General features: G+C 39.6%; 1 protein-coding gene and 1 pseudogene across 2 annotated transcripts; one reads left to right on the forward strand and one right to left on the reverse strand.

The window, feature by feature from the left end:
• Positions 1–54,400: 54,400 nt before the first annotated feature.
• On the forward strand, positions 54,401–102,130 carry C1H1orf185 (chromosome 1 C1orf185 homolog). The gene is made up of 5 exons (XM_025368781.1): positions 54,401–54,416; positions 65,339–65,444; positions 71,637–71,772; positions 100,006–100,042; positions 101,748–102,130. The coding sequence occupies exons 1-5, from the start codon at positions 54,401–54,403 to the stop codon at positions 102,050–102,052; spliced, it is 600 nt and encodes a 199-aa protein (XP_025224566.1). The 3' UTR covers positions 102,053–102,130.
• A 9,657-nt stretch (positions 102,131–111,787) lies between these two features.
• On the reverse strand, positions 111,788–113,165 carry LOC112635692 (annotated as a pseudogene). The gene has a single exon (XR_003122032.1). The product of XR_003122032.1 is annotated as a cofilin-1 pseudogene (transcript).
• Between the last annotated feature and the right edge of the window lie 31,014 nt (positions 113,166–144,179).

Below are 144,179 nucleotides of genomic sequence, written 5' to 3' on the forward strand. Positions count from 1 at the left end.
CTCCCTCTTTGTTTGTTATTTAGGTTGACAATTAATATCCTTTTAATCATTATTTTGTTAAAAAACTATACCTTAAAACTCTTTACAGAAAGTGTTTAAGATACATATTTTCTGAAATTCAACTTTTATAAAGAGAAATGAACTAGAGGCTTGAAATAAATTTTTCAATTTTGTTCTGTTACATATATAGCTACATCAGTGCAGCTATCATATGTAACTAGAATCTTTGGTCTTCGCAAACTTCGCTAACTCTTTTTAGGAATACTTTTTGAAAATAATCTAAAATTAAATGACAGAAGTGCTTTCTGGTCTACAGTATTATTCAAAAAAGGTTTTGAAATTCATTTTCTCCTTTAAAAAGTCTCCAGCAACAGACAGCTCACAGGAAGAACATACAAATACCTCAAACACATTAAAAAATAATTTCCCCCTAGTAAGAAAAGTAAATTAGAATTACATTGTGATATCATTTTCCTCACTAAATTGACAAAGGAAAAAAAGGTTGAATATACTACCATGTTTGTGGGGATGTGGAGAAATAGTAATTCCCCTACATTGTTGATATTAGCATGTAGTACGCTTCCATGAGAGCAATTTGGTAAAATCTATCAAAATTACAAATGTACAGGAATACTTTGAAGATATTACAGATTCAGTTTTAGAGCACCATAATGAAGTCAATTTTGCAATAAAATGAGTCATATGATTTTTTGATTTCCCAGTGCATATAAAAGTTATGTTTACACTATTCTATAGTATATTAGTATGGAACAGCATTATGTCTAAAAAATGTACATACCTAATTTTAAAATACTTTATTGCTTAAAAAATGGTAATATTCATTTGATCCTTTAGTGAGTCATAATCTTATTGCTGGTGGAGGTTCTTGCCTCAAGGCTGAAGCTGCTGACAGATCAGTGTGGTGGTTGCTGAAGGCTGGGAGGCTGTGACAATTTCTTTTCTTTTCTTTTCTTTTTTTTTTTTGAGACAAGGTCTTACTCTGTTACCCAGGCTGATGTGCAGCAGTACAGTCATGGCTCACTGCAGCCTTGAATTCCTGAGATCAAGTGTTCCTCCCAACTCAGCCTCTGGAGTAGCTGTAACTATAGGCACACGCCACAATGCCTAGCTAATTTTTAACACTTTTTTGCAGAGAGGGGATCTCACTATGTTGCCCAGATTGATCTTGAACTCCTGGGCTCAAGCGATCCTCCTGCCTTAGCCTCCCAAAATGCTGGGATTACAGGCACTAGCCGCCGCGCCTGGCCCACAGTTTCTTAAAAATAAGACAACAGTGAAATTTGCCACATCAGTTGACTCTTTCATGAAAGATTTCTCTCTAGCATGTGATGCTGTTTGATAGCATTTTGTCCACAGGATAACTTCTTCCAAAACTGGGCTAAATTCTCTTAAGCTCTACTTCTGCTTTATCAGTTAAGGTTATATCATATTCTAAATTCTTTGTTGTCATTTCAACAATGTTCACATCTTCATCTGGAGTAGATTCCATCATAAGAAATCACTGTTTGCTCATCCATAAGAAGCAACTCCTCTTCTATTCAAGTTTTATCATGAGATTGCAGCAATTCTGTCATATCTTCAGGTTTCATTTCTAATTCCAGTTCTGTTGCTATTTCCACCAATCTTCAGTGACTCCTTTCCCAGAAGTGCTGAACCACTCAAAGTCATTCATGAGGGCTGAAATCAAATTCTTTCAAACTCCTGCTAATGCTGATATTTTGACCACCCATGAATCATGAATTTTCTTAATGGCATCTAGAATGGTGATTCCTTTCCAGAAGGTTTTCAATGTACTTTGCCCAGATCTGTAAGAGGAATCACAATCTATGGCAGCTATAGCCTTACAAAATACATTTCTTAAAGAATAAGACTTGATACTCAAAATTACTCCTTGACCCACGGACTGCAAAACGGATGATGTGTTACCAGTCATAAAAACAATGTTGATCTCCTTGTACATCTCCATGAGAACTATTGGATGACTGGGTGCATTGTCAATAACGAGCAATAGTTTGAAAGGAATCTTTTTCCTGAGAAGTAGGTCTCAAGAGTGGACTTAAAATATTTGGTAAACCATACTGTAAACAGATGGGCTGTCATCCAGGCTTTGTTGTTCCATTTAGACAGCATAGGCAGAATTGATTCGGCATAATTTCGAAGGGCCCTAGGATTTTCAGAATTGTCAATGAGCATTGGCTTCAACTGAAAGTCACATTCTACATTAGCCCCTAACGAGAGAGTCAGCCTGCCCTTTGAAACTTTGAAGCTAGGCATTGACTTCTCCTTTTTAGCTATCAAAGTCCTAGATGGCATCTTCTTCCAATAGAAGGCTATTTTGTATACACTGAATATCTGTTCTTTAGAGTAGCCACCTTTATCAGTTATCTTAGCTAGATCTTCTGGATAAAGGTTGCTATAGTTTCTACATCAGCACTTGCTGCTTCACCTTTTACTTTTATGCTGTGGAGTTGGCTTCTTTCCTTAAACCCCATGACTCAACCTCTGCTAGCTTCAGACTTTTCTTCTGCAGCTTCCTCACCCCTCTCAGTCTTCACAGAATTGAAGAGAGTTAAGGCCTGGCTCTGAATTAGGCTTTGGCTTAATACAATATTGTGGCTGGTTTGATCTTCTATCCAGGCCACTAAACTTTCTCTCTGTCAACAATAAGGCTGTTTTGCTTTATTATTATTCATATGTTCACTGGCGTAGCACTTTTAATATCCTTCAAGGATTTTTCCTTTGCATTCACAACTTTGTTGTTTGTTACAAGAGACCTAACTTTTAGCATATCTCCGCCTTTGACATATCTTCCTCATTAAGCTTAATTGCTTTTAGCTTTTGATTTAAGATGATAAATGTGCAACTCTTCCTTTCACTTGAACAATTAGAGGCCATTTTAGCATCATTAGTTGGCCTAATTTAAATATTCTTGTGTCTTGGGGAATAGACCCAAGCACAGGGAGAGAGATGGGGGGAATGTCGGTTGGTGGGGCGGTCAAAACATAACTAATACTTATCAATTAAGTTCACCATCTCATATGGGTGCAGTTTGTGGTGCCCCAAAACAATTACAATAATAACATGAAAGATCACTGACCACAGATCACCATAATAGATAAAATAATAGTAAAACATTTTAAGTATCAAAAGAATAACCAAAATGTGACAGAGACCCAAAAGTGAGCATATGCTGTTGGAAAAATGATACTGATAGACTTGGCCAGTGCAGGGTTGCCACAAACCTTCAATTAGTAAAAAAAAAAAAAAAAAAAAAAAAAAAAATGCAGTATCTGTGAAGCACAAAAAAGCAAACTACAATAAAATTAAGTGTGCCTGTATCAGTTTTCCCCACACTACTTATGTAAGAGGCTATCCTTTCCCCATTGTGTGTTCTTGGCACCTCTGTCGAAGATCAGTTGACGGGGTTCTCTATTTTGTTCCATTAGTCTATATGTCTGTTTTTATGTCGGCAACATGCTGCTTTGATTAATGTCACTTTGTAATATATTTTGAAATCAGGAAGTGTAATGCCTCCAGCTTCGTTTTTCTTGTTCAAGATTAACTTGGCTATGTGGGGTCTATTATGGTTCCATATAAATTTTAGCATTTTTTTTTCTATTTCTATAAAGAATGCCAGTGGGATTTTGATAGAGATTGTACTGAATCTGTAGATCATTTTGAGTAATATGGCCTTTTAAAAAAATTTTTTTTGAGATAGAGTTTTGCTCTTGTTGTCCAAGCTAGAGTACAATGGTGTGATCTCGGCTCACTGCAGCCTCTGGCTGCTGGGTTCAAGTGATTCTCCTGCCTCAGCCTCGAGAGTAGCTGGGATTACAGGCATGCACCACCATGCCTGGGCTAATTTTGTATTTTCAGTAGACACGGGGTTTCTCCATGTTGGTCAGGCTAGTCTTGAACTCCCCACCTCAGGTGATCCACCCACCTCAGCCTCCCAAAGTGCTGGGATTACAGGCGTGAGCCACTGCACCCGGCCTAATGTGGACATTTCAACAATATTGATTTTTCCAATCCATGAACATAGGACGTATTTCCATTCATCTGTGTATCCTTCAGTTTCCTTCATTAATGTTTCATAATTTTCAGCATGCAAGTGTTTCTGTTTTGGTTAAGTTTGTAGTTATTGTAAATGGAATTGTTTTTTAAATTTCCTTTTCAGGTAGTTTTGCTGTTTGTCTGTTTTAGTATGTTGATTATCCTGCAACTTTACTAAATTGGTTAATTAGTTCCAACAGGTTTTTTTTTTTTTCCTTTAGGGTTTTACACATATTTGATTGTGTCATCCGCAAACTGAGATAATTTTACTTATTCTTTTACAATTTGGATGTTATTTTGGTCTAATTATTCTGGCAAGAACTTCCAGTAATATGTTGAACAGAAGTGTCAAGCATGAACACCCTTGCCTTGTATTGGATCTTGGAGGGGAAGCTTTCGACGTTTCCCCATTGATTATGGTGTTAGGTTTGGGCTTTTCATATATGATCTTTGTTGTTTTGAGGAAAGTTCCTTTTATATTTATTTTGTTGTAGCTTTAATCATGAATGGATGGCAAATTTTGTTAAATGTTTTCTTCTGCATCTATTGAGAAGATTATGTGGTGGTTTTTTTTTTCATTTTGTTAATGTGCTGTATCTCATTGTTTGATTTTCATATAGTGAACCATCCTTACCTCCCAAGGATAAACTCAAGTTGGTCATAGTGTATGATCCCTTTAATGTGCCATTAAATTCAGTTTGCTAGCATTTCATTGAGGACTTTTGCATGTATGTTCATTAGGATTATTGCTCTTTAGTTTTCTTTCTTTCTTTCTTTCTTTTCTTTTTTTTTTTTTCGTTGGCGTTTTTGTCTGGTTTTGGTGTCTGGGTGATGCTGGCCTCATAGAATGAATTTGGAAGTATTCCTTATCTTTTCGGGAACAGTTTAAGGAGAAAGGGTATTAATTATTTTATAAATGTTTCATAGAATTCACCCAGGAGGCCATCTGGTTCTGTGTTTTTCTTTGCTGGAAGGCTTTGATTATTGATTCAATGTTCTTACCTGTTATTGGTTTCTTCAAGCTTTCTACATTTTCTTAATTCAAATTTGGTAGGGTATATGGTTCTAATCTTCTAAGCTATACAGTTTATTGGTATATAATTAAATTGTTCATAATAGTCCCTTAAGATTCTTTTTATCTATTTATTTTTTTGAGACAGAGTCTCACTCCATCACCAAGGTTGGAGTACAGTGGCATGATCTCAGCTCACTGCAGCCTCCACCCCCGGTTTCAAGCAATTCTCATGCCTCAGCCTCCCAAGTAGCTGAGATTACAGGCATGTGCCATCACACCCAGCTAATTTTTGTATTTTTAGTAGAGATGGGGTTTCACCATGTTAGTCAGGCTGGTCTTGAACTCCTGACCTCAAGTGATCTGCCCTTCCCGGCCTCCCAAAGTGCTGGGATTATAGGCATGAGCCACATGCTTGGCCGATTCTTTTTATTTCTGAGGCACCCTTTGTAATGTGTCCTGTCTCATTTCTGGTTTATTTCCTCTTTTTTGTCAGTCTAGCAAAGACTGAGATTTTTTTGTTGATTTTTTTGTTTTCAAAAAACCAATTCTTAAGTCATGGAATTTTTTCTCTTGCTTATAAAATTCTCTATTTGAGGCCAGGCATAGTGGCTCATACCTGTAATCCCAGTAGGAGTCGAATTCCTGAGGTCAGGAGTTCGAGACCAGCCTAACTGGTGAAACCCCATCTCTACTAAGAATACAAAAATTAGCCAAGCATGGTGGTGGGTGCCTGTAATCCCAGCTACCTAGGAGGTTCAGGCACGAGAATTGCTTGAACCCAGGATCATGCCACTGCACTCCAACCTGGGTGACAGAGTGAGACTCTGCCTCAGAAAAATATATAAGTAAATAAAAATATTCTCTTTTTGATTTATTTCTTCTTTGATCTTTATTAATTCCTTTATTCCACTAATTTGGGGCTTAGTTTGCTCTTTTTCTAGTTCTTTGAGGTGTAATATCTTATTTGAGATCTTTCTTTCTTCCTTTCTTTCTTTCTCTTTCTTTCTTTCTTCTTTCCTTCCTTCCTTCTTTCTTTCATTCTTTCTTTTTTTTCTTTCTTTCTGTCTCCCTCCCTCCCTCTCTCTCTCTCTCTTTCCTTCTTTCTTCCTTTCTCTCTTTCTTTCTTTCTTTCTTTCTTTCTTTCTTTCTTTCTTTCTTTCTTTCTTTCTTTCTTTCTTTCTTTCTCTCTCTTTCTCTCTTTCTCTCTTTCTCTCTTTGTTTCTTTCTCTTTTTTTGAGACAGAGTCATGCTCTGTCACCCAGGCTGGAGTGCAGTGGCATGATCTTGGCTCACTGCAACCTCCACCTCCCAGGTTTAAGTGATCTCCTGCCTCAACCTCCCAAGTAGCTGGGATTACAGGCACACACCACCACACTTGGCTAATTTTTTGTATTTTTAGTAGAGATGAGGTTTCGCCATGTTGGCCAGGCTGGTCTCAAACTCCTGACCTCAAGTGATTCTCCCACCTCAGCCCCCACCAAGTGCTGGGATTACAGGTGTGAGCCACCTTGCCCAGCCTTCTTTCTTCTTTTAATGTAGGGCTTTATCACTATATACTTCCCTCTTAGTATTTGCTGCACCCCATACATTTTGGCATATTCTACTATTTTTCTCTTTTTTTCCCTTTCTTTCTCTCTCTCTTTCTCTTTTTTTTTTTTCTTTGCCCAGGCTAGCCTCAAACTCTTGGCCTCAAGCAATTTTCCCATCTTGGCCTCCCAAAGCAGTGGGATTATAGATGTGAGCCACCATGTCTGGCCTCAAGATACCCTTAAAATTCCCTATTGATTTCCTCTTTGACCCAAGAGTTGTTCCAGAGTCTATTGTTGAGTTTCCATGTGTTTGTGATTTTTCCTATTTTCTTATGGTTATTGATTTCTACTTTCCTCCATTGTGGTCCAGAAAGATACTTGGAATAATTCCAATCTTAAATTTAGTTCACTTGTTTTGTAACCTAACATATGATCTATCCTGGAGAATGCTCCATGCTTGCTTGAGAAAAGTGGGTAATCTTCTGTTGTTGGGTGCAAATTTCTTTATATATCTGTTAGGATCATTTGTTTTATAGTGTTTAAGTTTTCTGTTTCTTTTTTGATATATTTTGATATTATTATTATAAGTGGAGTATTGAAATCCTCTACTATTATCATGTTACTGTCAAATTCTGCATTCAGATCTGTCAATGTTTGCTTTATATTTAGATGCTCTTTGTTGAGTATATGCATATTTATAATTGTTACATCATCATGTTGAACTGACCTTTTTATAGTCATATCAAGACCTTGTCTCTGCAGGCAGCTTTAAACCAAAATCTGTTTTGTCTAACATAAGTATAGTTACCCCTGCATTTTCTTGGTTACCATTTGCATGAGAAATCTTTTCTCATCTCTTCACTTTTAGCCTATGTGTGTCTTTAACTCTAAAATCAGTCTCTTATAAACAACATATCATTGGATCCTGTTCTTTCAAATTACACAGCCACTCTATGCCTTTTAGTTGGTGAGTTTAATCCATTTACATTTAAAGTAATTACTGACAGTTGAGGACTACTATTGCCTTTCTGTTAACTGCTTTGTGTCTTTTGCAGTTATATTGTCCCTCTCTTCCTCTCTTACTCTATTCATTTATTATTTGATGTTTTGTAGTGATTTGCTTTGATTCTCATCTCTTTGTGTTTTCTGTATTTGTTACAGGTTTTATTCTTTGTTGTTAGCTTGAGGCTTATGAAAAATATCTTGTATTTCTAGCCATCTATTTTAAGTTTATAACTATTTCAATCACATCCAAAACCTTTATACTTTTGGCCAGGCATGGTGGCTCACACCTGTAATTCCAGTGCTTTGGGAGGCTGAGACAGGAGGATTGCTTGAAGTGAGGTGTTTGAGACCAGCCTGTGCAATGTAGTAAGATCTTGTCTCTAAAAAAAAAAACCAAAACCAAAAACCATTTTACATTTTTACTCTCCACCCCTACACTTTGTGTTCTTGTAGTCAGAGTTTGTTGCCTTTTATATTGTGTATCCTTTGATGAATTTTTATCTTTTAATTTTTATATTAGGGTTAAAATTAAGTTAGGCCCTACCATTATAGTTTCATATTAATCTGTATTTGTCCATATATTTTCCTTTACCCATAATATTTATGCTTTTATATGTTTTCATTATATTATTTAGTGTGTTTTCATTTCAATTTGAAGAAATAACTCTTTTAAACATTTCTTTTAAGGCGGGGCTAGTAGTGACAGACTCCCTTTGTTTTTGTTTGTCTAAGGAAGACTTCATCTCCCCTTCATTTTTGAAGGATTATCTTGCCAGATGTAGATTCATGATAAGTAGTTATTTTTCCAGTTCTTTCAATATATCATCCCATTCTCTTCTGGCTTGTAAGGTTTCTGATGAGAAAGCCACTGATAGTCTTATGGTGATTCCCTATATGTGATGTATTACTTTTCTCTTGCAGCTTTAAAATTCTTTCACTGTCCTTTATTTTAGACAATTTGATTAAAATGTACCTTGGTGTAATCTTGAATTGACCCTCTTTGAAAACCTGTAAGCTTCCTGAATCTGGATATCCATTTCCCTTTCAAAATTTGAGAAGTTTTCTTTATTTTATTTTATTACTTCTTTATTTTATTTTATTATGATTATTGTTATTATAATTTTTTCAGACGGGGTCTCGCTCTGTCACCCAGGCTGGAGTACAGTGGCACAATCTCAGTTCATTGCAACCTCTGCCTCCCAAGTTCAAGTCATTCTCCTGCCTCAGCCTCCTGAGTAGCTGGAATTACAGGCGCCTGCCACCACACCTGGCTAATCTTTGTAGTTTAAGTGGAGACAGGGTTTCACCATGTTGGCCAAGCTGGTCTTGAATTCCTGACCTCAGGTAATTCACCTTCCTCAACCTCCCAAAGTGCTGGGATTACAGGCATGAGCCACCATGCCTAGTCCATTATTTCTTTAAAAAAGCTTTTTACCTCATTCTCTTGCTTTTCTTCTTCTAGTACTCTCATTATGCATATATTGGTTTGCTTGATGGTGTCCCATAAGTCCTATAAACTTTCTTCACTCTTTTCATTCTTTTTTCTCCTCTGACTGGATAATTTCAAATAACCTGTCTTCAAGGGCATAAATTATTTCTTCTGCTCAATAAGGTCTATTTTCGAAGTTCTCTATTGTGTTTTTAATATCATTCATTAGGTTTTTCGGTTCCAGAATTTCTTTTTTTTTTGAGTTGGAGTCTCATTCTGTTACCCAGGCTGAACTGCAGTGACGTGATCTCAGTTCACTTCAACCTCTGCCTTCCAGGTTCAACTGATTCTCCTGTTTCAGCCTCCTGAGTAGCTGGGATTACAGGTGCATGGCTAATTTTTAGTATTTTAGTAGAGATGGGGTTTTACCATGTTGCTCAGGCTGGTCTCAAACTCCTGAGCTCAGGCAATCTGCCCTCCTTTGCCTCCCAAAGTGCTAGGATTACAGATATGAGCCACCATGCCCAGCCTGGTTCTTTTTTATAAGTTCTATCTTCCTGCTGAATTTCTTGTATTGTTCATGTATTCTTTCTCTGTTTTCAGATGAAATCAGACATGTTTGGGGTGGTAAGGCCCTAGATTCTTTTTCTGTTTTCACTGAGTTGTCAAACTGTATTCATTCTCCTATCGCATGTTGAACTTCTTTAAAAACAATTATTTCTAATTGTTCGTAAGGCAATTTGTAGATAGCCATTTCTTTGGGGTTGGTTACTGGAAAATTATTGTGTTCCTTTGGTGGTGTCCTGTTTCTTTGATTTCGTGTGTATTTCTTGCAGCCTTGAGCTGGTTTTTTTGCATATTTGATGGAGCAGTAACTTCTAGACTATATGAACTGGCTTCATGGAGGAAGACTGTCACCTACAGGTTGGTGCAAGTGATGGCAGCAGTGGCCTGTCTGGAGTAGCCACTGTGAAGATGCTGGCTTCAGCAGGGGAGGCACAGCTGGGGCTGCACACTCTGCTGAGCCCACAGAGACTGGGAACAGGTAGGAGCCCCACCCCCTAACAAGTCAGTGGAGCAGGAGCCACATGCTCCCAGGCACAGCTGCAGCTTCTCAGCTGTAGCTATGGACCCAGGCATCCCTGAGGTCTCAGGGGCCCAGGAAGCCCCTTGTTCCCACAGACTTGAAAGTGCCTGCTCCCACTGCCTGGCCTCTCCCTACTCCTGGCTCCCACTCTGGGGCAGAGCAAAGTTGTAGCAGAGCCCAGGCACTGTTGTGACCCAGCTGGGTCCACAACACTCAGGTGTCCATGCACTCAGGGCAGTGCTGACATGCCAGCCTCATGTCATCTCAGGCCATCCAGATTTTGGGAATTGAAGAGCACAAGAGGGAGGCCAAGGGGGTGCTGAGGGTGGCTCAGTGTGGGCCTGTAGGCAACCCTCAGCATGAACAGCCTGGGCGGCATGGACAACATGTTGATGGTGACAGGAGGCAGACACGCTCCTGGGCAGAAATGGGTGGGTCCCCAGTGAAACACAACCTTCAAGCCATGTATGGCATGAAGCCTGGGGACTGGGCTGTCAATTCCAGGTGGAGTCTGCAGTGTGGAGTGAGAACTTATGGTGCTTTTTCCAGGCCTGCCCATGGCCACCCATGGACCAATCAGCACACACTTCCTCCTTTCTGAGCCCATAAAAACTATGTTACCTGGCTAGACTCATACAAACATTGGGACTACCAGCTGCAGGAAGGAGCTGCCCACTTCAGGTCTCCTCTACTTGTCAGTATGACCTACCTGTGGAAAGGGGCTACCCACTCTGGGTCTCCTCTCTGCTGAGAGTTGGACACTTGTTGGGACAACCTGTCTGTGGAAAGAAGCCACCCACTCCAGGTCTCCTCTCCCCTGAGAGCTGGACACTCATCTGGACAACCTGCCTACAGCTAGGAGCTACCCTCTCTGGGTCTCCTCTCTGCTAGGGCTGCACTTGTCAGGACTACCTGCCTGCAGAAAGGAGCTTTCCACTCCAGGTGTCCTCTCTGCTGAGAGTTGGACACTTGTTGGGATGACCTGCCTGCAGATAGGAGCTACCCACTCTGGGTCTCCTCTCTGCAGAGGGATGCACTTGTCAGAATGACCTGCCTGTGGAAAGGAGCTACCCACTCCAGGTCTCCTCTCCCCTGAGAGCTGGACACTTGTTAGGATGACCAGCTTATGAAATGGAGCTACCCACTCTGGGGCTCCTCTCCACTGAGGGCTGCACTCATTGGGATGACCTGCCTGTGGAAAGAAGCTACCAACTCGAGGTCTCCCACGAGCTGTTCTGTCACTCTTGCTCAAGAAAGTTCCTTTCTGCCTTGCTCACCCTCCAGTTTTCTGCATACGTCATTCTTCCAGGATAGAGGAGAAGAACTCAGGACCTGCTGAATGGTGGAACTGAAAGAGCTATAACATAAACAGGGCTAAAACACCTGCCTCCGCCCCACTCATCACATTGCAGGCAATGAGAAGGAGAGAAGATCTGCAGCCCTTCAGGGAGCCCAGACCCACAGGCTCCCCAAGCCAGGGCTGTGACACCCTCTTTGGGGCTCTGTGGTTTCTAGCATCTCCAAGCTTCCAGGTGACACCATGTTCCCCTTGTCCAGATGTGGGTGCCCACCGCAGAAGCCACTTACAGTGCATCTGATCCAGCCACAGGCTTGAACAGAGCCAGCACCTATGGTGGCACCTGGAGCTGCCTGCCCTGCCACAGCAGCCAACGTGCTTGGCTGTGTGCAGCAGCCAGACCCCATGCTTACTTGCTTGTGCACCCCTCTCTTCTCCATGCCTGGCTCATCCTTTGAAGGTGCGGGAGCCAGGCCAGTAGCATGAGCTTAGTGCAGCCTGCCAGGCCAAGTAGGTGGAACAAGGCTTGAGCAAAACTCCAGCAAAGGCATCACTGGCCACAGAGGTTTCCAACTGGAAAAGTGACACCTGAAGGATGCCATTTGTATCCTGGTCTTTCTCAGACCAGATTTTCACAAGGATTCTGACTGATGGGTATGTAGCGCTTGCTACAACACTGAATATAAATGGCAAGAGTGAACATCCTTGTCTTATTCCTGATCTTAGGTGGTACTATGGTTTGAATATGGTTTGTTTGGCCCTGCCAAGTCTCATGGTGAAATTTGATCCCCAGTGTTAAAGGTGGGGCCTGGTAGGAGGTGTTTGCATTGTGGGGGTGGATCCTTCATCAATGGCTCTGTGCCATTCTCATGAGAGTGAGTTCTCACTCTTAGTTCCCATGAGAACTGGTTGTTGAAAAGAGCCTGGTACCTCCTCTAGTTTCTCTCTTGCTTCCTCTCTCACCATATGATATGCACATACCAACTCCTCTTCACTTTCTGCCATAAGTGGAATCAGCCTGGAGCCTTCGCTAGAAGCAGATGCCAATGCCATGATTTTTGTGCAGTCTGCACAACCATGAGACAAATGAACCTCTTTTCTTTACGAATTGCCCAGCCTCAGGTATGGCTTTATATTAATAGTAACACAGACTAAGATGGGAGGATTTTTTCAAGTCTTTCACCACAAAGTGACATTAGCAGTGTGTTTTCATGGATGCCCTTTATCAGGCCGAGGAAGTTTCCTTCCATTCCAGGTTTCTTGTTTGTTTGTTTTTTTAATCATTAAAGTGTGTTGGATTTCGTCAAGTGCTTTTTTGTATCTATGACATGACTGTGTGGCTTTTGTCCCTTATTCTATTAATATGGTATATGATAATGTATGCTGAGCCTGTATTCCTGGAATAAATCCCACTTTGTCATGGTCCATAAATATTTTTATATGGAGCTGGAATCAATCTGATAGTCTATACTCGTAATAATAGTTTATATCCATAAAGTTACTGGAAAGAATTTGGCTCTTAATCTTATCAAGAATACCTCACAGATGATGAGTTGCTTCTCTCTTTCTGCTTTCAAGATACTCTCTGTGCCGTTGGCTTTCCAGTTGGTTATGTTGTGTATAGGTGTGGATCTCTTTACATTTATACTACAGTATAACCTTGAACAACATGAGGGGCTGGGGTGCTGACCCCACTAGTCAAAAATCCACATATACATACCTGTGAGAAGAGGGTAGAAAAAAATCCACATATGACTTTTTACTTTCCAAAAACTTAACTACCAATAGTCTACTATTGACCAGAAGTCTTACTGACAACATAAACAGCTGATTAACACATATTTGTTAATGTTATAAGTATGATATACTGTATTTTTACCATTAAGCCAGCCAGAGAAAAGAAAATAATAAGGAAACTATATTTACTGTTCATTAAGTGGGTAATCAGAAAGGAACTCGTCCTCTCTGTTTTCACATTGAGTAGGCTAAAGAGGAGAAGGAAAAAGAGGGGTTGGTCTCGCTGTCTCAGGGATGGCAGAGGTGGGTAAAGTTCCATATAAGTGGACCTGAACAGTTCAAATCAATGTTGCTCAAGGGTCGACTATACTTGGAGTCTGTTGAGTTTCTTTGATGTATAATGTTTTTCATCAAACATGGGGAGTTTTTGGCCATTATTTTGTCAAGCATATTTTTTGCTCCTTTTTCTCTCTTTGGAGACTACTATTATGCATATATTGATATGCTTGATGGTATCCTATAGATCTCTGAGATTCTCTTTATTTTTGTTCACCCTTTTTTCTTTCTCTTTCTCAGACCAGATTTTCTCAATTGATTTATCTTCAGGTTCACTGATTCTTTTTCAAATATGCTCTTGAAACCCTCTAGTGAATTTTTTTGTTTCAATACTTTCTGACTCTAGAATTTCTATTTGGTTGTTTTATTTAAAAAGAAATTATTTAAATATCTATCTCTTTATTGATATTCTCTCTTAAGTTTTATTTTATTTTCATACTTTCCTTTGGTTCTTTTTACATAGTTTCCTTCAGTTCTTCAAACATTTAATATAGCTGATTTAACAACTTGGCCTTATAAGTTTAGCATCAGGGCTTTCTGAGGGACAGTTTCTATTAACTGCTTTTTTTCCCATTATATGGTCCCTAGTTTGAGTCTCATAATTTCCTGTTGAAAATAGTCATTTTAAATAATATAATGTAACAACTATGGAAATCAGACTCTCTCCCTTCCCAGGGTTTATTAATATTGCTGGTTGTTTATTTGTTTTTGTTGTTGTTGTTGTTGCTGCTTTTCAGTAACTTTCCTGGACTAATTCTATGAAGTCTCTATCCTTTTTCAAGTGTGGTCACTGAAGTATCTGCTTAGTTAGCTTAGTCATCAACTAAAAATTGCAGAAATTTCCTCAAATGTCTAGAACCAATAAGTCTCCCAGGCTTTGCTGAGAGTTCCTGTGGGCACATTGGAGCAAACCTTTAACACTCAGGCAGGCAGTTCATGTCTCTGCTTTAGCTGTAAATTCCTGCTTGTGCAGACTCAAGGTCAGTCAGAGGAAAGAGCTTAGGGTCTTCTCAAGTCGTTTCTGACCGTGCGCATAGCTTAGGCCTGTCCACAGTCCTATGTATGCGAGTAGCCTTCAAAATTTTCAGGTACATGTCAAAGCTTTTCAAAGCCTCCATATGGACATCTCATTCCCCAGATTTCAAGTTCTTCAGTCACATTCTTGTTTGTCACAAATGTTATTGCCACCATTGGCAGCCGAATATACATACATACATACATACACACATACATACATACATACGTGTGTGCATATATATGTGTGTGTGTGTGTGTGTGTGTGTAACCCTTGAACAACATGGGTTTGAACTGTGCAGGTCCACTTATACACAGATTTTCTTCCACCTCTGCCATCCCTGCAACAACAAGACCAACCCCACATCTTTAGCGTACTCAATGTGAGTAGGATGGAAACCTTTCTGATGATCCACTTCCACCTAATGAATAGTGATACCTTTTCTCTTTCTTATTATTTTCTTAATAACATTTTCTTTTCTCTAGCTTGCTTAATTACTATACAGTATATAATACATGTAACACAAAATATGTGTTAATTGACTATGTCATCGATAAGGCTTCAGGTCAAAAGCTATTAGTAGTTAAGTTTTTAGAGTGTCAAAAATTATATGTGGCCAGGCACAGTGGCTCATGCCTATAATCCCAGCACTTTGGGAGGCTGAGGTGGAGAGATTGCTTGAGTCCAGAAGTTCAAGGCCAGCCTGGGCAACATGGCTGGACCCTATCTCTACAAAAAATACAAAAATTAGCCAGGTTTGGTGGTATATGTCTGTGATCCCAGCTACTTGGGAGGCTGATGTAGAAGGATCACTTGAGCCTGGGAGGTCAAGGCTGCAGTGAGCAGTGATCATGCCACTGCGCTCCAGACTCATGAGTGACAGAGCAAGACCCTGTCTCTTTAAAAAAAAGTTATAGGTGAATTTCAACTGCATGGGGTCAGTGTCCCTAAGCCCCTTGGTGTTCAAGGGTCAACTGTATATAGATAGATGGACACAAAGACACACACACACATACACACACACACACACACACACGTATACATAGAACAGAAACTGAAAGAATTCCAAGGAGGAAAAGGCAATTCTACCAAGCATGGTGGAAAATTTTGTTTATTGCTTTTTACTATAAAATAAAACACAGATAAAGAGTAACATATAAATGTGTAGCTTAATGAATTATTAGAAAATGACCACCCTTAAAACTATGTCAGAGGAGCATGTAATTCATTTTGTTTCTTTGAATCCTCTATTTCTTGCAAGTTGACAGCTAAACTCAGAGGTCTGAACAGACTCAGGGTCATTCACTTTGACCAAACCATATAGTGTTGTGATCTTTCATTAAGAGGCACATCATGTCTGGTTGTGATGTGAATGATTATTGCTGTTGAATACTTACAGCCATTAATTTACTGGGACTTTCAAAGTGGTGATATTCTAATTCTAACTTTTTTTTTTTTTTTTTTTTTTGAGACAGAATCTCACTCTGTCACCCAGGCTGGGGTGCAGTGCTGCGATCTCAGCTCATTGCAACCTCTGCCTCCCAGATTCAAGCAGTTCTCCTGCCTCAACTTGCCAAGCAGCTGGGACTACAGGCCTGTGCCACCAGGTCAAGCTAATGTTTTTGTATTTTTAGTAGAGACAGGGTTTCACTATGTTGGTCAGGCTAGTCTCGAACTCCTGACCTCAAATGATCCGCCCACCTTGGCCTCCCAAAGAGCTGACATTACAGAAGTGAGCCACTGCACCTAGCCTTCTAATTCTAACATTTCTGTTTCATTAGTTGAAATACTTCAATAAAGTGATGCTTCTCTTCATCTATTATTTGGTTACCCAATGGTACAGTTCATGTAGGAAAGGCAGGATAATTTTTTTTTTTTTTTTTGAGATGGAGTCTCGCTGTGTTGCGCAGGCTGGAGTGCAGCGGCATAGTCTCAGCTCACTGCAACCTCCACCTCCCAGGTTCAAGCGATTCTCCTGTCTCAACCTCCTGAGTTGCTGGGATTATGGGGTGCGTTCCAAAAGACCAGCTAGTTTTTGTATTTTTAGTAGTGACATGGTTTCACCATGTTGGCCAGACTGGTCTTGAATTCCTGACCTCAGGTGATCCAGCTGCCTTGGCCTCCCAAAGTGCTGGGATTACAGGCATAAGCCACTGCGCCCAGCTTGGGAAAGGCAGGATAAATTTTTGATCTTTCCCTTTATTGGTTTTCAAGGTAACACATTTGTTTCCTATTATTTTCTAATTGTGAGCAATTTTTTTATCATTATGAACTCATGGATTTGATGAGTTTCACTCTATTGTGATTATGATCCTTATTGAGGCTTAAATTTGTCTCATATCTGGAGTGGGAACCACTTCAAGTTTGGATCTGTGTCCTTTTGATTTAATCCCAGTGTATTAATCTGTTTTCATGCTGCTGATAAAGACATACCTGAGACTGGTCAATTTACAAAATAAAGAGGTTTAATTGGACTTACAGTTCCACATGGCTGGGGAAGCCTCACAATCATGGTGGAAAACAAGGAGCATCAAGACCCATCTTACGTGGATGGCAGCAGGCAAAGAGAGCTTGTGGAGGGAAATTCCCACTTTGAAAACCATCAGATCTAGTGAGACTCATTCACCATCAAAAGAACAGTGCAGGAAAGATCCACCCCCATAATTCAACCATATTCCACTGGGTCCCTCCCACACACATGGGAATTATGGGAGCTACAAGATGAAATTTGGGTGGGGACACAGAGCCAAACCATATCATTCTGCCCCTGGCCTCCCCTCAAATCTCACATCTTCACATTTCAAAACCAATCATGCCTTTCCAACAGTCCCCAAAGTCTCAACTCATTTCAGCATTAATTCAAAAGACCACAGTCCAAAGTCTCATCTGAGACAAGGCAAGTTTCTTCTGCCTATGAACCTGTAAAATCAAGAGCAAGTTAGTTACTTCCTAGATACAATGGGGGTACAGGCATTGGGTAAACACAGCCATTCCAAGTGGGAGAAATTGGCCAAAACAAAGGGGCCACAGGGCCCATGCAAGTCTGAAATCCACCAGGGCAGTCAAATCTTAAGGCTCCAAGATTATCTCCTTTGACTCCATGTCTCACATCCAGGAAAAGCTGATGCAAGGGGTGGGTTCCCATGGTTTTGGGCAGCTCCACCCCTGTGGCTTTGCAGGGTACAGCCTCACTCAGCCCAGCTTTCCTGGGCTGGCGTTGAGTGTCTGCAGCTTTTCCAGGTGCACGGTGCAAGCTGTCGGTGGATCTACCATTCTGAGGTCTAGAGGATGGTGGCCCTCTTCTCACAGATCCACTAGGCAGTTCCCCAGTAGGGACTTTGTATGGGGGCTCTAACCCCACAGTTGCCTTTCACACTGTCCTAGCAGAAGATCTCCATGAGAGCACCACTCCTGCAGCAAACTTTTGCCTGGGCATCCAGGTGTTTCCATACAGCTTCTGAAATCTAGGTGGAGGTTCCCAAACTTCAATTCTTGACTTCTGTGTACCCATAAGCTCAACACCATGTGGAAGCTGCCAAGGTTTGGGACTTGCACCATCTGAAGCCACAAACCAAACCCTACATTGGCCACTTTTAGCCATGGCTGAAGTGGCTGGGACACAGGGCACCAAGTCCCTAGGGTGCACACAGCTTGGAGACCCTGGGCCTGGCCCACAAAACCACTTTTTCCTTCTAAGCCTCCAGGCCTGTGACGGGAGGGGCTGCCATGAAGACCTCTGATATGCCCTGGAGACATTTTCCCCATTGTTTTGGGGATTAACATTTGTCTCCTCATTACTTATGCAAATTTCTGTAGCTGGCTTAAATTTCTCCTCAGAAAATGGGATTTCCTTTTCTATGACATTGTCAGACTGCAAATTTTTCAAACATTTATGCTCTGTTTCCCTTTTAAAACTGAATGCTTTTAGCAGCACCCAAGTCACATCTTGAATGCTTTGCTGCTTAGAAATTTCTTCCGCCAGATACCCTAAATCATCTCTCTCAAGTTCGAAGTTCCACAAATCTCTAGGGCATGGGCAAAATGCCACCAGTCTCTTTGCTAAAACATAACAAGAGTCACCTTTGCTCCCAAGAAGCTCCTCATCTCTACCTGAGACCACCTCAGCCTGGACCTTATTGTCCATATCACTATCAGCATTTTGGGCAAAGTCATTCAAGAAGTTCCAAACTTTCCCACATTTTCCTGTCTTCTTCTGAGCCCTCCAAACTGTTCCAATCTCTGCCTGTTCCACAATTTCAGGTATTTTTCAGCCACACCCCTCTCTTGGTACCAATTTACTGTTATTAGTCTGTTTTCATACTGCTGATAAAGATATACCCAAGACTGGTCAATTTACAAAATAAAGAGGTTTAATTGGACTTACAGTCCCACGTGGCTGGGGGAGCCTCACAATCATGGTGGAAGGCAAGGAGGAGCAAGTCCCATCTCACGTGGATGGCAGCAGGCAAAGAGAGCTTGTGCAGGAAAATTCCCATTTTTAAAATCATCAGATCTAGTGAGACTCATTCACTATCACAAGAACAGTGCACAAAAGACCCACCCCCAAAATTCAGTCACCTCCCATGGGGTCCCTCCCACAACATGTGGGAATTATGGGAGATGCAAGATGAAATTTGGGTGGGGACACAGAGCCAACCAAATCACCTGTAATCTTTGATAGCTTCCTTGCTAACTAGTATGACAAGATGTTCCAGAATCATCTTGCACATTTCCTGGAGTGAACAATTTTTTTTAAGAAGCCTTGGTTTCTTTGAGTGGCAGATGTTCATTCAAGATCACAGTCTGGGTATCTGGGTGCTAGGGTTGCTCATTATTATTGGATTGGTTATTTTTCTAGTATTAGTGGGCAGGGCTAAGATATACATCCATGCATGCACATATAAATAACATCTGTCAAGTTCATATTAATACTTCCAATTCAAATTTAGTGCTACAGAGTTTTTATGACCTCCTGTATAATCTATATTACTTACTTCCTCTCTTCCATATTGAGAATCTGGTTCTTAAAGACATAGGGGATAATAGTAATAATGGAAGATTTTAATGTATCAGTCAGTAACTGATCCACGATACAGACTTTTAAAATGCAGTAATATAGAACATTTGAACATAATTAATAAGCTTGATTTAATGTGAATACATAAAATATTGCATCTCACCCTGAAGAATTCGTGTATCCATCACAGTCTCAACAGGAAACATATGGCACACTTGAAAAAGGATAACGCAATGAGGGCTTACTTTATAAAGGAATACTTACAAGATATAGGTGTAGGCAAACCCCTAGGGATAGTTCAATAATGCCAAGCTCAATACCTGTAGTAGCCAAGATGCCACCACCTTTAGGCCCAAAGAGACAAGGAAAGGGAGGTTATAATTTGAAAGGGAATAATTTTGTAAATTTAGCTATCTTGAGAGGAATAGCCTTTTGTCAAGAGACACAATCAGGTGACCTTGTAAGAAGAAATCCAGGGGAATAATTACACTGACCTCAGTTTTATCCCTTTCTCCAAGGTCTTGTTGGGGATCCTTCACTTGGATTACTTACTGCAATACCCTCCTAATTTGTGTCTATGCTTCTTCCACTGTTGTATTCCCAACACAGCAGTCAAACTTATCCTGTTAAACCAGAAGGCAGTTGAGGTCACTCATTATTTCAATATTCTTCAACAGTTTCCATCTCACTCAGAGTAAAAGTCAAAGTCCTTATTACAACCCACAAGGCCCTTCATGATCTGAGTTTCCTTTCATTATCACTCCAACCTTATCTTAAATCTATGCCTCCCATATTCGGTTCCTGCCACACCTATGTCAAGTCTGCACTTGATATTCCATCCATTGGAATACATTTCCTACAAATCTCTGCTTGGCTCCTTTAGACATTGTCCTCCCTAGCCACAGAGAAGATTGCAACAGTCCCCGTCATACCCTTGCTATCCCCAGTCCCTACTTTCTTTTCTTTTTCTTTTTTTTCTTTTTCTTTCTTTCTTTCTTTTTTTTTTTTTTTAAGATGGAGTTTCACTCTGTTGCCCAGGCTGGAGTACAGTGGCACAATCTCAGCTCATTGCAACCTCTGCCTCCCGGGTTCAAGTGATTCTCCTGCCTCAGCCTTCTGAGTAGCTGAGATTACAGGCACGTACCACCATGCCTGGCTAATTTTTTGTATTTTTAGTAAAGACAGGGTTTCTCCATGTTGGCCAGGCTGGTTTAAAACTCCTGACTTCAAGTGATCCACCCACCTCAGCATCCCAAAATACTGGGATTACAGGCATGAGCCACCACGCCTGGTCCCTACTTTCTTTTTCTTTCTTTCTTTTTCTTTTTCTTTTTCTTTCTTTTTTTTCTTTTTTTTTTTTTTTTTTTGAGATGGAGTCTTGCTCTGTCGCCAGGCTCACTACAAACTCCACCTCCCGGGTTCAAGAGATTCTCGTGCCTCAGCCTCCCAAGTAGCTGGGACTACAGGTGCATGCCACCACACCCAGCTAATTTTTGTATTTTTAGTAGAGACGGGGTTTCACCATGTTGGCCAGGATGGTCTCGATCTCCTGACCTCATGATCTGCCTGCCTTGGCCTCTGAAAGTGCTGGGATTGCAGGTGTGAGCCACCGTGCTCAGCCCCTATTATTCTTCTATTCAACACTTACCAACTAATGTGCAAGATGTTTTTCTGATTTATATTTATCTTTTTTTTGTAAGGAGAAATGAACAAATTATTTATATTTATCTTATTGCCTGTATCTCCAATCAGGATGCAAACTCCACGAAGACAGGAACTTTTGTCTGATTGTTCCTATGCCTCACACAAAGTAAGAAATCAACAAATATTGGTTGGATCAATCAATGAAAGACTATGATTTAAGAAGTAATAAGAAGTAATCTCCTTTTGATATCCGTTAAAAATGGTTCACATATTTTCACCAGTTTGCATAATGTTTTTCTGAGCTGCTTACAGTTATAAATGCTAGCCGGGGTTTGCTAATTATAATTTAGAACTCTGTCTATTCCACTAGATGGTGTTTGCTTTTCCTCTATAACATAAATAGGGCTAAATGAACTAGAGGCAAAGACCAAAAATATATAGAAGAGGGACATGGGTTTGGGCTTTGGAATCAGATAGACCTGGATTTACACCCCAAATACTCCACTTGAAAGTGTAGGTGACTTGACCTCCTTGTGCCTCCACTCTTGCAAAATCAATGTGAAATTAAAACCGGCCCAATTTTCCCATAAAACTGAAGCTTGAGAAATTTACATTTGTCTTATCTGAGTTTCTTTCTCAGCAAACCACCATCAGGCCTCCCAGATGGTAGCAGGGAGCTAAGGTTTTCCAGATCACCACACCTGAACAATGAGAGGCACCTGCTCCTTGTTGACCAACTCCTCTTCCTTGTCCCTCCTGTTTTCCTTCCCTGTTATATAAGCCCATAATTTTAGCCAGTTAAGGAGAGACAGATTTGATTATTAAGTTGACGTCATCTGCAATAAAGCTTTCCTTCCTGGGAAATATTCCTTTTCTCAGTGATTGGCTTTCTATGTGGAGAGCAATAAGACCTAGGCCGAACTCCTGGCATTTGGCAACAAAATAGCAGAAAGAACACATTGGCTTAGGAATGTGAGTCTTGGATTCTAATCTAGCTGTGACTTTGGGCAAGTTATTTAATCTATTGCACATTCTCAAATTCCTCACCTATAGAATAAGGATATCTCCATTATGGGATTCTTCTAAAAGTGAACAACAAAGCACCTGACACAGAAGGTAATCGGTAAATGTTAATTTCTGTCACTAATATAGGGTAGTCATGAATTTTCTGTCAAAGATAAATTTGTTCATTGGTAAGAAGACACTCACTCTAGAGGTATTTTTTCCCATGACTTCTATCCTCCTAAGGAGTCTAGGGTAATTGTGTTTCAATATGACTAACAACCGTATCACTAGACACTAAAACCAAGCATATTCCTATTAGTAAGATTTTACCCACAAATATACATTCCTAACAGAATGGAAAGTGATAGCGAGTACTGCCAGCTTACAACATTCCTTTTGCATACACTTTCTGTTTTCTATTACAGGTGGAATCCGTTTTAATGAATACCATTTTAAACATCTGTTTCTACATAGTGAGGCTATTTTTGTGTTCTAACAGATGGGCTACAGGAACCTTGCTTTGTTGACTCGGCTAAAACAAATTCTAAAAAATGAAAATTCTTTCTTCGCAAATACTGTCCCTGCAGAAATAAGTTTTTTAAATAAAAGGTAATTATCCTTTGTAAATGTGATAACTTAGCCTAGGCTAGTTCCAAGAAAACAGATAAAGGGCTGGGTCGGTGGATGGCAAAGTAGACTAGACAGCAGGAGAAAATAAAAGATAAAAATGGAGCAAAGCCCTCAAGTAAGGTCTGTTAGAAAGTACTTAAGCCAGAACTCTACTTGTAAACATAACCTCTCCTTCCAGGGCCAGCTCACTCATGTTACCTTCGCTACAAAGCCTTTCCAATTCCCTCTATACATCTAACTCAGTTCTCTGTCTCCTGTACTTTCGATTGTTTAAATCTGGGTAGTGGCATTTATCAGTGTTTGTCTTGTACTTTTAAAGGTAATTGTTTTCTGCTCTTCCCCTTTCCCCCACGAAGACTGTGAGCTCAGAGCACTAGGACGAAGAATGATTGAACTTCCTATGTCCAATACCTAGCGCAGAGCTTAATCCTAATGGATGCTTAATAACTGCTCATTGAATTTAACACCTATGAAGAAGTATTGCTGTGCTTGAATTGAACATTCTTACCTAATTTGGGTGCTCCCTGAGACCAAGAACTATGTTTCATTTCCTTGGGATTTGGCACAAAGACTCTCAGTACCACATGTTGGTTAAAAAAAAATTACATCATTATGCCAAAGTTGATATGCAAACTCAAACTGACCTTGGTTTCATGACTTGGATGCACATATAAATCTACTACTTGCTGCTGAATTAAATGCTAATAGTAACTGACTCAACTACAGTGTGTCCTGCGGAAACAGCCTAAAGCTCTTCACTGTAACTGTTGCCTAGAAGGAAGGGCAAAGACGAAATTCTCCAAGACGAAGACTTGACACACCACCAGGTTTGGCGAGCTGCAGAAACAGGGTACCTCAGAAGAACCTGAGCCTGTATCGGGGACTGTGGCAACTGACTTGAAGGAGACTGCAGGGAGAACAGTGGGAGGCTTGGTCCCCTTCCATCAAGTTACGTCCAACCAGGGCGTGGCACCAACTTCAGCTAACCATTCCAAAAGTGGTGACAGCTTCTGACCTCTGAGCCCCAGGCTTCCTGCCTTCAAGTCCTGGCTTTCCAGAGACTCTAGCTTCCAGGCCTGGCCCAGCTTTGGGCACGAGGCTCTGGCTTCTGGCCAGTAGCAGAGGCACTGCCCAGTCATGAAAGCTCTGGGCACGTGTGTCACCTCTAGGCTCATAAATTGGCCTGGTTGGTCTTCCCACTCCTCACTCGTCCTCAGTCCTCACTCTCCATTCCTGCCACCTAGCACGCTTCAAACGTACTGGGGGGAAAAATGGCCCCCGCTCCTTTTGCTCCTATGGGAGTTGGTGGCCTACGTGGAGTCTCCTATTTGCAGGTCTCAGTTAACAACATGGCACCAATTTTCACTTGTTTTCTCTTGCTCCCATTCTTTGGCATCCACTGGGCTTTGGGGATTTGCAGTCAATGGCTTTCCTCTCTCTGATCTAGAGTCACTTGAAGAATCTGTGCTCTAGTTGACGCCTGTGGCTTGCAATAAAGGATCCCTCATACTGATTGTAAGGGAAAGGCTCAAATCTTTTTAAAAGAATAAAGTGTTAACTCTAAAACTAAAAATAGTTGCCTTATCCTCACCCTTCCAAAATGGTCTTTGAAATAATGACATAATCCTCATTCCCCACTTCCTTACATCTGAACGCTTTCTGGAAACAAACTGATTTTCCACCGCATGCGAATTAAGGTAGAAGTCAGGAGCCTCTCCCTTAGGGATGACCTTATTTTTGCAGGGGCTGTAATGGTAATGAAATGTACTTTGTACTTGTACTCTAGGAGTAAAAAGTAATGTCAAGGCTAACTTATTCCAAAATTAAGATTTGCTGAAACTTAACGTATGAAACATAAGCATAAAACATGATAAAAGCAACCAATTCTACTTGAATATATTTTCCGTTAGTATAACCCATCAAGTGTTTTTCAAAATGGGATCCATCTTATTCACTGTCAAAAATGATGTGCGTTCAAAGTTAGCATTTCACTTTTGAATTTCTATAGCCCCACCCTCTGAGTTTATGCCACATATGAATATAATTACCAGCCTATGTAACATGCCTAATAAATTGGAAAAAGAATGTTCAAAACAAGTTAAAAGGTAGTATAAATATAGTGGAGTGTGGGCTATTTTGGACACATGAATCTAAGCTATTTATTAGCTGTGTATCACTTTAAGCAATTTATTTGTCTTAAATTGGGTTCACGCACGACTATGGCCCTAAGACAAGAATTAGGGTACAAAGAACTTTATTTGGGAAGCATGGTAAGGAAGTGAGACTGGTAAGAGAGGAAAGCCAATAAAAATTGTGTCAATGAATAGATTTCTACTGAGGGTAACTGGAACTCAATTCTACTGGAGACCCTCTGAAAGACTATTTAAAACAGAACTCAGAATTATTCCACTGAAGGGCAAGAAAACTGGGATACACCAATTCCCTTCTCTCGGTTATTGAGGATTACTCCTGGGAATGTAATTCTTTGGTACTTCCCTTGGCAGCCTTCCCTTGAGCACATGCTCTTGCTGCCAGAAAGATAAGTAGTTGAGATTTGAAGCCATTGGCATGAGATGCATGGGAACTCCCATTGAAGCTGCATGTGGCCTTAGGGGTGGGCAAGAGGATGTGGGCAGGGCATTGATTATGTCTGTATTCATTCACTTTGTTTCTGTGTAAACTGGAGATAATAATTACCCACCTCATAGAATGATGTTAAGTCTCTGGCCCATAAAAATACTAAAAAATTATTTAAATATGTTAATATAATGTGTATATAATAGGTACTTCTTTTTACATTTTTTGGCGTACATTAATATTTGATTGTGATGCCACTCTATTTGTGGCACACATTCCTGTTTTCTGTAGCCTACTTCTATTCACACTTGTTAGGATGCTTAACTATTACTTTACCTGGAATATGTTTCTAACCTGATTCCTTAACACCCTGCTTTTTCCCCCTGGAATTATTTATGCATCCCCACTAGACCATGAAGAGAATGAAGACAATGTAATTTATCCTTCAACAAAAATGTACGAAACACTTCAACAAACCAAGGAATATAAGATTAAAAAGAAAGCCCCCAGCCGGTCACAGACAGTCACAGTGGTTCCTGCCTGTAATCCCAGCACTTTGGGAGGCCGAGGCAGGCGGATCGTTTGAGATCAGGAGACCAGCCTGGGAAACATGGTGAAACATTGTCAAAAAGAAAAAAAAAAAAAAAAAAAGCCCTCACTCTCAGGATATTCACAATTCAGGCTCAATATAAACCAAAAGTTAAATAACATAAATTCATTACAGTACTCTGATAAAAGTAAGAAGGAAATAGGAGGAGTTAACTGATCCTGTCTATGAGTGTCAGAGAAAACTTCAAGAGGAGATGGTACCTAAGCATAGGGTCAATGAATAAGTAGAATTTAGTCCAGAAGAATACAGATCAGACTGTTAACAGTGGTTATCTGTGGAGAGAGAAGTGCATGTGTCTATGCATGTGTGTGTGTGTGTGTGTGTGTGTGTAGTTTCTAGAGGGGAGGTCAACATGAAGGAATACTTACCTTTTTACTGCGTGTATTTTTGTGTTGTGTGAATGTTTTACTAAGAATGTGTAATCATCAGTTGTTTGTGTAGTTTAAAAAAGAACATTAGCTTGCAGGTCTAATATATGCCAGCTCCTGTGGTAAATGCTCTCTATACATTATTGTATTTAACTCTAACAATCATCATTATACACATACCAAGAGAGGCTAAACATCTTGCTCAGTTCTCCCAGCTGGTAAATAATAGAACCATAATTTGAACCCAGGGTTTTTCTGGCTTCAGATCCGATGACTGATACACCATTAGGGATTAACAAAACCCAAGGGAGTGCTATTAAATTTGTGGACTATGGGGTTTTGTGCTGCACAGGGAAAGAAGTAGGGCTGGAAGTAAAGCCAAAGAGTGGTAATAAATTGGGGGTATGGGAAGGGAGAAGTCAAGTGTATGGAAATCTCAATGCACTAAAATTATAGTGGAATTAAGGTAGTGAAAACTGAAATAATGAGCAGAGAGAAGCATATTATCATCAAAGAATGGGATATAAAAGTTGAAATTTCAGAGGCAAAGCAGTTTGGGACTGAGGTGGGGTGAGGGTGGAGGACAGCATGGAAAATAGGGGGAGAGTGATCATAGTTAGCATTTATTAAGTTTTTAGAATACTGGGTACTATACTGAGTACTCTGTGTGCATTATCTTACTTAATCCTCATAATCCATAGTAAGGTAAATACTATCATTACTTTCATTTAATAGATAATATGGTTTTGATTACTTTCCCAAATTAAGCTAATAGAATCAAATTTTCATAAGGCAGCTTCATTTTATAGTCAATTTTCTTACTGTATTATTCAGCAGATTTTTTCCAATGTTATTTTTAAATCATTTCTTAGAGTTTTACAAAATAATTATAATCACAAATATTAATGAGTTAATATTAAATAACGTGATTTAAAACACCTGTTTTGTTATATTATGGTTGTATTTTATTATTCTTTTCAGATCAAATAAAAGGGAATCAATGTGAGTGCTAAATTAAACTATTTATATTGGACAGCTACCACTTTAAAATGCAGAGCAGGCTATACTTCAAAGAATTTAATTTATGGGAGGAAAATGATTTTATGGATATTCAAGCTAAGAGTGTGAACACAAAATAAAGTTAAGAATTGGCAACAAAAACTTTTATTTGGAAATATTTAAAAATCATTTTATAAAGCAAACAGAAGAAAATGTAAGCAAGATAAAAATATCTATAAAAAATAAACAAGAAAAAGACACTTAATTCTACCTTAACAGAAAAAGTGATAATGCTGGGAATTATAAACTTGAAGAAACATAGAGGTATCAAATTATATATTATAAGAAAATTTTAAATTAACCAAAAAAAAAACAAAGCAGTTGAAAAGAATACCTAATCCAACATACTTTAATAAATATTAACAGTGTGATCTGACACATGGTTGGTGAATGCATTGAGAAATGCTCATGGAAATAAAAAAAGGCTTAGTAAGCATCTTAGTATTAAATTTAATTAACTCTCTTTGGAATGACAAAAACAATCATTTCAAACTAAAAACAAAAAATAGATATTATGCCTCTAGTAGATTGTTAACATTTCTCAACTCAAAGATAGAGTTTCAGAACATGAAAATCATATGACCTGTTTAAACAACTGCATTCAAAACTATTCTATGTGTTAAATAGGAAAATAATAGGGACAAAAGTCCCGCAATGTTTTATTTAAAGCACGGTCATGGAGGTTTATGGTCTTTACATAGTTTAATAAATGGTAGAGACACTTGGCAAATGTTTTCAGAAATAACATTTACCAACCAAAATTCACCCAAAAAAGGAAGTCAAAGTCCCTAGTCTTCCTAACCTCTGTTGAACAAAAATCAACCAAAGTTCAAAAGAGTCAAGTTACAGAAAATGTAGATTTGATTGTAATATGACAAGAATATTCAAGGTACTAGTCAATGTCACATTTGAGTTATTAAATCACATTCAACTAATGCAAATGCATCAAAAGACTATTAGATTTATTTAGAAATTCATGACAGTCTCTTAACAAGTCGAATGTATTATTAAAAACTTAAAAAACTGTCTTATTGTAAATATACGTATATATATTTTTAAACTACAGAATAGTAGCATCAGGGAAAACACAAAAAAGTAACCATTACATTTATTTAAAAATTCATGACAGTCTCCTAACAACTTCAAATGTATTTAAAACTAAAAAAAAAAAAAGTTGTCTTATTGTAAATATATATATATATGTATGTATGTATGTACATTTTAACTACAGAAGAGTAGCATCAGGGTAAAATACAGGAACATTTTTCACAAATGTAAAGTATAATTTTCTTCTGGTAGATTTAAAACTTAAAGGCCAGGAAGTCTTATGCCAGACAAACAAGACAAATAGGAAAACTAATAATTAATTTTATATATTCCTTAGTGAGATGGATTACTCATCATTAAAATGGAACTTTCATAAGCCTGCTGCTTCAAATACCTTCAATAAAAGAAAGACATGCACCACAGATGACCAAACTGTCCCAATAACTGTAGGTAAGCTTTAGATCACAATGCTTTTCCTCTGTATGGGTGTACATTATTAGTATTTTTAAATGTTATTTCTGAGATTTGAAAAGGCAGTCTACAGGCTATATAGTTGTCCAAGAATTTCATAGATTATACTTTTGACAGTTAACTGGTTGGTCTATTTTCATTATTTAGGCTAATGTCATTGCATTGAAATTTATCCTAGGTTACTAGAGAAAAGCTTCTGAAGACATTATTTCCCTATTTCTAACATAAAAGAACTGTCATAAGGAATATGGACACCTGTGACTTTTATACATATCTTGAACAAGAAATTAAGGATCCAGGTACTTTTCCCCTCTTCTCAAAACTTTTATCAGTTATATGTGTGACAGTATTGTACTTAACAGAGGCTCCTTTAAATAAGAGTTTATGCAAGCAGAGTGAAAGGGAATTGCATAGTGAGGTTTTAACAAATCCTCTTTCTAGCAACAGATTATTTCTTTGTTGAAAACACTTGAAATTAATTGTGGAATATTGATGATTATTTCTCTTTCACAACATTAATGTAGTTCCCACCACAAGTGTATTAACAATTTCCTCTTTAACCATGTAAGTATGATTAAATGGATTATTTTTTCAGGGTAAGTAGGATGAAGTCTAATATGTGTTAGATTAGACTTCATCCTACTTACCCTGCATGTGTGTGTGTGTGTGCGTGTGTGTTGTTTTTTTTTTTTTTTTTTAGGGACCAGTCTCACTCTGTAACCTAGGCTGGGGTGCAGTGGTGTGATCATACCTCACTGCAGCATCAAACTCCTGGACTCAAGCAATTCTCCTGCCTCAGCCTCCTGAGTAGCTAGGACTACCAGGCGCACACTACTGTGCTCAGGTAAGTTTTTTAAATTACTATTTCTGTAGAGAAAGGGTCTCGCTATGTTGCCCAGGCTGGTCTCAAACTCCTGGGCTCAAGTGATTCTCTCACCTCAGCCTCCCAAAGCACTGAGATTATAGGCGTGAGCAACCATGCCTGGCCTGAAATGTTACATATTTATATAATACAATGTTTTTGCTGGTTTTGCATACATTGTCTCATTTAACTTTCTCACAGAAATCTTTATTTTCACTTTAATCAAAATTCAGAGAAGTGAATGCCTCATCCAAAATCCCCCAGAGCACAGCAGAAATTGACATCAAGTCTCTTATTACTCCAGATCTCATGTTTATACAGACTATCCTGTCTCTGTTTGATAGATAAGTGGTAGTACCTCAGTACCTGTACTCTCATTATATTTAGAGTCTGTTCTAGGTAATCAGTTTAATTTTCTAAATGAAATATGTTCTATCTTTAGTTTTGAATGATGACTATGTAAACATAGTACTAGGCTCCTTATCTAAGGCTTCAGTTTTTTTGGGAAGGCTTCTTTTTTTGGGAAGAAAAAAAGAAGACTCAAAGAAATAAAATATGTTTAACAGTCAGATGAGTTCCAAGAGAGGTATTCTATTTTTTTCCCTGTCACCTACTCCAAATGTATCTCAGATGCCTTACACTAATCAGAAAAGGGAGTAAAAATGTTAACCTCTCTTCTGATTGAACAAACAAGGAAATTCAAATAAAGTGCAATTAAGTCTGTACTCCAGTTTTACAATGGTAAAATTTAAATCATGCAGAACTTGCATGAGAGAGATGAAAAGCTGGGCCTGCACGTGTGGTGGTTGTGTGCCTGTAGTCCCAGCTTCAAGGCTGCACAGTGAGCTATGATTGTGCTACTGTACTCCAGTCTCAGCAATAGAGCGAGACCCTGTCTCAAACAACAATAACAAAAAAAAAAAAAACAAATAAACAACAAGCAGAAAGGAAAAGAAAAGTTGGCCATGGTATCCCCAGTCCAGCTCGTCGTGCACAAATCATGTGTCTAGGACCACATCGCTTTTCTTGGGCATTTCCTCTACTATTGAAAAATATCCTGCAGAGGACTTTCTCTTCCTTAGAAGACCTTCTTCTCTCTTTTCCCTGTGCCTGGCACATTTGAACTCTTTTGTCACTTCTTCCATACTCCAAAACACCCGCAATTTCCCCTCTTCCCCTCTATTTCAGGTTGTAGCCTTTCCTCTAACATGTATGCCTAGGAAATCATGCCTTAGTCATGCAGTGGCACTGTATCATTATCATTTCTCTTGCCTATTTTCTTTGCTGGATGGAGAGGAGTAACTCCAAGCTTTTTCTTCCCATTTTTTTTTTTTTTTTTTTGTTGTTACTCTGGATAATAAAAAAAAAAAAATCAGACATCTAGACATCTCTCACTGTGAAAATTCATCTTGTATCAATAGCTCTCATCTGACATGTGCACTACATTCATATTCTTCTTACTAGCCTAAGTTTTAGATCTTTTAAGGCTAGAAAAGCATCTGTCCCTACTGACCCTTTGTTAAATTAGCCTTAGCACATGCATGCTCAATTGCCTCCTCCTGACTCATCTTGTCTCATCCCGTCCTGTCCCCTCCCTTTGCCTCCCCTCCCCTCCCTTCTCCTTTCCTTTCCGTTTCTCTCCCCTTCCTTCCTTCCTTCCTTCCTTCCTTCCTTCCTTCCTTCCTTCCTTCCTTCCTTCCTTCCTTCCTTCCTTCCTTCCCTCCCTCCCTCCCTCCCTCCCTCCTTCCCTCCTTCCCTCCTTCCTTTTTTCTCTCTCTCTGTCTCTCTCTCTCTTTCTCTCTTCCTCTCTTCCTCTCTTTCTTTCTTTTGAGACAAGGTCTCACTCTGTCACCCAGGCTGGAGTGCATAGCTCACTGTATCCTCAAACTCCTGGGCTCAAGCAATCTTCCCACTTCAGTCTCCCAAGTAGCTAGGACTACAGGTGTACACTACCACACCTAACTTTTATTTTTGTAGAGATGGGGTCTTGCTATGTTTCTCCTGATTCTTGAGGGATTTTTTGTTTTTCCTTCAATGCAGCAAATAGGGAATGTAGTCAGGGCACTCTGAGAAATATGAAAACATAGCTCTGAAAAGAGTTTACTATCTAGTGGAAAAGACAACCTCTTAGCTGTAAGAGGTCCTGCATTTCCTTAAAAAGGAGCTTAAGGAATGTGCATTCTGATTGGAAGTGAGATTTAGGAGATTTGTCTTGAAATTGACAATAGCAAGCACACAATCTTTAGACTGTATTTGGGATGGCTTCAGTAGAGACCTATTGAAATTAAGGGAGAGCTAAAGTGACCAAACTGCCCCTTGGGCTGTCAGTCTCTTTCAGGTTCCAGTTCTGACTTTATGCGATTTTGTGAGGCAGATACATTCGTGAAATAGGCTGATGGTGCTATAGATAAACTACAAACAGAGGTAAGAAAGGTGAAAGAGAGGCCAGGCGTGGTGGCTTACACCTGTAATCCAAGCACTTTGGGAGGCTGAGGCGGGTGGATCACAAGGTCAGGAGTCAAGACCAACCTGGCCAAGATGGTGAAACTCTGTCTCTATTCAAAATACAAAAAATTAGCTGGGCATGGTGGTGGGCCCCTGTAATCCCAGCTACTCAGGAGGCTGAGGCAGAGAATTGCTTGTACCTCCGCCAGGAGGCGGAGGTTGTAGTGAGCCTAGATGGCGCCACTGCACTCCAGCCTGGGCGACAAAGCAAGACTCCATCTCAAAAAAAAAAAACCAAAAAAACAAAAAAAAACGGTGAAGGAGAATTAATTCCATCTGGCGAAATCTGAGATGGCTTCAGAGACAAGGTGGCATTTATACTAAACTTTTAAGAAGTAGGCAAGCTTTCAACAAGTAAAAAAGTTGAGTGAAAAGCATTCCAGAAGTATGGAACTAGGTAAACGATGACTAAAGATGGAAAACCTGGCGCATATTTAGGAAGTGATGAGTATTCTGGTGTGAAAAGAAATATATATATATATATATATATATATATATATATATGTATGTATGGCAAGCAAATGCATTGGGAGATAGAGTGTGAAAGACAGGTTGAAGCAAAATCTAATTTAGTAACAAGAGTAGCAATGCTGCTAAGTATTGGAGCAAGGACTTGAATTCAAATCCTATCTCCAAATCCTACATTCATTCCTTAAACCAGGTGGCTGGCTAGCAATAAAGAATTAGCAATGCCTTTGCACTCTGTTTGTTTGCTTTCTTTATTCATAAAAAGATCTAGAATCCTATGATAGAAGTTTGAACTTTAGGGAACAATTGAAATTGTTTGAGCAGGAGTTTTTATTTTTTTCTTGCTAGCATCACATATCTCAGTCACTTCACAGATCTCTTAATGATATAAATTTAATGTTTGTTTTTTTCCCCTCCATGTGTAAAACTGCTTCCTATCTTGCATATCTGCAATTTTCTTCTCTTTAAGCAGTTATAAACTGACGTCTACCTCAGCTCTTCACTATCTAAAGCTTAAACAAGTGAGCTAAGTTCGCGGGCAATTTAAGGGTGATATACTCTCAAGTAAATCTAAATTATTTCTCCTCTTTTTTTTCTTTACACCACTGCCCCCATTCCACCATTCTACACTATAGTAGAGAAAAAGAGAAAAAACAATTTCTCCACCACAACTTCGCCCTCCACCACCATTCTACTCTCTACTTCAATTAGTTCAACTTTTTTCTTTTTTTTGAGACGGAGTCTCACCCTGCCTACCAGGCTGGAGTGCAGTGGTGCAATGTTGGCTCACTGCAACCTCTGCCTCCAGGGTTCAAGTTATTCTCCTGCCTCGACCTCCAAGTAGCTGGGATTACAGGTGCCCACCACCACACCCAACTAATTTTTGTATTTTTAGTAGAAGCGGTTTCACCATGTTGGCCAGACTGGTCTTGAACTCCTGACCTCAAGTGATCTGCCTGCCTCAGTCTCCCAAACTGCTGGGATTACAGGCATGAGCCACTGCGCCAGCTCAACTTTTTAAGATTCCATGTAAGTAGGATCATGTGGTATTTGTCTTTCTATGCCTGGTTTTTTTCACTTAACATAGTATCTACCAGGTTCATTAATGTTGTCACAGATAACAGGATTTCCTTCTTTTTAGGGGCTGAATAATATTTCATTGTGTATTATACCACATTTTCTTTATTTATTCATCTGTTTGTAGACACTTAGGTTGTTCCCATATTGTGATAATTGTGAATAATGCTGCAATGAACATGGAAGTATAAACATATCTTTGATATACTGATTTCATTTCCTTAGGGTATACATCAGTTTTCTATATCCACAGATTCCACATCCATGAATTCAACCAACTGTGGATCTGTGAAGAATGTCATTGGTATTTTGATAGAGATTGCATTAAATCTAAAGATTGCTTGGGATAGTATGGCCATTTTAATAATATTAATTTTTTTTTTAAGAGTTTCATTCTTGTTGCCCAGGCTGAAGTGTAATGGCACAGTCTCAGCTCACTGCAACCTCCACCTCCCATGTTCAAGCGACTTTCCTGTCTCAGCCTCCAAGTAGCTGGGATTACAGGCATGCGCCACCATGCCCAGCTAATTTTGAATTTAATAGGGATGGGGTTTCACCATGTTGGTCAGGCTGATCTCGAACTACTGACCTTAGTTAATCCACCTGCCTCTGCCTCCCAAAGTGCTGGGATTACAGGCATGAGCCACCGTGCCCGGCCAACAATATTAATTATTTAGATCCATGAGCATGGGATGTCTCCATTTGTTTGCCTGCTTCAATTTCTTTCATCAGTGTTTTATAGTACTCATTGTAGAGATCTTTTACCTCCTTGGTTAAATTTATTCCTAGGTATTTTATTTTTTGTAGCTATTAGAAATGGGATTGCTTTCTGTATTTCTTTTTCAACTAGCTTGTTATTGGTCTATAGAAACATTACTGATTTTTGTATGTTGATTTTGTATCCTGCAACTTTACTGAATTTGTTTATCACTTCTAAGAGTTTTTGGTTCAGTTTTTGGGATTTTCTATATATAAGATCATGTCATCCGCAAAGACGGACAGTTTGAATTTCTCTTTCCAATTTGAATGTTCTTTCTTTCTTTCTCTTGCCTGATTATTGTGGCTAGGACTTCCAGTACTACGCTGAATAAGAGTGATGAAAGTGAGCATCCTTGTCTTACTTCATTTCTTAGAGGAAAGGCTTTCAGCTTTTTCCCCATTCAGTATGATGTTAGCTGTGGGTTTCATAATATACGAACTTTATTGTGTTGAGATATGTTCCTTCTATGCCTAATTTGTTGAAGAGTTTGTATCATGAAGGGATGTTGAATGTTATCAAATGCTTTTTCTGCATCTGTTGAGATGGTCATATGGTTTTTGTCCTTCGTTTTGTTGTTGTGGTATATCATGTTTATTGATTTGGATATATTGAGCCATCCCCAGGATAAGACCCATTTGATCAAGGTGTCATGGTGTTTTATCTTTTTGATACGTTGTTGGATTCAGTTTGCTAGCATTTTATTGAGAACATTTGTGTCTATGTTCATGAAGGATATTGCCCTGTAACTTTGTTATTGTTGTGTCCTTGTCTGGTTTTGTATCAGGGTATTGCTGGTCTCATAGAATGAATTTAGAAGAGTCCCCTTCTCTTCAAATTTTTTGAATAGTTTGAGAAGAATTTGTTAGTTTTTCTCTAAAAGTTTGGTGGAACTCTAAAAGTTCAGTGGTAAACTCATTTGATCCTGGACTTTTCTTTGTTGGGAGATTTTTTTATTACTGATTCAATCTCATTATTTGTTATTGGTCTGTTCAGGTTTTTCATTCCTTCTTGGTAAAATCTTGGTAGGTTATATGTGTCCAGGAATTTATCAGTTTCTTCCGGTTTTTGTTTTGTTTTGGTGTACAGTTGTTCATAATAGTCTCTATTAATCATTTGTATATTTGTGGTATCTATTGTGATGCCTCCTTTTTCATTTCTGACTTTATTTGAGTCTTCTCTCTTTGTTTCTGAAAAAAGGGGGAGTGTTACGGCTCCAGGAGGTTAGTTAAAAAGTAAAAAAAAATTTAATGGGAGTTAGTTTAGCTAATGTTTAGCTAATAGTTTGTTAATTTTGTTTAACTTTTCCAAATACCAACATTTTGTTTCATTGATCGTTCGTATTTCTTTTAGTTTCTATTTTGTTTATTTCTTCTCTGATTTTTATTATTTTTTTCTTTCTACTAATTTTGAGTTTGGTTTGTTCTTGCTTTTCTAGTTCCTTAAGGTGCATGATTAGATTACTTCTTCAGTCTTTTTACTTGTCATTAGTCTGTTCAAGCTACCTATTTTTTCTGATTGAGTCTTATTAGGTTATAATTTCTTTCAGGTTATCCAACTTGTTGGCATATAATGTTCATAATAGTCCCTTATGACACTTTTTTTGTCCTAAGGTGTCAGTTATAATGTCTCCACTTTCATTTCTGGTTTTATTTATTTGAGCCTTCTCTTTTTTTTTTTTTTTTTTTCATATTTAGTACTTAGCTAGGGGTTTGCTGATTTGGGTTATTTTTTCAAAGAACAAACTCCTGATTTTGTTGATTTTTTTCCTATGGTTTTACTGTTCTCTATTTAATGTATTTCTGTCCTGATCCTCCTTCTGCTAATGTTAGGTTTAGTTTGTTCTTTTTCTAGCTCTTTAAGGTTTAATGTTAGGCTATTTATTTGAGATCTTCCTCCTTTTTTAACGCAGACATTTATTGCTATTATTCCCCTCTCGGAACTGTTTTTTACTGTTGTCTTCTAGTTGTTTTGTAGGTCCTTTTTTCCTTGCTTTCTCTCTGTAGTCCACCTTTGTAACTTGGTAATTTTTTCTAGTAGCTAAGCTTTAATTCCTTTATCTTTCTCTTCGTGTATCTGTTATAGTCTTTTGCTTTGTGGTTACCATAGGGCTTATGTAAAACTTCTTATAGTTACAATAGACTATTTTAAGATGATAACATCTTAAATTTGGTCACATATAAATGCTATAGACTTTTACTCTTCCCTCGTAATTTACATTTTTGTTGTTTTTCTGATCTCCTTGGATTGTCTGTATTCTCATATATCTTGCTGAGCTTCCTTAAGATCATTATTTTGAATTTCTTTTCAGGAAATTTATAAATTTACATTTCTTTAGGGTCAATTATTCGAGGATTATTTTGTTCCTTTGGTGATGTCATGTTTTCTTTTTCATGTTTCTCTGTCTGTGCATTGGTGTCTGCACATCTGGTGGAATTGTCAGTGCTTCCAAACTTTACAGAATGACTTTTATAAGAAAAGGCTTTCACCGCAGATGGGTCTTAGGGTGGCAGCTGGGAAGGGTGTGGTGGCTTTGGTTACAAGTAGATGTAATAGTATAGATGCCATGCAGAATCTTCAACTGCAGTTAATGTCAGTGATGACGTGGGTGTCTTAGTGACCTAGGCTGCAGAAGTTTGTTGTAGTGGCAGCAGCATCATGTGCCATTAGTGTCCTCCATGGCAAGGGCCTTTAGGGTCCTCCTGTGTTTGTTTTTCCCAAAATAGGGAGTCTTTACTGAGGGGATCCTTCTTGGTATCAAGTCTGACATGAACCATAAGCAACTGCAGTGGCACTAGGTTTCAGGGAAGAGGTGCTCAGAGCAGCTGTGGAGCCAGGGTCCTGTGCTCAGGACCTCACCAGTCTACTGTGGCACCTGGGAATTTGCTGACTGCCATAAAGCTAAGGTCGGTGACTCTGGTGCATACCCCAGCTGCTCAGGCCTAGGGGGCTGGGTTGTTGCTGTGACTCTGCCCCTGAGGAGCAGAACAGAGCACTGGCCCAGCTCTGGTAAAGAAGGGGTGCTCTGGGCCGAGTGTAGTGGCTCACACCTGTAATCCCAGCACTTTGGGAGGCTGAGGCACGTGGATCATCTGAGGTCAGGAGTTCGAGACCAGCCTGGCCAACATAGTGAAATCCCAACATAGTGAAAAATACAAAAATTAGCCGGACTTGGTGGCAGGCCCCTGTAATCCCAGCTACTGAGGAGGCTGAGGCAGGATAATTGCTAGAACCTGGGAGAAGGAGGTTGCAGTGAGCTGAGATTGTGCCATTGCACTTCAGTCTGGATGACAAGAGCAAAACTCCGTCTCAAGAATAAAAAACAAATAAATAAAGCAAGGGTGTGCTAGATGTTCAGGCTTTGGAAAGCAGGGCACAGCTGCAGTTTGGGAACCAGAGGTTTATAGGGCACAGCAGCAACTCAGGCCCTGGACGGGGATGAGAAACAGTGTAGTGGGGACCCTGGACTATGGGATGGTAGGACACAGCAGCATTCCAGGCTCTGTGAAGTCAAGGGCAGTAGCAGTAATGTCCCAGGAATGGCAGGGCATAGCTGTGGCTTGGTCCCTGCGGTACAGGGAGCAGCACAGTGATGACTGCACTCGCTGGGAAGGCAGGGTGCAACCTCTTCTAGGGGATAGTCCGGTTTCATGGAAGTAGGGTTCTGCAGTTGTTCAGCCTGGAGAGTAGGTTGTTTCAGTTCACCCAATCCTCTGTTTTCCTGGGAAGTGGGGCACCACATTGGCTCAACCCTGGGAACTGCGGCTGCTTGGCTCAGCCAAGGGACCCATAATCTTGTGAAGTGGAGTGATTCTTCAGCTGCAACACCGGGAAGGGGACTGCTCTGGCTGGCCCACAGCACCAGTTCCCTAGAAGGCACTACCTCAGGTCCAGTACAGGAGGACATGACTGCTCAGAGTAGCCAAGCCACCAGTTTCCCAGGAGGCACTGCTTCACCTCCAGTGCTAGGGGCATTACTGATCTGGGTGGCCAAAGCACCATATCCCTGGAAGGTAGGATACTGCTGCTGCAGCTCCTGCACTGGGGGGCAGGGCACAGCAGTCACGGGAGGGATAGGGCACAGCAGCTCGACCCCATGGGATAGAGTGGAGCAGCAGCTTGATTTAGGTTGGTGAACCACCAGACAGTGGTGGTACCGGTGTAACAAAGCCTCGGGAATGGAGAGGTGCAATAGCCACTCACCTCCGGAGCAGGACTTCCTCCAGCCATACTTCTGGATCGAAGATGGCACATGAAGGACAGAGCACAGCATTGACCCCTTCTCTGGGAGAAGTGCAGCTATATGGACACCAGGCAGTTCCCTCTGCTAGGCTTAGCACCTTTGAGGAATACAGGATTTCCCAGTGGTGAGGACTGTAGTTACCTCAGTGGTGATGATGGCTGCTGGGTTCCTCTTGCTTACCTTTTCCCTTCACTGAAGACTTCATGCCGGTTCTGAGCTGGCCCTGACTGGAGTATGGATGAGGTAGGATGTGAGCTGCTTCCTTCTTTTCTCTATGTAACTATCCTGGGTTTCTATGCTCTTCAGAGTTTATACTACTTTTTTTTCTTTTTGACACGGAGTCTCATTCACTGTGTCGCCTAGGCTGGAGTGCTGTGCTGTGATCTCTGCTCAATGCAACCTCCATCTCCCAGGTTTGAGTGATTCTTGTGCCTCAGCCATCCAAATAGCTGGGTTTATGGGTGTGCACCACCATGCCCAGCTAATTTTTGTATTTTTAGTAGAGATAGGGTTTCACCATGTTGGCCAGTCTGGTTGTGAACTCCTGACCTCAAGTGATCCGCTGCCTTGGCTTCCCAAAGTGCTGGGATTACAGGAGTGAGCCACTGTGCCAGCCTATACTACTCCTTTGATATATTTCTGTTTTCTCCTTCAGTTATTTTCCTCAAAATATAGTTGTTTATTCATTTCTTTGGCTGTCTTTGTGAAGGAGATAAGCACAGGAGCTTCTAGTCAACAATCGAGCTAATGTCCTCCTCTTAAAATTTTAATTGAACCTATGCATGGTGGCTTATGCCTGTAATCCCACTGACTTGGGAGGCTGAGGTGGGAGGATCGCTTGAGGCCAAGAGTTCTAGGCCAGTCTGGACAAAATAGTGTGACCCCACCTCTAAAAAATAACAAACAAAAAAAAATTAAAAATTACTTGAGCATGAAGACATGCATCTGTAGTCCCAGCTAAACTTAGGGAGGCTGAGGAAAGAGGATCACTTGAGCCCAGGGGTTCAAGGCTGCAGTGAGTTATGATTATGCCACTACACTCTAGCCTGGGCAACAGAGTCAGACCCCAACTCTAAAAACTTTTTTTTAAGTTGAAGAGTTTTCAGAATAACATATTATCACTTATTAGTGGTAGTGTTAATATTATTTGTACTTATATAATTGCATTTCTCTTACATACATTTAAATCTTACAATAAGCACTAAATGATGCTTTGTGACATTAATACCTTAATGAAAATAATGAAGCACTATATATTTTATTACTATACCAAAAACTATAAAAGCTATTCCTCAAAAGCTCTAAAAGCCTTTCTTAAAACCTATAAAGTATAATGCCCAGCAGAGGATGCTGCAACTGCATGAAGAAAAGCAAACAATGGCCTTAGTGACATCACATCTTCCTAATTCAAGTCAGGGAAACTAATACATACTTTTCCTAGACAGTGATGCACATTTGTCTTCTGGCTTATGACCTACTGAACTTTTGGAAGAAGAGTTACAGTGAAGAGAACCTTGGAAAATTCAGAGGAAACTTGAGGGATAAACTTGGAAGACTACCTTGGTGTGAAGGTCAGCAGACTTCTCTCATTCTCTAGTGGCATCAAAATGTACTTACATAATTCAACATCTATTTCAGCATCTTTAAATAATACTAACACCATTTTTAAAATGCCCTTAGTTGGCCGGGCAAGGTGGCCCACGCCTGTAATCCCAGCACTTTGGGAGGCCAAGACGGGCAGATCACGAGGTCAGGAGATCGAGACCATCCTGGGTAACACAGTGAAACCCCGTCTCTACTAAAAATGAAAAAAAAAAAAATTAGCTGGGCGTGGTGGCAGGCGCCTGTGGTACCAGCTACACGGGAGGTTGAGGCAGGAGAATGGCGTGAACCGGGGGGGGCGGAGCTTGCAGTGAGCCCAGATCGCACCACTGCACTCCAGCCTGGGCGACAGAGCGGGACTCCATCTCAAAAAAATAAAAATAAAAATAAAAAATAAATAGAAAATAAAAATGTCCTTAGTGATTGAATTGGTATATTAGCTGTTCTTGCATTGCCATAAAGAAATATCTGAGACTGGGCAATTTTTAAAGAAAAGAGGTTTAACTGGCTCATAGTTCTGCAGGCTATACAAGCATGGTGCTGGCATCTGCTCAGCTTCTAGGGAGAGAGCTTTTACTCATGGCGGAAGGTGAAGGGGGAACAGGCACATCACATGGTGAAAGCAGGAGCAAGAGAGAGGTGGGGGGCACACATTACAACAAAACAAGAACTCAATATCATGAAGACAGCACCAAGCCATAAGGGATCTGCCCCCACAGTCTAAACACCTCCCACAGGCCCCATCTCCAACACTGGAGATTACAATTCAACATGAGATTTGGTGGGGATATATACTCAAATCATATCAATTGGTGACACATGTATATAGTGTGTCTTTCATCTTGACAATTCAGGTATTTCTACTGATGATAGGATAAGAATATATACATTCTATTGCAGCATCCTTTGCAACTTCTACTTGGTTATTAGATGATTTCTTCAAGACCTGACATTTTAAAAAGTAAGCAATTCAACAGGTAAATTACTAAGAATCTCTAAGCAAACATACCCAATAAAAATCAAAACAAGTGAGATACAGATTACTGGAATAAATAATCTTTCAGTGCAAAGACAGACAGACATCCATAAGAGAAATCGGCCAACAGAGATCTCCCCAAACGAACACAGCAAGGAACCAGGGACTGATCCTAACAAGATGACAAAATATGAGGTCTCTGACCAATTATTCAGAGCAGCAGTTTTGAGGAAACTCAGTGACCTCCAAGATGACACTGAAAAACAATTCAGAAATTTATAAAGAAATTTAACAAAGATATTGAAATATTTTTTTAAAAATAAAGCAAATCTTGGAATTAAGAAATACATTGGCAGAAGTGAAAAATTCATTAGAGCCTCTCAGCAGCAGAATGGATCAAGCAGAGGGAAGAATCAAAAAGCAGGAAGAGGCCAGGCACGGTGGCTCATGCCTGTAATCCCAGCACTTTGGGAGGCCAAGGCAGATGGATCGCTTGAGGTCAGGAGTTCGAGAACAGCCTGACCAACATGGTGAAACCCTGTCTCTACTAAAAATATAAAAATTCGCCAGATATGGTGGATTACTTGAACCTAGGAGGCGGAGGTTGCAGTGAGCCATGATCATGCCATTGTACTCCAGCCTGGGTGACAGAGCAAAACTCTGTCTCCCAAAAAAAAAAAAAAAAAAAAAAAAGCAGGAAGACATGGCCAGGTGTTGTGGCTCATGCCTGTAATCCCAGCACTTTGGGAGGCTGAGGCAGGTGGATCACCTGAAGTCGGGAATTCGAAATCAGCCTGGCCAACATGGTGAAATTCCGTCTCTACTGAAAATACAAAACTAGTCAGGCATGGTGGTTGGTGCCTGTAGGTGTCTGTAATCCCAGCTACCCAGGAGGCTGAGGCAGGAGAATCTCTTGAATTCAGGAGGTGGAGGTTGCAGTGAGCCAAGATCGTGCCATTGCACTTCAGCTTGAGCTAGAAGAGTGAAACCCTGTCGCAAAGAAAAAATAAAAATAAAAAAAAAGCAAGAAGACAGGGTATTTGAAATTATACAATCGGAGGAGGAAAAAGAATGAAAAGGAGTGAAGATTACCTAGAAGATATATAGAAAGTTACCTCAAAAGACAAAATCTAAGAGTTATCGGTGTTCAAGAGGGAGTTGAACAAGAGCAAGGAGTAGAAAGCTTACTCAAAGAAATAATAACGGAAAACTTTCCCAAACTTGAGAAAGATATAAAAGGTATACAGGAAGGTCAGAGAACACCAGAGAGACTTGACCCAAATAAGACAAACCCAAGACATATAATAATCAAACTTTAAAAGTTCAAGGACAAAGAGAGGATCCTGAAAGTAGCAACAGAAAAGAAGCAAATAACATAAAAGAACTCCAAGTTGTCTGTCAGGAGACTTCTCAGTGGAAACTATGCAGGACAGTAGGGAGTGGGACTACATTTTCAAGATGCTGAAAGAATGTATTATGCATTTTCCCAAACCACTTAAACATGTATTCCTAATACATTATAGTTTTGAATATATCCTACAAAGATTAATTGAAAAGAAGGATAAATTGGCACATTTGAAATTATCTTAGGTGACATTATCACAAAATCAACTGTTTTGGTATATAATAAATATATGAACACAATAAAAGTGTATTCTATGTCCTGTACAAATATTAACCACTATGGTTCATGAAATTGTTGACCATTGATACAATCCCTCACTTATAATATTATTTTGTATTTTTCTAATTACAATCTGCATTTTTTATGTTACTAAACTTTGATACAAAAGAAGATGTAGGCTCAGTCTACTATTTTGATAAAACTCAAAATCAAATGGCATAATTTCTTAATTTACTTTAGATTCAATATCTCATTTGTCTCATACAGTAAGTCTGAGGGGTAGGGAGCTACAGCAGTTATAGTCGTTTTCTCTCTCCTATATCAGAGGACCCTTAGACATAGGGTATTTGTAGATTGACTCATTCTCCCACATTATTTTTGTATATCAACTACCATGACAATGAGAGAAACCTGGAACACTATAAGTTATAAGCAAACTTATATAAAGATAAAAATGATTGAAAAAAAAAACTCAAGAAGGAATAGAAGACATCAATAAATCTATAAAAAGTAAAGATATTAAATTGATTTTTAAAACTTTTACAAAGAATATCCCAGATCCAAGAGGTACCACAAATGCACCCTGCCAGCCGGGCACGGTGGCTCATGCCTGTAATCCCAGCACTTTGGGAAGCCGAGGCAGGTGGATTATGAAGTCAGGAGATCGAGACCATCCTGGCTAACATGGTGAAACCCCATCTCTACTAAAAATACAAAAAATTAGCCAGGCGTGGCAGCATGCACCTGTAGTCCCAGCTGCTGGGGAGGGTGAGGCAGGAGAATCGCATGAACCCAGGGGGTGGAGCTTGCAGTGAGCCGAGATTGTGCCACTGCACTCCAGCCTGGGCGACAGAGCGAGACTCCGTCTCAAAAAAAACAAAAAACAAAAAAACAAACAAAAAAACCCACAAAAAAAAAAATGCACCCTGCCAATTTTTAATGAAGAATTAAAAACAATAATTCACAAATACTTTTACAAAAGACAGAAGAGGAGGGAACACTTTCTCATTAATTCTACTAGGCCAGGATTACTATAAGTTGACAACCAAACAAAAGCAGTACAAGAAAAGAAAACTACAGAACATATCTCTCTTAAATGTCCACAAAGAAATATCAAGATAATACTAGCAAACTGAATGCAAAACATATAAAAAGGATTATACACTATTACTAAGTGTGATAGTATGAACAAATACATAGTTTGTCTAACATGTAATAAACTGTTAGCTTATCTGTCCATGTCCATCACTTCCAGAGTTTCTTCGTGTGTGTGTGTGTGTGTGTGTGTGTGTGTGTGTGTGTGTGTGTGTTGCTTATGGTAAAAACACTTAACATGGATAAGTTTGTTATCCTGATTATGATGGGAGTATCACAAGTATATGCACAAATCCAGACTCAAATAGTATACACTAAACAGGTGTGCGGGGTGTACTAATTATCCTTCAATAAAGTTGTTAAAAACAATTAATGTAATACACCATATTAATAAAACAAAAGGACAATTTTTTAAAGATGCTGAAATAAAGCTTGACATGAGGGCTCACACTTATAATCCCAGTGTCTTGGGAGTATGAGGTAGGAGGATTGCTTGAGACCAGGAGTTCAAAGAGCTGAAAGAAAAGAACTGCCATTCAAGAATACTGTATTCAGCAAGGAAAGATAGTCTTTCCATGACAAACAAAAGCTGAGAGAATTTACCACCACCAGTCCTGTCTTACAAGAAGTCATAGAGTTTTTCAATACGAAAGAACAAAACACTAATGTGCAAAAAGAAAACATTTGGAAGTATAAAACCCACTAGTAAAATTAATTATAAGGAAAACCACAGAATATTTTGACATCATAATTGTGGTGTGCAATCCATGCCTACCTCTAGAATAAAGCCTAAAAAACAAATATATCAAAAACAACAATAGCTATAGCAACCTGTTAACATATAGACAATATAAAAATATGTAAATTGAGGCAACAAAATGTGTGTGTGGGGTGGAGTTAAGATACAGAGTTTTTTTAGTTTATCCTTTGTTTCTATTTTTTGTGATCTAAGATAAGTTGTCATCTCTTTAAAATAACTAGTTATATTTATAAGATTTTTGTAACCCTCATGATAACCATTATGCAAAAAAACTTATAATAGATACAGTAAAAATAAGATGCCATGAGTTAAAACATACTACTAGTAAAAACCACTTAACCACAAAGGAAGATGGGAAGAAAGAAAAGAAGAGTTACAAAACAACCAGGAAACCATCAACAAAATGGCAGGAGTAAGTCCTTACTTATCAATAATAACACTGAATGTAAATGATTCTATTCTTTAATTAAAAGTCACAAAGTACATGAACGTATAAAGAAACAAGACCCAGTTGTGTACTGCTTGCAAGAAACCCACCTCACCCATAAAAATACACATAGACTGAAAGTAAAGAAGTGAACAATGTTATTCCATGCAAGTGGAAAGCAAAAAAGAGTAGCTAAACTTATATCAGATAAAATGAACTACACATCAAGACTATAAAAAGAGAATAAGATGGTCACTATATAATGATAAAGGGGTCAATTCAGCAAAAGGTTATTATGATTATAAATATTTATGCACCACCGCTGGAGCACCCAAGTATACAAAGCAAACTTTAATAATTGAAAGGAAGAGATAGATTGTAATACAATAATAGTAGGTTATTTCAATAGCCCACTCTCAGTAATGGACAGATCATCCTCCCACAAAAAATTAACAAAGAAACCTTGAGGTTAAACTCTACACTAGACAAAATAGAATGAACATTTACAGTCCATTTCACCCAACTACTGCAGAATACACTTTTTTTTCCATCAGCACATGGAACATTCTACAGAATAGACCATATATTAGGCCATAAAACAAGCCTCAACAAATTGGAAAAAAGTAGAAATAATGTCAAGTATCTTTTTTTACCACAATGAAATGAAACTAGAAGTCAGTAACAAGAGGAACACGAGAAACTACACAACACATGGAAATTAAACAACATGCTCCCAAATGATCAGTGGGCCACTGAAGAAATTAAGAAGGAAATTAAAACACTTTGGGGGTGGAGGCAGAGCAAGATGGACAAATAGAAGACTTAATTGATTGTCCTTCCAGCAACTATCCACAACAATTGAACAATGGTTCAATCCACAATTGAACAACTATCCACACAAAAAGGCACCTTTATAAGAACCAATAATCAGATGAACAATCACAGTACTTGGTTTTAAGTTCATATCACTGAAAGAGGCACTGAAGAGGGTAGGAAAGCATTTTGAATTGCCAGTGCCACCCCTTCCTCATCCCCCACAGCAGCTATGTGGTGCAGAGAGAGAATCTGTGTGCTTGGAAGAGGAAAAGTGTAGTGATTGTGGGACTTTGCACTGGAACTCAGCAGAAAGCAATACCAGGCAGAACTCAGACGGAGCCCATGGAGGGAGCATTTAGACCAGCCATAGCCAGAGGAGAATTGCCCACGCCAATAGAACCATTGTCAGAACTTAAGTTCCAGCAAGCTTTGCCACCATGGGCTAAAATGTTCTAGAGCCCTAACTAAACTTGAAAGGCAGTCTAGGCCACAAGGACTGCAATTTCTCGGCAAGTCCTGCTGCTGTGCTGAGCTTGAAACCAGTGGACTTGGGGGCAAGTAACCTAGTGAGACACCAGCCAAGGCAACCAAGGCACACCCCTCTTCCATCCCCGGGCAGCACAGCTCACAGGTACAAAAAAGACTCCTTCCCTCTGCTTGAGGAGAGGAGAGGGAAAAGTAAAATAGAGTTTGTTTTGCAACTCGAATACCAGATCAGCCACATGGGATATTGCACCAGGCAGAGTCCTGAGGCTGGCATTCCAGGCCCTAGCTCCTGGATGACATTTCTAGACACACCCTGAGCTAGAAGGGAACCCAGTTCCTGGAAGGGAAGGACCCATCCCTGGCAGAATTCATCACCTGCTGACCCAGGAGCGCTTGGGCCCTGAATAACCAGCAGCAATACTCAGGCAGTACTTGCCATGGGCCTTGGGTGAGACTCAGAGACATGCTGGCTTTAGGTGTAACCCAGCACATTCACATCTGTGATGGCTATGGGGAGAGCCTTCTACTGCTAGAGAAAAGGAGAGGGAAGAGTAAAGGGGACTTGGTCTTGCAGCTTAGGTACCAGCTTGGCCACAGTGGGGTAGAGCACCAAGCAGGTTCTTGGGATCCCTGATTTCAGGTCTTAGCTCTTGGACAGCATTTCTGGACCTGCCCTGGACCACAGAGGAGCCCATTGCCCTGAAGGGAGAGTCCCAGGCCTGGCAACATGTACCACAAGTTGACTGGAGAGCCCTTGGGTCTTGAGTGAATATCAGAGGTAACCAGGCAGTACTTACCATGGGTCTAGGGTAGTGATGGTCATGGGGAGAGACTTCTCTGCTTGTGGAAAGGGGAGAGAAGAGTGGGGAAGACTTTGTCTTGTGGCCAGGGTGCCAGTTCAACTACAGTAAAATAGAGCTCCAGGTAGCTTCCTAAGGTTTCTGACTTCAGGCTCTCAGATGACATCTCTGGGCCCACCTGGGGTCAGGGGGAACTGGCTGCCCTGAAGGGAAGGTTGCAAGCCTGGCTGACTTTGCCACCTGCTGATTGTAGAGCCCTAAGGCCTTGAGTGAACATAGGTGGTAGCCAGGTAGTGATTACCACAGACTTTGGGTGAGACCCAGTACCGTGCTAACTTCAGGTTTGAACCAGCACAGTCCCAGTGGCTCTCCCAGCTGTAGGCATCTCAGCACACACAGCAATATTCCATTTGTTTGACAGAAAGTAAAGGAAGGGAACAAGAGTCTCTGCCTTGTAATCCAAAGAGTTCTTCCTGGTCTTATCCAAGACCACCAAGGCAGTACCTCTAGGAGTCTGTAAGAGCCGTAGCGTTACTCAGCTTGGGGTGCCTCCTAATGCAAATATGGCTCCATGACCAAAAACTTAGATGACAACACCCAAGTCCCTTCAAATATTTGAGAAGTCTTACTAAAAAAGGCAGGTACAAACAAGCTCAGACTGCAAAGACTACAAAAAATACTTAACTCTTCAATGCTCAGACACCAACAAACATCCATAGGCATCAAGACCATCCAAGAAAATGCGACTTCACCAAATGAACTAAGGCACCAGGGACCATTCCTGGAGAGAGAGATGTGACCTTTTACACAGAGAATTCAAAATAGCTGTCTGAGGAAATTCAATGAAATTCAAGATAATACAGAGAAGAAATTCAGAATCCTATCAGATAAATTTAACAAAGAGATTGAAAGAATAAAAAAGAATCAAGAAGAAATTCTGGAGTTGAAAATGCAATTGACATACTGAAGAATGCATCAGAGTCTTTTACCAGCAGAATTGATCAAGCAGAGGAAATAATTAGTGAGCTTGAAGATAGGCTATTTGAAAACAGAGGAGACAAAAAAAAAAAAAAAGAATAAAAAAGAAAGAAGTACACCCACAAGTTTTAGAAAATATCCTCCAAAGGGCAAACCTAAGAGGTTGTAGTCTTTTCCCAAATCTAGAGAAAGATATCAATATTCAAATACAAGAAAGTTATAGAACTCCAAGCAGATTTAACCCAAAGAAGACTGCCTTAAGACATTTAATAATCAAACTCCCAAAGGTCAAGGATAGAGAAAGGATTCTAAAAGCAGCAATAGAAAAGAAAGAAATAACATGCAATGGAGTTCCAATAGGTCTGGCAGGAGACTTTTCAGTGGAAACCTTACAGGGCAGGAGAGAATGCGTGACATATTTAAAGATGTGAAGGTAAAAAAAAAAAAGTTTATTCTAATAATAGGATATCCCGTAAAAATGTCCTTCAGACGTGAAGGATAAAAAGACTTTCCCAGATAGACAAAAGTTGAGGGGGGGTTTCATCAACACCAGACCTGTCATATAAAAAATGCTAAAAGGAGTTCTTCAATCTGAAAGAAAAGAATGTTGATGAGCAATAAGAAATGATCTGAAGGTACGAAACTCACTGGTAACAGTAAGTACACAGAAAAACATAGACTATTACCACGCTGTGATTTTGGTGTGTAAACTACTAATATCTTCAGTAGAAAGACTGAAACATGAACTTATCAAAAATAGTAACTACATCAACTTTTCAAGACACAGACAGTAAAATGAGAAAAAAACAATTTGATTAAAAAAGGGCAAATGATCTGAACAGATATTTCTCAAAAGAAGACATCCAAATAGTCAATAAATATATGTTCAAATGCTCAACATTACTTATCACCAGCTATCTGCAAGGAAAAATCACAATGAACTGTCATTTCATCCCAGTAAAGATAGTTATTATAAAAGAGACAAAAATAGCAAAGGTTGGTGAGGATGCAGAGAAAAGGGAACTCTTATATACTGTTCATTAGAATATAAACTAGTGCAATCACTATGGAGAACAGAATGGAGGTTCCTCAAAAAACTACAAAGGGAACTACCACATGATCCAGCAATCCCACTACTGGGCATTTATCCAAAAGAAAGGAAATCAGTATATCAGAGTGACATCTGCACCCCTGTGTTTATTGTAGCACTATTCACAATAGCGAAGATATGGAATCAACCAAGGTGTCCAGCAACAGATGAATGGATAAAGAAAATGTGGTGGCCAGGCATGGTGGCTCATGCCTATAATCCCAGCACTTTGGGAGGCCAAGGTGGGAGGATCACTTGAGGTCAGGAGTTCGATATCAGCCTGGCCAAAATGGTGAAACCCTGTCTCTACTAAAAATACAAAAATTAGCCAGGTGTGGTGGCTGGCACTTGTAATCCCAGCTACTCGGGAGGCTGAGGCAGGAGAATTGCTTGAACCCAGGAGGCGGAGGTTGCAGTGAGCTGAGATTGTGCCATTGCACTCAGGCTGGGAGACAGAGACTCTGTCTCCAAAAAAAAGGAAATTTTTCAGCCACAAAAAGAATGAAATTCTATCATTCATAACAACATGGATAGAACTGGAGGACATTATGTTAAGTGAAATAAGCCAGGCACAGAAAGACAAAAATTGTATGTTCTTACTCATATACGGAAGTTAAAATAAAGTTGACCTCATAGAAGTAAAAAGTAGAACAGAGAATACTAGAGACTGGGAAGTTTAAGGGGAAGAGAGGATAAGGACAGATTTGTTAAAGGATACAAAATAACAGCTAGATAGGAGGAATAAATTCTAGTGTTCTGTACCACTGTAGGAGAATTATAGTTTGAAATAGCTAGAAGGTGGATGCTGAATGTTCACAACACAAATAAATGATAAATTTGTGAGATGATGGTAATTACCCTAATCTGGTCACTACATATGTGTGATAACTACCCTGATCTGGTCCCTATATATGTATGAAATATCACTATGTACCCTGTGAATACGTACAATTATTTGTCAATTTGAAAGAAAAATGTGGTGGCCAGGAGCGGTGGCTCACATCTGTAATACCAGCGCTTTGAGAGGCCAAGGTGGGCAGATCACCCGAGGTCATGAGTTTGAGACCAGCCTGGTCAACATGGTGAAACCCCATCTCTACTAAAAATACAAAAAATTAGCCAGGCATGGTGGGACATGCCTGCAATCCCAGCTAGTCCAGAGGCTGAGGCAGGAGAATCGCTTGAACCCGGAAGGCAGAGGTTGCAGTGAGCCAAGATCATACCACCACACTCCAGTCTGGGTGACAGAGCAAGATTCCATCTCAAAAAAGAAAAAAAAAAAAGAGAGAGAGAGAGAAAGAAAAAAAATGTGATGTATATACACAAAGGAATATTATTATATTATTAAGTCATAGAAAAGAATGAAATTCTGCCATTTGCAGGAACATGATGAAACTGGGGGTCATGGTTACATGAAATAAGCCCAACACAGAAATATAAATACTTCATGTTCTCACTTATATGTGGGAGCCTAAAAAATGGATCTCTCCTAACACAGAGAAATAATAAATGTTTGAGGGGATGTTTATTCCAATTATCCTGGTTTTGTCATTATACATTGTGTGCTTGTATCAAAATATCACATGTACTCCATAAATATGTACAACAATTATGTATCCATAAAATTATAAATAAAATGGGGGATCTCATGAAGATAGTAGATTGGTGGTTACCAAAGGCTAGGAAGAGTGCGGGGAGGGAGTTGGTTAATGGATACAAACATACAGTTAGATAGGAAAAATAAAACCTGGTATTTGATAGATCAGCAGGGTGACTGTAGTTAATATTAATCTATTATGCATTTCAAAATAACTAGAAGAGAACAATTTGAATGTTACTAGCATACAGAAAAGATATAGCCGGCTGGGCGCAGTGGCTTACGCCTGTAATCCCAGCACTTTGGGAGGCCAAGGCGGGCGGATCACGAGGTCAGGAGTTCGAGACCATCCTGGCTAACACGATGAAACTCCATCTCTATTAAATACACAAAAAATTAGCCAGGCAAGGTGGTGGGCGCCTGTAGTCCCACCTACTCAGGAGGCCAAAGCAGGAGGAATGGCGTGAACCCGAGAGGTGGAGCTTGCAGTGAGCCAGGATTGCACCACTGCACTCCAGCCTGGGTGACAGAGCGAGACCTCGTCTCAAAAAAAAAAACAAAGATATAGCCAGGTGCAGTGGCTCACATCTGTAATCCCAACATTTTGGGAAGCAGAGGCAGGAGGATCGCTTAAACCCAAGAATTCAAGACCAGCTTGGGCAACATAGTGAAATCCTGTCTCTACAAAAAAAAAATTCTTTTTTTAATTAGCTGGGTGTGGTGGTACACACCTGCAGTCCCAGCTACTCAGGAGGCTGAGGTGGGAGGATCATGTGAGCCTGGGTAGGAGGTCAAGGCTGCAGTGAGCTATGATCGCACCACTGCACTCCAGACTGGGTGACAGAGCAAGACTCTGTCTCAAAAAAATAAAATAAAATAAAAGATAAGATATATATTTAAGATGATCGATATCCCAATTACCCTGATTTGATTCTATTATATCAAATTATCACATGTACCCTGTAAATACACATCTACTATGAATCAATAAAAATATAAAGTAAATATGAAAGGACATAGATCAGCTACATTGTTATCCTTGATAGAAAGAAAAAAAATAATTTCTCATAGCCTTTTATTTAGGGACTATTTGGGAATAATGACCATTATTTAGGGATGTGGAAAAAGCCATCCTCAACAAAAATCTTACAGCAAATATAGTAATGTTTCTTGTCAGTTTATGCAAAAGCTGATCCAACTAATTTAAGAAGAAATTTAAGAAGGAAGGTTGAAATATCACCTTGCTTTATATAACGTTGAAATTTTCTGTAATCACCGTAACTATAAGGTTTACAACACTTTTAAATGTGGGAAGAAACGCTTTGATAGCATAAGATGTGAGAGGTCATCTGAAATTAAGGATAGTGGTAGATAGAATTGAAAGCTTGAGCAAAAAGCAGAGGTTTAGAATAACTGCAGTACATTTTGAGATCTTCGAGAATAAAATGTCAAATAAGCTGACTGCAGATGAAACCCTACTCCAAAGAGTTAAAGAAACTAACAGCAGATATTCTTGAGTTTCCTGGATGACACATAAGAAACAACTTGCTGAAAAGCTGAAATTTCCTTTGCTATTAATAGTAAGAAAACAAAACTGACTAAAATCAGTTGACACCAAAATGGCCAATTAGAGTTTGCGCAGAATGAATTTGCTGACATTACAGCCTGAATTTCCACCATGTGTTTTTTATTAACTCTCCCTGAATTTGCACATGGGACCCATGAGGAAGCATGAAGAGATAAGTACACGTGCCTGAGGACTTTCCAGACCTCCGTTTCCTTCCACCAATCACCTACTAATTTCAGAATGCACCCCCTGAAGTTTTCTAATAAAAATATTGCCTTGAAGCCAGCATAGGGAAGCAGATTTTAGTTGGACTCCTGTCTCTTTGTTGGTTGACTTGCAATAAAAAGCTTCTTGGCTGGGTGTGGTGGCTCATGCTTCTAAATCCTAGCAGTTTTGGAGTCTGAGGTGGGAAGATCACTTGTGCTCAGGAGTTTGAGACCAACCTGGACAATATAGTGAAATCCCATCTCTACCAGAAAAAATTTTTTAAATTTAAATTAGCTGAGTGTGATGGCACATGCCTGAAGTCCCAGCTACTTGGAAGAGGGAGGCGGGAGGATCATTTGAGCCTGGCAGACTGAGGTGGAAGTGATCCATGATTGAGCCACTGCACTCCAGGCTAGGCAACAGAGCAAGACCTTATCTGAAAAAAAAAAAAAAAAAAAAAAAAAAAGCATCTCTTTTTTCTTTTCTCAAAAACCCAATGTCATAGTATTTGCTGCAATCACATTGGGCAGTGAGCCTCTTTTGCTTGATAACAAAGATATACATAATTCATTGGATTCAATTTACTTTAAAAATAAGCAAGCCAGGCACATTGGTTCATGCTTGTAATCCCAGCACTTTGGGAGGCCGAGGCAGGCAGATCACCTGAGGTAAGGAGTTTGAGACCAGTCTGGCCAACATGGTGAAACCCTGTCTCTACCAAAAATGCAAAAAATAGCTGGGTATGGTGGTGGGTGCCTGTAATCCCAGCTACTTGGGAGGCTGAGGCAGGAGAATCACTTGAACCCAGGAGGCAGAGATTGCAGTGAGCCAAGATCGTGCCACTGCACTCCAGCCTTGGCGACAAGAGCAAGACTTCGTCTCAAAAAAAAAAAAAAAGGCAAAGCAAAATTAACAAAAAATGTTCCATAGCCTACCTGACTACTCACATAAGCGATTAGATTACGGAATATACATTTGTAGTTCATCGAGAATAAAAAGTCAAATAAGTTTGTGATGAAATATATAGTATAGTAATGGACCCATAATTTCAGAAAGCTAAAAGGTTGCCCTTTTTTTAAAAAAATGGTAGATTAAACCCCATAAGTACTGCTTTAGTGGCATGCTGTAAATCCTGATTTACTGTGTTTTCATTTTATTTGTTGAAAATATTTTTTTATTTTCCTTTGAAACTTCCTCTTTAGAGTAATGATTATTTAGAAATGTGTTATTTAGAAGTTATGACAGTTTTCAACGATTTCTCTGTCTTAGATAATGTATCATGTGCACTTGAAAAGAATATGCATTCTGCGCTTGTTGGGTTGAATGTTCTATAAATGTCCATTAGATCCAGTTGACTGATGGTGGTAACATCAATATGTGGCTTCCAAGGTTTCCCTGGGGATCATCTCTACCCCCGTCAGCCCAAAGGGAGAAAGATCATGAAGAAAACTGCGTGGAATGTTTTTATGACATCACTTCCACTCAAATTCTATTGGTTAGAACTCAGTCATATGGCTTCACCTAAAGGTATGAGAAGCTGGATCATGTAGTCTGACTTTTTGCCTGGGAAGAAGAGGAAAATATATTTAGATGAACAACCAGAAATCTCTTTCTATTCTCTGGAAGAGCTTGTATAAGATAAGAAATACTTGAATCATGGGTATACAGTAGAAATTGTAAAGTTATTGGGGCTTTCTATTTTCTTTGGGGGAAATTTTGTAACTACTGATTCAGTTTAATGGATACCGTTCCTATATGTTTTCTATTACTTCTTGAGTCACTTTTTGTTACTTTTTAGGTATACATTATTTTGTATAAGTTTTCAAATATATTAGCATAAATTCATTGAAAGTATTTATTTTTAACTTCTGCTCTATCTGTAATTATGTTCTTTCTTCATTTTTAATATTATTTATTTATGCCTTCTTTTTTTTTTTTTTTTTTGAGACGGGAGCCTTGCTCTGTTGCCCAGGCTGGAGTGCAGTGGCCGGATCTCAGCTCACTGCAAGCTCCGCCTCCTGGGTTTACGCCATTCTCCTGCCTCAGCCTCCCGAGTAGCTGGGACTACAGGCACCTGCCACCTCGCCCAGCTAGTTTTTTGTATTTTTTAGTAGAGACGGGGTTTCACCGTGTTAGCCAGGATGGTCTCGATCTTCTGACCTCGTGATCCGCCCGTCTCGGCCTCCTAAAGTGCTAGGATTACAGGCTTGAGCCACCGCGCCTGGCCTATTTTTTTCATTTGGTTAATTTTACTAGAGATTTGTTCATTTTATTAGTCTTTACCAAGAATCATAAATTTTATTTCATTAATTTCTGTTCTTTATTATTTTCTTCCTCTACTTTCTTTGGGTTTATTTTGCTGGTCTTTTTCAACTTGTAATTTGTATGCTAAGCTCATTAGTTTTCAAACTTCTTTTCTAATATATGCATTTAGGGCCATATATTTTCCTTAAATTTGGCTCCAGCTGTGTTCCTATGAGTATTTATGCATAGTATTTTCATTATTATCTAGTCCTGCGTATTTTCTAGGTTCTACTGATTTCTTCTTTAATCAATGAGTTATTTACAATGTGATTTTAAATTTCCCCAAGCACGGGAGCTTTTCTTAGGGTATATTTTAGGTTATTAATGTAGAGATTAATTGCATTATTGTCAGAGAACATGGTATATATAATAATGATATTATAAAACTTGTTGAGCCTTAACCAGGTACAGTGGCTCACACTTGGAATTCCAGCACTTTGAGAGGCCGAGGTGGGAGGATCCCTTGAGGCCAGGAGCTCAAGACGAACCTGGGCAACACAGGGAGACTCCCTCTCTACAAAAAAATTAAAAATTAGCCAGGGATGGTGGCACACATGTTTAGTCCTAGATACTTAGGAGGCTGAGGTGGGAGGATGAGTTGAGCCCAGGACTTCAAGACTATAATGAGCTACGATCATGCCACTGCACTCCAGCCTGGGCAACAGAGTGAGATCTTGTCTCAAAAGAAAAAAAAACCCACAAAAACCACGGAACAAACAAAAACTTGTTGAGTCTTGCTTTATGGCCTGATATTATTATATGCATGTTAAGTTTCAGATGTCTTTCCCTCTTTTTTTGACTGAGTCTCAGTCACCCAGGCTGCAGTGCAGTGGTGCAATCTCTGCTCACTGCAACCTCTGCCTCCTGGGTTCGAGCAACTCTCCTGCCTCAGCTGCTCTGATAACTGGGACCACAGGTGCGCACCATCACCCCTGGTTAATCTTGTGTATTTTTAGTAGAGATGGGATTTCACCATATTGGCCATGCTGGCCTTGAATTCCTGACCTCAGGTGATCTGCCTGCCTTGGCCTCCCAAACTGCTGGGATTACAGGCATGAGCCACTGTGCCCAGCCATTATGTTATTAATTTCTTATAATGTTATCTTATTTATTCCTTGCTGTAATTCTGTGAGATAGTATGATTCTCATTTTTCAGGTGAGAACATTAAGATCCACCCAATATCATGAGTAGCTTTTCAAAGTTCAGGATCCAGTTAGGGTTTGTTTGTTTGTTTGTTTTTTTTTGAGACGGAGTCTCACTCTGCCGCCCAGGCTGGAGTGCAGTGGTGCAATCTCAGCTCACTGCAAGGCTCCGCCTCCCGGGTTCACGCCATTCTCCTGCCTCAGCCTCCCGTGTAGCTGGGACTACAGGTGCCCGCCACTGCACCCGGCTAATTTTTTGTATTTTTAGTAGAGACAGGGTTTCACCGTGTTAGCCAGGATGGTCTCGATCTCCTGACCTTGTAATCTGCCCATCTCGGCCTCCCAAAGTCCTGGGATTACAGGCGTGAGCCACCACGCCCCGCCTCAGTTAGGCTTATATCAGATCAAAGCAGACACTAACTATAAACAATCAGTATGGTCCACTTTACATACTGGCTGCATATCAGCCCAGCATATATTTCATTATAGATTTTTAAACCTCAGAGTGAGGATTATTCTTATTTTAAACAGCTTTTTATCCCCCGTTGGTCCCCCATGCAATGTTTCACACATATTTGCTGTTCAACAGATATTTGTTGATTGGGCTAAACCACTTATATACAGCATAAACCTAAGAATGAAATCTGACAAAACTCAAGAAGAGCAAAATAAACAGGTAGTTTGTGAATATTCAAAAATAAAAGCAGGACTTACAGTTCTGGAAACATTGCCAAAATTAATCTGAAAATACTCCTGGTACAAATACTAAGTACTTCTGATTTAATATATAGGTCTATAACATATAAATACATAACACATAAATATATAAATATGTGAATATAGATGGGCTGAGGAAGAAGGACCTACAAATGCAATTATAGACATAGAATTGGGAGGAAAACCAAGTGAATTTAAGTTATAGACATTTAGGCAAGAGAGGGAGAAAAGTCAGTAGTGACTTCTGGATTTTGTGTTAATGACGTTCTTCATCACTGTGGAAATAGAACTTGTATGGAAGTAGAAATTTTTATTTTAATAAGTTTGGCTATAAATGGCAAGAAAAGGGCCATTGTAAGCTGGAGGGTGCTGTAGTGACAGAGTTTTATTTATTTTCATATGGAAAAGTCATAATCAGGTTTAAGACTTAATCCCTTTGACTAGGCTATTTCTTACAGTCTAAATCTTAAGATTCGGCTCAAGTGTCATTTCTGGAAAACTGTTTTTGCATTGGGCCAAACTGCCTCTGTTGTTACAGCACTGTAAACAGGTTATTCTCATAACACTCAGGATATTTTAAGGAACAGATATGTTTAAATTACTTGTCCCCTTCTAGATTGTATGCTCCATAATCATGTGTTCCTCCCCTTCCCCTTCCCCTTCCCTTCCCCCTCCCCCATCCCCTCCTCCTCCCCCTCTCCCCCCCTCCCCCTCCTTCTCCTTCTCCTTCTCCTTCTCCTTCTCCTTCTCCTTCTTCTTCTTCTTCAATGAAGTCTTGTTCTGTCACCCAGGCTGGAGTGCAGCACTGCAATCTCGGCTCAGTGCAATCTCCGCCTCTCAGGTTCAAGCTATTCTCCTGTCAGCCTCCCAAGTAGCTGGGATTACAGATGTGCACAACAACGTCTGGCTAATTTTTTGTTTTGTTTTGTTTTTAGCAGAGATGGGGTTTCACCATGTTGGCCAGGCTGGTCTTGAACTCCTCACCTCAGATGATCTGCCTGACTCAGCCTCCCAAAGTGCTGCGATTACTGGTGTGAGCCACCATGCCCCACCTGTTACTTATCTTTGAATCACCAGTTCTTGACTAGTATTTGGCAATAGAAAATTATCAGGCAATGTTTAACTATGCAGCCTTGAAAAAAAAACAACAACTTTCTCCTATCTTTCTGTAGATCTTCCTATGTCTTTATTTTGTATTATTCTTCCATTATAACACCCATAATACTTTTAAATTGAACTTAAAAAATATGTACGTCCTTCCTACTAAGCAGCATACTTCTTGGGGGGAAGAACCTTTTATTATCCATTTTTTAAATACTAGCATCTATCATTTATCCATTGAATATTTAATCATTTATTGAGTAACCAGTCATTATTCTAAACTCTGAGAATACTATAGTGGAAAAGACTTATGTTCTATTAGCTCTGAGAAGACAGACAACAGACAATAAACCAATGAATAAAGAATATTATTAATGATTGTTATTAAAGACAAAGAAATAGAGTGATATAATAGAGTAACTATTGAAAGTGGGGAATTACTTTAGATAGGATACTTAAGAGTGGAGTCAAAAAAAGTAAAAATACTATCTTTGTATATAATATGACTTTATGATATATATTGACTAAACCTTCAGAGTAGGAGCAGAACTTAGTGATCGCACAGTCAAGCCTTCTCATTTTACAAATTGATTTAGACAGAAAGCAAGACTTGTTGAAGGTATTAGCAAATATGTAATTTTTCCTTCCCATAGTAAAATGTTTTGCAAACTTTCATGTTCTTTATATCTCATTGAAATTCCCCTGAGAGGTAAATGATTCATTTAAACCAGGGGCTGGAATGGTGTACTAATCACACCTATTTTCTGTCCTAATAGAGAATTTTTAAGGAGAGGAAAGGTAGGAGGGCAGAGATTCTCAGAGCTGAAAGTTAAGTGGGCTATAAACACAGTGATAAAAATATAGAAGGTGCTAAAAGGAGACTTGTAATGTCTGAATAGATGAGTCAGGAATTATATATGAAGCCTAAGAATTTTTTTCGGATTTTTCTAAGATATTCGTGGTAGAAAATTTGATATACAGAAAGGTCTGGAGTGAAAATTGTACCTATAAGCCCTTACCCCAGGAATAATCAATGTCGATTATTTTCTTTATACAAATAGTTTTTCAACTCTCTCTCCCTCTCTCTCTCTCTTTTTTTTTTTAAACAAAATTGAGATTATATTATGTCTATAGTTTTTAAATATTTGAGAAAAGGAAACCAGCCTTGGCAAAAAAAAGTGAGACTCTGTCTCTAAAAAAAATTTAAAAGATTAGCCAGGAATGGTGGCATGTGCCTGTAGTCCTAGTTACTTGGGAGGCCAAGGTGGGAGGATCAGAGGATCGCTTGAGCCCCAGGAGTTCAAGGCTATAGTGAGCAATGATTGTGCCACTGCATTCCGGCCTGGGCAACAAAGTCAGGCCTTGTCTCCAATACATATTGGAGAAAAGCAGAAAAATGAAAAGGAAAAAGAATAGTAAACACCCATGCAATCTCCTCATAAATGAACATTTTTTTGCTGATGTAAGCTTCAGATCTGTAATTTTTTTTTTTAGATAGAGTCTTGCTCTGTTGCCAGGCTATAATGCAGTGGTGCAATCTCAGCTCACTGCAACCTCCAACTCCCTGGTTCAAGCGATTCCCCTGCCTCAGCCTCCCGAGTAGCTGGGATTACAGGCACACGCCACCACACTCAGCTAATTTTTGTATTTTTAGTACAGATGGGGTTTCACCGTGTTGGCCAGGATGGTTTCGATCTTCTGACCTCATGGTCCGCCCACCTCAGCCTCCCAAAATGAACCACCGTGCCTTGCCCAGATCTGTAATTTTTTTAGAAAAATCAAATATTGGGCATGGTGGCTCATGCCTGTAATCTCAGCTACTTAGGAAGCTGAGATGGGAGAATCACTTGAGACCAGGAGTTCAAGACCAGCCTGGGCAATATAGGGAGACCCTCCCCCAACTTACCCACCACTCCATAAAGGCTGCTGCGAAGGTAGTGAGTCTTAATTGATTGTGCACAGTCAGGTGCAGATCGAACTCCTTGTTCAGTTCTTTCTTCTCCTATCACTACTGCACTTGGCGAGTCTAAAAAAGTGTTTAAAAAACAGAAAAAGCAATGAAATATTATAGATAAAGTCTAAGTTTGTGTTCTATTCACAGTGCCATCCATCGCTTTCCCCAACGAAAGACAACTAATATTAAAAGTTGGTGTACTTTAACACTTTTTAAATATTTAATTGTTAAAAATACTATTATTTTATGTTTTCTTTAAATGTGCATAAGTGAAATCAGTACATAGTTGGAATCATTGAATATACATTTATAGAACTTGCCTTTTTATATTATTTTTTCAGTTTTATTCATACTGACACATATAGATCTAGTTTTTGATAAGTCATAAGTGGTAAGTTTGATGAAGTTTCAGTCAACAGACCTATAGAAGCAACACCCAGATCAAGAAACAGAACATTACCAACATCCCAGATTTCCCCGATGTCAGTATTTGAACTTTATGTCTGCCTTCTTTTGCTCCACATTACGTTTATAAAATTTATCCATTTTGTTGTGCATAGTTGTAGTTTATTCTTTCTCATTGCAGTAAATATTTTGTTTTCTTTAATTAATTCAACTTTTAAATTTATCCATTCAACTACTGATTGGCATTTAGACAGTTTCCAATTTGTGGGCTATGTCAAGTAGTGCTCCTACAAATATTTTAGTACGTGTTTTTGGGAACACATGTATGCTCCTCAGTTGGGTATTTGTCTAAGAGTTGAATTGCTGGATCGTAAGTATGCATGTGTTCAGCTTTCATAAAAGGGATAAACAATTTTTTAAAGTATTTTACCAAATTACATTCTCAACACCAGTGAATGAGAGTTCAGGCTACTCTGCCTCCTTGCCAGCACTTCATATTCTCTTTTTCATTTTAGGCACTGTATATAGTGGTCATAGTATCTCATTGTGGTTTAATTTTCACTTCCTTAATGATTAATAACATTTTTACATGTTTATCGGCCATTTAGATTCTCTTTTATGATACTCTTAAAATTTTGGTTGTTTTGTTTTTTTTAAATTGACATAATTATGCACATTGATGGGGTACAGTGTGATATTTTGATACATGTGTACAATGTGTAATACTCAAATCAGTGTTATTGGGCTATCCCTCACCTCACACATTTATCTTTGTATTTAGAATATTACCATTCTTTTCTTCTAGCTATTTTGAAATACATAATACATTATTGTTAACTGTTGTCACCCTGGTCTGCCTTTAAACATTAGAGAACATATTCCTTCTAACTGTATGTTTGTACCCATTAACCAACTTCTCGTCATCCTCCCCTCCCCTACTCCCTTCCCAGTCTCTGGTAACCATCATTTTACTTTCTTCCTCATGAGATCCCCTTTTTAAGCTCCTACATATGAATGAGAATTTACAATTTTTGTCTTTCTTTTCCTGGCTTATTTCACTTATGACTTCCAGTCCCATCCATGTTGCTGCAAATGTTTTATTTGTTTTTAGGACTGAATAATATTCCATTGTGTGTATATACCACATTTTCTTTATTCATTCATTTATTGATGGACACCTAGGTTGATTCCATATCTTGCCTATTGTGAATAATGCTGCAACAAATACAGGGGTACAGATGTCACTTTGGTATACTGATTTCCTTTCCTTTCCTTTGAATATATATGCAGAAGTGGAATTGCTGAATCATATGGTAGTTTTATTTTTAGGTTTTTGAGAAAATTCCATATTGTTTTTCATAATGGCTGTGCTATTTTGCATTCTCACCAACAGTCTATAAGGGTTCCCCTTTCTCTGCATCCTTGCCAGCATTTGTTATTTTTTGTCTTTTTGATAATAGCCATTCTAACCAGGGTGAGATAATATCTCATTGTGGTTTTGATTTGCATTTCCCTGATGATAGTGATGCTGAACATTTTTTCATATACCTGTTGGTCATTTGTGTATCTTTTGAGAAATGTCTATTCAGATCATCTTCCCATTTTTAATCAGATTATATTTCTTTGATGCTGAGTTGAGTTCCTTGTATATTTTAAATATTAATCCCTTGTCAGACTAATAGTTTGCAAATATTTTCTGCCATTCTACTGGTTGTCTCTTCGCTTTGTTGATTGTTTCCTTTGCTGTGCAGAAGCTTTTTAGTTTGATATAATCTCATTTATCTATTTTTGCTTCTGTTACCTGTGCTTTGGAGGTCTTATTCATAAAACCTTTTCTCAAACCATTGTCCTGAAGCATTTCCCCTATTATTTTTTCTAGTTGTTTTATAGTTTGGGCTCTTACATTTAAGTCTTTAATCCATTTTGAGTTGATGTTTGTATATGGTGAGAGATAAGGGTCTTCTGCAGATAGAGAGCCAGTTTTCCCTGCAAGAGGTTGTTCTTTCCCCAGTGAGTGTTCCTGGCACTTTGGCAAAAATCAGTTGGCTGTAGACATGTAGATTTATTTCTGGGTTCTCTATCCTATTCCATTGGCCTATGTTTCTGTTTTTTATGCCAATGCTATGCTGTTTTGGTTATTATAGCATTGTAGTATATTTTGAAGTCAGATAGTGTGATACCTCCAACTTTTTTTTTTTTTTCACCCTCAGGATTGCTTTAATTATTCAGGGTGTTTTGTGGTTTCATACACATTTTATAATTTTTTCCTGTTTCTGTGAAGAATTTCATTGTTATTTTGATATGGATTGTATTGAATCTGTAGATTGCTTTGGTTACCCTTAAACTTTTAACATCTATACTTAACTGTTTTTCTAAAAAAAAATCTAAAGATATTCACTGCCTGTATTCCTCACCCAATCTAGATGATAAAGTACCTTAGCAACATTTAAATTACTACTATTCCCCCACTTACCAGTTCTATTCTTTTGGGAAAGTTATTTAGCCTCAATTTGCCTCATCTGTTTTCTCATTGTAAAGTGCAGAAATCAGAGTATTTAACTTATAGAATTTGGAGAAGTAAATAAGTTAATGTTTATAAAGCACTTTGAATAGTGCCTGGCATATAATATTTGCAGTGTAAATGTTAGATATATTTTTCATATATAGCATCATTATAACTTATTTAATTGATTTCCCAATTTGGGGCGTTTGGAGTTTTTATATTAAAAGTATCACTTTCAGAAATAATCTTATATAACCTTTTTGTACCACTAATTAATTCCTGAATGTAGACATTTCTAATCTCAAAGAAAACCAAGATTTGACAGGCACTATCTTGAAGCTGGAAATTACTTAGGAAACAATAAAAATATGGAAATGACAAAAGACTTTATCATGTCATATTCTTAGTGGAACTTGATAATACATTCACACAAAGATCTTCAATTAGTTTTATACTCAGTCTTTTCCCAAAATAATATACTCCTCAGTTGTCTTAAGGTTCAAGTTCTATAAAGCCTCCTAAGAAAGTTTTCTTTCTCAGCTGGGCGTGATGGCTTACTCCTGTAATCCCAGCACTGTGCGAGGCCAAGACGGGTGAATCACTTCAGGTCAGGAGTTAGAGACCAGCCTGGCCAACACAGTAAAACCCCATGTCTACTAAAAATACAAAAATTAGCCAGGCATGGTGGTGTGCACCTGTAGTCCCAGCTACTTGGGAGGGTGAGGCAGGAGAACTGCTTGAACCCGGGAGTTGGAGGTTGCAGTGAGCCGAGATCTCACCACTGTACTCCAGCCTGGGTGACAGAGCGTCTTGCTCAAAACAAACAAACAAAAAAAAACAAAAACAGAAATCTTTCTTTCCGTCTTTCACTTTTTGAAAGCTTTCTACGGTTTACTTTATGCAGATTTCAGAATCTTAATCAAGACTTGACCAACCTATAATTACTCCATGCCTTCTTCATTCCTATTTTTAATACATACCAGAATTATGATAATTTGTAGCAGGGATAAGATAATAGGAAAAAAACAAACAAACAGAGGTCTGGCTTTAATTTGCTGCATAACCTTAGTTTATAACTTTTCTTTCGTGGACCTCAGTTTTGCCATCTGTAAAATGAAGGGTAATACCATATAATTCCTATAGGCTTTTCCAATTATAAAATTGGTGATATACTTTTACTTTATATTACTTTCATTTAGCTTTTTTTTTTTTTTTTTTTTTTTTTTGAGAGGTTTTGCTTTGTTGCCCAGGCTAGAGTACCGTGGGGCAATTTTAGTTCACTGTAACCTCAAATTCCTGGGCTCAAGCAATCCTCCCGCCTCAGCCTCCCAAGTAGCTGGGACTAACAGGCGGGTGCCATCACACCTGGCTAATTTTTTTTTCTTTTTTCTTTCTTTTTTTTTTTTTTTTTTGAGATGGAGTCTCGCAGTGTCGCCCATGCTCGAGTGCAGTGGTACTATCTCAGTCTACTAAAACTTCCACCTCCTGGGTTCCAGTGATTCTCCTGCCTCAGCCTCCTAAGTAGCTGGGACTACAGGCATGTACCACCATGCCTGACTAATTTCTGTATTTTTAGTAGAGACGGAGTTTCACCATGTTGGCCAGGCTGGTCTCAAACTCCTGACCTCAGGTGCTCTGCCGGTCTCAGCCTCCTAAAGTGCTGGGATTACAGACGTGAACCACGGCGCTCGACCCCTGGTTAACTGTTTTTTAATTTTTTGTAGAGATGGTATTTCACTCTATGGCCGGACTTGTATCCAACTCCTGGCTTTAAGATCCTTCCGCCTCAGCCTCCCAAAGTGTTGAGATTACAGGCATGAGCCGCCACGCCCATCCTCATTTTACCTTTTAGATAAAACTTATAAAGATTTCTAGGATCTTAATATTTGTTACTTTATTACCCTTATCTGCCTCCTTATAGAGATTGATAACACAAATCTTAAAATGAAAATCTTAAAAAGTCTTATGTTGGAGGGCTGCCAGTAATGATACTGGAGAAAAAAAAAGCTAGACTGAGAAGGAAGAAAAACAGATAACAAGGTGGTGGCAGCTGTACAAACACAAACGAAACCTAGGTTTCAAATACTGGCATCATCAAAGAAATGTGCCCTGGGCCATAATCATCAGGAAGCCCTGTGTAATTCTCCAGTCCAGGGTCGTGGAGTTTATTAGAATTGCACAGGACTAGAATTCCCATCTCCCAATCTCCTAGTTAATGTCTTAACACCACAACGTGCTATATCATTTGAAGTATATCATTTAATTTTACCTAGAGAATAAAAATACACGTGTGAAATAATCTTTTGTAATTTATTTGTATAGGTTTTTTTAATTACTTAACCTATTTTCTGGCTGCTGGTGCGGTTACTTTGGGAATTGGTTTCTTTGCTTTGGCATCAGCTTTGTGGTTCCTGATTTGCAAACGAAGGTAAGGTTTATTCGAATATTTCTTTAACCTTTTTTTCTTTTAAAAATCCAATAAAGGACTTTTTCAAATGGTAGTAAACTTAAATAACTATGACAGTATTGATTGTGTAGTTTGGGATTTGGTTATAGACCCTTTGGTTGGGGATAGAAGGCTTTACATTTTTTAAGTAGCCTGAAAAAAGAAGTACTGGTAATAGGAATGTTCATGCATTAAAATTTTAAAGGATAACAAGATCTACTTTTTCTTTTTCTTTTTTTCCCCCTTTTCTTGAGACAGAGTCTTGCTCTGTCGCCCAGGCTGGAGTGCAGTGTCACGATCTTGGCTCACTGCAAACTCTACCTCCTGGGTTCAAGGGTTTCTCCTGTCTCAGCCTCCTGAGTAGCTGGGATTACAGGCTCGCTACACCATGCCCATCTATTTTTGTATTTTTAGTAGAGACGGAGTTTCACCATGTTGGCCAGGCTGGTCTCGAACTCCTGACCTCAGATGATCCGCCTGCCTGAGCCTCCCAAAGTGCTGGGATTACAGGCGTGAGCCATCGCGCCGAGCCTTTATTTTCTAGAAGACATGGGTTTGATTGTAAGCGAAGGTGAAAATGTTTTTTTAAATTGACTCCCAATTTTAGAGATTGAAAACATTACAGAAAAGGAAAGAAACTTTTTCTTTAGGAGATATTTCAGAAAAAAGCTGACTAAATGCCCTAGTATGGTCTGAAAGTAGTCTTTTGCCAGAAACAGAAAAAAGATCATTTGACACCTTAATTCCTTTCAACTGTAAAACTTGGTGTTTCTAATTATTTAATCATTTCAGGCCGGGTGCGGTGGCTCACGCCTGTAATCCCAGCACTTTGGGAGGCCAAGGTGGGTGGATCACCTGGGGTCAGGAGTTTGAGACTAGCCTGGCCAAAATGGTGAAGCCCTGTCTCTACTAACGATAAAAAAATTAGCCAGATGTAGTGGCACACACCTGTAGTCCCAGCTGGTCAGGAGGCAAAGACAGGAGAATCGCTTGAACCCAGGAGGTAGAGGTTGCAGTGAGCCGAGATCGTGCCATTACACTCCAGCCGGGGTGAAAAGAGTGAAACTCCGTCTCAAAAATAAATACATACATATATACATACATACATACATAAATTCAGTGTTTGCATTGTCTAATGTTTAAAATATATAAATTGTAACATAATCTTCCCACATAGTCTCCCGGTGCTCCCTGCTTCAAATGAATACACATTACCCATCTACATTCAGAAGTCAGAAACCGAGAAATTATTCACTTATTCATTCTTTCAACAAATATTTATTAGGTGCTTGCCATTGTTCTAGGTATTGAGGATACAATTGTGAACAAGTTAAACAAGTTTCTGTTTCATAGATTTGCAATGCCACTAGCAGGGGACAGATAATGAATAAATAAAGTAGTCAGGATATGTGTGTACTAAGGTAGGTTGTATTTAATCTAAGATCTGAGTTAGAAGGAACCAGACATATGAAGACTTTGTGCAAGAGCTGTCTAAACTGAAAGCAGAGCAAATACAAAGACCCTAAGGAATGGTCTTGAGATGTTTAACAAACAGAAAGAAGGCCAATGTGAATAATCTGCAGTGAGAAAGGGAAACAATCATGAGATTGAAGAGACATGTAAGGGCCAGATCACTTAAGAATTTGTAGGCTAGAATATGAAGTTTATTTGTGCCATTGGCAGTTTCTAAACAAGGGGAATAGCACTGTCATCATAATAGCTAACACTGACTGCTTTCTACATAGGCACTGTTACAAGTGCTTCATACATTATCTCGTTCAGACTTAACCCCATGAGGTAGAAGTAATATTATCTCCATTTTAAAGACTATTCTAGGCCAGGTGCGGTGACTCATGCCTGTAATCCCAGCACTTTGGGCGTCCAAGGCAGATGGATCACTTGAGGCTAAGAGTTCGAGACCAGCCTGGCCATCATGGCAAAACTTTGTCTCTACTAAAAACACAAAAATTAGCTGGGTGTGGTGGTGCGTGCCTGTAACCCCAGCTACCCGGGAGGCTGAGCTACGAGAATTGCTTGAACCCTGAAGGCAGAGATTGCAGTGAACCAAGATCGCACCACTGCACTCCAGCCTGGGTGACACAGTGAGACTCTGTCTCAAAAATAAATAAGTAAATAAAGACTATCCTATAGCTGATTTACTTTTTAGTAACTGTTTAAAATTGAGGGGTAGTTTACATACAAGAAACTGCATAGATTTGAAATGTACAGCTATCAGTTTCAACAAATATACACCTGTGTAACCACCACTCTCTCAAGATATAGAGCTTTTCATTGCCCTAGAAAGTTCCCTCATGCTCCTTTCCAGGCATGACTCCTGACCTCCTACCTCAGAGGCAAGAATTATCCAGGTTTCTATCACCACAGATTAATTTTGCCTATTCTTGGATCATATGGACTTTTTATGTCTGTTTTTTTCACTCATAATATTTTTGAGGCCGGGCACAGTGGCTCATGTCTGCAATCCCAGCACTTTGGGAGGCTGAGGTGGGCAGATCTCTTGAGGTCAGGAGTTGGAGACCAGTGAACGGTGAAACCTGGTCTCTACTAAAAATACAAAAATTAATCAGGTATGGTGGCGCATGCCTGTAATCCCAACTACTTGGGAGGCTGAGGCAGGAGAATCACTTGAACCCAGATGGCAGAGGTGGCAGTGAGCTGAGATTGTGCCACTGCACTCGAGCCTGGGCAACAGAGCAAGACTCTGTCTCAAAATAATAATATATTTTAGATTCATTTATATTGCATGTATCTATCCATAGTTCACTGTTTTATTGAGTAATATTCCATCTTATGACTATACCTTGGTTTATCTATTCTTTTGTTAATGGACATTGGGGTCATTTTGTTTTTAGCTCTTAGGAAAATGGCTGCCATAAACATTCTTGTATAAATCTTTTGTATACGTACTTTCACTTTTCTTAAGTAAATACCTAAAACGAGAATTGTTGGATCATGTGATTCGCTTTATTAGAAACTGCCAAACTTTTCCGAAGTGTATATACTCTCCCACCATAAATGTACGAGAGTTATGATTTACACTTTTAAAGATATTTTTAAAATATGTCTCTATGAAGCCTAAATTTTAATGGAGCAAGAGTGAAAGCAGAGAGACAAGTCAGGAGACTATTGCCAAGTCCGGATGAGAGTTCACAGTGTCTTGCACTAACATGGAAGTAAAGGAGATGAAAAGATGGAGTTGGATCTGGGATAGGTTTTGCAGGTAGAGTCAGCAGATCTTGTTGACAGATTGGATGAAAATGGCAGAGTTAATGCTGACACATAACTTTTTACCGTAAGCAGATACGTAGTTTATACTTTACTCAGCTCAGTTAAGCTCAGCCATTTACTGAGACAAGGAGATGATGAAAGGGAGGAGCAATTTAGGGGGCTGGTGATAAAAATGAAAGACATTCTTGAATCTCCCCACTCCCACTAAACTTGAACTATCACTAAATTCTACTTACTTTACTTCGTATATTGCTCGTATCTATTCGTTTATCTCCTTTACCACTGCCACCATCCTATCCAAGTTCTCATTATCCCCCACAGAGACTACTGCAAAAGGAGTTATAATTGACTCCTACCTTCAGTATCATACTCATTTAATCTTTTCTCCACACTTCTACCAGATATTCTCCAAGGGCAAATCTGATCAAGTCACCCTACCCTTTTTTTTTTTGGAACGGAGTCTCGCTCTGATCTGATCAAGTCACCCTACCCCCCCTTTTTTTTTTTGAATGGAGTCTCACTCTGATCTGATCAAGTCACCCTACCCTTTTTTGTTTTTTGTTTTTTTTGAAAGGGAGTCTTGATCTGTTACCAGGCTGGAGTACAGTGGCGCGATCTTGGCTCACTACAATCTCTGTCTCCCAGGTTCAAGCAATTCTCCTACCACAGCCTCCTGAGTAGCTGGTACTACAGGTTCATGCCACCACATCCAGCTAATTTTTGTATTTTTAGCAGAGACAGGGTTTTGCTATGTTGGCCAGGTTGGCCTCGAACTCCTGACCTTAGGAGACCCGCCCTCCTCGGCCTCCCAAAGTGCTGGGATTACAAGCGTGAACCACTGCGCCCAGCCCAACCTACCCTTCTACCCCATGCTCACTATATTTTAAAGGACTTTTCATTGCCTTTGAGATAAAGATAAAACTTTTAAGGGCTTACATGGTCTACCCCTGCACATATTCCCCAATCTCATCTCTCATTTCCCCTCTTGCTTTCTGTGTTTCTGTTACATTGTCCTAATCTGACCAGTAGGTCTTTGTGTATGATATTCTCTCTGTCTAGAATATACTTACTTTTACATGTCCCCTCTTCCACCACATTCTACCTAATAACTACTGCTTTTTCTTCAGATGCCCAGTTAAATCATCCCTTCCTTAATAATAAAGCCTTCCCTGACCTCTCTAACCAGGTTAATTCCCTTAGTTACATCCACAACACCAGGTAGCTTTCCTTGACAGCAATTTCCACTGTTGTAATTTTTCATTTTCTTGTGATTACGTTATTAATGTCTGTCTTCTTTTCTAGTATTTAAGCTAGAGGGAAGCAATGAAAGTTCCATGAGGGCAGGGGCTGTTCTTTTTCCTCTTACCACTATATATACAACACCCAGCATAATGTCTGGCACATAGTAAATACTCAATAAATATTTGTTGAGAATTGAATTCAATGAATAAGTGAATTCTAATTGTTAATGCCTCATTAACATAATATATCTTGAATTAATTTGGAAATATTCTGGTATTTCTGAAAGAAGAAATGGCAATGAGCGTTACTGTTATTATTTGGGAGGACTTTACAATTGATGAATCTATATTGACACATCACTGTCACCCATATCTTATAGTTTACATTAGGGTTCACTCTTGGTATTGTATATTCTGTGGGTTTCGATGAATGTTAATGGCAATGTATCCACCATTATAGTATCATACAGAGTATTTCACTGCCCTGAAAATCCTTTGTGGTCCATCTATTCATCCCTCCCTCCACCTAACTCCTGGCAACCAGTGATCCTTTTACTGTCTCCATAGTTTTGCCTTTCCTAGAACGTCATATAGTTGGAATCACATAGTAGTAGCTTTTAAGATTGACCTCTTCTACTTTAGAAATACACATTTAAGTTTCCTCCATGTCTTTTCCTCCCTTAATAGTTCATTTCTTTCTTTTCAATGCTGAAAAATATTCCACTGTTCTTTAAATCCTTAAGTTGAGAATGACTGTTTGAAAATGCATTCCCTTATACTCAACTGTCTTTGATAATCTGAGATTTTACTTGCTGCTTTCTTTTCTTTAACTCTCTCTCACTTATTTTGTGGTTGCATGGATAAGAAAAGATTACAGGTACTCTTCCATTGTGAGTCAATTCAGTTTTCTTCCTCTTATTTATTTATTTATTTATTTATTTATTTATTTTGAGGCAGGGTCTCACCCTGTCACCCAGGCTGGAGTGCAGTGGTGCAATCTAGGCTTACTGCAACCTCTACCTCCTGAGTTCAAGCAACTCTGCTGCCTCAGCCACCCTAGTAGCTGGGATTACAGGCATGTGCTACCATGCCCAGCTAATTTTTGTGTGTGTGTTTTTAGTGGAGACAGGGTTTCATCATGTTGGCCAGGCTGGTCTTGAACGCTTGACCTCAAGTGATCCACTTGCCTTGACCTCCCAAAGTGCTGGGATTACAGGCATAAGCCACCGCACCAGCCCCTCTTACTTTTTGCCAGAAATATGATTAAATACCAAAATTGACCAATGAGTTGCATTTTATCTAATTTTCTTCACCATTAAGGATAATTTTACGAAAAAGCTAATTAACACTAAAGTCAACTAATTTTCTCACAACCAGAAAGAAATATATCAAAGACTCCTGGCTAATATTCAAACTGAAAATAATAACCCTGCATACATAGCTTAATTTACATTTCATGAATAAAATAAGTGGTTTAATTTATATTCTATGAATAAAATAGATTTAATGAAATCTAACATATGAGTAGGGAGTATGTAAATTGACTTGTGCTTTTAAAAATAAATATGCTATAATGTATTTATTCTGATTTTAAAGCTTTATGTATAAATAATGGAAATAATGATTTTAATTGTTTTATAATCTAGTTCAGGTTTAATAATATTCTTTATAAAATATTTTTCAGAGAAATATTTCAAAATTCCAAATTTAAAGCAATTGATGAGAGATGCAGGCAAAGACCATCAACAGCAAAGATTAAATCTCATTCTCACTGTGTTTTTATTTCTCGAAATTTTCATACTGGGAGATTCCAATTACAGGTAGGGTGTAATATTTTATAGCAATCTTTTCAAATAATTTCTTTTGATACCATGTTATTAGCATTGCTGTCTTAAAATCTGAAGGACAGAGAATCCTCTGTTATTTCTTAATTTGAGGGAAAACTAGTTAGAGTTTATACTATAGGAAAACTGAAAAGCTAAACGAAAATGTATCACCTTCTACGATTGTTTCTTCATATCTCTAGCCCAACAACCTACATTCCACATACTGGGATTGCTATAGGGATAAAGATAAATGGCATAAGAAAAACTGAAAGCAAAATTACCAGGCTTTCAAAGGAAAACGATCTGGAGATAAGAGATACTCAGATAGCCTAACCATACCAGCTAATTGAAATTAAATTCACTTTGACAAGGATGTACTAAGCCTTTACTATATTCCAAGCTCCTCTGGACCCCTTTATTGGAGATAGTAAGATATGGCACCTACCTTCAAGGTATATGTGTAGTACAAGTGAGAAAGGCAGACGCCTAATTAACTTTGTGTGATATGGTAAATGTCAACACAATGCTAAATGAACAAAGGTAAAAAAGGCAGAGACTAAAACGATAATAGCTAAGCAAAACAGTGTTTGTTTTGTAGATAGATAAATAGTGACAAACTGATAGATTGTCAAAGTTTCACTATATATCTTGAGTATTCAACTCAAGTTGTACTCGGTGTTCATTGATTTATCAAACATTTGTTGGCTGGCTGTGGCAGCTCACGCCTGTAATCCCAGAACTTTGGGAGGCCAAGGCAGGAGGATTGCTTGAGCCCAGGAACTGGAAACCAGCCCACGCAACATAGCGAGACCCCATCTCCATAAAAATTTTAAAAATAAAAAAGTAGTTGGATGTAGTGGCTCACGCCTGTAGTCCTGGTTGTTCAGGAGGCTGAGGCAGGAGGATCTTTTAAGTACAGGAGTTTGAAGTTGCGGTGAGCTATGACGGCGCCACTGCACTCCAGCCTGGGTGACAGAGCAAGACCCTGTCTCAAAAACAAACACTTTTGTTGAGTACTTTATATACGTCAGCACTAGTTTTGCCACTGAGGCTATATAAACAAATAAGATATGAACCCAGCCCTAGATGAGCTCAAAATCAGTAGAGAAGAAAAATATATAAACTAAGTAAGTACAACATCATATGATAAGAGCTCACAAAGCTGAAGAAGTGCAGACAAAAGAGGCTGAATTGAGGAAGGCTTCACAGAGAAGACATTTCCAACTGGGTTTTAAGAAATGAAGAGAAGTTTGTCAGCAAGAAAGAGAACAAAGGAAGTCTCATGTTCAAAGGCTTGTGGCTATGAAAGGAAGCAATATATTCAATGAAAGTGTTATAATGTTTGAAGCCTAGGATTCAGATGAGAGTGGTGGAAAAAGACGCTGGGGATGAGATTGCGATGAGCTTCATTTGCATCCTAAGGATTTTGGATTTTACCCCTTAGGCTGCACAGAACCACTGAAGGATTATAGGAATATGGTCAAGAGCATTGTCTGTAGAGCCAGATTACAGATTTCAATTCTGGCTGTACCACCAATAGCTGTATAATGTTAGGCAAGTTACTTAACTTCTCTGTGTCTCAGTTTCCTCGTCTGCAAAATAAAGATAATATCGCTTCCATAGAGTTGTTGTGGGATTAAAGGAATTATTATGTGAAAAAGCACTCAGAATAGTGCCTGATCCTGTAGTGAGCACCGTACAATTCTACCATTATTTTTACTGGAAGATTTTAAGCAGGTGGATGTAAACATCGAATTAATTCTAAAGGTTATTTCCTCTGACTTTCGAATGAAGGACAGTTTGCAATAGAGATTGCACTGCAGAGAAAAATTGTTTCTGCGTATGCATTTAGTATTAATTTATTCAGTACTCATCATGTACTAGGCATTTTGCTAAGTACTAATGATATAATAATACCACCATACTTAACGATGTATAGACACAAATAGACAACTACAAGTGTCATGAATGCAATTTTAATTAGGTTGTTTATTATTCATTCAACAAATATGTAAGAAGTGCTTATATGTCAGGCATTGTATTAGGCCACTGGGAATTTGGAGGTGAACAAGGGAGATAGTAGCCCCTGCTTTTATGAAATTTTTAGTGTAGTGGGAGAGAGAAATAATGCACAAGTAAACACAAAATATTATTCAGGATTCTTTTTAATTATTTATTTTTTAATTGATAAACATTGCATATATTTATCATGTACAACATGATGTTTTGAAATATGTGTACTTTGTGGAATGGCTAAATCATGTTAATTAACACGTGTGTTACCTCAAATACTTGTCATTTTTTTGTGGTGAGAACACTTAAAATCTACTCTCTTAGTGATTTTCAACACTACAATACATTATTAACTATAATCAGCATGTTGTACAATAGATTCCTTGAATCTATTCCTCCTAACTAACTGAAATTTTGTATCCTTTGACCGACATCTCCTCTGTCACCCTGCCACCCCTAGTCCCTGGTACCCTGCCACCCTAGCCCACCATTCTACTGTCTGCTTCTACGAGTTCAACTTTTTTCGATTCCACATAGGAGTGAAATCATAGGGTATTTGTCTTTCTGTGCCTGGTTTCTTTCACTTAATGTGATGTCCTCCAGGTTCATCCAGGTTGTCGCAAATGACAAAGTTTCCTTCTTTCTTAAGGCTGTTATTCAGGATCCTTGATATTCAGTGACAGGGACCTCATTCAAACTACAATAAGAAAAAAAGTAGTATAAAAAGAATAAGGTAGTGTCCACCTCAGCCAGGCAATTCCAGTATGAAAGAACTCTTTCGTATCGTCCCTCTTTTTATTAATTCCTGCCTCTGTATTGGCTTCTTCCTCTTCTACTACAGGCAGACTTCTATGGGGCAGGAGGATAAAATGATAACAAAAATAGGTTTAATATAATAAAAAACTAGAGATTGATTTCTAACAAAAACTTTTATTGTGAAATATGACATACATGCAGAACAATATATATACACATACACACATACACAGGCAACTTAAATAATACATGGATTTTTTGTACTCACTACCCAGAATAAAAATAGAATATTACCAGTACCTTTGAGATATTCTGAGTGTTATATATCTGTCACACCTCCAACTCCCACCCTCCACTAAAGGAACCACTATCCTGTAATTGCAGTTAATTATTTCCTTACTTTTCTCTATAGTTTTGCCATAAATGTTACAGAATAATATATTATTAAATTTCATGTGTTTTGAACTCCATATCTAATCTTTCCTTTTTTGTGCAGTATTGCATTTCTGAGATTCATCCAGTTGATGTACATAGCCATAGGTCATTGCTTTTACTGTTATTTGGTATTCCATTGTGTGAAAATACCAACTTTTCTGTGATTTACATTAAGTTTGGGGTTGTTTTAAGTTGTTCCTCTATGAAATCTTTATAGGGGCTACACTTAAGAGTAGAATTGCTGCATTATGGGGTCAGTGTATATTCAACCTTATTAGATAATCTCAAATTGTTTTCCAAAGTAGCTGTGTCAATATACGTTCCCCCAAAACAATCTGTAAGTGCACAGATTACTTCATATTTTCAACAATCTTGACATTTTCAGGCTTCTACATTTTTGACAATCTAATGGATGTGTAATGGTATCTGTAGTCTTCATACCTAATTTTTTTCAAGCCATTGTATATTCACAGCAAAATTGAGCAGAAAGTGCAGAGTCCCTCTGTATTCTTTCCCCCCTCCACAGGCACAGCCTCCCCAGCTATCCACATCCTGCACCAGAGAGGTGCATATGCTACCATTGATGAACCCACATTGATACATAATAATCCAAAATTCATAGGTTACAATAATGTTCACTTTTGATATTATGTAGTCTATGGGTTTTGACAAATGTACAATCATGTCTTTATTAGTATCATACAGAATAGTTCCATTATCCTAAAAGTACTCTGTGCTTCTCTGATTTATCCCTCCCTCTACTCTAACCCCTGGCAACCCCTGATCCTTTTAGTGTTTCCATAGTTTTTGCCTTTCCTAGAATAGGCACATTTGTCATGTAGTTGGAATCACACAGTACGTAGTCTTTTCATATTGGCTGCTTTCACTTAGCAATGTGCATTTAAGCTTTCTCCATGTATTTTCATGGCTCGATGGCCTGTCTTAGTCTGTTTTCTGTTGCTTATACCAGAATACCTGAAACTGGGTAATTTGTAAAAAATGAAATGTATTTCTTACAGTCTGGAGTTTGGAAGTCTAAGGTCAAGGAGGGGCACATCTGGTGAGAGCCTTCTTGCTGGTAGGATTTCTGCAAAGTCCTGAGGTGGCATAGGGCATCACATGGTGAAGGGGCTGAATGTGCTAGTTCGAGTCTCTTGACTTCTTAGAAAGCCACTAGTCTCACTCCTGGGATAACCCATTAATCTATTAATCCATTAAACCATTAATGGATTAATCTATTTATGACCCAATCACTTCTTAAAGGCCCCACCTTCTGAATACTGCCACATTGTGGATGTAGTTTCAACATGAGTTTTGGAAGGGCAAACATTGAAACTATAGCCTAGCCTATTTCTTTTTAGCACGGAATAATATTCCATTGTGTGGGTATGCCATAGTTTATTTATCCACTCACCTGTGGAAGGACATTTTCGTTTTTTCCAAGTTTTGGCAATTATGAATAAAGTTACTATAAACATATGTGTGGAGGTTTTGTATAAACGTAAATTTTCAACTTATTTGCATAAATACCAGGGAACACAATTATGGATCTTATGGTACAAATGTGTGTAGTTCTATAAGAAAATGCCAATTTTTCTTTTTCTCCCAAACTATATCAGTCTGCATTTCCACCTGCAATGTATGAGAGTTCCCGTTGCTCCACATTCTCACCAGCATTTGTTGTTGTCAGTGTTTTGGAGTTTCACCATTCTAATAGATGTGTAGTGGTATCTCATTTTAATTTGCAATTCCCTCGTAACATGTGATGTTGAACCTCTTTTCATGTGCTTATTTGCTATCTGTATATATTCTTTGATGAGACAGCTGTTCAGATCTTTCATTTATTTTTAATTGGGTTATTCATTTTCTTATTGCTGAATTTTAAAGAACATAAGTATATTTAAGTTATAAAGAACTTATATATAACAAGTTTAAAATATATATTTTATACACATACACACACATATATATATACACACACACATTATATATATATAAAGAGCAATAATCCTTTATCGGACATGTCCTTTGCAAATATTTTTTCCCAGCCCATGGCTTGTATCTCTTGGTATTTCACTGCAGTTTGAATTTGTATTTTTCTGCTAATAAATGAGATGATTGTCTTTTCAAAAGTTCGAAAGTACATCAGGGCTAGGCGCGGTGGTTCACATCTGTAATCCTAGCGCTTTGGGAGGCAGAGGCGGGCAGATCCCTTGAGCTCAGGAGTTCGAGACCAGCCTAACCAACATAGCAAGAGCCTGTCTCGAAAAAAAAAACCAAAAGTGTATTGGCCATTTTGGTTTCCTCTTATGTAAAATGTTTGTTATCTTTTATTATTAGATTATTTGCCTGTTCATTATGAAACTTTGAAAGAGTTATTTATTTGGGATATCTAATCCTCTTTCACTTATGTAAATTTAAATGTTTTCATCCATTTTTTTACTGCTCTTTGCACTTTTTTTTTTTTTTTTCTGAGACGGAGTTTCACTCTTTTCTCCCAGGCTGGAATGCAGTAGTGTGATCTTGGCTCACTGCAACCTCCGCCTCCTGGGTTCATGCAATTCTTCTGCTTCAGCCTCCCAAGTATCTGGGATTACAGGCTCCCGCCACCACGCCCAGCTAATTTTTGTATTTTTAGTTGAGACAGAGTTTCACCATGTTGGCCAGGCTGGTCTGGAACTCCTGACCTCAGGTGATCCACCTGCCTTGGCATCCCAAAGTCCTGGGATTACTTACAGGTGTGAGCCACCAAGTCCAGTCAATTTTTCTTTCCTTTTCTTTTCTTTTTTTTTTTTTTTTTTTGAGACGGATCTCACTCTGTTGCCCAGGTAACTGCACTCCAGCCTCCAGAGTTCACATGATTCTCCTGCCTCAGCTTCTGGAGTAGCTGGGATTATAGGTGCCCACCACCATGCCCTGCTAATTTTTGTATTTTTAGTGGAGATGGGGTTTTGCCATGTTGGTCAGCCTGGTCTTGAACTCCTGACCTCAAGTGATCCGCCCACCTCGGCCTTCCAAAGTGCTGGAATTATAGGCATGAGCCTCTGTACCTGGCCTCTTTGCACTATTCTTAAGGTGTGTTTTTGTTGCAGGGCAGCCGCCTCAAAACTGGGGCTTAGCCTAGGAGGAAGCCAGGAAAGAATTCAAGGGCAAACTGGTGGTGTTGGACAGCAAACTTTTGTTGAACATTACTGCTCTTTGCAGAGCAGGGCTAATTCATAGGCAGCACATCCAGAGACAGCAACCTATGGGCTCTTATCAACTGTGATTATACTCAGTAAACCCACATTCAATTACATGCAAAATAAGGGATGGATCAATGCAAATGGAAAAATGGATTACTTAGAACTTTCTAGGAAAGGGGCACTAATATCTGAGTCATCGCCATGGAAAGTGGTGATAACTTCTGGGTCACTGCCATGGCACTGGTCGTAGAATCTTATGTTAATGAGCAATGAAGGCAGCTAGGGATGGCTTTTGTCACCATCTGCTGGTTCCTATGGGTTTCTTCACTTTATTCTGTCTGGACAAGATCCTGTTTTGGTCAGTAGTATTGTGACCAGAAAACAAGTCCTGCCAGTTTCCTAACCTCATCCCACCTCAGAGATTACTCTTCCTTAATCTTAAAGGGCCTGTGGAAGGGCAGAGGCCCATCTTCTGTAACTGCTTCTTGCTCGTTTTATGGGTATAGGCCCTGCCTAGCATTGGAGGAGTAAAAATCTCTGGATACCTTATCCAAGGGGCCCAACAGTAAGGTGTTTTTATTTTCCAGGTCAAAAGATGGGATGGGTTGGAAGCCTTGTGCCAGCATCATCTTTATGTGGAATCTAGAAAGTATAAACTTTACTAGGACGTTAAACAAGAAAAGAAATTAGAAGGAAGAGAAAAATTAATGCTCCTATGCCCACCCATGGCATCACATTATCTATTTATGCATTTGTGAAATAATAGTTTTCAGTCCTTTAGGGGGTTACAAACATCAGTCTGGTATCCTCCTCTTAGGCTTGTGAGGACTTATAAGAGACAGGCTTAATCCTGGACATATATCCAGGTAGTGATTCCCTTGAAGTTTAATAGCAGTAGGGTTTTTAGTTTTAAGTTTTTAGTAAGACTAAGTCTTCCAGGAGGAGACAATACTTTATTTCTGTATTCTTGAAGGGCCTTGTGAACCTATCCTAAGTTATAAAGGGGGCATAGTGCTGGATTATAGGGATGAGTCACCATGACTAGCTTATAATTAACTTTATAGAAGCCTTGTACATCTTATTTTGTTACCAATCTATGGGCATTCTGTCTGACATGCATAGAAGCCAATACTATGGCACCAGCTTTTGAGAAAAAAAAAAGCTTCATTGCAAGGTCAACTGGGCAAGGAGTTAGAAGGCAATGCTCAAATATGCCACACTAAGCTGGGGCTGGGAGCAGATCTGAAAGGCAGACAGTAACTATGAAGGAGATAGAAAAATGCAACAAGGCTTGATCTGATTGGGTCCCAAAGAGGAGGTGCCAGGTCCTTGGGTTTTAAATTTGTACTTCAGCAAAACAGGAGCTAGATGCAGTGGCTCATACTTGTAATCCCAGCACTTTGGGATGCTGAGGTGGGTGGATCGCTTGAGCTCAGGAGTTCAAGACCAGCCTGGACAACATAGCGAGACCTCAGCTCTAAAATCAAAAAACAAAAATAGGACACCCCTTCACTTCTTAATTGGGCCCCTGTTCCTCAACTCAAGTTACTTAGATTCTGCACGTGGTTAACTTTCCATTCTAATCACCTCTGGGTCACATATCAGGCATGATTGGTTCATCTAGGTATGCTCAAGTGTGACTTGCAACCTGAGCCCACTGCAACTGAGAAACTCATTATTTTGTTACAATTGCTACTGACAAAGTTTAACTGGAGTTAACTGGTTCTATGATTACATTGTTAGTTTTTATTACTGGAATTTTTTTGAGACAAGGTCTTGCTCTGTTGCCCAGGCTGGAGTGCAGTGGCACAATCACAGGTCACTGTAATCTTGAACTCCTGGACTCAAAGGATCCTCCCACCTCAGCCTCCTGAGTAGCTGGAGCTATAGATATACACCACTATGTCCACTTTAAAAAAAAAAAAAATTGTAGAGATAGAGTCTTGCTGTGTTGCCCAGGCTAATCTCGAACTCCTGGGCTCAAGTGAGCCTCCTGCCTCAGTCTCCCAATGTGCTGATTACAGGTGTGAGCCACTGCACCCAACTCCTATTACTGAAATATTTTTATACTTGTGCTTTTGTGAAATGATTTTAAGTAAACTTTTAATTTTAGAATAATCTATGATTTATAGAGAAGTCATAAAGATAATATAAAATTTTCCTATACCCTTCACCCAGTTTTCCTCCAGTGCTAAAATCTTAAGTTATCATAGTACATTTGTCAAAACTAAGAAACCAACACTGGTACATTATTATTAACTAAACTACAGATGTTATTTAGATTTCACCAGCTTTTACATGAGTGTACTTTTGCTATTTCAGGACCTAATCCAGGATCCTACATTGCCTTTGTCTCTTTAATTTCCTCTGCTCTGTGACTGTATCTCCATCTTTCTTGTTTAATCTGACCTTTACAGTTTTGAGGAGTGCTGATCATGTTTGTAAAATGTCCCTTAATTGGGGTTTGTTTAATTTTTTTTCATTATTTATAACTTGGGTTATGGATTTTGTAGAAGAATGCCACTAAAGTGAAATTAATGTGATTTTAAAAATATTTTATTGATACAATTTTTAAAATATTTTGAGATTAATTACCTATAATAGAATGCAAAGAATTTAGATACTCCACTTAATGAACATTGACAACTGTGTATACATTCAACCAACACCTAAAACAAACTACAGAACATTTTTATCATCTAAGAAAATTCTCTCTTGTCTCCTTTCCAGTCAATTCCTCTACCCATCCCAGGTATCAGCTTTCTGATTTTTTGTCTGTTTTTTTTTGAGATGGAGTTTCTCTCTTGTCGCCCAGGCTGGAGTGCAGTGGCGCCATCTCAGCTCACTGCAACTTCCGCCTCCTGGGTTCAAGCGATTCTCCTGCCTCAGCCTCCAGAGTAGCTAGGACTACAGACACATGTCACCAAACCCAGCTAATTTTGTATTTTTAATAGAGACAGGGTTTCACCATGTTGGCCAGGCTGGTCTCGACGACCTAACCTCAGGTGATCCACCCGCCTCGGCCTCCCAAAGTGCTGGGATTACAGGCATGAGCCACTGCACCCAGCAACTTTCTGATTTCTGACAATGCTTAGTTTTTATCTGTTCCAAAATTACATATAAATTAAATTATATCTTTTCTGTCTGACTACTCTCACTTAATAAAAGTTTTGGGGTTCACCCATGTTATTGTGTGTGTTAGAACTTTGTTCTTTCTATTGATAAGTAGTAGTTCATTATAAGAACATTTTATGCATTCTCTTGTTGATGGATATTGGGTTGTTTTTAGTTTTTGACTACTATAAATAAGGCTACTCTAAACAACCACATACTTTTAGTGAACATATATTTTCATTTCTTTTATTATTATTATTATTTTGTATTGAGACGGAGCCTCGCTCTGTCGCCCAGGCTGGAGTGCATTGACCTGATCTCAGCTCACTGCAAGCTCCCGGGTTCACGCCATTTTCCTGCCTCAGCCTCCTCAGTAGCTGGGACTACAGGCACCCGCCACTGCGCCCGGCTAATTTTTTGTATTTTTAGTAGAGACAGGGTTTCACTGTGTTAGCCAGGATGGTCTCAATCTCCTGACCTCGTGATCTGCTTCCCTTGGCCTCTCAAAGTGATGGGATTACAGGCGTGAGCCATAGCGCCTGGGCCATTTTTCTTTCTTTCTTTCTTTTTTTATTTTTTGAGACAGAGTTTTACTCAGTCACCCAGGCTGGAATGTAGTTGCATGATCTCAGCTCACTGCAACCTCCACCTCCCGGGTTCAAGCGATTCTCCTGCCTCAGCCTCCCAAGTAGCTGGGACTACAGGTGCATGCCACCACGCCCAGCTAATTTTTTGTATTTTTAGTAAAGATCAGGTTTCACCATGTTGGCCAGAATGGACTAGAACTCTTGACCTCCAGTGATCCGCCCGCCTTGGCCTCCCGAAGTGCTGAAATTACAAGCGTGAGCCACCATGCCCAGCCTATACTTTGATTTTTCATGGGAAAGTACCTGAACATGGAATTGTCAAGGCTTGGGGTGACATATATGTAACTTTATAAGAAACTGCTGAGCAGGTTTCCAAAGTGATTGTAACTTATTTCACTCCTACCAGCAATAAGTGAGAGTTTCAGTTGTTCCATGTACTTGCCAACAAATGGTGTTGTCATTAGTGTTTTTAATTTTAGCTATTTTAGTGGGTATAAAATGGCATTTAAATGCGCTTTTAGGCCAGGCACAGTGGCTCACTCCTGTAATCCCTGCACTTTGGGAGGCCGAGGTGGGCAGATCACCTGAGGTCAGGAATTCAAGATCAGCCTGGCTGGTATGGCAAACTCCCATCTCTACTGAAAACAAAACAAAACAAAACAAAATTATCTGAGTGTGGTGGTGCTTGCCTGTAATCCCAGCTACTTGGGAGGCTGAGGCAGGAGAATTCCTTGAATTTGGGAGGCAGAGGTTGCAGCGAGCAGAGACTACGCCGCTGCACTCCAGCCTGGGTGACAGAGCAAGACTTCGTCTCAAAAAATTAAATTAAAATAAAATAAAATCACTTTTAATTTATATTTCCCTGATGACTAAAGACGGTGAGCTTGTTGGCTAGCTGAATATATTTGTATATATGACCTGCTTGTTTCAGTCTTTTACCCACTTTTTAAATTGGAATGTTGATTTTGTTTTGTTTGCTTTTTTTTTTTTTTGAGATGGAGTCTGGCTCTGTCACCCAGGCTTGAGTGCAGTGGCACGATCTTGGCTCACTGCAACATCTGCTTTCCCAGTTCAAGTGATTCTCTTGCCTCAGCCTCTCGAGTAGCTGGGATTACAGGAGCCTACCACCACACCTGGCTAATTTTTGCATTTTTAGTAGAGGCGGGGTTTCACCATGTTGGCCAGGCTGGTCTCAAACTCCTGACCTCAGTCGATCCGCCTGCCTCAGCCTCCCAAAGTGCTGGGATTATAGGTGTAAGCCACTGTGCCTGGCCACACAGCAAAATTTTTAAATTTTTTGTAAAGATGGGGTCTCAAACTCCTGGCCTCAAGCGATCCTCTTCAGCCTCCTAGAGCACTGGGATTGAGTGTGAGCCACTGCACCCAGTCCCTGGTACTCTTTATACTCACTCTCTTCCTCCCTTTCCCTAGCTCCTGGCAACCAGTAATCTGTTGCCCATCTCTATAATTTTATCATTTCCAGAATGTTATATAAATAGAGTCGTGTAGCATGTGGTCTTTTGACTTTTGGCTTTTCTTTTGAGATTGTGCAGTGGCACAATCATAGGTCACTGTAACCTTGAACTCATGGACTCAAGGGATCCTTCCACCTCAGCCTCCTGAGTAGCTAGGACTGCAAACATGTGCCACCATACCCCAAGAGACCCAGTTTAATACCTGTCTTATTCATTTCAGGCTGCTATAGCAAAAATAACATAGATTGGGTGGCTTAAACAACATTTAATTCCCTCAGTTTTGGAGGCTGAGAAGTCCAAGATCAAGAGCTGAAAGATCCGGTTCTGGTGAAGACCCTCTTCCTGGTTTGAAGATGGCCTTTTTCTTGCTGTGTCTCCATATGGCAGGGAGCAGGGAGAGTAAGAGCACACTTTCACATCTCTTCTTATAAAGGCACGAATTCCATTCATGAGAGTCCAAGTCCTCATGTCTTAATTACTTCCCAAAGGCTCCAACTCCTAATATCATCACACTGGGGGTTAAGATTTCAGTGTATGAATTTTGAGCTGACACATACATTCAGTTCGTAATAATATCCATATGATCTCTCCAAGTTGCTGCATCAATAGTTGGTTCTTTTTCATGACTGAGTAGTGTAACATTGTGTGTTATGCTAATGATTAAACCACAGAGTTTAATCATTTATGCATTGAGGGATATTTGAGATATTTCCAGTTTGGAGCTGGCAAATAAAGGTGCCACAAACATTCATGTACAGGTTTTTCTGTAGAGATAAGTTTTCATTTCTCTAGAATAAATGCCCAGGAATGCAGTTTCTGGGTCGTATGGTGAGACCCAGAACCTGGCAGAGACACAAAACAAAAAGAAAACTTCAGGCCTATATCTTTGATGAACATTGATGCAAAAATCCTCAACAAAATACTGGCAAACCAAATCCAGAAGCACATGAGAAAGTTTATTTACCACAATTAAGTAGGCTTTATTCCTGGGATGCAAGGTTGGTTCACCCTATACAAATCAATAAATGTTATTCATCATATAAACAGAACTAAAGACAAAAACCACTATGCACTTAATTTTTTAAGAAACTGTCAGCCTTTATTCCAAAATAACTGTCCCATTTTACATTTCCAACAATAATGTATGAGAGATCCAGTTTCTTTTTTCCTTTTTTTTTAAAGAGACAAGGGCCTTGCTATGTTGCCCAGGCTAGACTCTTCACTCCTGGGCTCAAGTGATCCTCCCACTTCAGTCCCCTGAGTAGCTAACACTATAGACATGTGCCACTACGCTCCAAGGAATGCAGTTTCTAAGCATCCTTGCCAGCATTTGATACTATCTATATTATTTTAGTCATTTAAAAATACATGTTTTCATGTATGATATATGTGTCCAACTTCATTCACTTGCAATGGATATCTCATTGTCCCAACACCATTTGGAGAAAAGTCTTTTTTCCCCATTCCATTGTCTTAGCACACTTATCGAAAATCAGTTGACTGCAAGTGTGAGTGTTTATTTCCGGACTCTCAGTTCTATGTCATTGATTTATATGTCTCATACCAATATCATACTGTCTTGATTATTGTAGCTTTGTAGTAAATTTTAATATCAGGAAGTGTGAGCCTTCCAGTTTTGTTCTTTTTCAAGATTATTTTGACTATCATAGTTTTACATCTTACATTTCTATGTTTAGTCCATTTTTAGTTAATTTTTTTTTCTTTTTTGAAACAGAGTTTTACTCTTCTCGCCCAGGCTGGAGTGCAATGGTGCTATCTTGGCTCACTGTAACCTCCGCCTCCCAGGTTCAAGTGATTCTCCTGCCTCAGCCTCCTGAGTAGCTGGGATTATAGGCATGCACCACCATGCCTGGCTAATTTTGTATTTTTAGTAGAGATAGGGCTTTCTCCATGTTGGTCAGGCTGGTCTCAAACTCCTGACCTCAGGTGATCTGCCCACCTTGGCCTCCCAAAATGCTGGGATTACAGGTGTGAGCCACCAAGTCCAACCATTAATTGTTTTGAATAAGGTGTGAGGTTTAGGTCAAGGTTCATTTTTGGCAGTACCCATGTCTAATTGTTCCAGTATTATTTGTTGAAAAAGTAAACACATTGAATTGCTTTGCTTTGCATCTGTGAATTGCTTTTGCAATTCTTCTCTCATTTATGCCAGTTCCTCCTCCTCCTCCTTTCTCCATTTTAGTCAGTGGTAAGAGCTACTGTAGATGTCTTCTCTCTTATGAAGGGTTTGTCACTTTCTGGAGTTTAGCTTTTTGTTTTATTTTTAAAAGATGATTATTGGCCAGACTTGGTGGCTCACACCTGTAATCCTAGCACTGTGAGAAGCTGAGGCGGGAAGATCATTTGAGCGCAGGAGTCTGAGACCAGCCTAGACAACAAAGCAAGACATCATCTCTAGCAAAAAGAAAGAGTGAGAAAGAGAGAGAAAGGAAGGAAGAAAAAATTTTTTAAAAAGATAGTTAAGCTTATCCATATTGCTTGTGTCATTAGAGTAAGAGCAATGGTCTTTTACAACTTTCTACTTTTAAACCTAAAATAAACAATGATTGGCCATGGATTGCTGTCCTGTAGAAATAGTCATTTTCTGGCTAGTTTATAGAAATGATCTCACTGCTGCCACACTACTAAATGCTTTGGTTGACACCACCCATTGGAGTGTAATGACCAGTGGTCCAAGAGCACCTCGGTTCCCCTAGCAAAGTGAATTCCCAACCTTGAGCCAGAGAGCAAAGTCGGGGCCCAGTACAAGTCCCTTAGAGTTAGAGCACACAGTCTAGGAATTGGGAGCTGAGGATTGGCCCCTTAAAATATTCCAGAAATGAAGCCAGTTAGTTGAATCTACCTTATACCACAATCAAACCCTCAAGGTCATCAAATAGGAGAAGGGGAAAAAGAATACATCCACAGGTCAGCAACCTCAGAGATTGATGGTACATAAACCCACAGTGCAAAAACCCTGATAATTCAAAAAGCCAGAGAGCCTTCTTTCCTCCAAATGACCATATCACCTCTTCAGCAAAGGTTCTGAACCAGGCTGAGATGGCTGAGATGACAGAAATAGAATTCAGAATATGAATAGTAATGAAGATTACTGAGCTACAGAAGTGCATTGAAACCCAGTGCAAGGAAGCTAAAAGTCATGATAAAATGATGCAGGAGCTGACAGACAAAATAGCCAATATAGAGAAGAACCTCACAAACCTGATAGAGCTGAAAAACACACTACATGAATTTCATAATGCAATCACAAGTATTAATAGCAGAATAGACTAAGCAGAGGAAAGAATCTCAGAGCTTGAAGATGGGCTTTCTGAAATTAGTCAACAAGAATAGAGAAAAAAGAATGAATAAAACTTCTGAGAAATATGGGATTATGTAAAGAGACCTAATTTATGATTCATTGGTATCCCCAAAAGAGATGGGGAGAATGGAACCAGTGTGGAAAATATATTTCAGGATATAATCCATCTCTTTCAGGGAAATACAGAGAACTCCAGTAAGATACTTCACAAGAATATTATCCCCGAGACACATAATCATTGAATTCTCCAAGGTCGAAATGAAAGAAAATGTTAAAGGCAGCTAGAGAGAAAGGTCAGGCCACCTACAAAGGGAAGCCCATCAGACTAACTGCAGACCTCTCAAAAGAAACCCTACAAGTCAGAAGAGATTGGGAGCCAATATTCAGCATTCTCAAAGACAAGAAATTCCAACCCAGAATTTCATATCTGGCCAAATTAAGCTTCATGAGCAAAGGAGAAATAAGATCCTTTTCAGACAAGCAAATTCTGAGAGAATTTGTTACCACCATATCTGCCTTATAAACACTCCTGGAGGAAGCACCAAATATGGAAAGGAAAGACCCTTACCAGCTACTACAAAAACACTGAAGTATACAGACCAGTGACACTATAAAGCAACCACGTAAGCAAGTCTGCAAAATAACCAGTTAACATAGTGATGACAGGACAAATCCACACATATCAATATTAACCTTGAATGCAACTGGGTTACATGTCTTAATTAGAAGACACAGTAGCAAGCTGGAAAAAAAAAAAAAAAAAAGAAGCAAGACCCATTGATATGCTGTCTTCAAGAGACCTATCTCACATGCAACGATACACATAGGCTCAAAATAAAAGAATGATGAAAAATCTACCAAGCAAATGGAAAACAGAAAAAGCAGGGGTTGTAATCCTAGTTTCAGACAAAACAGACTTCAAACCAGCAAATGTTTAAAAAAGACAAAGAAAGGCATTACTTAATAGTAAAGGGTTCAATTTAACAAGAAGATCTAACTATTCTAAATACCTATGCACCCAACACAAGAGCATCCAGATTCATAAAGCAAGTTCTTAGACACACCTTCAAAGAGACTTAGACTCCCACGCAATAGTAGTGGGAGAGTTTTACACCCTACTAACAATATTTGACAGATCAATGAGACAGAAAATTAGCAAAGACATTCAGGACCTGAACTCAGCACTGAATCAAATGGACTTGATAGACATCTGCAGAACTCTTCACCCAAAAACAACAGAATATACATTGTTCTCATTGCCACATGGCACGTATTCTAAAATCAATTACATAATCAGAAGTAAAACACTCTGGCTGGGTACAGTCACTCATGCCTGTAATCCTAGCACTTTGGGAGGCCAAAGCAGACAGTTTGAGACCAGCCTGGCCAACATGGTGAAAATACATGTCTCTACTAAAAATACAGAAATTAGCCAGGCATGGTGGCATGTGCCTATAATCCCATCTACTCAGGAGGTTGAGGCAGAAGAATCACTTGAACCTGGGAGTCAGAGGTTGCAGTGAGCTGAGATGGCACCACTGCACTCCAGCCTGGATGACACAGCAAGACTCTGTCAAAAAAAAAAAAAAAGAAAAGAAAAGAAAAAAAAAAAAGTAGAACACTCCTCAGCAAATGCAAAAGAACAGAAATCCTAACAGTCTATCTCTCAGACCAAAACACAATCAAATTAGAAACAGACTAAGAAATTCACTCAAAACTGTATAATTACATGGAAATTAAATAAACTGCTCCTGAATGTCTTTTGGGTAAACAATGAAATTAAGGCAGAAATCAAGGAGTTCTTTGAAACTAATGAGATCAAAGGTGCAACATACCAGAATCTCTGGGACATAGCTAAGGCAGTATTAAAAGGGAAACTTATAGCACTAAATGCCCACATCAGCAAGTTAGAAAAATATGAAGTTAACCTAACATCAAACTAAAAGAACTAGAGAACCAAGAGCAAACAAATCCCAAAGCTAGCAGAAGACAAGAAAGAACCAAAATCAGAGCTGAACTGAAAGAGAATGAGACACACACACACACACACACACACACACACACACACAATTCAAAAGATCAATGAATCCAGGAGTTGGTTTTCTGAAAAAAATAATAAAATAGTCTGCTAGCTAGACTAGTAGAGAAGAAAAGAGATTGTTCAAATAAATACAACCATAAATGACAAGGGGGGTATTACCAGTGACCCATAGAAATACAAATAACCATCAGAGAATATTATGGACACCTCTATGCACATAACTAGAAAATCTAGAAGAAATGGATAAATTCCTGGATACATACACCTTCCTAAGACAACCAAGAAGAAATTTAATCACTGAACACACCAATAATAAGTTGTGAGATTCAGTCAGTGATAAACAGGCTACCAACCAGAAAAAAATCCAGGACCAGATGGATTCATAGCTGAATTCTCCCAGATGTGCAAAGAAGAGCTAGTACCATTCCTTTTAAAACTATTCCAAAAAATTAAGGAGGAGGGACTCCTCCCTAACTTATTCTATGAGGCCAGCATCATCTTGATGCCAAAACCTGGCAGAGACACAAAACAAAAAGAAAACTTCAGGCCTATATCTTTGATGAACACTGATGCAAAAATCCTCAACAAAATACTGGCAAACCAAATCCAGCAGCACATGAGAAAATTTATTCACTGTGATCAAGTGGGCTTTATTCCTGGGATGCAAGGTTGGGTCAACATAAATCAATAAATGTGATTCATCATATAAACAGAACTAAAGAAAAAAACCACATGATTGGACTGGGCACAGTGGCTGACACCTGTAATCTCAACACTTTGGGAGGCCAAGGAGGGCAGATAACCTGAGGTTGGGAGTTCAAGACCAGCCTGACCAACATGGAGAAACCACATCTCTACTAAAAATACAAAATTAGCCAGGCATGGTGGCATATGCCTGTAATCCCAGCTACTCGGGAGGCTGAGGCAGGAGAATCACTTGAACCTGGGAGGCGGAGGTTGTGGTGAGCCGAGATCACACCATTGCACTCCAGCCTGGGCAACGAGAGTGAAACTCTGTCAAAAACAAAACAAAACAAAACAAAACAAAACATGATTATCTCAATAGATGCAGAAAAGCCTTTCAATAAAATTCAGCACAACTTCATGTTAAAAAGTCTTAATAAACTAGGTATTGAAGGAACATACCTCAAAATAATGAGACCCATCTATGACAAACCCATACCCAGCATCATACTGAATGGGCAGAAGCTGGAAGCATTCCCCTTGAAAACAGGCACAAGACAAGAATGCCCTCTCTCACCACTCCTACTCAACATAGTACAGGAAGTCCTGGCTAGGGCAATCAGGCAAGAAAAAGAAATAAGGGGCATCCAAATAGGAAGAGAGGAAGTCAAACTATCCCTATTTGCAGATGACATGATCCACTATCTGGAAAATCCCATTGTCTCAGCCCAAAAGCTCCTTAAGCTGATAAACAACTTTGGCAAAGTCTCAGGATACAATATCAATGTGGAAAAATTACCAACATTCCTATACACCAACAACAGTCAAGTTGAGAACCAAATCAGGAATGCAATCCCATTCACAATTGCCACAAAACATATAAAATACCTATGAATACAGCTAATCAGAGAGGTGAAATAACTCTATAAGAAGAACTACAAAACACTGCTCAAAGAAATCAGAGATGACACAAGCAAATGGAAAAACCTTCCATGCTCATGGATAGGAAGAATCAATATTGTTTAAATGGCCATACTGCCCAAAACAATTTATAGATTCAATGCTATTCCTATTAAACTACCACTGACATTCTTCATAAAACTAGAAAAAAAACCATTTTATTTTATTATTTCTATTTTGATTTTGATTTTTTTTTGAGATGGAGTCTTGCTCTGTCACCCAGGCTGGAGTGCAGTGGCGTGATCTGAGCTCACTGGAACAAAAAAGAGCCTGAGTAGCCAAGGAAATCCTAAGCAAAAAGAACAAAGCTGGAAGCATCACACTACTCCACTTCAAACTATACTGTAGAGTTACAGTAACCAAAACAGCATGGTACTGGTACAAAAACAGACACATAGACCAATGGAACAGGACACAGAACCCAGAACCCAGAAGTAAGGCCACACACCTACAATGATCTGATCTTTGACAAACCTGACAAAAACAAGCAATGGGGGAAGGATTCTCTATTCAACAAATGGTGCTGGGATAACTGGCTAGCCACATGCAGAAGACTGAAACTGGACCCCTTCCTTATACCATATACAAAAATTAACTCAAGATGGATTAAAGACTTAAATGTAAATAAAACCCAAATGTGTAAAAACCCTGGAAGACCACCTAGGCAATACCATTCTGGACATAGAAATGGGCAAAGATTTCATGATGAAGATGCCAATAGCAATTGCAACAAAAGCAAAAATTGACAAATGGTATCTAATTGAACCAAAGAGCTTATTCACAGCAAAGGAAATTATCAACAGAGTGAACAGACAACCTATAAATGGGAGAAAATGTTTGCAAACCATGCATCTGACAATGGTCTAATATCCAGCATCTATCCGGAACTTAAACAAATTTACAAGAAAAAAACAAGCAACCCCATTAAAAAGTGAGCAAATAACATGAACAGACACTTTTCAAAAGAAGACATACCTGTGGCCAAGAATCATTTGAAAAAAAGCTCAATATCACTGATTATTAGAGAAATGCAAATCAAAACCACAATGAGATACCATCTCACCAGTCAAAATGGCTATTACTAAAAAGTCAAGGCTAGACATGGTGGCTCATGCCTGTAATCCCAGCACTTTGGGAGGCTGAGGCAGGTGGATCACTTGAGGTCAGGAGTTAGAGACCAGCCTGGCCAACAAGACGAAACACCGTCTCTACTAAAAAATACAAAACTTAGCTGGGTGTGGTGGTACACTCATGTAATTCCAGCTACTTGGGAGGCTGAGGCAGGATAATCACTTGAACCCAAGAGGCAGTGGTTGCAGTGAGCTGAGATCATGCCACTGCACTCCAGCCTGGGCGACAGAGACTCTGTCTCAAAAAAATAAAAAATAACAAAAAAATTTTAAAACATGCTGGTGATGCTACAGAGAAAAAGGAATTCTTACACACTGTTATGAGAGTGCAAATGAGTTCAATCATTGTGGAAGACAGTGTGGCAATTCCTCAATTCTTAAAAACAGAAATACCATTTGACCCCGCAATCCCATTACTGGCTATTACCCAAAGGAATATAAATTGTTTGATTATAAAGACACATGCATGTGTATGTTCACTGCAGCATTATTCACTATAGCAAAGACATGGAATCAACCTAAATGCCCATCAGTAGTAGACTGGATAAAGAAGATATGGTACATATACATTATGGAATAAAAAAGAATGAGATCATACCCATTGCAGGAACATGGATGGAACTGGAGGTCATTATCTTCAGCAAACTAATGCAGGAACAGAAAACCAAATACTGCATGTTCTCATTTATATGTGAGAGCCAAATGTTGAAAACACATGGACACATAGAGGGGAACAACACACACTGGGGCCTATAAGAAGGTGGAGGGTGGGAGAAGGGAGAGAATCAGGACGAAATAACTAATGGGTACTAGGCTTAATACCTGGGTGATGAAATAATCTGTACAACAAACCCTCCATGACACAGGTCATGTGTAACAAACCTGCACATGTACCCCTGAACCTAAAAGTTAAAAAATATATATATTTAAATCAAAAAGAAATCTTATTTATATTTGTACATTACTTATTTTTATTTTAAAAATTGTAATAAAATACACATAACAAAATTTACTATTTTAACCATTTTGAAGTGTACAATTCAGTGGCATTAAGTGCATTCACGTTGTGCAACCATCATCACCATTCATCTTCAGAGTTTGTTTGTTTGAGACGGAGTCTCACTCTGTCACCTAGGCTGGAGTGCAGTGCTGCGATCTCGGCTCACTGCAAGCTCTGCCTCCCGGGTTCATGCCAGTCTCCTGCCTCAGCCTCCCGAGTAGCTGGGACTACAGGCGCCCGTCATCACGCCCGGCTAATTTTTTGTATTGTTGGTAGAGATGGGGTTTCACCATATTAGCTAGGATGCTTTCAATCTCCTGACTTCACAATCCGCCTGCCTCCACCTCCCAAAGTGCTGGGATTACAGGCATAAGCTACCATGCCGGCCCAGAATTTTATTTTTTTAAGACAGAGTCTTGCTCTATCGCCCAGGCAGTGGTGCAATCTCGGCTCACTGCAACCTCCTCCTCCCAGGTTCAAACAAGTCTCCTGTCCCAGCCTCCCAAGCAGCTGGGATTACAGGTGTGCGCCCCCATGCCCAGCTAATTTTTGTATTTTTAGCAGAGATGGGGTTTCACCATGTTGGCCAGGCTGATCTCGAACTCCTGACCTCAAGTGGTCCACCTGTCTCGGCCTCCCAAAGTGCTGGGATTACAGGCATGATCCACTGCGCTCAGGCCATGATGTCTTTTCTTTTACATGTGGATGATTTGATTTGATAATATTTTACTTACTTTTTTACATGTCTGTAAATGAATGAAATCAGCCTCAAATTTCCTTTCTTTCTTTTTTTTTTTTTTTTTCCTTTTTTTCCCAGAGACAGAGACTCACTGTTGCCAACCAGGTTACCGTGGAATGGTATGATTATAGCTCACTATAACCTCGAACTCCTGGGCTCAAGAGATACTCCCACCTCAGCCTCCCGAATAGCTGGAATTGCAGGTGCTCACCACCACACCTGGCTAATTTTTGTATTTTTAGTAGAGACGGGCTTTCACCATGTTGGCTAAGCTGGTCTCAAACGCTTGGCCTCAAATAACCCTCCCACCTTGGCCTCCCCAAAGCACTGGAATTATAGACATGAGTTACTGCAGCTGGCCAAATCTTCTTTCCTATATTGTGCTGTCAGACCTTTGTAGCAAGGTTATGCTAGGCTCATAAAATGATTGGGGAGGGTTTCTTCTTTTTCTATACTCTGAATAGTTTGTAAAAGAGTAACTATTTGTTTTTGAATGTCTGTTAGGCTCAAATAGTCTTGGATTTAAACTGCCCTTGCAGGAAAATATTTAACTATTAAATCTATTATTTCACAGTGTTGTGTGACAAGGATAATTATTTGGGTGAAATACAATATAAATGGTGCCCCCTAGAGTTGCTATTGTCGTCTTAGATTTTCATTATTTTTTTAAAACTTGTACAAACCATTATCATCATTCTTGTATTTTTCTCAGTAACACTTCAGTAACACACAAACCCAAACTCTTGGTGTGTTATAACAACAAAGGTTTATTTCTCACATTACATATCATCTGTGGGTCAGCACTGGCTCTATTTGGCATGTTCTTTTCATTCTGGTATCCAAGCTGAAGGGATAGTCTCCATCCTAGAACATCCTTTCCTTGTGACAGAAGAGAGATGTGGAACCACAGTGTTGGCCCTTAAAGCTTCTATCTAGTCACTTCTGCTCATATTTTATTGGCCAAAGTAAATTTCTTAGTCAAGCTTGATGTCAGTGATACAAAAAAAGTATAATTAGCTCACTGAGAATGGCAAATAATTAGCAGCAGTAACGCGCTCTTCTACATACAGGTACCATACAGTCAATGTTTACTTAGATTTACCAACAACTTGATCACTTTCATTGTCTTTCATGCCTTCAACATCAAAACTGTTATTCTGGGATGACTTTTCTTTTTGTGCAAATTACATCCTTCAGAATTTATTTTAGCAAGTATCTTTTGTTTCCAAACTCACTTGGTTTTGGTCATCTGAAAATGACCTTTTTTATTCTCCTTCTTTCAATGGATTCTAGGCTGACACTCCTTTTCTTTTAGTAGAGGGAAAATATGCCTTCTGGCTTTCATCGTTGCCACTGAAATAATACTAGCAGTCTAATTATAGTTCATTTTTGTTCAGTTTTTCTAATGTGTATCTTAGATTTAGATTGCTTTATTTATGTTTAATGTTGGTTGTGATTTGTTTGGCTCTTTGCATCTGTGGATTTTTGCCTTTTTCAATTGTGTGGATCTGGTATCATTTATTCTCCACATGGTTGGTATAATTCACTAGTCATCTAGAGTGTCCTTTATGGAACAGTTTTTAGCCATGAATGCAAATTCTTTGGTAGACCTAGGGCTATTCATGTTACTATCTCTCCTTGAATGAGTTTTGGTAATTTGTGCCTTTCAAGGGATTTTCCACTTCATCTAAGTTGTCTAATTATTGGCATAAAGTTGTTCATGATATTCCTTTATTACTTATTTAATGTATCTGGTACCTGTAGTGATATTCTCTTGCTCACTTATTTATTTGTGTTTTCTCCCTTTTTCCCCCCTAATTGTTCTGGCTAGAGTTTGATCAATTTTATTAATATTTTCAAAGAACTATATACTTGTTTTATTGATTTTCTTTGTTGTTTTCTGTTTTATTGATTTCTGCTCTAGTTGCATTATTTCTGAGCTCAGACTTTTGATAGGTTAGCCCCATCCAATTCAAAGGAATCAGTGATCAGACTCACCCAAAGTAAATTATTGTATCTCAGTAAGGAGAAATGGAGAAGAGAACACAAATATTTAAAGGAAATAAATTTTCCTCTAGAAAACTAGAGAAATGGGAAGAACTCTACTGAAGTTTTGCTATGTTCAACAGACGTGTACAGTGATATTAAGAAGAGATAAGGCCAGGGATGGTGGCTCATGTCTATAACCCTCGTACTTTGGGAGGCCAAAACAGCAGGATCACTTAAGCCCAAGAGTTAAAGACTAGCCTTGGCAACACAGACAGACTCCATCTTTACACCTCCAAAAAAAATTAGCTGAGTGTGGAGGCACATGCCTATGGTTCTAGCCACTTGGGAGGCTGAGGTGGGAGGATCAGCTTAAGCATAGGAGGTTGAGGCTGCCATGAGCCCGTGATTGCACCACTGCATTCCAGCCTGGACGAGACAGTGAAACCCCATCTTAAAAAAAAAAAAAAATCAAGTACTTGTAATTAGCCCTGAAGTACTCCAAACTTTAGAGGTTGAGCACTAGTCAGTGTGGTAGAAAGAGAACCAAGAGGTGTCCCAAAAGCCTAGTGAAGAAGGTGTTTAAGAGGTGGGAGTTATGAACTGTGTCAAATGGGTGTATGTGTGTGTATCTTTATTTTTTCTGAACCACTTGAAAGTAGAATGCATATTCTTTTCCTTCACTCCTTAATACTTCAGTGTACATACTAAGAATGAAGACACTGTCTCATATTATTATAGCTTAGTTTTCAAATTAGGGAAATTTAATATTGATTCAAATACTCTCATATATATATATAATTTTTTTTTCTTTTGAAACGGAGTATCTCTCTGTTGCCCAGGCTGGAGTGCAGTGGCGCAATCTAGGCTCACTGCAACCTCCGCCTCCCGGGTTCAAGCGATTCTCCTGCCTCAGCCTCTGAAGTAGCTGTGATTACAGGCATGTGCCACCACGCCCAGCTAATTTTTGTATTTTTAGTAGAGACAGGGTTTCACCATGTTGGCCAGTCTGGTCTCGAACTCCAGACCTCAAGTGATCTGCCTGCTTCAGCCTCCCAAAGTGCAAGTGCGGGATTACAGGTGTGAGCCACTGCGCGCAGCCCAAATACGCTCTTATATTTTTGTAGCTTAGTTTTCAAATTGGGGAAATTTAATATTGATTCAATGTTTTCATAAAATCTAAAATCCATATTCCATTTTTGTCTGTTATCCCAATCATGTCCTTTACAGAATTGTTTCCCTTTAGTACAGGATCCAGCCCAGAATCACATTTGCATTTAGTTGTCATGTCTCTTCAGTCTTCCTTATTTAGGGACAATTCCTCAGCCTTTCTTTGTCTTTCATGATATTGGCATTTTTGAACAATCCACAACAGTTATTTTATACATAATAGGTGGCTCCTCAATTTGGCTTTTCCTTGTGATCAGATTTAGTTTATCACATCTGAAGGCATACAGTGTTTATCTGTGGATTTTTGCCTTTTTCAATTGTCTATAGAATTGGTATAAATTATTCATCAAATGGTTGGTATAATTCACTAATGAAGTCATCTAGAGTTTCCACTGTGGAACAGTTTTTAGCTATGAATTCAATTTCTTTGGTAGATGTAGGGCTATTCATGTTACTATCTCTCCTTGAATGAGTTTTGGTAATTTGTGCCTTTCAAGGGATTTTCCACACCATCTAAGTTGTCTAATTTATTGGTATAAAGTTGTTCATAATATGCCCTTATTATTTATTTAATGTACCTGGTAGCTATAGTGATATTCTCTGGTTCACTCCTGCTATTATTTTTTGTTTTTTTATTTTTGTTTTTAGGCAGAGTCACTCTGCGGCCCAGGCTAGAGTGGCATGGTGCAATCTTGGCTCACTGCAACCTCCACCTCCCAGATTCTCACGCCTCAGCCTCCCAAGTAGCTGGGATTACAGGTGTGCACCATCATGCCTGGCTAATTTTTGTATTTTTAGTAGAGATGGGGCTTCACCGTGTTGGCCAGGCTGGTCTCAAAACTCCTGGCCTCAGGTAATCCACCTGCCTCAGCCTCCCAAAGTACTAGGATTACAGGTGTGAGCCACCGTGCCAGCCTCACTCCTGAGTATTATTAATTAGAGATTATAGATTGATCGCACAATCAAGATGTTTGTTTTTTGTTTTTGCCACACTGTATTATTCCTATTTTTTACCTTTGCGATAAATAAACGACCTGTGTGAAGACACTTTGAAACCACACAGATATCCTTCTCTTTGTCAAACTTTACTCTCTAGCTATAAAAATTATTTGTGCCTGAGTAAATCTTAACTAAACTGTAGCAAAATGGTGATTTTCCAGCTCTGCCATTCCCATCCACAATTGTCATTTAGCATTCTGTGAATGTAAGGAAGCAGCTGTCCCTTCTCTGTCGTTTTATTACCACTATGGATTTGTGGATTTCTATTTCATTCAGTAGATTATAATCCATCACTACTATTATTTAGATGCCCAAATTTTCCCAAATCTAGTTAGTAGGTATGGCTTCAAGATTGTTCTTCTGTCTTTTTGATACATTCCCACCATTTTCTGAATTTTTTCATAACTACTGATATATAGCATCATTTTTAACAGTTGAAAGAATATACATTGTATTAATATCTATGTATCATAATGCATTTAGCTATTTCCTTACTCTTGGGATTTTTTAATAATTAATTAATTAATTAATTATTTTGAGACAAGGCCCTGCTTTGTCACCCAGGCTGGAATGTAGTGGCACGATCATGGCTCACTGCAGGCATGACTTTCTGGGCTCAAGAGATCCTTGCGCCTCAACCCCCAGAGTAGCTGGCTCTACAGGCACGCACCATCATGCCCGGCTAATTTTTGTATTTTTGTAGAGATGGGGTTTTATTATGTTGCCCAGGCTGGTCTCTAACTCCTGGGCTCAAGGGATCCACCCATCATGGCCTCCCAAAGTGCTAGGATTACAGGCGTGAGCCACTGCACCCAGCCATATGCTTGGGATTTGAAATTGCAGGTTTTAAAAAACAGTGTTGGGTGAATATTCTGGTAGCTGAATGTTTATACAAAACCTAAATTATTTACTTGGCATAATAAATTTCTAGAAGTGGGTTTATTAAGTTTCACTAGAAAAAATTCTACCTGTGTACATGTAGCAGTATATAAGAATGCCCATTTGTCATTCCCTTATTTTGGGTAGAATTTTAATCAGTCTAGGGCCCTAGTCTTTGGTTCCCAGATCAGCAATATCAACATTACCTAGGTGAGCCTATTGGAAGTGCAGACTCTTATACCCCAACCCAGACCTACCGAGTCAGAATCTGCATTTTAACAAGCTCCCAGGGTAATCTGTCAGCACATCAAACTCTGAGAAGGAATATTCTAAAGTAATTTATACAGGAGTCACAGAATGAATTGGTCTTAAATCTAGACAAGGTAAGGTCAGGAAGCCCATACTGGCATTTGTTAATAAAAGGTGAACGTGACAAAGAATTAAAGTTGGCTTTGTAAAAAGTGCTGGTTGGGTGCAGCGGCTCATGCCTGTAATTCCCAGCACTTTGGGAGGCTACGGTGGGAGAATCACTTGAGCTAGGAGTTTGAGACCAGCCTGGGCAACAAAGTGAGACCCCACCTGTACAAAAAATTTAAAAAATTAACCAGACATGGTGGGCATGCACCTGTTGTTCCAGCTACTCAGGAGGCTGAGGCAGGAAGATCACTTGGGCCCAGGAACTTGAGGCTGCAGTGAGCTGTGATCATGCCACTGTACCCCAGCCTGGGTGACAGAATGAGACCCTGTCTCAAAAAAAAAAAAAGAGGTTTATTCTAATAAAATGAATATAAGTATCCCAAATAAGCTTTTTTGGGAGACAGGCAAATGCAGATCAGCACAGAGCACCGACACATTTTCTCCCACAACATAAGACATGAAGTGTCTCCAGCTTCATCTTCACTCACTCCATCCCAGACGCTCTATGCTTTAGCCTATTGTTTATCTAGTGATCTAAGAAAAACCTGAATTAGAATCACTTGCAGAATGTGTTACAATGCATATTCCCAACCCCATTTCTAGAGAATCTGTTCCAGAAGAGTCTGATATTATAATCAAGAATCAGAATTTTAATATGCACATCAGGTAATTCTAATGCCCTAAAGTTTGAGAACTACTACACCACTACAATTCCCAGAACATATCTGGAATATATTGTTTAAACAATGTTTTATTTGTGATAAAAAAAAATATTCCCAAGCCAGGCATGGTGGCGTGCACCTGTAGTCCAGCTACTCAGGAGGCTGTGACAGGAAGATCGCTTGAGCCCAGGAGTTCGAGGCTGCAGTGAGCTATGATCATGCCACTGCACTCCAGACTGGGTGACAGAGCAAGTCTCTGTCTCTAAAAAAATAAAAATAATATTCCTATTTCTATAAAGACCTTCAACCAGAATTCACTTTTTTGTTATTATTGCTGTTAGTTCATTAAACAAGTCTAGGGATTCTAATTATTTTTTAGCCTCCTCTAGTTCTGACCAAGTTGCTGAGGATGGAGAGAACGAATCCTATTTGAACTGTTATTCCTTATCCTGAAGACCGCCTCTTTGGACCAATCCAAATTCATTTCAGATGATACTTCAACTTTTTCTTTTCTCTCAATATATTTTGGTGAAAGAAATTCTTACTGTGGAAAGAAACATTTTCCGTTAAAAAATTATAATGTCAAAATGTGTTACTCTTATATAAAATATATGAAAGAAGTTATATAAAAACTACTCTGATTTTAAAATACAAATAACTTTTTTTAATGTAGGAGGAGCAAAGAAAAAAGGAAGCAGCACATATAAAAGGTATTTTTTCTCAATAATTTATTAGAAGAAATCTTAATGAACTTTAGCAATTCACATCTTGAAGAATCAAGAGGTTATCCTAAATGTCATTTAAGTATCTTAATGGTATGAAATGTAAGGGAAGCATTAATTTATTATTATGTAAAAGGGCATAACTTTTTTAGAAAAAATGAAACTTGCAATATCATATCTTAAACTAAAATGTGAGGTTTTAATTTTTATCTCTTATTTGTACCCAAAGTTACCATAGTCAATGTCTAACAGTAATGCTTGAGGATAAAAAGATACTGCATATCACATCTTAGTACCTCAAAACATTACCTCCTACATAAGTTTAGAGATGCTGAATATAAAAGATAACAAGATATTTTACAGAGCTTTAAAAAATGTAGAAAATACAAAAGTTAATATGTTTAGACCAGGCGTGGTGGCTCATGCCTGTAATCCCGGCACTTTGGGAGGCCGAGGTGGGCAGATCACTTAAGGCCAGGAGTTCAAGACCAGCCTGGCCAATACGGTGAAACTCTGTCTCTACTAAAAATACAAAAATTAGCTGGGTGTGGTGGTGCAGGCCTGTAATCCCAGCTACTTGGGAGGCTGGGTCAGGAGAATCGCTTGAACCTGGGAGGCGGAGGTTGCAGTGAGTCAAGACTATGCCAATGCACTCCAGCCTGGGTGACAGAGCAAGACTCTGTCTCAAAGAAAAAAAAAAAGATATGTTTGCAAGAATGGCCTTATACAGAAGTTTTTTAAAAAGAAAAGTTAATATGTGAAGTGTTATAAAAGGTATTATAGAATATTTTATAGATATTGTATTTTCTAAAACAGCATATCTTAATGGCAAATGTGCAGCCTAAATATTATAATGGGAAAAGCATGAGACAAAGAATGAGAATCTAGGCTAAAATCTATTTTGTATCTGATCTGTAATGGGTCATTTATCTAAGTCTGTTTATTATTTTCATGAAGTGGTGCTAACAGTAACTACCTTGAAGAATTATTAAGAGTATAAATAAGACATAGAAGTATATAAAAATGCTTTGTAAATTGAAAGTCTCTACAGGAAGGTTTGTTACTATTATTGGTATAAAGCCAATTCATACACCCTTCCCAATGCAGACCAAGTATTTTCTAATACATGCCTAAGGAGGCATGTACTTTTCTTTTTTGATGTTGAGTTGTCCTTATTTTAAAATGAAACAAATTAGTTATAAAATCCTTTGCTCCAAGTAGAAACCATGTATCTTACCAATGGTTTTTGCTTGGTTTTGAGTTTTAAAGATTACTGTAGTAGTTATTTCTAATATCATAAATAATTATTTCTTTCTCAGAAAGTTGAATTTGTAATGCAATATTTACACAGATTGAGTAAGCAAGAAATGATAGTTTATTAATTATACCAGTATTGTTAAAATTTATTTTTAAAACAAGGCAATCAGTCTTTTCTGATTTTAAGGAACATTTTGAAACATTTCTAGCCTAATTAGTCTTTTTCTGTTTAAGCAGGTTGATTTCATTTAGAATAGTCTTTTCTATTCTTGATTATCATGAAAATATTGCTAATTCCTAATTACATATAACACTGTGTGGATGATGATAGCAACTATTTCTTTATAGCATTATCCTGCCCATTCTGACATTGTCCTTATAATTAAGAGTTGGCTCATGAATATATAATATTCATAGTAAATCTATGTTTTTACAGCAATTAAAGACCATTCTAAAGATGAATCCCGCCTTGCAACAAAAAGTGTCATTTGTGATCCCTCAGAGACCAGCTCCGCAACAAATCGCAGCAATGTTACATTAAGCTTATCAACATTGCCATCTGAGTCTTATTACAGCCGAAGTGTAGAAGCAGCTGATGACTGGTTTTCTGATGATTCTCTAGTGAAAAGGAACTCTCCAATGCCTTCTCTCGGGGAACCTCTAATGGAAAAAGTATTTGCATACTTGTCAACCATTTCATTAGAAGAGGGTGCTGAAAATGTACTGAATGACACTTTATGATCATCAAAAAGATGACCACATTAAGGGAAAATGTTCATGAAGAAACACAGAGGTTGAAATACAAAACTTTCCACATAATACGGAATGACTTTTTTCTTTTGAAACCTTGTATACACTGAAATCGGGTAAAGTTGAAACTGAATTATCAGCTTCTGAGTCTCTTAACATGTCCATACTAATATTACTTTTTTTCTTCTTTACAATAGAGTGGCTCTACTTCCCTTACTGGTTCTTATTTCTAGAAACAAAATTAGGAAGAACTAGAGTGATGTCATGAACATTAAGCTTAACTCTCATCCAAAGACGTATTAAGTAAAATGAGTGTATGTCAACAAATAGGAGAAAAATATTTAAAATTTTTCAGCACAAAAATAATATATATTTTTTTCTTTGAGACTGAGTCTCGCTCTATTGCCCAGGCTAGAGTGCAGTGGCGTGATCTGCAACCTCTGCTTCCAGGGTTCAAGCAATTCTCCTGCTTCAGCCTCCTGAGTAGCTGGGATTACAGGCGCCTACCACGACACCCAGCTGATTTTTGTATTTTTAGTAGAGATGAGGTTTCACCATGTTGGCCAGGCTAGTCTAGAACTCCTGACCTCAAGTGATTCACCTGCCTTGGCCTCCCAAAGTGCTGGGATTACAGGCATGAGCCACCACGCCTGGCCAGAAAAAATATATATTTTTGAATAAAATATCCACAGCACTTCCTTATACTTTTGATGTTTTCAGTTTTATTTCGATGTGGGTAGGGCTGGGTGGAATATATTAGTTTTTCTGAATTTAAAACACATAAATTACTTATAATTCAAATATTACCATGTTATGCTTTTAGTAAGCAGTATAATTTTGCTCCTGTAAGATAGCTTGAAATACTGAATCCAGAAAATAGACCAGGCACAGTGGCTCATGCCTGTAGTCCCAGCAGTTTAGGAGGCTGAGGTGGGCAGATTGCTTGAGCCCAGGACTTTGAGACCAGACTGGACAACATAGTGAGACCCTGTCTCTTCAGAAAATGCAAAAATTAGCCTGGTGTGGTTGCACATGCCTGTAGTCCCAGCTACTTGGGAGGCTAAGGTGGGAGGACCATTTGACCCCTTGAAGGTTGAGGCTGCAATGAGTGGAGAATATGCCACTGCACTCCAGCAGCCTGGGCAACAAAGTAAGACCCTGCCTCAAAAAAAAAAAAAAAAAAGAATTCAGAAAATAATTTTCTTTTTCCTTTCCTATCTCTATTTTTCAGAATGTTCCTCACCCTCACCCTGCTATGATAAAAATGCTTACAGGCACCTGACTCACGCTAGATGATTTAGAGTTTCTCTCCAGTCTATAAGACCCTTGGTCAAATTTCTATTTACAGTTGTGAGGGATGTCTGACACTTACTATGTAATCTTTTCTTTTCTTTTTCTTCCTAAACATTCTCCATGTAATTAATATTTTTCTTCCCCTTGGGAAAAAATGACTCATTAACAAGCATATTAGCTTTTGTGCTTAAATTACCCATACTAAGACCTATTCATACCTTCCTGAGAGATAAATCATACCTCCTACAATAAATGCAAAGAACTCTCCCTCAAATACGTTTATAGCATTACCCAGGCCTGTCATTCCTATTCCAAGGGCAATCGTAAAAGGAGTTAGAACTGCTCTCTCTTTTGAAGCACCTGGTCATTTTCACACAGTGTGCTGTGGGTTCCAGCACATCTACAGCTATCCTCACCTAAATCTAAGTAAGTTCAAGCTCTATAAGAGGCAGTAAAAACAAAAATTGTAATTGTCCTCTGTCTCTTGGTGTCCTGAAACTTCTGTTTCACTTCCAATCCCAGAGAGGGGAGTTATTTCTAATTTTGATGATGTCCTAAAACTTCCCTAGGAATTTGGGGTTGGAGGTAAGAGATTCTGGCTTTCATCTGACTCTTCTCTGGAATAGAGGAAATACAAACTGGGGAGTTATGGGTTGCCATTCCTACCATGTGGCTTAGGAAGGGAAAAAAACAAAAACACCAAATATGCAGTGAGGGGGCAATGAAACATTTGCAAAGTGAAAACTGGAGACGAGAGATTAGAAGAGTGTGATTTCTGACTTTCTAACAATGCTCTCTTCCCTTGTCCCAGCCCTTCATGAAGTATGACTCTAATGCCTACTCTTGGCTTGGTAGGGTATTCTTGTATCCTAATTATAAAATCTCCTTTTTGCTTAAGCTAGCAAGATTCGATTTGTATTACTGGCCACAGTCTCTAAGGCCTCGCTTCAGCTGTTGTTCTTTGCTTTGTTAAGGTATCCTTGTAATTTTATAAGAAATCCCCCTTTTGGCATAAACTAGAAAGACCTTTGTTTCTATTACTATAATCAAAGCATCCTGCCTGACCAAATTCTTGTTTATATTACAAATTATAAATAGATTTATGCATATAAAGTAATTGTTATTCCATAATAATATAATAAATTGAATTTCTTTCTTTTTTCTTTTCCTTTTTTTTTTTTTTTTGAGACAGAGTCTCACTCTGTCACCCAGGCTGCAATGCAATGGCACGATCTCGGCTCATTGCAACCTCCGCCTCCTGGGTTCAAGCGATTCTCCTGCCTCCGCCTCCTGAGTAGCTGGGACTACAGACATGTGCCAACACATCCAGCTAATTTTTGTATTTTTAATAGAGACTGGGTTTCACCATGTTGGCCAGGCTGGTCTTGAACTCCTGACCTCAAGTGATCCACCCACCTCGGCCTCCCAAAGTGCTGGGATTACAGGCATGAGTCACCACACCGGGCCATAAATGGAATGTATTTCTTAAAAACTTAACACATTTACTCATTTATTAAAATCTTACTCCATATCATAGGTATATACACTGTTCTATTTGAAAAGTCCTGTGAACAATACTTATGAAATTATGCCAGTCTAGAGTAATCTCATTTTCAAGAACTATAAAGGATCTGAGATTTCACTCTTTGTGCAAGCTGACAAGGTATCCTGCAACAGTTTTGTGTCTTTTGGGTTAGAAACAAGGGGCAGCTTATTGTTCATAGCAATAACAGTAATCAGAGTATCATCATTTTTGACATCCTTTTGCATTATTTCCTGGGCCCGCAGTTCCTGCAGGCTGGTGTGAAAGAGGGTCAAGATAATGCCTGCACCAACAGTGGGTTGCATTACAAGAAGGAGTTTAGGGAACCAAATATTTTCAAATGGACGGTAATGCATACTTGCCCTTTGTACCAGAGGGAGCCACTGTCTCTCTCTTCCAGGGTTGTTCACTATATGAACATCCTTGAAAAGATAATTTGGAACATAGGCAGTCTGTTTCTGCTCACAGACACGCAGGCATGTAAGAGACCCACAATTGACACTGACATGGGGTATTAATTACAGATCTTTTGATTACATATACCTGAAAAGCAACTCGAATTGGCTTGAGGAGAAAAGTTTTGTTTCGTAAACAGAATCCAAATAATGTTTGAACAATTAAATGTAGGAAGTACAAGGTTGTAACAGGGTCTCAGGAACAGGTGTAACAGGTTCAAATTCCATCAGGACTTTCCCCATTTCTACCAGTCAGGGTTCAGTGAGGGAAGAACTACTTTTAGGATTGGGGTAAGAGATTTATTACTGGAATTATTATATCTTACACAATGTAAGAGGAGCCAAGGAAGTGACGTTTAGGGAGAGAAATTGGAGAATCAGAGGAGTCACCAGCAAGATAATCTGAAACTCTGACCAAGAGATCTTTTGAAAATAAATAAATAAATAAAAATAAAAAGTAAAACTTTTTTAAAAAGTGAATAACTAGAGAAACCACTTTGTCCAACTGCCACAGTAAGACTGTAGAGGAAAGGCTTGTAGGAATATCTACAGGAAGCTGTGCCTCAGCAGCAACTGCCTTTGGGTGTACAACGTAGTTCCATGTTTCCTAGCCTGGAAATATGGGATAAGATTTAAAAATGTATTTTATTTTTATTTATTTATTTTATTTCTATTTTTTGAGATGGAGTCTCGCTGTCGCCCAGGCTGGAGTGCAGTGGCATGGTCTTGGCTCAATGCAACTTCCACCTCCTGGGTTCAAGCAATTCTTTGCCTCAGCCTCCCACATAGCTGGGATTACAGGCACCAGCCACCACACCCGGATAATTTTTTTTGTATTTTTAGTAGAGACGGGGTTTCACCATCTTGGCCAGGCTATTCTCAAACTCCTGACCTCATGATCCACCTGCCTCAGCCTCCCAAAGTGCTGGGATTACAGGTGTGAGCCACTACGTCCAGCCTATTTTATTTTCATTTTATTTTATTGTATTGAGACAGAGTCACACTATTCTACTTGGGTTACAATTTAATTCCTGGACTCAAGCAACCTGCCTCAGCCTCCCAAGTAGCTGGGACTACAGGAGCACGTCACTGCACCCAGCTTGCAACTGCCTTTGACTCTGTGCTGCCAAGCATCTGGTGGCAGACCCGGGGCCACTGTTTGCCCACAGGATCAGCAGTTGGGAGGGAGAACTGCACACTGAAAAGAACTGGACATAGGGCAGAGGAGTGAGGACAAACTGGAATCCACTGGCCTCTCTATAGTGTGTTTCCACATCTGAGCAGATTACCTTCACAGAATAATGGCCTCTGCTTAGATTCTGCTTTCCAAATATTGCACAAATTCCTCTTTAGGCCATCTTCAGCCAAGAAGTATACATAGAAAAAGATTCTGAGGAACATAATTCTAGCTTAACTAAGTTAATACAGTACAAACCACAGTCTACCCATTATCAATTTAGCATTCACTTACACTTTTTTTTTTTTTTTTTTTTGAGATGGAGTCTTACTTTGCTGCCCAGGCTAGAGTACAGTGGCACGATCTCGGCTCACTGCAACCTCCACATCCCAGGTTCAAGTGTTTCTCCTGCCTCAGACTCCCAAGTAGCTGAGATTACAGGCACAGGCCGCCACACCTGGCTAATTGTTGTATTTTTAGTAGAGATAGGGTTTCACCATGTTGGCCAGGCTGGTCTTGAACTCCTGACCTCAGGTGATCCACCAGCCTTGGCCTCCCAAAGTGCTGGGATTACAAGTGTGAGCCACTGTACCCAACCTTATTTACACTTTAACCATACTTAAAACCTCCAAATAAAAACAATAGCGGAGTGATGTTGACAAGATATCCCTCCACAGCAATAGTAATTTAACAGGCATCCACAGACAAAAGTGCCTTTGTTAAGCTTTGGGATCCAGATAGGAGTTTGTGAAATGCTGATGCAGCCCAAGACCAAGAGGGCCTTTTCTTTTTTTTCTTTGAGACAGAGTCTCGCCCTGCCACCCAGGCTGGAGTGCAGTGGCATGATCACAGCTTACTGCAGCCTCAAACTCCTGGGTTCAAGCAATCCTCCTATCTCAGCCTCTTAAGTAGCTAGGCTATGATGTGTTCCACCATGCCCAGCTAATTTTTTTATTTTTTTTTTAGAGATAGGGTCTCCCTTTGTTTCTAGGCTGGTCTTGAATTCCTGGGCTCAAGCAAGCCTCCCAAAGTGCTGAGATTACAGGTATGAGCAACTGCACCTGGCCTAAAGAGGGCCTTTTGAGAGGGCAGAATCGCCCTTGTTGGCCCATCTGGAAATGACCCATTTTCCCTATTGACTCAGCTCTGAGTCATGTTTGGCCCTAGTCCTGCTACTAGACCCATTAACCCAGGGACCTGGGAGGAGTCACACCCATTTATGCTTCAGGGTGACAGACCTGCTGACCTCAGTCCCCACCGTGTACACAAATGGCTCTGAAATTTGACTGTAGCCCCTCTCAGCAGTGGTCAGAAATCAGAAGTGGCATAGGGTCCCAGAAGAAGACATACCCACCTGAGTCCCCAGGGCCACTTTGCCAACCTCAGTTCCACAGGAGACTCTGAAATAGTTGTGACGCTTGGCTCCAGCACCTCCCAATAATGGTCAGAGATTGGTACTGCTTATGGCACAGGAACCCAGAGAGAGATGTGCCTGTCTGAGTCTGTGGAAAAGGCTTGCTGACCTCTGTCTGGCTGTGGACACTGAAATACCCCTGTGACTTCATTCTGTTCTCTCTCAGCCGTGGACCAGGATAGTACTGCCTGCCAAGAGACCTAGTAAGTGACCCAGCAGGAAGTTTCCCAGGGACACAGAGGAAGCCATACATGGCTGTACACCTAGCATCAGGCCCACTGTCTGTAGAACCTGAAGTGGATCTTCATCCTAGCACAAGCCCTGTGGAATAAGGTCCTAGAGACATTCTAATCTCCTCAGGGACCAGAAAGGATCCATACCAACTAGAGCTCCTGGTAACAGGCCTGCCATCTGCAGCCTCACTGCAGACACAGAAGCAACCATGTGACCCAGCTCCAACCCCATTTGACCATGATCCCAGAGGCAATCTTATTAATTTGAAAGCCTAATAGGAGAAGTTCTTAACCTACTGAAACCAATCTATAAAGACTAGAAGTGGTGCTTTTGCCTTCAAATGCAGACACCAAAGCAAACTATATGGATAATGAAGAATCAGGCACACATAACACCACCAAAGGAAACTAATAAAGCTCCAGCAACTGAACTGAAATGAATGAAGATCTACAAATTGCCTGAAAGAGAATTCAAAATAATTAAATGAGCATAATGAGATGTGAGAAAATTCAGCTATACAACTAAATAAAATTAGGAAAACATTACATGGACAAAATGAGACTTTAATAAAGAAATAGTAACCATGAAAAAGGAACCTAACAATTCCAGGAGCTGAAGGATACAATAAAGAAAAGTGTAATAGAGAGCTTCAATAGCAGACTCAAACATGCAGAATAAACAGTTAGAAAACTCAAAGACAGGACGTTCAATATTAACCAATTAGAGGAACAACAACAACAAAAGGAATGAAGAAAGCATCGGGAACCTCAGGGACACCCTCAAGTGTATGAATGCACAGATTTTGAGAATCCAAGGAGAAAGAGGCCTGTCTGAAACTCCCCAAATCTTGGGAAGGAGATGAACATCTGGATTCATGAAGCTCAAAGAACCCCAAGAAAGATAAACCCAAAGAAGAATACGCTGAGGAATAGTACAGTCAAATTGTCCAGAATTACAGAGAATTCTGAAACTAGCAAAAGAAAATAAACTTATACAAGGGAAACTCCATAAGGCTAACAGACTTCTCAGCATAGACTTGCAAGCCAGGAGGGAGGGGATTGATACATTCAAGGTGCTGAAAGAAACAACTTCTGGCCATGAATACTATAACCAGCAAAGCTATCCTTCAGAAATAAAGGAAACGTAAAACTTTCCTAGACAAAGAAAAGCTGAGGGAATTTATCACCACTAGACCAGCCTTAAAAGAACTGCTAAATGGAGTTATTTGAGTTAAAACAAAGGATGCTTGTTAACAAAATGAAAACATATGGGCTGGGCACTCATACCTGTAATCCCAGCTCTTTGGGAGGCCAAGGCGGGTGAACCACCTGAAGTCGGGAGTTTGAGACCAGCCTGGCCAACATGGTGAAATGCTGTTCCTACTAAAAATACAAAAATTAGCTAGGCGTGGAGGTGCGCCTGTAATCCCAGCTACTTGGGAGGCTGAGGCAGGAAAATCATTTGAATCTGGGAGGCAGAAGTTGCAGTGAGCCGAGATCACACCACTGTACTCCAGCCTGGGCAACAGAGCAAAACTCCATCAAAAAAAAAAAAAAAAAAGAAGAAGAAGAAGAAAGAAAGAAAAGAAAACATATGAGAGAAAAAAACTCAATAGTAAATATATAGTCAAGTTCAGAATACTCTAGTACTATAACAGTGGTATGTAAACCATTTTTAGTTATACTATAAAAGTTAAAAGACAGAAGTATTAAAAAAACTATAGCTAAAATAATTTGTTACTAAATACACAATGTTAAAAGATGTAGTCTGGGTATGGTGGCTCACATCTGTAATCCTAGCACTTTTGGAGGCCAAGGTAGGAGGATTGCTTGAGGCCAGCATTTGGGACTAGCCTGGGCAACACAGTGAGACCCTATATCTACAAAAAAAAAAAAATTCAAAAACAACAAAACAAAACAAAAAATGATGTAAATTGTGACACTGTTCTGCAGTGGCAGGCATATGCAAACCTACCCCAAATTCCAAAGAAGCTGAGAGGCTGAAGAAAGAGACTGGCATATCCAGTTTCTCAGAAAGAAACATTTAATAGAGTCTTACAAGCAGAAGCCATGTCCCAGCAGCCACAGATGAGATGGTATGAAATGGTGGATCTCCACACCATTACTCTCCAGACCCAGGGCTTATATACCACAGGGAAGGAATGTGTAGGACAATTGAAGTAAACCCCTCAGGGAAAGGCAAGAATGCTATGTGAATCTGCATAAGGGCAAAATTTATAATCAAGGTTGTTTTGACTTAAGGCCAGGATTTACAGTAGTTAAGGCAGAGCTCTTAGAGGCATTCCTCTGATTAACAAGGGTTAATTAGAAGACAGCATGGCAGATTAGCATCCAGGATGAAGTTGCTTTAACCTCCACAAATATCATAAACAAAATTTGAGAGGAAGGAGTAAAAGTGTACAGTTTTAAAGATGTGATCAAAGTTAAGTTGTTTTTAGCTCAAAATAACTTGTTATAACTATAAGATATATGTAAGCCTCACAGTACTCACAAAGAAACACCTATACAAATACACAAAAGATAAAGAGAAAGGAATCAAAGCATATCACTATTGAAAATCATCAAGTGACAAAGGAAAACAGCAAAAGAAAAAGAAGAGAACAAAAGATCGATGAAGTAATCAGCAACACCAGGCACGGTAGCTCACAACTGTAATCTCGTCACTTTGGGAGGTAAAGGTGGGTGAATTCCTTAAGCTCAGGAGTTTGAGACCAGCCTGGGCAACATGGCAAACCTTATCTCTACAAAATATTTAAAAATTAGCCAGGCATAGTGGCACACACCTGGAGTCCCAGATATTCAGGGGCTGAGGCAGGAGGATCACTTGAGCCCAGGAGGTCAAGGCTCCAGTGAGCCAAGGTCATGCCACTGCACTCCAGCCTGGGCAACAGAGCAAGAAACTGTCTCAAAAAAGAAAGAAAAGAAAACCAAAGTAACCAGAAAACAACTAATAAAGCAGCAGTAGCAGGTCCTTATCTATCAATAATTACCTTGAATATAAATGGATTAAATTCTACAGAGTGGCTGAATGAATTTAAAAGAAACACAAGATTCAACTATATGCTACATACAAGAAAATCACTTTGGCTTTAAGGACACACATAGACTGAAAGTGAAGAGATGGAAAAAAAATTTCTATGAAAATGGAAACTAAAGAGAACAGGGGTAGCTATACTAAAATCTGACAAAATAGACTTTAAGTCAAAAAACTGTAAAAAGAGACAAAGAAGGATATTATATAATGATAAAAAGGGTTCAATTCAGTGAGAGTATATAACAATTATAAATATCTATGCACCCAGTACTGGAGCACCCAAGTATATAAAGCAAACGTTAATAGAATTAAAGGAAGAGATAGACTTCAGTACAGTAACAGTACGTGATTTCAGTACCCCACTCTCAGTAATGAACAGACCATCCAGACAGAAAATCAACAAAGTTAAACTACACGCTAGACCAAATAGACCTAACTGACAGTTACAGACCATTTCACCCAACTGCTGCAAAATACACATTCTTTTCATCAGCACATGGAACATTTTCCAGAAAGATCATATGTTTGGCCACAAAACAAGTCTTAACATCTTTTTTTTTTTTTTTTTTTTTTTTTAATTGAAGGTCCCTCACTGGCCCTGCTTCCATGACTAGCAATGACCAGGGGAAAAGTGAGAGAAACCAGCCGGCACAGGGAGGGGTCATCTCCACAACATTCTATTTATGCACAGAACTAAACAGACAAGCACAGAGTCACTATTGCGGTTAGAAGTTGGCAGCATGGGAAGGGGGAGGAACAGGTAGGGAGTGGGGATGTTGTTTAAAAAAAAATACAGGTCACTCCACAACTGGAGTTCCTGGGGAAAACTTGGTCTGCTTCAACCAAAGAGGAATCAGAAGATCAAAAGCAGTTTGGGAAGGCCAGAACCCTCAGGGAAGGAAGGAGGAGGGAAATCCAGGGGGTGTGGGATCTGTTTGGAAACTGGGGTGAAGGGATTGCCCTCCCTCTGCTGGTATCCCCCCAGTCCCTCCAGTCTGGCAGGAAGCGGGCAGCCTGCAACCCCCGAGGGGAAGTGTGGGGCTGCCAGACGCTCCAGGTAGGGGGCCAGAAGGGGCTCACAAAGGCTTGCCCTCCAGGGAGATGACGGCACTGCCCCCCAGCTTCTCTGCCAGGGTGCAGCGGTCCTTGACCTCCTTGTAGCAGTTTGCTTGTAATTCATGCTTGATCCCTGTCAGCTTCTTCTTGATGGCATCCTTGGAGCTAGCATAGATTATTTTGCTCTTAAGGGGCACAGACTCAGAGGCCCAGAAGATAAACACCAGGTCCTCCTCCTTGCTCTCCTTGGTCTTGTAGGTTGCATCATAGAGGGCGTAGCGGCAGTTCTTATCTGGCAGCATCCTGACAAAGGTGGCGTAGGGGTTGTCGACAGTCTGGCCCACATCGCCCACCAGGATCTCCTTGCCCTTCTCCAGGATGATGTTCTTCTTATCCTCACTCAGGCAGAAGAACACCGCCGCCTTGTGCTTCTTCGCCTCCTCTGGCGTTGAAGACTTACGCACTTTCATGTCATTGAACACCTTGATGACACCATCAGAGACCAGCCACCACTGAGGCCATGTTTCCGGAAGTGAAAAGGAGAGGGCACGGAGAGCCTCAGAAGACACCGCTGCTAGGACCCAACTGAACTAAGTCTTAACATCTTTAAGAAGATTTGAATCAAATCAAATATATTTTCTGGACAAAATGGCATGAAACTAGAAATCAACAAACAGGAGTAAATTTGGAAAATTCACAACTATGTGTAAATTAAACAATGAGCTTCTGAACAACCAATGCGTCAAAGAAGAAATCAAAATGGAAATACAAAAATATCTTGAGAAGAGCTAAATAGAAACAAAATATCCCCAAAATTATGGGATTCAACAAAAGCAGTTCTAAGAGGGAAGATTATAGCAATAAACACCTACATTAAAATGGAAGAAAGATCTCAAATAAGCTAATGTTATACCTCAAGGAACTAGAAAAAGAACAAGCTAAGCCCAAAGTTAGTAGAAGAAATGAAATAAAGATCAGAGAAGAAATAAATCAATACTAGAAAAACAATAGAAAAGATTACCAAAACTAAAACTTGGAATTTTTGTATTATATTTATTAATATATAATTATTATACATATTTGGGAGTATTTTAGTATTTTGATACATGTATACAGTGTGTAATGATCAAATTAAAATTATTGAGACATCCCTCACCTCAAACATTTATCTTTTCTTTGTGCTGGGAACATTATACTTCTTCTCTTCTAGCTATTTTGAAATACATAATACATTGTTGTTAACTATAGTCACTCTACTCTACTAGCAAACATTTTAACTTCTTCCTTCTATCTGACTGTATGTTAGTAGTCATTAACCAACTTCTCTTCATCCCCCTCTCCACGATTCCTTTCCTACCCTCTGGTAACCACCATTCCACTCTCTACCTCCGTTAGATCCACTTTTTAAGCTCTCACATATGAGAACATAAAATGTTGTCTCTCTGTGCCTGGTTTATTTCACTTAACATAATGACTTCCAGTTCCATCCATGTTGCTGGAATGACAGGATTTTATTCTTTTTATGGCTGAATAATATTCCATTGTGTATATATACCACATTTTCTTATTTATTCATCCTTCGATTGACACCTAGGTTGATTCCATATCTTGGCTATTGTGAATAGTGCTAGTGCTACAATAAACACAGGAGTGCAGGTAGTCTTCAGTATACAGATTTCCCATCTTTTGGAGATATCCCTAGCAGTGGAATTGTTGGATCATATGGTAGTTCTCTCTTTAAGTTTTGGAGGAACCACCATCCTCTTTTTCATAGTGCTACTTTACATTCGTACTACAGTCTCCAATAGTTCTCCTTTCTCTGCATTTTCACCAGCATGTGTTATTTTTTGTCTTTTTTATAATAGACATTCTAACTCTGGTAAGATAATATCTCATTGTGGTTGTGATTAACATTTTCCTGATGATAAGTGATACTGAGCATTTTTAAATATACCTGTTGGCCATTTGTATGTTTTGAGAAATGTCTTTTCAGGTCTTTGGCTCATTTTTTAATCACTTTTTTCTTTTACTGTTGAGTTGTTTGAGTTTCTTACATATTCTGGTTATTAATCCCTTGTTGGATTGATAGCTTACAAATGTTTTTTCACATTTTGTAGGTTGTCTTTTCACTTTTGGTTGTTTAATTTACTGCAACAGAAGCTTTTTAGCTTAATGCAATCCCATTTGCCTATCTGTGCTTTTGTTGCCTGTGCTTTTGAGGTCTTACCCAAAAAAAATCTTTGCTTAGACCAGTGTCCTAGAGTGTTTCTCCAATGTTTTTGCCTATTAGTTTCATAGTTTTAGGTCTTACATTTAAGCCTTTAATCCAAGAGTCCCAACCCCCAGGCCGTGAACCAGTACCGGTCAATGCAATCTATCAAAATCTCAATATCGCTTTTCACGAAAATAGAAAAATAAACAAAATTAATATGGAATCACAAAAGACCCCTAATAACCAAGGCAATCTTTTTTCTTTCTTTCTTTCTTTTTTTTTTTTTTAAAAACAGGGGCTCGCTCTGTCACCCAGGCTGGAGTGCAGTGGCACGATCCCAGCTCACTACAACCTTCACCTCCCTGGCTCAAATGATCCTCCTGCCTCAATTTACAGAGAAGCTGGGACCACAGGCATGTACCAGCAGACTGGCTAATTTTTGTATTTTTAGTAGAGATGGGGTTTCTTCATGTTGCCCAGGCTGGTCTCAAACTCCTGAGCCCAAGTGATCTACCCACCTTGGCCTCCTGAAGTGCTGGGATTACAAGTGTGTACCACTGCGCCTGGCCAACCAAGACAGTCTTTAGCAAAATGAACAAAGCTAGATGCATTACCTTGCCTTACCTCAAAATCTACCATAAAACTATAACAATCAAAAAAAATGGTATGGGCACAAAAACAGACACATAAACAAATGGAACAGAATAGAGAGAACTAATAAATAAACCCAGGAATATATGGTCAACTAGTTTTCAACAAGGGCACCAAGAAGACACCGTGGGGGAATGTTTCGTTTCTTTAATAAATGATGTTGGGAAAACTAGATATCCACATGCAGAAGAATAAAACTGAATCTTTATCTTACGTCATATACAAAAATTAACTTAAAATGTATTAAAGATGTAAACATTAGACCTAAAATTGCAAAACCCCTAAAAGAAAACATAGAGGGAAAACTCCTTGACATTGTTCTCAGCAGTGATTTTGTGGCTAGGTCACCATAGGCACAAGCAGCAAAAGCAAAAGTAAACAAGTGGGACTACAACAAACTTAAAAGCTTTTACACAGCAAAGGAAATAATCAGCCAAATTAAAAGGCAGCCGATGGATTGGGAGAAAATATTTGCAAATCATATATCAGATAAAGGGTTAATATCCAAAATATATAAGGAACTTACACAGTTCAATCACCAAAAATAAAAAAAGAATAATCTAATTTAAAAATGAGTAAAGGACTGGAATAGACTTCTTCAAAGGAGACATAAAATGGCCAACGGGTATAAGAAAAGGTGCTCAACATCACTAATCATCAAGGAAATGCAAATTAAAACCACAATGAAATATCATCGTATGCTTGTTAAGATGACTTTTATCAAAAAGAGAAAAAGTAAGTGTTGGCTGAGGTACAGGGAAAGGGGAACCCTTGTATGCTGTTAGTGGGAATGCAGATTGGTGCAGCCAGGGTGAAAAACAGTATGGAGACTCCTTTAAAAACTGAAAATAGAACTATTATGTGATCCAGCGATGCCTCTTCTGGGTATATACCCAAAGGAAATGAAATCACCCCTAGTAAAAATATCTGCACCCCCATGTTCATTACAAACATTATTTATAATAACCAATATATGGAAACAACCAAAGTGCCCATTGACAAATGAAAGGGTAAAAAAATGAAACTGGACATATTACAACTGCTACCATAGAAATGCAAAAGATTATCTGAGTCTACCACGAACACCTTTATGTGCACAAACTAGAAAATCTAGAGAAGACGGATGAGTTCCTTGAAATATACAAATCTCCTAGATTAAATGAGGAAGAAATAGAAACCCTGAACAGACCAATAACAAGCAGCAAGATTGAATCAGTAGTTTTTTTAAAATATTGCCTGCCAGCTGCAGTGCCTCACACCTGTAATCCAGCACTTTGGGAGGCTGAGGCAGGTGGATCACAAAGTCAGGAGTTCAAGACCAGCCCAGCCAACATAGTGAAACCCTGTCTCTACTAAAAATACAAAAAAATTAGCCGGGCATAGTGGCAGGTACCTGTAATCCCAGCTACTTGGGAGGCTGAGGCAGGAGAATTGCTTGAACCCGGGAGGCAGAGGTTGCAATGAGCTGAGATCACACCACTGCACTCCAGTTCAGGTGACAGTGTGAGACTCTGTCTCAAAAAAAAAAAAAGAAAATTGCCTACAACAGAAAAAATGTTCAGGACCAAATGGATTCACAGCTGAATTCTATCAGACATTCAAAGAAGAATTGATACCAATCCTACAAAAACTATTCCAAAGGATAAAGAGGAAATCCTCCCTAAATCATCCTATGAAACCAGTATCACCCTAATACCAAAACCAGGAAAGGACATAACAAAATAAGAAAACTACAGACCAATATCCCTGATGAACATGGATGCAGAAAATCATCAACAAAATACTAGCTAACAGAATCCAACAGCATATCAAAAAGATAATACATCATGATCAAGTGGGTTTTACACCAATGATGCAGGGATTGTTCACTATATGCAAATCAATAAATGTGATATATCACATAAACATAATTAAAAACAAAAATCATATGATCATCTCAATAGATGCAGGAAAAACATTCGATAAAATCGAACATCCTTTCATGATAAAAACCCTCGAAAAATTGGCATAGGGCAGGGCGCAGTGCCTCAGCCTGTAATCCCAGCACTTTGGGAAGCTGAGGCAGGCAGATCACAAGGTCAAGAGATCGAGACCATCCTGGTCAACATGGTGAAATCCCGTCTCTACTAAAAATACAAAAAATTAGCTGGGTGTGGTGGTGTGTGCCTGTAGTCCTAGCCACTCAGGAGGCTAAGGCAGGAGGATCACTTGAACCCGAGAGGCAGAGGTTTCAGTGAGCCGAGATCACGTCACTGCACTCCAGCCTGATGACAGAGTGAGACTCTGTCGAAAATATACATATATATTGGCATAGAAGGGACATACCTTAAAGTAATAAAAGCCATCTATGACAGACCCACAGCCAACATCATATTGAATGGGGAAAAGTTAAAAGCATTCCCCTGAGAACTGGAACACAACAAGGATGCCCACTTTCACCACTTCCATTCAACATAGTACTAGAAGTCCTAGCCAGAGCAATCAGACAATAGAAAGAAATAAAGGGCATCCAAATTGGAAAAGAAGAAGTCAAACTGTCATTATCTGCCAATGATATGATTGTATACCTAGATAACCTGGGTAGGGCATAGTGGCTCATGCCCGTAATCCCAGCACTTTGGGAGGCTGAGGCGGGTGGATCACCTGAGGTCAGGAGGTCGAGACAAGCCTGGCCTACATGGTGAAACCCCATCTCTACTGAAAATACAAAAACTTAGCCAGGCGTTGTGGCATGCACCTGTAGTCCCAGCTACTTGGGAGACTGAGGCAGGAGGACAGCTTGAACCTGGGAGGCAAAGGTTGCAGTGAGCAAAGATCATGCCACTGCACTCCAGCCTGAGCAACAGAGTAAGACTCCATCTCCTAAAAACAAAACAAAACAACAAAACAAAACAAAAACAACCCTGAAGACTCATCCAAAAAGCTCCTAGACCCAAGAAATGAAGTCAGTAAAGTCTCAGGATTCAAAATCAACGTACAGGCCAGGTGCGGTGGCTCATGCCTGTAATCCCAGCACTTTGGGAGGTTGAGGCAGGTGGGTCACTTGCAGTCAGAAGTTCGAGACCAGTGGGCCAACATGGTAAAACCCCATCTCTACTAAAAATACAACAAAAGTAGCCAGATGTGGTGGCAGGCACTTGTAATCCCAGCTACTTGGGAGACTGAGACAAGAGAATTGCTTGAACCCAGGAGGCAGAGGTTGCAGTGAGCAACAGGGTGAGACCCTGTCTCAAAAAAAAAAAATCAATGTACACAAATCAGTAACACTGCTATACACAAACAGCAACCAAGCTGAGAATCAGATCAAGAATTCAATCCCTTTTAAAACAGCTGAAAAAAAATTAAAATACTTAGGAACATACTTAACCAAGGAGGTGAAAGATCTCTATAAAGAAAACTATAAAACACTGCTGAAAGAAACCGTAGATTACACAAACAAATGGAAATACATCCCATGCTCATGGATGGATAGAATCAATATCGTGAAAATGACCATATGGCCCAAAGCAATCTACAGATTCAATGCAATTTTCATCAGAATACCATCATCATTCTTTACAGAACTAGAAAAAACAATCCTAAAATTCATATGGAACGAGGCTGGGCACAGTGGCTCACGCCTGTAATCCTAGCACTTTGTGAAGCCAAGGTGGGCGGATCACTTGACATCAGGAGTTTGAGACCAGCCTGGACAACTTGGTAAAATCCTGTCTCTACTAAAAATACAAAAATTAGCCAGGTGTGGTGGTGTAAGCCTGTAGTCTCAAATACTTGGGAGAATCAGGTGGGAGAATCACTTGAATCCGGGAGGGAGAGGTTGCAGTGAGCCAAGACTGAGACACTGCATTCTACCCTGGGTGACAGAGCAAGACTCTGTCTCAAAAAAAAGAAAGAAAGACAGAAAAATAATTCCCATGGAAACAAAAAAGAGCCCACATAGCCAAAGCAAAACTAAGCAAAAGGAACAAATCTGGAAGCATTCATTATGTCACCCAGCTTCAAATTATACTACAAGGCTGTAGTTAACAAAACAGCATAGTACTGGTATAAAAATAGGCATGTAGACCAGTGGAACAGAATTGAGAACCCAGAAATAAAGCCAAATATGTATAGCCAACTTATCTTTGACAAAACATACAAAAACATAAAGTGGGGAAAGAACACCCTATTCAATAAATGGTGCTGGGAATACTGGCAAGCCACACATAGAAGAATGAAACTGAATACATAAGTATATAATATGTATATTATATAGGAATATTAGGTATATTATGTAAGGAATATTATTCAGCTTTTAAAAAGGAGGAGAGTCTGCCATTTACCACAACATGGATGGATTTGGAGGACATATGCCAAGTGAAATAAGGCAGTTACAGAAAGAAAAATACTACATGATCTCACTTATATATAGAATATTAAACAAACAAATACATACAAACAAAGAGTAGAATGGCGGTTACCAGTGGCAGGGGTGGGTCATGGGAAGACGTATATCAAAGGGTACAAAGTTGCAGTTATGTGTGATGAATAAGTCTACAGATCTAATGTACAACATGAGGACTATAGTTAATAATATTGTATACTGGTAATTTGCCAAAAGAGTAGATTTTAACTCTTACCATAATAAGAAAAAAAAAGGAGAAAAGGTAAATGTATGAGATAATGAGTATATTAATTTGTTTGACTGTGGTAATCCCTTCACTATGTATATGTAGATCGAGATAAGTACAGCAAAACATCATGTTGTACACTCTAAAAATATACAATAAAAAATTAGCAAACTCATGCTTTTATCATACATGATACAGTACATTTTTTTTGTTTTGTTTTGGATCTCACTCGGTTGCCCAGGCTGGAGTGCAGTGGCACAATCTCAGCTCACTGCAACCTCTTCCTCCCGGATTCAAGTGATTCTCCTGCCTCAGCCTCCCGAGTAGCTGGGATTACAGGCATGGGCCACTATGCGTGGCTAATTTTTGCATTTTTAGTAGAGATGAGGTTTCACCATGTTGGCCAGTCTGGTCTCAAACTCCTGACCTCAGGTGATCTGCCCGCCTTGGCATCCCAAAGTACTGGAATTACAGGTGTGAGCCACCATGCCTGGCCTCAGAACCTCTTTTATAACAAAAAAAAAGTATCAACTCTCTTGCTAAAAGAGGATATAAAGTCCCTTTATCTGTCTTTGGGTGATGTTTGTTTCTCACCTAGTGAGTCACAGATCTCTACATTCTGTTAACCTAAATAATGAGATGTTTGGTTAACCAGTATTAACAGATGTTAGATAGTAGGGAAATGACATAGGAGAAGAAAAGAAAAAGAACTGGTTAACATATATACAAATACATTCACTTCAAAGTAAGACTGAAATACCTATAACTGCTGCCATCATTATTTCTGTAACTGGTCACATAGCTGAGACAGAAAGCAAAAAGTTCACTACTGGATTATTAGGAGTAACAGTGAGAGGAGTCACCCTTGTGTCTTGGGCCTGAGAATGCTGGCCATGAGACAGTCAGCACTGTATCTTGGTAGCTGAGCATGTACCACATCCTGGCGGACATTTCCTGGCCCCTGCAAAGTATTGCCAGCTAGCCGGCACTATAACTGGATCTTCAAAACTCCTTTTACTATTGTATTAGGCTATTGCTTCAGGGCAATGGGAAACGTGGTAAGACAAGTGAATCCTGTGAGCATTAACCCACTGACGCACCTCATTTGATGTCAAGTAAAATTATTTTCTGGTCAGAAGCAATCCTTTCAAAATACCATGATGGTAAATGAAGGGCTCTGAAGTCCATGGAATGTGGTCTTGGAAGGCAAATCCATTTCCAAAGTATGGGTATATCCCAGTAAGAATAAAGATGCCTTTGCATGGTGGAAGCAGTCCAATATAATCAACCTGGCCGCAGGTGGCTGACTCAACTCCCCCACCCCCTCCACACTCTCAGGAAGTGGAGAACCAGTGTTGGTATCCGCTGTTGGCAGGTTGGGCACTCAGAAGTGGCTACAGTCATATCAGTTTTAGAGAGTGGAGGTTCACATTGCTAACCCATGAGTAATCGCCATCCCTTCCACCATGGCCATGTTGTTCAGGAGTCTATTGAGCAAGGACAAGGGTAACTGTTGAAAGAAGGTAACTGACTTCATGGACTGGATCATCTTATCTACCTGACTATTAACATCTTCTGATGTTCCGCACTGAGGAACTTCTAAACGGGGCTCAAATTTACCTTCACATTCTGTACCCAATCAGAGAAATTTATCTACATACATCTTCCTCAGATTCCTCGTCACTGATTTTCTTTTTTTTTTTAATTTGATTGATTGATTGATTGATTGAGACAGAGTCTGACTCTGTCACCCAGGCTGGAGTGCAATGGCACAATCTCAGCTTACTGCAATCTCCACCTCCCAGGTTCAAGCAATTCTCCTGCATCAGCCTTCCAAGTAGCTGGGATTATAGGCGCTCGCCACCATGCTCCCCTAACTTTTGTATTTTTAGTAGAGACAGGGTTTCGCCACATTGGTCAGGCTGGTCTCGAACTCCTGAACTCAGGTAATCTGCCTGCCTTGGCCTCCCAAAGTGCTGGGATTATAGGCACGAGCCACTGTGCCTGTCACTGATTTTCTAATTGTACTTTTTACAAGTCTCCAACCCTCCAGCCAAACCATTAGCTATGCTAATCGGTAGAGATCTGTATCTCTGAATATTTATCCTTTCAGGCTATACCAAGTGCACTGCTCAAAGTTATACCTACTGAGAAGATTTTCTTTCACCAATGCCCATCAGGGCCATACCTTAGCAGGGCTGTGGTGTCCCAGCTATGAACTTACAGAAGATGCTGGCATATCACACAGAACTATCTGTAAACCAAGCTCAAGTATTTTCTTCTTCAGTCAGCTGGTGACAAGAAACTACTTGATGACATTGATATGTGTTGAGAAAGAGAAGGTCATGTAATAGGACCAATAGCCATGGATCTCTTAACCATTTCCTTGTACAATTTGTTTGTGCCTTCAGAATATGCTCAAAGCCAATTATGTCCCAATTCCAGTTATTGACTGAGTGCATATCTGCCTGCCTAACTTTATGTCTTGATGGATCAGACAACATTCACTTCACGGTAAACAGCTCAACTCACGTAGTAACTAGGTGACCATGGTCATATGTTAAGTTTCTAGTAGTTTAATAGCAAGCCATAAGGATAACAATTATTGGCAGAAGAGAACATAGCTTCGCTTCAAATTCTATAGGCTCTGATTAACCTATAGTGGTCTGCAAAAGTCTCCATTATAGCATCCCTATTTGCTATAGACATTTCAAGTAGCATGGATATGCTGGGTCGTATGGCCCACGTGGCAGAACTACTGTCACAGCAGCCTGGACCTGTTGCAAAGTGTTCCATTCTTCTGGGCCCCACACACAACTAGAAGAACTCTTTCAGGTTACTCAGTAAATGAGTCAGAGTAGCACACTTAAAGAGGTATATGTTACCTCCCATATCCAAAGAAGCCCACTAGACATTGCACCTCTTGGTGCCTAAAGAGGTATATGTTGTCTGTAATATCCAAAGCAGCCCAGTGAACATTGTGCCTCTTGGTGGTTGGAGGAGTCAGATGCAGCAACTGGTCTTTCACCTTGGAAGGGATATCTGAACTGAGGCAACAGTCCCTTGAATTTTGTGGTATTTATTTCCACCCTTTGGCGCACATTATATTATTGACTTGTTTAGAGTAGCTAGTAATTCTTGCTCACCAGGTTCAGTCAGGATGATCTCAAAAATATGCTATGGTATCCTGTGCAGTAGAGAGGATCCAGGCCCATTTGGACTAGATTATAACATAACGGAGGGTTAGAGGGGTAATACAGCCCTGAGGTAGAACAGTGAAGGTGCAGTGCTGATCCTTCCAGGTGAAATAAAACTACTACTTCTAGTCTATAATAACAGGAAGAGAGAGAAAAGCATTTGCCAGTGGAGTAGCTGGATAACAGATGCAAAAGAATATGTTTCTTTGCTCCAACAGTGAAACAATGCCTGAAACAGTGGCTGTAGTTGGAGAACCACATGATTACATTTGCAACAATCCACTTTCATTTTCTAAGATCTATTTTCTGCACAAGCCAAATAGGCAAGTTGAAAGAAGATGTGGCAAAAATCACCACCTCTGCATCCTTTAAGCAACATTAACCGCTACAATCTATGTGGTATTGCTTTTGGTTTACTATTGTGAAAGGGAAAACTATTCTAGTGGCTTCCATTTGGCATTTGCTACCACAATAACCCTCATTCCATGGGTCAGGGAACCTGTATGGATATTTTACCATTTGCTAAGTATGTTTATCTCAAATATGCATTCTGGAACCGGAGTAATAACCATGGGCCCACCGAGATGAACCCAAACCAAAACTCCATTAATAACCTGACCTCCATAAGCCTCTATTTTGACTAGTAGACCACTGTGACATTTTAGGTCTCCAGGAACTATGTCAGTCCACAGCCATTATCTATTAATCCAGAAGACAGATCTACTTTTTATTTCCCTTAGCCTAATATACTGTTGCTCTGGTAAATGGCTGCAAAGCTTTTGTGGAGAGCCTAGGAGAAAGATTTACAGTGTAAATTTTCCACAGAGCAGCAGGGTCTTTCTTCAAAACCCATTCTTTATCCAAAGGGATCTGGGCCTGTGAACTGGCTCAAATCTGCGAAGTGGTTGAGGAGCCACAATTCTATATTGTGGTAGCTCAAGTCAGACATATTTGTCAGAGCTAGGGCTTTTCCTCTTATTCAAGTCAAGTAAGTCTTTAAAGATTAAAGTCTGCCTCCACTGTGGTAGGCAACAGCTGAAGCGTCTGCTTGGCTCTTTCAGTCCCCAGCTGTTGTTTTCTCCAGATCCCTTGGATTTTCACCCACGCATGTACAGTTCAAAAGTGAGCCAAGGATTTGAGGGGGATTTATATACAAATTTGGGGCTCTGATTTATATACAAATTTGTCCACATCTCCCTCCTTTCTAGGATGTTCTCCCTTCCTTAATTTCCAGGCACTCTTGCAGTTTGAAATTCCTTTTCTAACTCCTCAGGTCGATAAGACTCTGGCTTTCTGCTTTCAGATCTAGCCTCCAGGTACTACAGAAAGTCAGGAATATCCTAAGTGGGGAAGCCTATTAAACACATATCTTACCTGACATATTATTGTTTCCTGCTTTCAAATACCAAATCTCCAGCTCCTGCTCTGTTTTATAATTGTTGTCCGCAGGAGAATTTATTCAGTATAAGCAATTATGTCATTACCAGAATTTTCTACTTTTTTCAGTAGTTTTTCAATTATTTCTCAAGTATATTATTGAGGGCAACTGTCATATGTAATCAGCCTACTATCCTTTTTTTTTTTTTTTAGATGCAGTTTTGCTCTTGTTGCCCAGGCTAGAGTGCAGTGGCACAATCTTGGCTCACCGCAACCTTCTCCTCCCGGGTTCAAATGATTCTCCTGCCTCAGCCTCCCAAGTAGCTGGGATTACAGGCATGCACCACCACGCCTGATCGGCCTACTATCTTAAAAGCAATGTTCCGGTTTTATAGTCTCTAAAGGCCTCCTACCATTGATCAAACCAATATCTAAAAATTTTGCCCTTCTAGGTCCTAGCAAGCAAGAAGGGGTGGTAAATTTATCTAATGGCTGGATTTCAGGCAAGAGAAAATCTATGATGCCCTGTTCTTATTTCAATACTGATTGGCCTCACAGCAGATGTGGAAACTAAGAAAGAGAATTGAAAAGAATGACCTATCACCATAATTTTATGATATGTCTTTAAGTTATAGTAGTTTACCTTAAAATGCTATTATAGTATATTTGCATATATTTTGTATACAGTAATGCACCATATAATTTTTCAGTCAACAATGGACCACATATATGACTATGGTCCCATAAGATTACAATGGAGCTGAAAAATTCCTGTTGCCTAGTTATGTTGTACCCGTCATAACATAGCAGCACAACATATTACCTTTTCTACATTTAGATACATTTAGATACACCAATACTTACCATTGTGCTACAGTTTTGTACAGTATGCAGTACATTAACAGGCCTTACAGTTTTGTAACTTAGGAGTTATAGGTTATATGCTATATAGCCTAGGTATGTAGTAGGTTATACCATCTAGGTTCGTGTAAGTACACTCCATGATGTTTGCACAATGATGAAATCACCTAATGACATATTTCTCAAACCGTATACCTGTTAAGCAATGCATGACTGTATCTAGTGCATATAGTATATTGTGTAAGTATCTTACAAGAGTACACATCATTTCTCACCATCATTCTTTGTGCTTTGTTGTCATGCATTTTACTGTTACTTTTGTTTAAAACACCACACTACATGCTTATTGCATGTATTATTTTTACTTGAAATAGTAAATTATTTTTTAAAAGAATAAAAGCGAGGGCCAGGCACAGTGGCTCATGCCTGTAATCCCAGCACTTCAGGAGGCCGAGGCAGGCAGATTACTTGAGGCCAGGAGTTTGAGATCAGCCTGGCCAACATAGTGAAATCCTGTTTCTACTAAAAATACAAAAAAAAAAAAAAACAGCTGGCTGTGGTGTTGCATGCCCGTAATCCTAGCTACTCAAGAGTCTGAGGCATGAGAATCGCTTGAATCTAAGAGGTAGAGGCTGCAGTGAGCCGAGATCACACCACTGCACTCCAGCTTGGCAACAGAGTGAGACTGTGTTTCAAAAAGTAAATACATAAATAAACTTTTTTTTTTTAAAGAATAAAAGTGAGGAAAAAGTATTTTCCATTTACCTGTATATTTATAATTTCCAGTGCACTGAACTTTTTCATGTAGATTCTACTTTCCATCTTGTATCATTTTCTTTCTGCTTGAAGAATTTTCTTTAACATGGTGCAGGTCTGCTGGTGATGAATTCTCTTAGCTTTTGTTTGCCTGAAAATAATCTTTATTTTGCCTTCAATTTTGAAAGATATTTTCACTGTGATAGAATTTTAGTTGATAGAGTTTTTCTATCAGTACATTAAAGATGCTGTTCCACTGTATTTTGCATAGTTTCTGATGAGAAGCATACATTTATTCTTATCTTTGTTCCTGTACATAATATGGCTGCTCTTTAAAAAAATCTCTTTTTTTTACTGGTTTCTAGCATTTTGTTTATGATGTTCCTTCAAGCAGTTTTCTAATGTTTATTGTACTTGGATCTGTGAATATATAGTTTTCATCAAATTTAGAACACTTTGACTATTATTTCTTGAATTTTCCCCTACTGTTTTCCCCCTTAAACTCCAATTACACATACATTAGACCAGTTTATTTTCATAAGTTACTGAGGCTCTGTTCATGTGTTCTTTTTTTTCTTGAAATGTATCATTTTACACTGTTTCACACAAATTCAAGTTTGAAGATACCCTAAATTAAAATAGTATATATTTCTTTCTTTTTTTTTTTTTTGAGATGGAGTCTTGCTCTGTCGCCCAGGCTGGAGTACAGTGGCGCGATCTCTGCTCACTGCAAGCTCCACATCCCGGGTTCACGCCATTCTCCTGCCTCAGCCTCCCGAGTAGCTGGGACTACAGGCACACACCACCATGCCCGGCTAATTTTTTGTATTTTTAGTAGAGACAGGGTTTCACCATGTTAGCCAGGATGGTCTCCATCTCCTGACCTCGTGATCTGTCTGCCTTGGCCTCCCAAAGTGCTGGGATTACAGGTGTGAGCCAACGCACCCAGCCAAAATAGTATATATTTCTTTAAAATTCACTATGTATTAGAACATGTGGGAAAAAGCAATAACAAAAATAAGAAAAAAAAAAGTTTTTTAATCACAATGTACTATTGAAGTGTAAACAAGTTTTGCAAAGCACTGGTTATACAGGTTATAGAAAACACTTTCACAGGCCCTGAAATCAGTTTAAGAAAAATGTCTGAGCCTTAAGCATTGAAGGCACTTGACTTTATACCAGCAACAGCACAATTACAAGAAATGCAGTGTCATAGATGATTCCACCTCTCTGAAGTACAAATGGGGTACATACACAGCAAGTAGAGTTCAGGAACCTTTATCTTTCAGCCACCCCATTTAAGAGCAGGATTTCGCCTGCCTATACAACCCAGATACACAGTCTTATGCAGATACATACAATGAAGCCTCCAGAGCTTATCTGACTTAGACAGAACTCACATAAACACACAAACACAAACTGAAATCATAACAGTCTCTTGGACCACAGTGCAATCAAATTAGAATTTAAGATTAAGAAATTCACTCAGTTGGCTGGGTGTGGTGGCTCACACCTGTAATCCCAACACTTTGGGAGGCAGAGGCAGGTGGATCACCTGAGGTCAGGAGTTCAAGACCAGCTTGGCTAACATGTTGAAACCCCATCTCTACTAATAACACAAAAATTAGTGGGACATGGCACCACATGCCTGTAATCCCAGCTACTTGGGAGGCTGAGGCAGGAGGATCACTTGAATGCGGGAGGCAGAGGTTGCAGTGAACCGAGTTCATGCCTGAGTGACAAGAGTGAAACTCTGTCTCCAAAAAAAAAAAAAAAAAAATCCTGAATGACTTTCGGGTTAAATAATGAAATTAAGGCAGAAATAAAAAAGTTATTTGAAACTAATGATAACAAAGATACAATGTACCAGAGCCTCTGGGATGTAGCTAAAGCAGTGTTATGAGGACAATTTATAGCTTTAAATGGCCACATCAGAAAGCTAGAAAGATCTCAAGTTAACAACCTAACATCACACAAACACAAGAGGGTATTTCAAGACACACACTTGCAAGTACTCCTTCTACAGAAATAGCCAAAGTATTATAATATTCAGAATATGGAAGACTGACACACAGTATGAGGATTTTTTTTTTAGATGGAGTCTTGCTCTGCTGTCCAGGCTGGAGTGCAGTGGTGCAATCTTGGATCACTGCAACCTCCACCTCAGGTTCAAGCAATTCTCCTGTCTCAGCCTCCCAAGTAGCTGGGACTACAGGCACCCACCACCACACCTGGCTAATTTTTTGTATTTTTAGTGAAGACGGGGTTTCACCGTGTTAGCCAGGATGGTCTCCATCTCCTGACCTCGTGATCTGCCTACCTCGGCCTCCCAAAGTGCTGAGATTACAGGCGTGAGCCACCACACCCAGCCAGTGTGAGGATTTTTTAGAGGAAAAAAAACAAAAGACTTGACAATATGATAACTACATAACAGATATGGCAATCCACAGGACAAAAAGCATTTCATAAAACATTGTTCATACAATGCTCTTCATGGAAAACAGTAAAACACCTTTTAGCAGAGTGCATGTTAACTCTTTTAGTAAGATTATCTGTAATGAGGTTTGGAAGTAAATCACTTAGTAGACAAAGTAAACCATTGCAGAACCAGGAAATAGCACCCATCACTGCTACTTTAATCATAACTACAGAAAGCTGAAAGTCAATGTAACAATTTTTTTAAAGGCAAAGAAACATTTCCCTTTGAATTCAGTCCTAAGATAAAGACATGAATGTTTTATAATTAATTTCAAAATAAGTATCTTTCAAGTGTATTTGAAACATTTTTCCCTAAGAGGCAAATTCAACATTATGAAAACACATATATTGCCAAGGAGTTACTGAGAAATGTCAATCCTTCAATTACACAGAGAAAATGACACATGGATGTCGTCTGAATCCCACAGCCACTTCTGTGTTCACTGCTTCTGCTTTACGTTCTGCATCAGTCTCTTACAGCAGAGATAGAAGTGTGATGCTCATTCCTAGAATGTTAACAGCAAATCAAGAGAAAAACCCAGTAAAGGATGGCAGGTGTAATAAAAACAGTTTCTGAGGAAGCAAAAACAAGAATTAGGTAAAGTTTTATAAATAATTCTATAAAAAGACTTAAATATAAAAAACTCACTAAAAATCCTTAAAGCCTAATGGATTATTGCAATGTCAAGTTAGCTTAGGTCTACAGACATGTTGCTAGAAACAAAACTAATGAGGGCATGTGAGAATATGTTTCAAATAATTTCTGCCTTTCATGATGTTATTTTTTTCCTTAGAAGCCATAGGTAACTTTGAACTAAAATTATTCACCAAAATCACAAAACCAAAACAATAGTATAAGAAAAAGACCAACAGTGTCATTAAGAAACTTGAATCTCCTCTTTTTGCTTTAGCATCTAAATGGTAGTTACCTAAATTTACACATAACAGGCACTGGAATTGGTGATTGTCTAAACAGCCTGATTATCCATGGCCTCAAAAGGAGATCTGGTATTTTTGTGATTTGGTTCTCATTAAATTCCTATACCAAGTAAAATGCCAGTTCCTGTGGCCTACATTTTAAGATAGATAGATGAGAGATAGATAGATAGATAGATAGATAGATAGATAGATAGATAGATAGACAGACAGACAGACAGACAGACAGATAGATAGATAGATAGATAGATAGATAGATAGATAGATAGATAGATAGATATACGTTTATATAAACATGCTTATTTCTGAGAGCAACCTTACTTGGACTTATGAAGTATATTTGCGATAGTTGTTCTCAAATCTGTGTCTGCTAATACCATCATCTCTGTTATTTCTGTGTTTCTTTTGATTGATTTTTTTGCTGGTTAAAGGTCATATTTTTCTGCTTCTCCATTTGCCTGGCAATTTCTTATTTGATACTAGACATTGTGGAATATTTTGTTTTTTTGTTTTCTTGAGACAGGGTCTCACTCTATCACCCAGGCTGGAATACAGTGGTGCCGTCTTGGTTCACTACAACCTCTGCCTCCCAGGTTGAAGTGGTTCTTGTGCCTCAGCCACCCAAGTAGCTGGGATTACAGGTGTGGGCCGCCACCCCCAGCTCATGTTTATATTTTTAGTAGAGATGGGGTTTTGCTATGTTGGCCAGGCTGGTCTTGAACTCCTGGCCTCAAGCGGTCCACATGCCTCAGCCTCCCAAAGTGCTGGATTACAGGCATGAGCCACTGTGCCTGGCCGACAATGTAGTTTTTACGTTGTTGAGTGTACTTGCTTATAACGACAACAACGGCCGGGCGCAGTGGCTCAAGCCTGTAATCCCAGCACTTTGGGAGGCCAAGGCGGGTGGATCACGAGGTCAGGAGATCGAGACCATCCTGGCTAACATGGTAAAACCCCGTCTCTACTAAAAATACAAAAAACTAGCCGGGCGTGGTGGCGGGCGCCTGTAGTCCCAGCTACTTGGGAGGCTGAGGCGGGAGAATGGCGTGAACCCGGGAGGCGGAGCTTGCAGTGAGCCGCGGAGATCACGCCACTGCACTCCAGCCTGGGAGACACAGCGAGACTCCGTCTCAAAAAAAAAAAAGACAACAAAAATTCATCATTGGTGGATTTTTAAAAATTATTTAAATAATGTTGTACTTTGTCACACATGTAAAGGACATACAATCAGTGTGATCCTTTTGAGTCTTACTTTTAAGATTTATTAGATTGGGGCTGGCTGCGGTAGCTCACGCATGTAATCCCAGCACTTTGGGAGGCCAAGGTAGAAGAATCACTTGAGGTCAGGAGTTCAAGAGCAGCCTGACCAACATGGTAAAACCCCTTCTCTACTAAATATGCAAAAATTAGTCAGGTGTGGTAGCGCACACCTGTAATCCCAGCCACTCAGGAGGTTGAGGCGGGAGAATCACTTGAACCCCAGAGGAGGAGGTTGCAGTGAGCCAAGATAGCGCCACTGCACTCCAGCCTGGGCGACAGAGAAAAAAAAATTATTAGATTGGGTCCAGATCAGCCTTTAATCTAAGCAAAATTTAGCTCCGCTACTAAGGTGTTCCCCTTCTGAAGACTCTATCTGATCCCCTATATATTATTTCGTCTTCTCACTCCGGCTTTGCACACAAAATATTCCCAGCCCTGGGTAAGCTATGGGAATTGTTTGGCCTGCTGCTTTCCAATATTTAGCTTCAGACAATTTTCTCATACATGTGCACAGATCAGTCCTCAGCCAAAGATTCAGGGCGAATCCTCTGCAGCTCTCCAAAGCTCTTTCTTCTTGCAGTTCCCTCCTCTTTGACACTCTGCCTCACCAGTACCGGCTAACTTAGCCTCCCCAAACTCCAGTGATTGTCTCCTCAACTCAACAAGACCACCAGACTCTTTAAATTCCTCTTTCCTTATCTGCAGTGTGGAAACTTCCTCCAGTCAGTTAAGTCGGGAACTCAAGGGTTCACTTCATTTATTTCCCATATCTTAGGGTCGATAGTCCTGCAATGTCTGTTACCCAATGTCCAGAAACATTGCTTCATAATTTTGTCTGGGTTTCTTTTTTTTTTTTTTTTTTTTTTTTTTTGAGACGGAGTCTGGCTCTGTCGCCCAGGCTGGAGTACAGTGGCCGGATCTCAGCTCACTGCAAGCTCCGCCTCCCGGGTTTACGCCATTCTCCTGCCTCAGCCTCCCGAGTAGCTGGGACTACAGGCGCCCGCCGCCTCGCCTGGCTAGTTTTTTGTATTTTTTAGTAGAGACGGGGTTTCACCGTGTTCGCCAGGATGGTCTCGATCTCCTGACCTCGTGATCCGCCCGTCTCGGCCTCCCAAAGTGCTGGGATTACAGGCTTGAGCCACTGCGCCTGGCCTTGTCTGGGTTTCTAATTAAGTAGAATAGTCCCTGTTATTACATGATGGCTGGAAGTGGAAGTTCCTCCTACCTCTGGTTTTGCATTCCTCAAATCTATCGTTTTCCTTATAAGGTCAGAGTGATATTTCATAAATGCAAATCTAATATTACCATTTCTCACTTAAACCTCCTCAATTGCTTCCACCTAAGACTAAACCCATTCTTAAATTCTAGGTTTCATTCATCCTAAGGGTTTTTGGAATTCACCAAGCTGTTTCATGCACCTATACCTATTTTACTTTCTGCCTTTTAATCCTGTAAAAGACAGCTCTCTGTTCCTTTGTGAAGATTTCTGTAACTACTCCCTGCATTCAGGCAGTAAATTCCTTCCTCTTTGGGACCTGCATTTTACCTTATGCTTAATTCTGTGTTCATCATACGGTATTATAATTATTTGCATATCTATCCCCTCTACTGCTTTATGAGCTCCTTAAAAGTAAGGCTTGCATCTTTTTAATGTTTCTATCCCCAGAATTTAGCACAATTCATAGCACATGGTAGATATATGAATTCAAAATTCATTTGAATTTTCAGAATTCATTTGAGAATTCAGTTAGTCCAACCATCTCTACCTCCAAAATATATCCCAAATTTGTTCTCTTCTATCTCATCTCTGTTACCCTAATTCAAGTCATTATTTTATCTTGCCTAGATTACCGTAAGTCTTATAAGTATCTCCCTGCTTTTTCTTCAACAATTCATTCTCTATGCAATGGCCAAATTAATCTTTTGAAACATAAATCAGATTACCACAATCTCCTCAAAACCTTCCAATGCCTCCCTATTGTACTAAAATTCCAGGCTGGGAGCCATGGCTCACGCCTGCAATCCCAAAACTTTGGGAGGCCGAAGTGGGGGGATTGCTTGAGGCCAGGAGTTCAAGATCATCCTGAGCCACATAGTGAAACCCCATCCATACAAAACATAAAAAAATTAGTCGGGTGTAGTTGCCTGTTCCTATAGTCCCAGCTACTCAGGAGGCTGAGGCAGGAGATCCCTTGAACCTAAGGGGTCAAGGCTGCAGTAAGCTATGATTGTGCCACTGCACTCTAGCCTGGGAGACAGAGCAAGACCCTATCTGTCAAAATAAATAAGTAAATAAATTTCAAATTCTTCATTATATCCTGTACAGTTTTGTATGCAGCAAGTCTTTCCTGCCTCACTAATTTCATTTCAAACCCTTCTTCCCAGTAACTCAATACATTCCAGCCACAGTGACTGTTACGGTTTTTTGTTTGTTTATTTGTTTTTAAGACAGAATTTTGCTCTTGTTGCCCAAGCTGGAGTCCAATGGCACAATCTCAGCTCACCACAACCTCCGCCTCCCAGGTTCAAACAATTCTCCTGCCTCAGCCTCCCCAGTAGCTGGGATTACAGGCATGTGTCACTAGACCTGGCTAATTTTGCATTTTTAGTGAGACGGGGGTTTCTCCACGTTGATCAGACTGGTCTCAAATTCCTGACCTCAGGTGATCCTCCCACCTTGGCCTCTCAAAGTGCTGGGATTACAGGCATGAGCCACTGCACCCAGCTGGCCGTTAGATTTCTTGAACATACCACACTTAATTCTGTCTTAAGTCTTTGTATTTCTTCCTTCTGACTGTAAGGGTCTATTTCCAAATTTGGGCATGGCTGACTCTTAAATATTCTTCAGATTTTATCTCAAATATCACTTCCTTAGAAGGGCCTTAGTTGGCCTACATGTAGAGTAGAACCCCAGAAGGGGGAAAAGAACCCTGTAGTGTGGTATAGAATTGGAATTAGAGGTATAATTATATATGTATGTATATGCATAGTGTGTGCGTTAATTTAGACTGATACCTCTAACATCATATATTCATACCATATATATTTATATTGACAACTCATCCCAGTAGGAATGAACACAGCTAATGCCCAGATCTTGGTGTCTAAAAACTATTCCCCACTCAAAGGAACAACACTCCTTGGAAAAATGGCTGATTTCAGGGCCAGGGCAAAGAAAATATGAAGAGATTCTGGAACATTTTCTTGTACCTAAAGTAAAGCAGTGCTTATAAATTGATGACACCATGCCAAGAGGACATCTAAGCCAGCTTGAAGGGGCTTCCCTGGTCAAATTAGGGAATATTTGAAATTAAAATGAATGATGACTATATATGTTATATGTAATGTAACAGATTATAATATATTGAATAAAAAACAATCCAGTCAAGTGTGGTGGCTCATGCATGTTATCCTAACACTTTGGGAGGCTGAGGCAGGATCACTTGAGTCCAGGAGTTCAAGGCTGCAGTGAGCTATGACTGAGCCACTGTGCTCCAGCCTGGGTGACAGAGTGAGACCCTGACTCAAAAAAACAGCAAAAAAAGGCCGGGCGCGGTGGCTCAAGCCTGTAATCCCAGCACTTTGGGAGGCCGAGACGGGTGGATCACGAGGTCAGGAGATCGAGACCATCCTGGCTAACACGGTGAAACCCCGTCTCTACTAAAAAATACAAAAAAACTAGCCGGGCAAGGTGGCGGGCGCCTGTAGTCCCAGCTACTTGGGAGGCTGAGGCAGGAGAATGGCGTGAACCCGGGAGGCGGAGCTTGCAGTGAGCTGAGATCCGGCCACTGTACTCCAGCCTGGGCGGCAGAGCGAGACTCCGTCTCAAAAAAAAAAAAAAAAAAAACAGCAAAAAAAAATGAGTCCATACTGACAGCAACCATCACCACGAACAACTTTAGAATATTTTCATCACTACAAAAGAAATCTCATGCCCATTAGAAATCACTCCCCACTTCTCCCCCAGTCTCTGCAACCATCAGTCCCAGACAACCACTAATGTACTTTCTGTCTCTCTAGATTTACATATTCCGGATATCCCATATATATGGAATTACACAATATGTGGTCTTCTGGGGCTGACTTTCTTCACTTAGGTTGTTTTCAAGGTTCGTCCATGTTGCAGCATGTATCAGGACTTCATTCCTTTTTATTGCTGAAAGAATATTCCATTGTACAAACATACCAAATTCTGCTTATCCATTAATCAGCTGATGAACATTAGGGTTGAGACTAAGTTTTAACGTGAGTTGTTAATGATACTGACACAAGATAGCAAACTAAGTTACCTGTGCAATATATTCTGAGATGTTACTGATTCTGAAGAGAGTCAGAGACGAGAAAAGGTGGAAAATAGGCTGAATATGTAAAAGTATTCATCTCAGCCAAAGCTACAGCCCAGTTATTTAAGCTATAGAGTTAGGCTTTAGCAATGCCATCATGAGCCATGTTGAAATCTAAGATAAAGGGGAAAATATACATGTTTTCATGTATTTTTAGTGGTCAATTTTTTTCATAAGTAAATCATGAGTACTTTAAATATTAAAATATTTTTTAAATACTAATGAATTTGTTTCCATTAAAACCAGAAAAGTAGGCCAGGCATGGTAGCTCACACCTGTAATCCAAACACTTTGGGAGGCTGAAGCAGGAGGATCGCTTGAGCCCAGGAGATTGAAGTCACCCTGGGCAGCATTTACTCTTTAGTGCTGCTTTTGGATAAGCAGAAGGTCTTAATTTCTTGTATTTGATGTAGTCCAGTGTATCTAGTTTTTTATTTATTGTTAGTGCGGTTTTTAGTGTGGCCTATCGAAAAAGTCTTTGACTAGATTATGAAGATATTATCTCCTATTAGCTTTTAGAAACCATGTCTCTACAAAAAAATAGAAAAAAATTAGCTGGTGATACACACCTTTAGTCCCAGCTACTCAGGAAGCCAAAGTGGAAGGATAGCTTGAGCCCAGGAGGTCAAGGCTGCAGTGAGCCATGATCATGCCACTGCACTCCAGTCTGGTCAAAGAGCAAGACCCTATCTCAAGAAAACAAAAACACAAGACTGGGGCAGTGGCTCATGACTGTAATCCCGGCACTTTAGGAGACTGAGGTGGGTGGATCACCTGAGATCAGGAGTTCAAGACCAGCCTGGCCAACATAGCGAAACCCCGTCTCTACTGAAAATACAAAAATTAGCCAGGCGTGGTGGTGGGCGCCTGTAATCCCAGCTACTCAGGAGACTGAGGTAAGAGAATTGCTTGAATGCAGGAAGCAGAGGTTGCAGTGAGCTGAGACCACACCACTGCACTCTGGCCTGGGCAATAGAGTGAGACTCCATCTCAAAAAAACAAAAACAAAGAAACAAAAAAACAAAACAGAAACCCCAAAAAGTAAAGTTATACTAAACTCTAGTCTGTGTATACACAAAATATTTAAATCTGAAATAATGTGAGTTTTGAAACACCTACTTTTCTGTATTTTTCAACCACTTTAATGTGCTGATAAGTAAATAACCAGCACATAGTAGCTTCATAAAATTAGTTAAGGAGTCCTCTCTATTTCTCAGGAATAGCAAGGTTATCTGTACCTTAGAAGATGTGCTAAAACTGACCTGGTACATTTTTGTGAGTAAACTTTTTAAATTACTGATGCTTTTTGTTTGTTTGTTTGTTTGTCTTTTTTTTTTATGGTTTTTTTTTTGAGATGGGGTCTTGCTTATGTGGCTCAGGCTGGTCTCAAACTCCTGGGCACAATCAATCCTCTCACTTCAGTTTCCCAAGTAGCTGAGATTAGAGATGTGAGCCACAGCAACTAGCTTGATTCTTTTTTTTTTTTCTTTAAGACAGGATCTCACTCTTTCACCCAGGATGGAGTGCAGTCACGTGATTGTGGCTCACTGCAGCCTTGACCTCCTGCACTCAAATGATACTCTCACCTCAGCCTCCTGCGTACTGGGACTACAGGTTCACACCACCATGCCTGACTAATTTTTTTTTATACAGGTGGGTCTTGCTATGTTGACCAAATTGGTCTCAGCCTCCCAAAGTGCTGGGATTATAGGCGTGAGCCACTGAACTCAGCTCAATTCAATTTGTTATCAGTATGGTATTAGCCAGGTTTCCAATCTCTTCTTGAGTTAATCCTGTTGATTTATACTTTTCTAAGTAATTACCCTTTTTCATGTAAGCTTTCAAATTTACTGGCATAAGGTTATAGTTACTCACTTAAGATTTTTCATCGCAGCTGGGCCTAGTGGCTCATGCTGGTAATCCCAATATTTTGGGAGGCCGAGGTGGGCAGATCACCTGAGGTCAGGAGTTCAAGACCAGTCTGGCTAACATGGTGAAACCCCATCTCTACTAAAACTACAAAAATTAGCCAGGCATGGTGACGGGTGCCTGTAGTCCCAGCTACTCGGGAGGCTGAGGCAGGAGAATCGCTTGAACCCGGGAGGCAGAGGTTGCAGTGAGCCGAGATCGCACCGCTGCACTCCAGCCCGGGCAACAGAAGTGAGACTCCGTCTCAAAAAAGATTTTTCATCTCTGCTATACAGGTATTTGTTGCTCATTTTTAATTCTTATATTATTTATCTGTGCCTTTGCTTCTTTTCCCTAAAACGATGTTACCAGGATTTATTTCACTATCTTTTTTCATAGAGCCAGGTTTCAGTTTGCTGAGGCCCTTAAATGTTTGCTTCTCGCTGCAGGACATTGTTCTAGGCAAAGATTTTATGGCTAAGATCCCAAAAGCACAAGCAACAAAAGCAAAAATAGACAAATGGGACTATATTAAACTAGAAACCTTCTGCATAGCAAAGGAAACAATCAACAGGGTGAGCAGATAAACTGTTGAATAGGGGAAAACAGTTTCAAAACCATTAATATCCAGAATATGCAAGGAACCCAAACAACTCAACAGTAAAAACAAACAAACAAACCCCATAAGTAATTCCTTTAAAAAGTAGGCAAAGGATCTGAATAGATATTTTTCCAAGGAGGACATATAAATGGCAAACAGGTATATGAAAAAATGCTCAACACCACTGATCATCAGAGAAATTCAAATCAAAATCACAATGAGACATTATCTTACCCTAGTTAGAATGACTATTATCAAAAAGACAAAAAAATAACAGATGCTGGTAAGGACACTGAGAAATGAAAATACCTATACACTGTTGGTGGGAATGTAAATTAGTATAGCCATTTTGGAAAAAAATTACGGAGATTTCTCAAAAAAACAGAACTAGAGCTACCATATGACCCAGCAATCCCACTACTGGGTATTTAATCAAAGGAAAGGAAATCAGTACGTTACAGAGATACTTGCACCCACATGTTTATTCCAGCACTATTCACAATAGCTAAGATATGGAATGTCCAATCTAAATATATCCATCATGGGCCGGGTGCAGTGGCTCACCTCTGTAACACCAGCACTTTGGGAGGCCGAGGTGGGTGGATCACCTGAGGTCAGGAGTTTGAGACCAGCCTGGCCAACATGGTGAAACCATGTCTCTACTAAAAATGCTAAAAAAAAAAAAAAAAAAAAATAGCTGGGCATGGTGGCAGGCGTCTGTAATCCCAGCTACTGGGGAGGCTGAGGCAGGAGAATGGCTTGAATCGGGAGGCGGAGGTTGCAGTGAGCCGAGATCATGCCACTATACTCCAGCCTGGGCGACAGAGCAAGACTCTCAAAAACAAAAACCATCATGAATAAATACATAATGGAATACTATTCATTCATACAAAGTAATGAAATAGGCCCAGGCGCGGTGGCTCACACCTGTAATCCCAGTACTTTGGGAGGCTGAGGTGAGTGGATCACCTGAGGTCAGAAGTTCGAGACCAGCCTGGCCAACATGGCGAAACCTCGGCTCGACTAAAAATGCAAAAATTAGCCAGGTGTGGTGGTATACGACTATAGTCCTAGCTACTCAGGAGGCTGAGGTGGGAGAATTGCTTGAACTTAGGAGGCAGAGGCTGCAGTAAGCCAAGATTGTGCCACTGCACTCCAGCTTGGGCAACAGAGCAAGACTCTGTTGCAAAAAAAAAAAAAAGGAATGAAATAGCCAGGCACAGTAGCTCACACCTGTAGTCCCAGGTACCCAGGAGGCTGAAGTGGGAGGATCACTTGAACCCAGAAGTTTGCGACCAGCCTGGGCAACATAGCAAGACCCTGTCTCTACTTTTAAAAAAAAATTCAATCTTTTCTTCATGTTAATGAGGAATAGTATTTTTAAACTTTTAATAATATTGCAAATAACAGAAAGCAAAATATTAAAAATATTATTTTACAAGGCACTTCAATCAAAGTGTTCTTTTAATCAAAGACCAAGTCAGTCTTCCTCAGGGGTGGGGAAAAAAAAACAGAGGAATTAGATGAAAGTACTCTTTGATTTATCTGAAAAGGATTTAAGCATTTTTAATTTCCATATGCTTTTACAACCTTTTGATTCATTTAGTTTTAAGTTTCTTGGCATAATTGAAACTTTCATTGTAGCTCCTCATCAGAGGTATATGCCTACATTAAAAAGATAAAGGAAGATGTGTTAAAGAACTTCAATTTTCTATTTTGAATACTTTTTAAGAAGGTGAATGAGGCTTTTTTCTTTATTCAACAACTTTTAGAAAGAAATTTTGCCCTTTTTTTATTTTTCAAAGGTTTAAAATAGCAACTTGCATGAAAAGTTTGAATAATGTAATAAATAATGCCAGGTTTTCAGAGCCTGAAGCAAAAGACAGCTGCTGGGACCTAGGGAATAAGGGACAACAGTATTCCTCGAATATAGAGAGGGATCGGCTACTGTTGGATCTTCTAAGATCTTTATTGACCGAAAGAGTCTGCCACTGTCCTCAGTCACAAAAACTAAAACATATGCTCCTTTCATTTTGGCATTCTCCATTGCCTCCAGTGAGAACTTCCAGGACTACCTCTTCTGCAGATTTGGGGAAGGGGAAGGGAGGCATTTGTCAGAAGATTGGGAGACAAAGCAGGTTGCTCTCATCTAGTTTCTCCTAGTATGTTGCTACAGTGAGGACTTCCTGGAGAGGGAGACAGAAAATCCCCCTTCTCAACTGAGGAGCAATATGGGTATAGTAAATATGTTTGCGTGACTGCCCTGTCCTAGCCTCCTTCTTTGAAATCACCCCCCAGCAACAACCCATGCAGTAGGGTCTTGGTGGCCATAACCGCACTAGGTGATGACACTGTTTTGACTATAGCAGAATGGATGGGGGTTTACACCTGCTCCAAGTTAAGTTAAATTATTTTTCTCTTACAAATTTGGATTTTTTTTCTTTTTTGAGATAGAGTCTTGCTCTGTCACCCAGGCTGGAGTGTAGTGGTGCAATCTTGGCTCACTGCAGCCCAACTCCTGGGCTCAAGTGATCCTCCTGCCTCAGCCCCAAGAAGCTGGGACTACAGGTGCGTGTCACCACACTCGGCTAATTTTTTTTTTTTTTTTTTTTTTGTAGAGATGAGGTTTCGCCATATTGCCCAGGCTGGTCTCAAACTTGTGGGCTCAAGCAGTCCTCCTGCCTTGGCCTCCCAAAGTGCTGGGATAACAGGTGTAAGCCACTGTGCCTGGCCTAAATTTGGAATTTTAATCTTCTCCTTCTAAGGCTGAGAAAAAAAGAAGAAATAATAATAATAAAAGAAAAAATTGGAATTGATATTTAGAGGTGATAGGATTTAACTGGGAAAACCAGAGGTTGTCTGAATGAATTCCAAATTGGAGGGTGCTAAGCTTTTACAAAACGTCTATGTGATGATGGTGAAGGTAGGGAAGGGTCAGTGCCATTTAAGGCCAGGCATTCGGAGTTTGAATTCCACCTCTGCCACTTACTCAACCTGTAACATTGGGCACATTACTTAATCTTCCCCAAGGTTAAATTTCCAAATAAGAAAAATGCAGTTAAAAGTGCTTACCTTGCAGCTTCAGTATGAGGATTAAATAAGATAAATGATATAAGATAGTTATCATAATTACTGAAATATAATAGATATTCAATAAATATCAACACCATGCCCAGACATGGTGGCTCATGCCTGTAATCCTAGCACTTCAGGAGCCTGAGGTGGGAGAACTGCTTGAGGCCAGGAGTTCAAGACTGACCTGGCCAACATAGTGAGACCCTGTCTCTATTTTTTTAAATAAAAATACAAAAAGAATTTTAATCAATACCTTATTGCTAGAAAATTTATCCACAAGTTTCCACTTAAAAAATTCTGCAAGTTTAAAAATCTGTTTGAGGCCAGGCACAGCAGCCCATGTCTATAATCCCAGCAGTTTGGGAAGCCAAGGTGGGCAGATCACCTGAGGTCCGGAGTTCGAGACCAGCCTGGCCAACACGGAGAAACCTCATCTCTACTAAAAATACCAAAAATTAGCCAGGCGTGATGGTACATGCCTGTGATCTCAGCTACTCAGGAGGCTGAGGCAGGAGAATTGCTTGAACCCGGGAGGCAGAGGTTGCAGTGAGCCGAGATGGCACCATTGCATTCCAGCCTGGGCAACAAGAAAGAAACTCAGTCTCCACCAAAAAAAAAAAAAAAAGAAGTCTGTTTGATTTAACTTAGAATGAATGATACCTATAGACTTGACTTTGAGCAACATTGTCTAGACCATGTTTTTAAAGGCAGTGACCCATTAGTCAGTTGTGAAATGAATGTGGTTGGTCATAGGCAATATTTGTGTAAATAAATATTTTGAGTAACATAGCATCTATCAATGCTACATTAGTATCCTGATATTTTGGTTGGTCTGAGAAGTTTTGATGCATTTGAGGTCCTGTTTACAAAAGACAACTATAATTTACCTAACTGTAAGGCAGGAATTCCCAACCACTATGCCTCAAGGATTTTACAAAGTTTCCCATATGTCCTCCACCAGCTCTCAGAAAGTTAAGAGAAGCTGCCTATATTTACCCCGTGTGTTAGTTTGGAAAGCACTGCCAAAGGAAGGAGATGGTTAAAATTTTTATAATTAACACTGTATAGAGCGTGGAGTTTAAAACATTTTTGCCATTAATAGTCAAATGTGGATTAGAATCATACACCCTAAAGCCTCCTACTCAAAATGTGTTCCTCAGACCAGAAGCACCATCATCATCTGGAAGTTTGTTGGAAATGCAGAACTTCAGGCCCTTCCAGGCTTACGTTAAAGTTTGAATACCATTGTACTGAAGGAAACATACAGTCAGTTACTTAACTTATTTTTTCTTTCTCTCTCTTTTTTCTTTTTTTTTTTTTTTTTTTTAGACAGGGTCTCACTATTTTGCTCAAGCTGGTCTCAAACTTCTGGGTTTAAGCAATCCTCCTACTCTGACCTCCCAAAGCATTGAGATCACAAGCGTGAGCCACAGCACCCAGCCAGGTTACTTAGCTCTTGTTAACAACTTCATGCAAAGATAATAATTTTCTGAAAAATAATTGTTAAAGTATAACCACTGCCGGACGGGCATGGTGGCTCACACCTGTAATCCCAGCACTTTAGGAGGCCGAGACGGACAGATTACTTGAGATCAGGAGTTCGAGACCAGCCTGGCCAACATGGCAAAAACCCCTCTCTACTAAAAATACAAAAATCAGCCAGGCATGGTGGTGAATGCCTGTAGTCTACTCAAGAGGCTGAGGCAGGTGAATCGCTTGAACCTAGGAGGTGGAGGTTGCAGTGAGCTGAGATGGCACCACTGCACTCCAGCCTGGGTGACAGAGCAAGACTCTATCACAAAAAAAATAAAATAAAATAAGGCCAGGCATGGTGGTTAACGCCTGTAATCCCAGCACTTTGGGAGGCAGAGGCGGGTGGATCGCTTGAGGTCTGGAGTTCAAGACCAGCCTGGCCAACATGGTGAAACCTCATCTGTACCAAAAATATAAAAACATTAGCCTGGTGTGGTGGTGCGTGCCTGTAATCCCAGATACTTGGGAGGCTGAGGCAGGAGAATCACTTGAACCCGGGAGGTGGAGGTTGCAGTGAGGTTAGACCATGCCACTACATTCCAGCCTAGGCAACATAGTGAGACTCTGTCTCAAAATAAATAAATGAATTAATTAATTAAAAGACAAATACAAAAATTAGCCAGGCATGGTGGTGTTTGCATGTAATCCCAGCTATTTGGGAGGCTGAGGCACAAGAATTAATTGAACTTGGTAGGCATAGGTTGTAGTGAGCCAAGATCCCACCACTGCACTCCAGCCTGGGTGACAAAGTGAGACTCTGTCTCAAAAAAAATAAATAAATAAATGAAGTATACCCACTGCCACATTAGCATAAAGATTAATGTTTTGTAGCTCTTGCTGGCTGCCTATAAAATCATACAATCATTGTAGAGAGTTTTCAAAATGCAGAAAGTGGGAAAAACTCTCCATAATTTAAAAGTTCACAATTGCATTCACTTTTCTTCTCTTAAACATAAAAATATACATATTTACAAAATTGGGATTATGCCATATATAAGATTTATATCTTACTTTTTACTTATTTATCATGACTATTTTCAGCAGTGCTTTTTAAAAAAATTAGAATGGTGACTATTTAAGATTTCCTGAGTATACAGTAAAATGATGAGTGTAGGTAGGCAATAAATGTGACATTCAGTTATAAAACATCAGAGTTGGGCTGGATGTGGTGGCTCATACCTGTAATCCAGCACTTTGGGAGGCCAAGGCAGGAAGATTGCTTGAGCCCAGGAGTTCAAGACCAGTCTAGGCAACGGAGCAAGACCCCATCTCTAAAAATAATTAAAAGGCCAGGTGCGGTGGTTCATGCCTGTAATCCCAGCACTTTGGGAGGCCAAGGCAGGAGGATAGCTTGAGGCCAGGAGTTCAAGGCTGAAGTGAGCTGTGATCCTGCCACTGAACTCCAGCTGGGTGACAGAGTGAGATCTTATCTTTAAAAAAAGGGGGGGAGCTGGGTGTGGTGGCTCATGCTTGTAATCCCAGCACTTTGAAAGGCCAAGGCAGGTGGATCACCTGAGGTGAGGAGTTTGAGACTAGCCTGGCCAACATGGTGAAACTCCTTCTGTACCAAAAATAGTGTGGTGGTGGGTGCCTATAATCCTAGCTACTCAGGGGCCTGAGGCAGGAGAATCGCTTAAACCCAGGAGGCAGGGTTGCAGTGAGCTGAGATCATGCCACTTGCACCCCAACCTGGGCGACAGAGCAAGACTTTGTCTCAAAATATAAAAAATAAATTTTAAAAAAATTAGCCAAATGTGGTGTTACTGCACCTATAGTCCTAGCTACTCAGGAGGCTCTGCACTCCAGCCTGGGTGACAGAGTGAGAATATCTCCCTAAGAAATAATAATAATAATAATTAATAAATAAAATAAAATATCAGAGTTGAAATAGCCCTTAGACATTATCTTGTTTAAAATTTTTGGTTATACTTGGACAGACTTAAGCCCAGGAAGCAAAACTGACTCATCAAAGATAATTTGCTTAGGTAAACAAATTTATTGATTGAACTATTATTATGTATCAGAATCTATGGTAGGGTGACCAGTTGTCCTGGTTTGCCTGAAACTGAGGGGTTCCAGGGACATAGGATTTTC

This window comes from Theropithecus gelada, chromosome 1, assembly GCF_003255815.1.
Source record: "Theropithecus gelada isolate Dixy chromosome 1, Tgel_1.0, whole genome shotgun sequence".
In the NCBI taxonomy this organism is placed as follows: domain Eukaryota; kingdom Metazoa; phylum Chordata; class Mammalia; order Primates; family Cercopithecidae; genus Theropithecus; species Theropithecus gelada.

Excerpts from the sequence above, each read along its gene's own strand:
- C1H1orf185 (XM_025368781.1), top strand. Across the intron at positions 65,445-71,636 it reads TTCCTGATTTGCAAACGAAG|AGAAATATTTCAAAATTCCA; the intron begins GTAAGGTTTATT and ends AATATTTTTCAG. Across the intron at positions 71,773-100,005 it reads CTGGGAGATTCCAATTACAG|GAGGAGCAAAGAAAAAAGGA; the intron begins GTAGGGTGTAAT and ends TTTTTAATGTAG.